At 42.7% G+C, this 143,332-nt stretch overlaps 8 protein-coding genes across 27 annotated transcripts in view; 6 read left to right on the top strand and 2 right to left on the bottom strand.

The window, feature by feature from the left end:
• LOC117407260 (nucleoporin p58/p45-like) overlaps window positions 1–999 on the bottom strand; it is an 18,940-nt gene extending 17,941 nt beyond the window's left edge. Inside the window, exon 1 of one of the 2 annotated variants that reach the window (XM_059030672.1) lies at window positions 586–999. In XM_059030672.1, the coding sequence (XP_058886655.1) occupies window positions 586–686 (101 nt within the window). In that variant the 5' untranslated portion in view covers window positions 687–999. The remainder of the gene's footprint in view (window positions 1–585) is intronic. The other variant, XM_059030673.1, reaches the window with a different exon arrangement.
• A 535-nt stretch (window positions 1,000–1,534) lies between these two features.
• LOC117407259 (myotubularin-related protein 6-like) lies at window positions 1,535–17,540 on the top strand. The gene is made up of 14 exons (XM_034915997.2): window positions 1,535–1,724; window positions 3,518–3,637; window positions 5,389–5,551; window positions 6,396–6,553; window positions 8,140–8,268; window positions 8,624–8,758; window positions 9,173–9,305; window positions 9,674–9,783; window positions 10,504–10,629; window positions 10,870–10,919; window positions 12,231–12,431; window positions 14,433–14,567; window positions 15,862–15,988; window positions 16,413–17,540. The coding sequence occupies exons 1-14, from the start codon at window positions 1,701–1,703 to the stop codon at window positions 16,689–16,691; spliced, it is 1,890 nt and encodes a 629-aa protein (XP_034771888.2). The 5' UTR covers window positions 1,535–1,700; the 3' UTR covers window positions 16,692–17,540.
• A 4,061-nt stretch (window positions 17,541–21,601) lies between these two features.
• LOC117405420 (APC membrane recruitment protein 2-like) lies at window positions 21,602–31,437 on the top strand. Its single transcript, XM_034008470.3, has one exon. The coding sequence runs from the start codon at window positions 21,670–21,672 to the stop codon at window positions 23,662–23,664; it is 1,995 nt and encodes a 664-aa protein (XP_033864361.3). The 5' UTR covers window positions 21,602–21,669; the 3' UTR covers window positions 23,665–31,437.
• Window positions 31,438–46,091: 14,654 nt separating this feature from the next.
• On the top strand, window positions 46,092–121,114 carry LOC117405950 (spermatogenesis-associated protein 13-like). Of its 9 annotated transcripts, XM_059030665.1 has the most exons (14): window positions 46,092–46,376; window positions 58,439–58,474; window positions 96,308–98,089; window positions 104,735–105,097; window positions 106,810–106,954; window positions 111,280–111,416; window positions 112,352–112,531; window positions 113,220–113,408; window positions 113,884–114,063; window positions 114,926–115,158; window positions 115,750–115,879; window positions 116,446–116,818; window positions 117,551–117,625; window positions 118,198–121,114. In XM_059030665.1, the coding sequence occupies exons 1-14, from the start codon at window positions 46,365–46,367 to the stop codon at window positions 118,377–118,379; spliced, it is 4,017 nt and encodes a 1,338-aa protein (XP_058886648.1). In that variant the 5' UTR covers window positions 46,092–46,364; the 3' UTR covers window positions 118,380–121,114. The 9 variants fall into 9 exon arrangements, with proteins under 9 accessions (XP_058886648.1, XP_058886647.1, XP_058886646.1 ...); XM_059030664.1 differs by lacking the exons at window positions 46,092–46,376; window positions 58,439–58,474 and adding an exon at window positions 63,557–64,128 and having other exon boundaries at window positions 114,929–115,158; XM_059030663.1 differs by lacking the exons at window positions 46,092–46,376; window positions 58,439–58,474 and adding an exon at window positions 63,560–64,128.
• Window positions 121,115–123,395: 2,281 nt separating this feature from the next.
• LOC117407483 (complement C1q and tumor necrosis factor-related protein 9) lies at window positions 123,396–127,271 on the top strand. Of its 2 annotated transcripts, XM_059030659.1 has the most exons (4): window positions 123,396–123,671; window positions 124,337–124,529; window positions 124,980–125,042; window positions 125,754–127,271. In XM_059030659.1, exons 1-4 carry the CDS (start codon window positions 123,564–123,566, stop codon window positions 126,521–126,523), a joined length of 1,134 nt encoding a protein of 377 aa, XP_058886642.1. In that variant the 5' UTR covers window positions 123,396–123,563; the 3' UTR covers window positions 126,524–127,271. The 2 variants fall into 2 exon arrangements, with proteins under 2 accessions (XP_058886642.1, XP_058886643.1); XM_059030660.1 differs by lacking the exon at window positions 123,396–123,671 and having other exon boundaries at window positions 124,013–124,529.
• Window positions 127,272–131,415: 4,144 nt separating this feature from the next.
• LOC131738019 (complement C1q and tumor necrosis factor-related protein 9-like) lies at window positions 131,416–133,828 on the top strand. The gene is made up of 3 exons (XM_059030662.1): window positions 131,416–131,677; window positions 132,106–132,186; window positions 132,872–133,828. Exons 1-3 carry the CDS (start codon window positions 131,479–131,481, stop codon window positions 133,306–133,308), a joined length of 717 nt encoding a protein of 238 aa, XP_058886645.1. The 5' UTR covers window positions 131,416–131,478; the 3' UTR covers window positions 133,309–133,828.
• A 297-nt stretch (window positions 133,829–134,125) lies between these two features.
• On the top strand, window positions 134,126–136,863 carry LOC117972705 (complement C1q and tumor necrosis factor-related protein 9-like). The gene is made up of 3 exons (XM_034922691.2): window positions 134,126–134,256; window positions 134,624–134,819; window positions 135,639–136,863. Exons 2-3 carry the CDS (start codon window positions 134,633–134,635, stop codon window positions 136,124–136,126), a joined length of 675 nt encoding a protein of 224 aa, XP_034778582.1. The 5' UTR covers window positions 134,126–134,256; window positions 134,624–134,632; the 3' UTR covers window positions 136,127–136,863.
• A 951-nt stretch (window positions 136,864–137,814) lies between these two features.
• The window catches only part of LOC117406644 (anoctamin-7-like), a 23,002-nt gene continuing 17,484 nt past the window's right edge, over window positions 137,815–143,332 (bottom strand). The window contains exons 16-20 of one of the 10 annotated variants that reach the window (XM_059030653.1): window positions 141,658–141,823; window positions 141,252–141,385; window positions 140,672–140,752; window positions 139,916–140,009; window positions 137,815–138,999 (exon numbers count right to left, since the gene is read on the bottom strand). In XM_059030653.1, coding sequence (XP_058886636.1) covers window positions 139,959–140,009; window positions 140,672–140,752; window positions 141,252–141,385; window positions 141,658–141,823 — 432 coding nt within the window. In that variant the 3' untranslated portion in view covers window positions 137,815–138,999; window positions 139,916–139,958. Of the gene's footprint in view, window positions 139,000–139,915; window positions 140,010–140,671; window positions 140,753–141,251; window positions 141,386–141,657; window positions 141,824–143,332 lie in introns of those variants that run through there. The other 9 variants (XM_059030654.1, XM_059030655.1, XR_009329572.1 and 6 more) reach the window with 9 other exon arrangements.

Genomic DNA, 143,332 nt, shown 5'->3' with positions numbered 1-143,332 from the left:
CACTTCAACAAAACATCCGAGCAGAACCAGGTTCCCACAGGCTGAACACTCGCTAGAGGGCCGAGGATACACAGACACACAAGGTCAGTGTCTGACAGGAGAACCATGTGCAAGATGTATTCCTCCTAGTAATGAAATTCACACAAAACCTTTCCATTTTAGATGCATACTTAAAATTGTTTTAAAAAAAAATTATTTTAAAAAAATGGCACAATCAAATTGTCTACACAGTAGGATTTGAAGTAAATAAACATGATTAAGGCAAATGTATTATATATATATATATATATATATATATATATATATATATATATATATACACAAAACAACAATACTGTTTCCTAAATGCAAATTTAGTTAAATGTACCTTAACCATCTCTGTCTATATATAATGTAATAGTGATAACTCGCGTAATACACACCATTCTATTTATTTCAGTCCATTATTCTTTCTATACACACTATTTCTAAATGCACTGCCGACGTCTAAAAGTGTGCAAATATGTCAGTTGCAATCCGACATAGAGCACGTCGACACTCTGTGGGCAGGTTAAACCCTGGTCTGTTTTTATTTTATCTTCTTACCTTGAAGCACCGGCGGCAGCTCCAAATGCGCCAAACCCTCCTCCAGCCGAGACTGTAGAACTCAACCCTCCAGCTCCGGCGCCGAAGTTAAACCCAGACATTTTTAAATAAGCCTCTTATTATCATAAATAAGATTCGCTTGCGTTTCACACGTTAAACGTGGAGGCCTGCTATGCTAGCGGCGGGATTGAAACAAGACTGACACAGAGCGTCCTGCGTACAATCAAAGCATCAAAACAAACATACTTATATACCTTAAGATGCAATAAGTAAGGAATTCGCTATGATCATTTCACACATATTGTTTAAAACTCCGTGAAAAAACAATATTTCGTGCCACTGTATTTTCTGTTTCCGCGCTGAGCACAATTGTGCGCTGCTGATTTGGGGGGCTGATGGGATTGTGGAGGATTGTGTCTCTTAAAGACACAGTACCACATTTTTTTTTGTTATTACCGTATTATCTAGAATAAAAATGCATAAACTAGACATAAGGGTAAACTGAAGATTAAAAAAAACATATTAAAATAACAAGATTTCTACTGTAAGAATAATGTCCAATTATAATCCAATGAACTGCCTATATGCACTGTTTACCTTGCACATATGCGCGTATAGATCTAAAATCAAGCAAAATAAAACTGGGAGAGAGGCGATATAAATATGCGCTTGTTGTCTTCATAATACGGTACTAATATATACAAAAAGAAAAGCAAGCACTTCTCAGGATCATAAGTATCGATCAGCATGACCTGCATACACAACATGGAGAGTACAATTAAATAACAAAATATCCATTTTTAAATGTATAAAAAAATGTAATTTTTTTTTCTGTTTTACCAAGATGCCAGTACCGTTAAGCAAACTGAACTACATTTCCCAGCGTGCATAGCGCCGCATCAAAGGAAGTCAGGCTGCAAGCGACACGTGATCCCAGTCTGCTATAGGTACGTCACAGTAGGAAGTCAGCGCTAGAATAGGTTGCAGGAGGAGTGTGCAGACGCTGTTTACACAAATACAAATAAACACTTTTTTTGCGATATTCTTTCATAACAACTAATGGTACACTGCGTCTGTTTGGTTTCCCATATTGTAAACCGTTGTACTGTTTTAAAATGGAACACATCACAACGCCCAAGGTAAGCAAAGATAACATTTCGTTGTTTATTATCACTTGAGCTACAGTGCGTCGTGCTACATATGGATATCCATCACAATGTGCGCTTTAGTAGAAATGATTACAATGTGTTTCTGCATTCCAGGCTTTCACGAGCGCTTGCATTAGAGGTGCTATTGTGTTGTCTTGTTTGTTGCTGTTAATTGTTTTGATTAATTGAAATACTGTACAAGTTTAAAATTCACCACCGCCCCAGAGCCAGTTGTATGATGAATGTGCTGCTTCTATTAATTTCAGGTCAGTGCCCGGACTCGTCATTAAATCTGAAAGCTGCAATAGCCGGTGCACTTGAGCGTCTTCTGTTCAGGGCTTCAGATACCTGACACAAGCAAGGCACAGTGTAATGCGGTGTACCATTGTCATGGTAGCCATGAAACACATTCAGAAAAAAAAAACCCACAAACACAGCCGGTTAAAGGAGCATAGCTAAGGACTACGTTGAAATTGCACAGTCATGTCATGTTGATTTTGCATGCAACAGCTTCCCAATACTTAATTTGCTGGGTGGGGATTGTTGGTTAAGTTTCTAGACTGTCTAACAGTGCACCAGGAAGTGTGTAATAAAATGGGTTATCAGGTAGTGTCTGTCACCACCAATCCAGCATTGTGTCTGGTTTACTGTAACATGAAACGTATAGGTTATGATATATTTATCAAAATGCAATTAAATATGTAATCCTTACAACTGTAGCGTTTTCTGGTTAGTTCATCAGTAGATACTGTGGAATGGCATTGTTTGAGTGAAGGTAGTGTGAAGATGTGTATGTGCATGTGACAGTGTTGTTTGAGTGAAGGTAGTGTGAAGATGTGTATGTGCATGTGACAGTGTTGTTTGAGTGAAGGTATTGTGAGGATGTGTGTGCATGTGACAGTGTTGTTTGAGTGAAGGGATTGTGAGGATGTGTGTGCATGTGACAGTGTTGTTTGAGTGAAGGGATTGTGAGGATGTGTATGTGCATGTGACAGTGTTGTTTGAGTGAAGGTATTGTGAGGATGTGCATGTGACAGTGTTGGAATACATGTACATGACTGATTTATAAAGGTGCTAATCAAAAAAAAAGTTTTTGTTTGAATGGCACTGCTACCTCTCATCTTAAATTGCATGAAATGATATCCTTGATGCCATTGTATGGTTATTGCTCAATTTAAATACAGCACTGTAAAGCATTGGCTGGAACTTCATTTCATAAGTATGGCATGCAAAACTACAATATTGTACATTATTTCAGGTTCAGACTTGAAAGTTATTCATTATACATGTTATTCTCTTTCTACAGCTGTCAAATGTAGCTTTACAGTAGATGTTAAATTAATAGCACTATCACAGAGATGGGTTTACTTTCATCTGAACTTGTTTACTTTGGTTTTAAACCACATAATGCATGGGTGAGTCTGTACTGAGCAAATACTAAGGGTTAAGGCTTTCAATGAGTCATGATACTGTTGTTGACATACAGTACCAGGGTAATTAAGTAATTTCTGTAGCATATGAAACAAGGTATTTAATAATGTCGTGAATAACAAAGTGGACAGATGCCGTCTCCAGGATTTCAAGCAGCTTTTGAGATTTCACACAGTGCTTACTCTATATTCCACTAATGTCGTCTTTGAATCTGTTTGAAACTGTCTGCTTGTGAACCGTGACGTGACCTCTTGGCAGAGCTCCTGCTCAAAGGCAGAGCCTTGCTTGAAGTGCCTGCTGTGTGAGCACAGAGTGCTGGAGGACTGAAGGAGCTTATTTGTATCTTGTTTCAGGTTGAACAGGTGAAGTTGTTAGACCGGTTCAGCAGTCGAGCGACAGCTGGAACACTGTACCTCACTGCAACTCATCTCTTATTCATAGAGTCCAATACTGCTGCTTCTGAAGAAACTTGGGTAAGAATATTAGTGCATATTCGTTTTTTTGCTGCTCCCACTTGCAAGCAGATCTTTATAAATGGTTTGATTTTACCTGACACTCCTGGTTAAAGGATTGATTGAAGCATACATTAATGGATAGGGAATCTGTTTTGTGCTCTCTGAGGCTAGATGGTTTTCATGGTAACCAAGACAGGCATGGGAATGAGACTCTTATTGCATAGCAGTTTCACCCATTCCAGGTTTTACTATGAGCTTGATTAGCCAACTCTTAGTAAAACCAGGAATGAATCAAACTGCTATGCATTTTGAGTCTTATTGCCATCCCTGCAGGAGCTTCACTTTCCTTTCAGGAAAGCAACCACTTTTGACAAAACAAGGAAAATCAGGAAATAGTCGTAATTAAGAAACCAGCAATACCCAACCATTATAAATATCAAAAAGCATAAATTAAAAACTCTAGGGCTGCTGCGTTTACAAATGTATCTAAACGTGTACTCAAACTAAACTAAACCAAGGAGAATAACCAGTACTGTTCATGCTGTTACACATATTGATTGGACCAGAGTCACAACATTGCCAAGACATTGCTCCCCTGTTTAGTAAGCAGTACATTATCTAGTAGAACTGTTATGTAACAACAAGACAAATGAATATTCCTTCTGAATTCATTTAAAACTGTTATAACAGCAAGGCAAACGAATATGCCTGCTGAACCTGTAACTATACTGTATCGCAGATCATGACTGTCCCTTACGGGTTTGGTTCAGTGCGTTCCCCGTCTCACTACAGTGTCTGAGTGCCCTGGGCTTGCTTTGTCATCCCCATTCCCTGCATGTGAATCGCCTCTGCTGATTCTGTCAGACTTGGCTATTTTGTTTCCAAAGAAGGAGACATTTCAATAGGAAGTTAATGGAGATACAACCACAGCTGTGACTGCCCAGCACAGTGAGGTCGCCTTGGAAACGAAGCAGAGGAAACAGAAGCTCTGCTGAAGCAGGCTGAATGGACTGCCTTTCCTGAACTGTTTGCTCTGCTGTGCCGTGAATGCCAAGCTGATAATGACCAAGCTGGCATTTGCTACCGCAGCCGATGCCTTGCGGTTGGCCACCTCGTACTTGAGTGGGAAGCTGTGCTGTATATCGAGCACAGGACACGTCGTCGCGTTTCTTTTCCCTTTGCACTGTGGAATTTCTGATAGCCATATTCGGTGGTACAAGAGATGAGCTGAGCTGTGTAAGGAAGGGAAACTACCCCCCTGCCTATCTCATTGTTGTAATCTGCTGCTAGTTGCTTTGTGTTTTAGATTTAAAAAAATACATAGATAAAAATGTAATGGGGTCTGTTCAATAGCACTGAATCTAAAACACGTCGCTTTCATGAATGAATACACAGCCCTTTGTGTGCCATGCCTATGAAAATCACACCTCTGACATGTATGCAAGTTACTTCAGTGTGTTTCTGTCTAATTGTAATTAAGGATCAAACATCTATATAGAAGTCAGGTCAGTGCAGGAATAATCAGTATTTATTACATCATTTCAATGTGCTTTTGAGATTTTGGACACAATGCACATTATATATTACACTTCCATTGACTGCTTATAGCATTTAACATGACCCCAGGCACCAGAGCCTCTTATTCCACTAAATATTATTTTAATGATCTTTTCTGAAAATGAAGCAATATTATATATAGTTTTCACAAAAAACCAGTGCTGTATTTTTTTTACCCCGGTAATGTAATTGCCCTTCTTCCACTGAAACAGATTCTCCATCACCACATTGCGGTGGTAGAAAAACTGTCCTTAACCACGTCTGGGTGCCCCCTGGTGATCCACTGCCGTAACTTCAGGGTTGTCCACTTCGTGATCCCGAGAGAGCGAGACTGTCACGACATCTACAGCTCGCTGTTACTGCTGCGCAGACCAGGTGCGTGAAGCATGCAGTCCGTGTGGAGTACGGGACATGTGAGGCAGGGGCTGGGCCAATCCCTGCTTTGCAATTCCAATTCCATGTTCAAATCCATTCCCAACTCCAATTCCCATTCCCTTTAATCCATTCCAGCACGTCACTGAGCAGAACTGCAATCGGCAGTATTCTGTTAAAATGAGCTTCTCACAGTGGCAACACATTACTTCAATCAAAGCCACTGTTAGTCAATGGAATTGGCTTCAAATGAAAGCAGTGATCATCATTTGATCAGTGATGTGTTGGAATTGATGAAAAGGGAACTGGGATTAGAATTGAAAAACAGGAATTGAAAACAGGTCTGGTGCTGTTTGACGTTCGGGCTGGCTCTGGGATTTGGGTGATAACATGAGATAATTAGTGCTGGGACAAATATCTGAATATTGGAAGAAACACTGTTCATATTGGTTCATGTGACAGGATTTATAAGTGCATCCAAAAGATGCGAAGGAAACACCCCCCCCCCCCTACTGTACAGAAGTGCTTCTCTGTTTTGAACTTCTCTTTTTTCTGTGATAGGTCATTGTATTGGGCACTGGGGTTGTTTTATTTATGTGTACTACATTTTATTTCTGTAATGTGGTACAGAGTATGCTTTAATTTTCCAATCTGATTCAAAATGAAAAAATATTCCTTTTCAATTTTAGAACAGAATAAGATTGATCTTCTCGATGGTTAAGAGCTGAAGAGATTTCCTTTTCAGGGTTCTGCACTGTTTGAAGAGGGCCACTGTTTAGTTGTAACAGGTAACATAAAGTTAGAACGGACATACAATTTCTTAATTGTGATTTCCTTGAACTTCCAGCCTCCTACGACGATCTCTATGCCTTCTCCTATAACCCAAAGCAGAGCGAGCAGCAGAGGGCGGGCGGCTGGCAGCTCATTGATCTGGCCTCGGAGTACGAGCGGATGGGCGTGCCATGTGACCACTGGCAGCTGACTGACGTCAACAGGAACTACAAGGTGAGGGAAGCACACCCAGGCTGTCTCTGGATGGGCTGCAGCAGCTCTCCATTTCTTAAACTATTGTTTTTAAGACCACTTCCTCTATATTCAGATTAATAGCCAGTGGCCTTTACCAGCAAGGGCCTTGCTTCTATTTCTGTGCTTTCTTCACAAAGGGTCCAGTTCAATTACATCTGAGATTCGTCTGAGATATCATCGATAAGGCAGCATAAAAAAAAACAAAAAAATCCCCCATAAATCTCCACATTCACATTGTTTATTGAATTCATTTATATTTTGATTAAATTAGGCCCAAAAGTTATTAACATTCCTCTTTATTATTATTATTATTATTATTATTTATTTCTTAGCAGACGCCCTTATCCAGGGCGACTTACAATTGTTACAAGATATCACATTATACATTATTTCACATTATACAGATATCACATTATTTTTACATACAATTACCCATTTATACAGTTGGGTTTTTACTGGAGCAATCTAGGTAAAGTACCTTGCTCAAGGGTACAACAGCAGTGTCCCCCACTGGGGATTGAACCCACAACCCTCCGGTCAAGAGTCCAGAGCCCTAACCACTACTCCACACTGCTGAAATAAAAGAGATCCAAACTCTTAATCGGTATTACTAAGTGGGGAAAGTGTTAGGGGATGATTCTGGACTTTACTTTAATAGCAGCCTTTGAGATTGTGAACAAAGCAAATGATGAAATCCGCACTCTCCTCGGGTTTCGATTAGCGAGAGTCTACTCTGTTACAGTGTGCTCCAGTTTGTCAGTGAATCAGCTTGCACTGAAATGTATTTCTGTTATGCTTAGCCACTCCCCTGGGACATTCCACCCCTTGTAGGGTCTCAGTAGTCAGACCATCGCACACCAGGAGAAGGGGATATGGCAGATAACTACTAGTAACGGAGTAGATGCGCTCTTGTTATTTCACTTTACTACAGCTTATGAAGTCTGTTTGAAACCTTCAGCTATGTTGCTAGCTATACTTTACTTATCCCTGTATGTGTACTCGCTATGATAAGTACTCAGAAGACAGCAACTAGAAAAGAGCCATGCATAGCCTTCATTCCAGTGAATAAACTCAGCTTGATTGCAGAAACTGTGTCTCGTTATTTCACCGACTCAACGATCCTGACGGTTCAGCACGACTTACTACGGGGGAAACACTCCTGAAGTGGAGTCCAGATCTCTACAACTTACTTGACTCTGCTTTCAGTGCACACCGTATCGGAGATTCAGTGAGAAATGGCTGCTTTATCAGTCTAAAATTGAAATATACTGTATGGCTTGGCCCAGTGGCAAGCTTTGTATGCAGTGCAGAACAGTGCTGGTTAAGAATAATGGATTAATTTACTGTACTGCAGAAACCTACTGAGCTGGTTATCCGAGATGCTGTTAATCACCTGTAATTGGTTTTGTGTTATTAATTCGCTTTTGCAAAAGTTTTTCTGAATCGGCTCGAGATCAGTTCAGAGCACATACAGCAGGAGCCTGATTGCTCAGATTCCTAGCAGCTGGTAATGTCAGTAATCTACCTAAATCAGCCCCCTCTTCTGTTTCACGCAATCCTTTCAGGTTTGTGACACCTATCCAAGAGACCTCTTTGTCCCAGTGTCAGCAAGCAAGCCCATCATCGTGGGAAGCTCCAAATTCCGGAGTAAAGGGAGGTTCCCAGTGCTATCCTATTTCTACCAGGAGAAAAAGGTACAGTTGGCAAGTCACTGTTGCATGCCTAGATTTTGACGTTCCTTTGAAAGATTTGGCTCAGTGTTACAAGAACTCCCATTGTCGTGTTCAGTGACAGACACACATAAGTAGGGGGGAAATAACAATTCCTGAAGGGCGCTGTTCAATTTGCTTTATCAAAATATGTGGGTCCTGTTCGTGTTTCCTTGCAAGTTCATGTACAGTACAGTAATGCGATACCTGTCTTGGCAATCACCATTATAGAAACCAATAAAAAATAAAGAAAATAGGGCTTGCATGAAGACAGCATTATCCGCGTGTCTCCTGTACATACCAGCCTATACGGAGGGTGCTCACATTCTCTTCTCTCCAGGCCGCTGTGTGTCGCTGCAGTCAGCCTCTCTCTGGCTTCAGTGCCAGGTGTCTGGAAGATGAGCACATGCTGCAGGCCATCAGCAAAGCCAATCACAACAGCCGCTTCATGTACGTCATGGACACAAGACCCAAGGTAGGACCAGTGCTGACCAGCTGATCATGCCTGTGTCGCCTGCTGGGGTTTACAGCCAATGTGTGCTTCTTTATCTAATACATGATCTTGAGGACAGGGTTGGGGGCAAATCTTGTTTTTCAATGATGTGTTGGAATTGATTAAAAGGGGATGGGAATTGGAATTGATTTTAAAAAGGAGTTGGAATTGAAAAATAGGAATTGACCCCGATCCTGCTTGAAGATGTGCTGTAACCTCCTACTGATGTGTTTGTGTTTCCCAAAAGTAGCTCACTTTTGAGCTATTTTTGGGAAACACAAACTTAACTGTCAATGAAGAATGCTAAACTATTAGAGAATGCTGCATGATTGTGGGACTCTGCAGAGTTAGTGTACCGCAGACCGCACTGTCAAATCCTTTGTGTTTGCTTTGCAGCTGAACGCCCTGGCCAACAGAGCTGCAGGGAAGGGCTATGAAAACGAAGACAACTACTCCAATATCAGGTTCCAGTTTGTAGGGATCGAGAACATCCACGTCATGAGGGCCAGCCTCCAGAAGCTTCTCGAAGGTCAGTGCAAGGCTGCTGCTTGTCTTGAAGACACTGGACTGCACTTACCCGTGTGAGAACAACACATGGGAGGTGCGGCTGCCTTCTCCCTAAGTGACTGCGGTGAAGTGCAATCCATCATCAATCACACAGAGGGAGAGGGAGAGGGAGAGGGAGAGGGAGAGGGAGAGGGAGAGGGAGAGGGAGAGGGAGCTCTGCCAGATTTTTTCAATTAAATTCAAAAAAGAATATGAAGCTGTACGATCTAAACAACAGCAACATTTTTTAATGGGGAGTCAGAGCTACAGTGATCGATGTTTACATGCTTTGTCTGTTCTCGTCTGTGATTGCTTCCTGTCTGTTTTTGTATTTATTTGTTTATGTTTCAGTAATTGGTACAAAGTCTCTGTCCATGACTGACTATTTCTCGGGGTTGGAGAGCTCGGGATGGCTGCGTCACATCAAAGCTGTTCTGGATGCTGCTGTCATCTTAGCTAAAGTAAGTCGTTGATGTCCAGTATGATACACGCGCTCGCAGGGAGAGGTGTCTCTTCGTAGATGGTACTGGGTGCAGTAATTGACAGACAGACGCTGTATAGGAGCTAGCTTGTGTGACATCTCCCTACATGAGCTTCACAGCTGAAATATTGTAACTTGTGTATATGTTGCATCCCAAGCCATGAAACCGAACCCTTTTTAACTTGTTCCTGTCGAAAGCTTGTGCATTTTGTATTCTTGGGCTGGTAATTGCCCTTGCACTTCCGTATTGCTACTGTAATGAAACGGATCAAGTAAAGGTGACTGCGTGTTCATTTCAATCTCAGCGCGTGACGCTCACAGGCAAGTACCTTTATAACGATGCAGCTTGAACCTGGACATAGCACTTGCCATGCATTTGGTGCCAATTGACAGACTCAGGATTCAGCACACAGAGGCTGTCCATCTATTATCTATTAGCTATCATCCTCCCACTAGGTACTCTACTGAACAGGCTGTTCTACTCAGCGAGGTGCTTCAGTGGAGGCTTGCTTGTTGTTTGCTACTCGCTGCATCACCTGTGTTTGTGTCTCTGTCTCTGTTGCAGGCAGTCCCAGTGCATCACTGCTGTATTTGTGTCTCTGTTGCAGGCAGTCCCAGTGCATCACTGCTGTATTTGTGTCTCTGTTGCAGGCAGTCCCAGTGCATCACTGCTGTGTTTGTGTCTCTGTCTCTGCTGCAGGCAGTCACAGTGGAAGGCGCCAGTGTGCTGGTGCACTGTTCTGACGGCTGGGATCGCACGGCCCAGGTCTGCTCTTTAGGGGCTCTGCTTATGGATCCATTCTACCGGACCATCAAGGGTCTCATGGTACTGTATATGCTGATCTAGTCTTGCTTTTGTAAACCTCTCTCATTTGTACAGTTTTACTGTCTCTCTAGTTTGTACAGTTTTACTATCTCTCTCTCGTTTGTACAGTTTTACTCTCTCGTTTGTACATTTTTACTCTCTCATTTGTATAGTTTTATATCTCTTGTTTGTAAGTATAATCTGAACTATTAATCTTTGTATTAAGTTTTTTTTTGTGATAACTTTTTTTTCTTGTCCAAGGTTTTGATAGAAAAAGACTGGATCTCATTTGGGCACAAATTTGCTGACAGGTACTGTTCTAAAATACTCTAACATGAATATATTGTATTTTAATACGAGAGTAGATGTCTATTGTGTGAATATGTGCTAATGTTAAGGCTGGTTCACACTGGGTATATGATTCAGACGGACGCTACGAACGGACGCAGGCTGTAGTTCACACTGAGCAATCTTCTCCCTGCGTTAGTTCATTCTGATTGGTTTAAAAAAGACCACACTCTTCTGGAGGTTCGGGGAGTCGTGCACACAGCTGCATTTAACTTGTACACTGTAGAACCGCAGAGCCTCTTATAAACAGCTGATACAAAAAAACAAAAAATAATTATTGTGTGATTGACAGCAAATGCCACCATTCAGTTTCATGGTAAAATCACTGACATTCACTCAATTTAACCATCCCGCTTTCAGTGAACACGGTTTAAATTCCTGAGTTGTTAGTTTTCATTCAGATTATTTATCTGTTTGTTTATGATATCGCACATGCTTAATTATTATTATTAGTTCTTTAAACGTTTTCCGCTATACAAGTATAATTTATTTCAAAGAATAAACGTTAAATTGTACTTGTAAAATTCTAAAGGAAAGAGAAAGGCGTGTGATTAGTTGAACGCGAGCGACGTCACCAACTTGACGCTTAGAAGTTGAAATCTACCAACTCATCTGCAGCATCTACGATTTGAACGCAAGGTGGTGCGTTCGTAGTGTCCGTCTGAATCGTATGCCCGGTGTGAACCAGTCTTTAGTCTTCAAGCATAGGTACTTTGTAGACTGACTGCACAGTGGCCATGCATTGCTCTCCTCGGTCAGCCCCTGGGTTATGGATAAGTCATATTTCAAATAAAGAAATTGCTTTACACTTGAGGGATGTTTCTGAATACGATTCTTGGGTACTTTTTGCTGTAGTATGGTTCGATTTATTCTTCTGAATTTGTTAAATGAAGGTGTCCTACAGCATTTCCGTCACAAGATGGCAGCGAGGAGCAGCAGCTGTGGGTGACTGTGCTGCTGCTGCTCCAATCCAGTGATGATGATTGAAAAGCCCTGCGGAAAGGGAAGGGGATTACACTGGATAATGTACCATAATTAAGTAACCTTGGAAAAACAAGGGGAAAAAATGATATTTCTACAGCTCCCATTAAATAGATTAGGCAGTGTAATTGAAGCGTGTGTTAGCAGTCATTAAAGTGATCATTCATTACCAGGCAGTCTGCAGTCTTGTAGCCTCTTCTTACATGTTCTGTTCTTCGCCACTCCCAGTGTGTTACAGTTGTAACCTCCTCAGATGCACTGAATAAACCCATTGTTCCCGCACGGATTCCCAGGTGTGATCAGCTGGACGGGGACCCCAAGGAAGTGTCCCCTGTGTTCACCCAGTTCCTGGAGTGCGTGTGGCAGCTGACGGAGCAGTTTCCACAGGCCTTCCAGTACAACGAGTGGTTCCTTATCCAGATCCACGAGCACGTCCACTCCTGCCAGTTCGGGAACTTCCTGGGGAACTGTCAGAGAGAACGGGAAGAGCTCAGGTGAGAAACCATGCGGCAGACCTTACCTGAGAGACCAACACAGTACAGAACTGTACAATACAATACAGTGCAATACAGAACTGTACAATACAGTGCTGTACAATACAATACAGTGCCATACAGTGCTGTACAATACAATACAGTGCAATACAGAACTGTACAATACAGTGCTGTACAATATAATACAATACAGAGCTGTACAATACAATACAGTGCCATACAGAACTGTACAATACAATACAGTGCCATACAGAACTGTACAATATAATACAGTGCCATACAGAACTGTACAATACAATACAGTGCCATACAGAACTGTACAAAACAATACAGTGCCATACAGAACTGTACAATACAATACAGTGCAATACAGTACTGTACAGTACAATACATTACTGTACAATACAGTGCTGTACAATATAATACAATACAGAGCTGTACAATACAGTATAGTACTGTACTGTACAATACAGTTCTGTACAATGCAATACTATACAATACAGAACTGATCATACAGTACTGTACAGTACAATACTGTACAGTACAATACAATGCAGTACAGTACAATATAATACTGTACAGTACAGTACACTATAGTAAGGTACAATGCACTACTGTACAGTACAATACAGGTTTATAAAGTGCTGTACGTATAATACATTTTAAATAATAATAAATGTCAAACAAATAGGTTTTTAATCTACATTTAAAAATTGGTGAGTCCCTGACATGTTTTGGCAGAGAATTCCATAGTTGGGGAGCGCAGTACCTGAATGCCCTCCCCACCTCTCACAGTTCTGAATGCCCTCCCCACCTCTCACAGTCCTGAATGCCCTCCCCACCTCCCACAGTTCTGAATGCCCTCCCCACCTCTCACAGTTCTGAATGCCCTCCCCACCTCTCACAGTTCTGAATGCCCTCCCCACCTCTCACAGTTCTGAATGCCCTCCCCACCTCTCACAGTTCTGAATGCCCTCCCCACCTCCCACAGGTGGGGAGGGCATTCAGGACTGTGGGAGAAGAGCGTGGAGAACAGGCTGGATCGTATTCAGAGAGCATGTCTGAGGAGCTAACCCATGAAGGATGTTATCTGTAATTCACATGAACTGTTTTTAAAGATCTTTATATATAAACTGTTGCTTCTACTAGTCATTGTGTTTTAATTGACTCAGGAATGGAGAGCTCTGTGCAGTGTATTAGGGGTGCCCCCTGTTCGTTAGGGGGTCATCCGCAAATATTTTTAGGAATGTCTCAGACGAATGGATGGCTGCTGTCGGAATTCTTTTTTGTTTCCCCCTTGGCTGAACTGCTTTTTGCTTTATGGGAAAACAATGCGTGGTGTCCTTGCAGATCTTTTGGCTGGGTGACCCCGAGAGTTGTGCGCACCCATCCATTTCACAGAACAGTACAACGCAGTACAAAACAACACAACACAATAGGGGTCAATTTTATGTCAAACACATTGAGATATTACAGGGATGGAAATAAGGCTCCTATTGCACAGAGGTTTCACCCATTTCAGGTTTTACTACAAACTTGATTAGCCACAGTTTGTAGGTAACAAGCTCAGCTGTTTCTTATTAACTCCTAGTAAAACCAGGAATGGACCTAACTGCTGTGCACTGGGAGTCTTATTCCCACCCCTGTATTAGAATTTCAAATAGGATTCTCATTGCAGTTTAAATGAAGCAGTTAGTGAGCTGGTTCTGGCCCTTTTAGAGACTGTATAATTTACTGTATTTCATGCTTTCTCACTCTTGTAATAGCCGTAGTCTTCTCTATGAAGCAGCCCGTGTGAAGGTAATGTTATAGGCATGCATGTGAAGACAGAAGGAGGACGCTCTCCCATAGACAATGGCAGGCTTCCCACGGAACAGACTTGACAGCAGGTAGCGGACTGCACTGTAGCTGTGCCTCCTGCCTGTATGAGCTGTTCTGCAAAGCCCACAGAAGACATTCTTTCAGTTGGCGCTTTAACCCTTTTTCCTTTCTCTCGTTCAGGTTGAAAGACAAGACGTACTCCTTGTGGCAGTTTCTTCTGAATGACCAGGAGAACTATGTGAACCCTGTTTACCAGCCCGGCTTCTCTGAAACACACCCAGTTCTGGAACCCAGCACGCTGCCATTCAGTTTCAAGTGAGTCTCTAATCCGTCACACTGCAGTACAGCGCCGATCATCAAGAGCTTCGTTCCAAAGAGAGCTTCCAACCCTTTCTGAGAGACTGTGGTCTATCTTAATGATCTAACCGGTGCTGGATATAAAAACCCATGCTGTACTGTATTATAAACCTCTCCAATCGTTTCAGCCAATCAGGTTCCTAGTAGAGTGGTCAGAATTCTACAGGTAAAATAATCTTGAAAGTCTACAGTGACATCATCTTTAAGCAGCCTTTGTGACCCAGTCCAGTATATAACCTAAAAACACTTTTTCAAAATAAATGTCTTCATACACAGAAACACGTAAAAAATTCAGAGCAAAGGTAACATATAAACTGAATCCAGGGATTGGTACGGGAGTTGCGTTGCATAGCGGTGTAGCTAGTACAGGTTGTACTCTGATTTAGCTCACAGTAAAACCTGACCTGAATAAAACTGCTAAGTCATCCCAGTAAATCTAACCCTCATCCCCTTGTTAGCCAACATTACGTAAATAGAGCATTATAAAACAAATCAAAGAACTCGCCTCCTCCAAGCTGTATGACCTCTATAGTTCCAGAATGGCTATCCCAGACAATCCGTTGTTCAATGAATGCTGTCTCTCTCCCTTATCCCAGTCTCTCTAGGCAGTGCTATACTGTAACAGCATCTCTATTCCACAGACCCTTCAGAGCTACTGTAAAACAGAAGAGCACGCTGCACTGCAGGGCTGTGCGTTCTGTAAACTTCACAAGTGCCTGCATTAGCTGCTGCTGTCTCAGATTGCTGGATCTGCTCATCTACTTTCACCTGTGCTTTTATCCAGGTCCCCTTCTGTAGTTTCAGATCATTGATCCAGGTGTTACATGCTGTTGATTGCACTTGAGAAACCTTGCAGAGGTTGAGAATTGCCTTAGAGTTCTTGGCTTGTGAACAAACCTCTGAATGTGGCCCGACCCTAATAAGAGTTCCCCATAGTAAAAACATAGCAAAATGTAATATAGCATAGTGAAATCAGGGTAAAGCATAGGTAAGCATTGGAAAGCAAAGAGAGGTATGGTAAAGTATGTAAAAAAACACACATGTCAAACAATAGTAAACTGTGGGAAATGCATAGTATACTAATTGAAAATGCATGGGGAAAAACTGCAAAATGACTGTGCGGAGTGTACCACAGTAAACTTTTAGAAGGGTACTAAGAGTTAAAGAACAACACAGAAATAGTAGTGTTGTTGTTATTATTACTATTATGAGTGCATCTTGTCATGCTTGCTGCTTCTGGTTGTGACTGCAGGTTCTGGAGGAATATGTACCACCAGTTTGACCGATCCATGCACCCCAGGCAGTCTGTGTTGAAGCAGGTCCTGTCTCTAAAAGCTAGCAACAGGGACCTGGAGAAGGCGGCCAGAGCACTGGAGGCTGTAAGTATAGTGCATTACAGTGTTAGCTTCAAAAAGCTAAAGCGGTGTGCGTGTGCGTGTGCGTGTGTTCAGCAAGTGTAAGCACTTTTTGTTCAGCTTTATAATAATAATGTACACTTTTATGTAGTGCTTTTCATCATAAATTGTTCTAATTTATGATGAATAAAATAATGTTATGCTGGAACCCTTCAAAACCCTTCATAATAAAATCAAATTCTAACGCTCCTAAACATTTAGCAGTGTTTTGTTTTGTAAATTTTGTGAGTTTGTTCAGTTTCTGACAGTGTGCAGTCACCAAGTCGTATTACACACTAGTTAAATTCCCGTTGGATTTCAAGGCAAACCTTTGCGACACCTTGAAGGTGGGAGGGAGTGGTATTAAGCCGTTGTATTTGCATTGTGTGCTTGTCTTGTTTTCTTTCAGAAGCTGCAGAAACAAGGAGTCTTCCTGTCGATTGCAGTTGACAGCAAGTCCAAGGATCCAGTTCACCCAGTCCGGCCCAAGTCGCTGATTCTCTCTGCCCCTCTGAATTGCAAGGAGGACGAGCAGAAGCTGTCTGTCTGTGACCGCGTTAGGACTGTGGAGGGCAGCAGCAGTGCTGAAAATGGATACAATGAAGAGGAAGAGGAGCCAGCATCCTTCACAAAGCCAGAGCCCACTCTGGTCAGCCTGGAGCGTGGGGTGGCAAGAATGACCTGCTAGCCCGGACTGAAAACATCCAATAAATCAAACACAATGTCTCCAAGATCACTACACTGCTACTGTGTGCATGCTACCCCACAACGGAGTGCTAGCGAAGGGTGATAACTATGTGCATGGCTTTCAGAAGGGCTTTGGAAAGGGGGGGGGGGGGGGCGGGTACAGTCTGTTCACTAATGACAGGTTTTATGGAACTACTACCGTTTCTCTTATTTGCTTAATCGAAAAAAATTCCAATTGATAAGCTAGACTTAAAATAAATAAATAAATAATAATTCTCCATTGTGGAAGTACTTGTCGGAGGGTAGTGTTTATATAATTGTATGGTATTAAAAACTTTTTTTTTGTATATATTTTACTTTTTTTATTTTATTTGCATTCTCCCTTTTGTACTTGAAGTTTGTAGAAAGACGTTTATTTTGTATTTCTTTTGGTTGTTGCATATATTGTTTGTCCGTGTCTGTTCGGTAGATGTGTTTGTATATTGAGCTGCTTTTCAGATTTTAATGGAAGAGCTTGTTCTGCCCGCTTCATAACCTCTTTCTCCTTTGCCATTTCATTGTAATATTCCAGTGGCCTTCTTTGTTCAACTGATAAGAACAGCATAAGGAGATTACTTACTGTACGAATTAACCCAATCATTAAAGGGCACTATGAAAGGAGATAGCTTTTTTTCTGTCATTTACATCCATGTGCATATTTTAACCCCAAACTGATGCTATTAGACTGCCTAAACAATTCAAACAGTTCCTGCATTCTGTTTGGTTGTCTTTATTTTTAGTAAATAACTCGCCTCCCTTTCAAAATGACGTGTGTGGTGTTTTAAAATAAAAGATTTCATGTTGTTTCTCAGTCATGCATCATTAGGACAGATTCTTTTATTGCAGAATGTACAAAAAGAATATTTAACACTTTGGTGGCCTTTTCTAGATTCTTAGCCTTAACTAACGAGAGTTTAGTTATACACTTTGATTTGCAGATATGACCAAAATTTAAGCCTGGTTATGGGTTCACCGCAGTCGTCAGTAGTTTTTTTTAATTTATTCCAGAAAATAATGTAGAAATGTACAGTCCGTGGATCTACTGCACTGCAAAGCTAGTCCATGCATGGTCCAAAAAGACGTATTTATTTAATGCATCAAGTGTCTGTATTGAATGTGAGTGTAATGCAGGGTAATGAAACTCAGTTACATATATTGCCTTATAAATAGTTCAGGAAACTTGAAATCGAATGAGATCTGTAAATGCATTGTTTCTTGTTTTTGTAGGCAAGGTTCTTTATGCAAAATTGGATTAAAAAAAATTAGACCATTTTTGTTATTGAAAACTATGTGCAGGGTGATTAGAAAGTTTGCCACATCGAAGCACCCTATCATTGATGTGGTGAACTCAAACTGGTGCCTGCATTGACAGGGATGCAAATTGAAATATAAAGATGTCATTTTATGAATTTATTTCTAGTGGACCATGAGCCTCAATGTAATGCAGTATAAACGTGTGTTAAATATTGATATGCATTTTTATTCTTTTTTTTTTAAGTGGACATTAGGCTCAGGTACGAGAAGCAATAAATTAGAGGTTGATAATTCTGTATAATTTTAAGCCTGGTTATGGGTAATCTGTGTAATAAATTTGAAAATTAAAATATTCTTTAAATCTATTAGAGCTTTTAACTATATTGCACTTAAAAAAAAAAAATTCCATCACTCTATCTATTTGTAAGCATGACATTCTCCTATCCTGTGTTTGATTGGTGAGAATAAAGCAGTAATAAGAGGCTGTTTTTTTTTTTTTTTTTTTTTAAGGGATTCATGCATGCCTTTGTATTCTTCACAGCACCCTTGCAGCCTTGTGTGCGGTGCATTCCAGAGCAGGTCCTCCACCCCACAGGGAATGTGCACAGACGAGTCCTGCAGCAGACAAGCACAAGACAGCCACGCGGGGCCGTTGTTTCGCATGCATGCAGTATAATCAATACTGCCCGATAATTACAATCTCCGACTGGCCAATAACTATTAATCCATGTGGGGGTTTGAATTAGAATTTTCTGCAGGGCTGTCATTTATACTGAACAATTAGGCTTTCGTTTATTATCTTCTGTTGGGCATATAACTTGTATTGCATTCTCCAGTTGGCTTGTTTATTTTACAAGTGCTCACTGAGCTTGATAGAGCTCCCTCCTGTGGTCAGGTCGGGGGGGGGGTCCGCCGCTGTTCCCTGCTTATCCACGTGGATCAGTCGCCCTGCCATTGTGTACAGGGTCCTGGCAGGAGAGATTGAACAGACGGATTTAATCATGCCAGATTCGAAACAATCCGTCTGAATCCTGAGCCCATAGACTTCATTACTAGTCCAGGTTTAAAGATGAGGATAGAGACCTAGACATGGAGTGTACACTAGATTAATTACACTAGATTAGTTACAGCCAACAATAGGAAGCTCAAAACTGAAGCACTGCTGTCACTTCCCTCCGAAGATCAATGCTAACCATTACCAACCGCAGTTTACACCCTGTCCCTGCGTTCTTCCACCAGCTATGTAATCTCTGGATGATCGTTTGCCTTTCAACAAACATATTCTTTCTTCTGAAGTCGTGTATAAAAGTACATTTCTCGAAATGGGTCATCAGAAAACCCATGGGTTTTGTAAGCTTTCCCAGTTCTGAAACAATGCTGAAGACTGCACTGTGCAGTCAATGCTCTAATTTAGGAACTGCATTTATTTTGCATGGATTTTAGATGAAATAGTGAATGTGTACAGTGCTAGTGTAATTACATTATTAATTAATTACACTGCACTGTTACACATTAAAACACAGCCTACCTACTGTACCTTTCTCATGGCAGCTTCTCCAATGGCGATCTTTCAGAGGGCAAGACAAGTGAATGTTTTACATGTAGGCTACCTCGTTATCAAAGAGCACTTCACTGCATGAATACAGACATTGTGTGACATTGGTGAGGTGGAAAGGTCATTTAGAACGAAGCGGCAAGACCCCAGAAGGACTTTGTGTTACAGAGCAGCTCGGCAGAGGAATGAAAAACCACAGCTTTCTTAACCAGCCTGTTCTTCAGTCAAAGTTCAGCTGGCACACCACAGTGTAACCCTTAGCCTCTGGATGTAAGGAATGTTCCACGTTATATTCTGTGTGGTATTTCTTACATTGCAAGGGGGGGACAGGTTAATGGCTGCTCTCGGTACCCGCTGCAGAGAGAAGACATTGGAGAGCTCTGTAAGGGTGCTTTTAACTTCTCTGGGTTTAAAAAGGTGAGTCTTAACAAGAATACAGATACATTATCTGAGATAACTGTGATATTACATACCCGTACCAAGTTGCCCTTTAAGAGAGGTGGAGGGAATGTATTTGCTATGCAAGGTTTGACTCCACAGTGATCAGGGGAGCAGTGAAAACGATGCTGAGGTCGTATTTGAACATGTTCTATCTAGAAGCTGCTATTTCAATCTAGTTAGTATTAACAGGGAGTGCAAGCACACTATTACTGCTATTGATTATTGTAAAACAAAGCTCAATACAGTGCTACCTTTAAATTTATTATTACAAACCCAGTAATAACAGCATAGCGGAGTCAACATATACAACACAAGAGCATTAACACCCTGCTACAGCTATGGCTTGTCAGTAAAACCATGTTAGTTATACACTATGTACAGTACTGGTACCAACACTGTACGCTGTGTTTACTTTTCCCCCCATTGTTTTAGATTTCAGGTTTTGGTAGTTATAATAAAGTAATCGGATATAATTCTGTCTTAAATACCATAATTAACTGGCAGTAATTCAGGGTACATTCAGTGCTTATAGTGGTGCTATTTTAAAGTGTATGCTTATTCATGATTCATTCATTCATGTTGTTATTGTTAGGGTTAGGTCAGAGTTATGGCTTGACTTCATTTCAATTCAATAGTAAATCAATCATGTGTTTATATAGAATGATGTTTCAATTACAGACACTTATTTTAAAGTGTTTAACATGCTTTGACAGCAACTTGTATTCAATCACATGTTAAAAGGGTTCTGCTCAGTAATTCATTTCATAAATGGGTGTTTCAAGCGGTCAAAACATTTTATAAAACATATTATCAAGCCTATAGGAACTGCTGGCACGCTGGCAAAGCTTTGCATGGGTGCTCACGGGATGTCATTTCAGGGATCCCTGGGGTGTGTTTAAATAAGTACTTTAAAGACAAAATGGATAAATAACAAGCTTTCTGTATTTTGTTAATTGTTGCATTTCTCAGTCCTGTGCTTTACTATGCATGCAATTCCATTTTCTCTCACTTTTTCTTTGTATAAAATGTGAACAACAGCACAAGTCCTTGAGGTCTGGAGTCCTCTGTGTTTTATAGACATCATTAAATAATTAAGTGATGACGATCTGGAAGGAGATAAAATATGATTTCAATTAATTAATTGAATGCACAGAATGCACAGACCAGCATTGTGCACCCCTGGTGTACTCTATACACAGTGTGTCTGTATATTCAGCAATGTGCATTTAGATTAAAACGTATATAATGCTAATGTATAATATTTCAACAATAATGCAAATTAAATTGGAAATTGTCCTCTGTTTTTATGTAAGAAATAAAGATATTTATTTTTACATGTCTTTACCCATTCAAATGAAATGCTGATAAATGAAAGAAATGTACAATGCATGATGTTATTCTTCTTTTTCTTATTGTTAAGATGCCTGTTTGTTTGATTGTGTGATAGGGATTACAGAACACACTGTGAGAAAATCTGCTCTGTGCTGCACTGGTTAACAGAAAGAAAAAAAATCTTTCTATCATGGATGACAGGAGCCTGGCTCCAGTCCACGGCTGACGAAAGCTGCTTAACCCCCTTGGTTGTCATGGAGACTAGCTAGAGCAGCAGCGAGGCTGCCAGTGAGAACATCAGCATCTGCGGGGGTCTGCAGGAAGAAAACAGACAGGAGCAGCAAAACACACAGCAGACATGGACTCGCATTGTGAGTGCAGCGAGCCTCCTCTCTCCGAGCAGCAGCAGCAGCAGCCCTCTGGAAAGATTAACAAAGCTGCTTTCAAACTGTTTGGGAAGAGGAAATCGGGCAGTGCCATCCCCAGCATCTTTGGGGTGAAGAGCAAAGGGGAGGGGAAGAGCTCTGGGCAAACGAGGCTCGCAAGGAGCAAGACCCACGATGGGTTAGCCGAGGTTGTGTTAGAAGGCAGCAAGAAGGAGGACTGCTCCAGCAGCGAGCAGCTGAACGCTGCTTTGTTCGCAAAGACGGACGGCAGCCTGGCAGTGACAGCCAGCGGATCCGTGACCAAGTCGCTCAGCTTCTTCTCCGTCCTCAAGAAGAACGGCCGAGGGGAGAACTCTGAGCCCAGGGCTGGCAACAGACAAAAGAAAGGGCTGAAGGGGCTCTTTAGCAGCATGCGCTGGCACAAAAAGGAGAAGAACTTCAAAGAGGAGAAAGGAGGGGAGGCATCGGACGCTCAGCCAGGGGTCATTCAGCCAGCCTCCCTCAATGCCAGCTTGGAGTTTATCAAGGAAGAGGTTCGGCAGTTGCCCCAGTCAGAGCCTGAGCTCAGCACAGAGCAGGCTGCACAGGAATTGCCAGTTGTGGGACCCTCTGAAGAGCCGAAAGCTTCAGTGTTAGAGGAGCCTGAAGCAGCAGCAGCAGCAGCGGATTGTGCAAGCCCTCTCCCTGAGTTATATAACCATGTAAACAAGCAGGAGGAAGCTGCTGCTGAGCATAATGAGGGCCAGAGCCAAGGGGAAATGGGTGTCACCAAGGAAGAGGGCCCTGGGGATACCATGGCAGCCGAAATCTCAGGGGCGACCCAACCCCCTGAGCCTGAATGCAGCAGCAGCAGCTCCCCGGAAAGCGCGCCTCTCTCTTTTGGTATTCCCACCACCACCATCACCCCCCCCGAACCGTCTGCTGCCGACCCGCCCTCGGAGCAATCCATCGACCGCATCTGCTCCATGTTCGCGGACGTGACGTCCCTCAAGAGCTTCGACTCACTGACTGGCTGCGGGGATATCATCGCCGACCACGAGGAAGAAGTGGGCAACGGGAACAGGAACGGGAATGGGAATGGGAATGCTGGAGGGAGTGTGGAGAAGCACCCACCGACGCTGGGGAAGATGAGGGTCTTTCCCAAAAAGAACCAGAGCGGTAGCGTGGTAGCCTACCAAGGGGGTGGGGAGGAGATGGCCAGCCCTGATGAAGTAGACGAGACCGATCTGCAGGGGTTCTGGGATATGCTGCCCCAGACTGAGGAACTCCAGAGCCAGCCAAAAGAGGAGGCTGTCCAGGAGACCTCAACGAAGGCCGTTGAAGAGAAGGTGCTGAAAGAGACAGCCCCTCTGGGCAAGATCCTGGGACTCAGCAAGATTCCTGTAAGCGGCACCAGCAGGGGAGTCAGGAGCAACAAAGGAGGGGAGGAAAGCAGAGAGAAGGACCACCAGGAGAGCGTCCCCAACAGCGATGAGGGATACTGGGATTCCACTACCCCGGGCCAGGAGGAGGAGAGTGGCAGCAGCAGCTTCGCGCCCAAGGAGAGCATCCCTCGGGACAGCTGCAGTGGAGACGCACTCTACGACCTCTACGTGGACCCGGATGAGAGCCTTGCCGGCGTGGTCTCTTCAGATGAAGAGACGTCCCCCATGTCCACGTCCGAGCCTAAGCTGGCCCCCTCCTCCTCCTCCTCCTCCGAGACCACCTTCCGCTCACTCAAGGGCAGCGCCAGCCTCCCCAGGGACTCGAAGATCCCCATCAGCATCAAACAGATCCCTTCCCACTCCGCCAGCCATGGGGCGCTGGTCCCCAGCCTCACGCCAACCGCGCAGCAGCCGCCAGCAAAGCCCGAGCCGCCCAGAACAAAGATCCCCGTCCCCAGGGTGATTGTGAGGAGGACCGGCAACAAGACTCTGGGAGGCTCTGCAGGGAAGCACCTCGCCTACCAGGACCACTTTAAAAAGTAGCTTGCTCTGTGTTGAAAGGGCCGATATCAATGGAGAACAGTTTGTAGATGTAATGTGAAAAGGCATACATCATCAAAGGCAGAATACAAAAGAGATGTTCAGAGCTCTACTCCAAAATCCTGTTATGGTATAAATAAAAAATATTTTTTACTTCATTTGCTTCAGTTTCTTGCAAGACAAAAAAATATATATTTTTCTCTTTTCAAGCTTAAAGTAGACCGCAAAATATGATGTTGTGCCAGTGAACTTTCTATCAGGAATGATGTCTCCTTTGATTCCCCATATGCCTTTACACAATGCAAAATAACAGGAAGAACCACAGCAAAAAAAGTGCCAAGAATTACGAAAAAAAAAAAAGTTACTGCACGTGCCGTTCATTAACTGCTCCGGTCGTTGCTGGCAAAGGAAAATACAATCAAAGTTGAACATTTTTGGAGACTAACATTTCAAAGGATATCCGGATGGGATCGTTCAGATAGTTTATGATTTCAATGGAACATCAGGGAATCCCCCCAAAAAAAATAATGGTAAAAAAGTATAATGTTGCTTCTGTGGGATTTCTGTCTTTTAAAACTACATGACAAAAGAGAAGCCTTCTTTTTGGATGTATAAAGTGGAAGTAGCTCCTGTACACTATGCTTGGAGGTTCAAAAACAGGCAAGGACTACAGACTCTCAACATAAACATCTGCTCAACAGAGATTATAGAACCGGGATCAGAGAACATTACCCACATAAAGACACGTTCAAATCCTCCTAATATGAAACGGCATTCGCTAGGATACTTTTTAATCTTTGTTACACCCTTTTTGTAGACATTCCTGGTTTTCTCCGTGGACGAAACCCCACAGCGGAGCTCGTTTCTACTGGATTCTTTCAAAAACCAGGGGATTACTGTGCAAAGCACTCGGCTCACGCGCTGTAAACTATCAGGAAATGTGCAGAACCACAGTATTATACCTGCCACTGAATGTGTATAGCAGACTGCATACAGCCATTAAACACCCTCATTGGGTTTTTTTTCCAGGCTCCCAGGATTGGTATATCCTTCATGCCTTGTGCTTTGGGAGTATTTCATCTGTTGCTTAAATCCTGTGCCAGCTAAGCTAATGGTAAGACAGCCTCTTGGACTTTGCAAATGCGACAAAAGAGATGAGAGAAGGTGTTTGACTTTAACACTATGTGTTGCTTGTAATGCTTAGTTGTTGTGCACACTACTAACATATCCCTTAGGCAAAGGTTTGACTCGAAAGTCTTATTTGATACCACACTAGCTGTAGGGAGAGATCTAGAATCACGTTTGCATCTAGAATCGTTCGGTGTGCATCTTTCCCCTTTCCACTAGTTTGTGTTTACTAGACCTTAGCTTTAGAACACACACACACTGTGTGAGGCCACCTGTGTCCGTGCTTAATCTTTTACAGTCACTCATTTAAAAAGCAGCTTCTGCTCTTTCAATACAGGTGTATAGAAAATGGATTTGCTGTACTTTTGACTTGTAATACTTTCAAAGGCTGCTGATAATACCGGCAGATGTATTGTACATTTTAATATCCCATGGTACACAGAAATATATACAGTATATTTATATATTTTCATATCCGTACGGAAGTGGTTTACAGAGATATGTTTTGTTTGTAGTTTGTAGTATAGCTGAGAAAGGGAAACTTGCAGCCTTCTTTTAAGTCTCTTTTCTTCTCAGCTTCTCATTGTGTAAAAGGCGTTACATAGCCCAGTGCTTTGTGTGCCTGTATGGCATTAGTGCCATATTTCAAGGCGCTATTCAATCAAAGACATCGCATGCGGCTGTATTAGCAAAAGAGCTGTGTTAAAAACCGCTCAATGTAAAATAAAAGATACATTACACACATATGGAATTACTTTATTTCGTTATAAAAATCCCTTTGTGAAATAAAAATGATAAGCCTTTTTTTAATGTGATTCTCTCCTAACTCAACCCACTGTAATGGAAATGTAAGCCTCGTTAGATTCCTATTAGAGGCAGAATACTCTAAGACTTTTCCCCAGGTAGTCTCAGTCCTTATCATCTCCCCAGCTGATGCACCCCCCGGGAAACGCTGTGCCCTTCATTAGGTTTTCTCTTGTCTTATAATTGAGGGGGAGCCACCTAATCACAAGAACACTGCTTTATTGTTCTGTTCCAATTATTTTTATTAAAATTTTCCAAAATTATCATTTATGATTGATGACAAAATGTGCAAAACAACCGAAGTGTCATTAGCACCTATTTCTTTCAGAAAGGAGGAAAGCATCCATTGGTGTTTCCAAAACTAGAAATGAACCGCACTCAGGAATTGAATTCAAGGGCTCCTAACACTTCTAGCAACGATAACACTTTCTTTCTAGCTTTGTAAGGGGAACAGGATTTTTTACCTCTTTCCAGAAAAAAAGTGTGAATGATGCTAAAAGCGTGAATGATGCTTTAGGGGTCATTTGTGGAATTCCCCTCAGTGGTTATGCATTTCCTTTTTTGTTTTTTTTACATTCAATTTGTACTTCCAAAAATATTCTCAATCTTTAATTGGTCTACGTCGATTTACAGAAAGTCCCTAAAGATAATGAAGAGATGTTTTTGACTGAAATGATAATTATAGTGAAAGCTGTCGGAGTGTTTCATCAAGGCTGTTCTTTTCAAATTCGGTGCAGCATCTACTCATAAAACACAGGAACACCTGGTGTACTGAATGTTCAAACTAGTTTAAGGTAGATGTTTGCAGTTTGTTAGCCCGCTAGGGGGCTGTGGGAACCAAATCTAATGGCTGAGAATGGAACGGTGCTAAGCCTCTAGAACTCTAGGTGTAGAATGTTCTCCTCTTTAGTTCTGAGTACAAGATGGAACTACCTGTACTTCCCCATCATTAAGGAAGCTAACTGCCTTGAGGAAACAGGACTTCTGTGAACCAGTGACCTTTGCTGTGTGTGTGTGTGTGTGGGTGTGAGTGTGTCTGCGCATGTGTGTGTCTGTGAGTGTGTGTGTGTGTGTGTGTCTGCGCGTGTGTGTGTCTGTGTGTGTGTGAGTGTGTCTGCGCATGTGTGTGTTTGTGAGTGTGTGTGTGTCTGTGTGTGTGTGTGTGTGTGTTTGTGTGTGTGTGTGTGTGTGTGTGTGTGTGTGTATGGAGGAAGGGGTTGGAGCCAGTGTAAGCAGCTGTTGCTAATAGCTCAAAGCAGGGCAAGGGGATAAAGAGGATGATTACCAGCCATGAGTAGTAATACATTAAACAGTGATTTTAGAGTAATTACAACAAGACCAACAAAGCCGTGCTCAGCAGGCCCGCTGGGGCGGTGGTCTCATGCAAATGTTCCAGTGAGTTTCAGACACAGGCCTTTGAGAATAAAGCACCCTGAGTTTCAATATCAGAGCACCTGTAAAATAAAATGAAACACGAAGCTGTGTTTCCTGTTCACACCGCCTCCCCTGACTCAGCACTTGCCATGGCGCTCTCAAGGCAGCAAAGACCAGTGTGCTGTAGCTGTGAAGAGAAGCGGGGTTAACGGTAAACATGTTTCTGCTGCTGACCCAGATATACTGTGTTTAAGAATAATAAAACACTCTGCATGATACAAAAAAAAAAGGGTTTCAAAGTTAACTGCTGCTTCGTTATGCTTCACAAACCTTTCTACCACCGGGGCTCCTGTATATCGTTCTGAGCTGCGGGTTGCACTTTCAATTATACATTCCCCTGCTTTTCCCTTCTCTTCCACACATTGCCCTGCATTCACTCCCCACAGCAGAGCTGCTGACTTGAGCCCTGAGCTTCGTTTCTGAAAGGCTGTAGTGTTTTCAATGCTTTGTTACAATGTGATGGGCTTCCTGAAAGAATCAGGGGGAGCTGTTCTTTATGTGCATTGTCTCCTTGTACTAAACGTGCAGAACTGGGAAGAACGCAGCGGCCTTAAATCATTTAAACCTGCAGTTATACCTCCTTTCAAACCTGTTTTGTTCAGGAGCTAAGTCTCCTGTAACGCTGCTGTTGTGTGGAATATTGCTTATCAATGTCACGAATGGCTGAACACTCTACAGATGCTATACAATATTCACAAGCAGTGCTCTGAATCTCTCCTGAGAGGGAGAGGGAGTCACGTGTCACCAGCTCTCCCAGTGCCATGTGCACTCTGCTGTCTCTCCCCCAGAAGGGCTGCTGGCAATATCCTCCACAAACGCTGTTCGAAAGAAAAATAATAACCTTGTGCTTTAGCAGCACGTCACCCTTCTTGAGAGAGGAGAGCTGCCAGCAAGCTGCTGGTCTTGTGCTGTTTGTATTCCAGCCTGCTGTTATGGATTCTGTTAGATAACACTGAGTGGCTCTGTGTGGGTTCAGGGGACAGCATAGGAACGCCAGTGTAAGTGAGGTGTCCTGAGGTTCTGAAGGACGGAATTATAAATTGAGGTCTAGAAAGGTCACGACCCTGAAGAGAATGCTAATTATAATTGGAGGGTGGGGGTGACTCTGGATTACTTTCCATTCAGGTTTTATGGTCGTTGTTCTTTTTATGAGTGGTTTATTTCTTGATATTTTAAAATAAAAAAAACCTTCAATAAATGTTGCTGAGAGAATATCAGTAGCTTATGCCAATAGAAAACAATGGTGAGACGGAGGGCTCGCTGGATGCAGTGTGGAAGAGAGGGAAAGGAATGTGTGAACAGACAGTATGGAATATGTGTGCAGAATCAGTGTCGTCCTCTTGCTATTGCATGAAGACTAGACTCTAATACAATAAGGGGAGGAGACCCACAACAAGGCAGTCTTCTCACTCTTAGAAAAGGTCACCACATTCAATTAGCACTGTAATTTCTGCCATGCTTTCCCATGGGTATACGATGCATTTATCATCAATTACCATGGTTATTAATCTGCTTTACCATACCTCTGTGCTTTACAATGCTTACCTATGCTTTACTTTCACTGTGCTTTATTACACTTTGCAACGCTTTTACTAAGGGAAACTTTTATAAGGGTTAGTTTACCATGCTTTGTTTTTCAATATGCTTTACCATACCTCTCTGTGCTTTACAATGCTTACCTGTGATTCACCATGCTTTCACTGTGCTTTATTACACTTTGCAATGCTTTTTCTATGGGAAACTTTTATAAGGGTTAGTTTACCATGCTTTGTTTTTCAATATGCTTTACCATACCTCTCTGTGCTTTACAATGCTTACCTGTGATTCACCATGCTTCCACTGTGCTTTATTACACTTTGCAATGCTTTTTCTATGGGAAACTTGTAAGGGTTAGTTTACCATGCTTTGTTTTTAAATATGCTTTACAAGGCTTTACCATGCTTTCACTGTGCTGTGCTTTTACTGTGGGAAACTTTTATAAGAGCTGTTTTTGGATCACAAAAGGGCATGTGAGGTCATGTGTGGAGAGATGCACAATAGCTGTGCAAGCAATGCAAAGGACAGAGAGAACTGTTCAAGAGGGAAGATGTGTGGCATCTAATACTGTGTTTCCAGGCTCTCCAAAATGCAAGGTCAGTGCATTAGTGCAGTGGAGGGAGGGAGGGAGAGCGGAGGAAACGGCGAATGGGACAGGACCAGGAATAGATGGTAGAGGTATCTGGGACAGCAGACGGGCAGGCGGTCATGGTTAATCATTCATGTAGAGAGAAGCAATGAGAGATGGAGGGCGCTCTGAACAGGCAGGTGTAGCACAGACTACTGTCAAGTTAAGTGCTTTCTTTTTGCCTTTAAAACATATTATTTATTTATTTTATAATAAGACAACTTTGAGGTATGAATACATGAGTAGTTGTATTCCTTTCAGTTGCTTCAGCCAGACACCACACTTGCACAATGCCAGTAGACAGAGGAACAATATCTCTTTAATGGAAATAACAAAGCAATTCCACAGTGGTATCAAATGTGTGCTCCTTAAAAATGTGAGTTAGCATGCAGGCCCAACTTCAGAAGTAGATTATAATCAATGTACAGTGTAACTGAACACTCTGTGCAGCTCAATCTGAATGTGAGCCCCGAGTGTCATGTGATTCACATCTTAGGTTTCCATGGTTACCTCAGTAGGTCAGCCAATCACATCTCGTGGGCTCCGACAGACAGAATAAAAAGGGGCAGGTTTGGTCTGCCTTGGGCAGTGCTTGAATTATACAAGGCAATTAGCTGCTGTGTGTTCAGTTTGAACCTCTGCTGCTCAAATCTGTGTGCTGTTTATGGCCAGAAGAGAAATGAGGCTGACATTGACAGCTCAGAAAACCTGCAGAGTGGACCAAACCAGAGAGACGTCACAGTCAAGGAGTGACAACAGTGGGGCCAGTTTCTTGCAATTCGAGTCATTTTTACATCACTGATAAAAATACAACAGTCCTGGTTTGCCTTGTTTATTCATATGCTTTACCATGCATTTGCTGTGCTTTATTACACTTTGCCCTGCTTTTACTTTGAGAAACATTAATAAGGGATGCATTCTTACACAAACAGTCTAGGTTAGACGTTAATGCATTAGCAGCTGGACCACCAGTAAGATACCAACAAATCTCAATCAATCAATCTTTATTTTATATAGCGCCTTTCATAGTGGACCACCATCACAAAGCGCTTAAACGTAAACGTGTGTTCCAGTTCCCAGTTAGGTCAACCAGTATGCAGTTTGTGCAGTGAATTTTAAGCAGGCAAAGTTTACAACATTTGCTTGTCGTTATTAAATTGACAAACACGTAGTCTGGTGCTGTGAGAATGTGTTTCTTGTCCTTGTCTATGGCTTGGCAGTCCTCTTCCTTTATGATGTGGATGGGAGTTGGCCCCAGCTGAGCTGAACTGGAGAAATCCCATACTTGCACTCGTAGCTGAACTAAGATTCATGAAGTTGTATAGACAGACTGTGCCATCTGTTCCAAATCCAATTACACCGAGGGGTCAGTATACGTATGGGGAGTGGGGTGAGGAGGGGCGTTACAATGAGAAATAAAAAAAGAACTAAATACAGAACTAAATACATGAATACCATGTTATCCTAGAGTTCCTTTACTGGAGATGCCAACTAAAATAGTCAAATAAAACCTTAGCTACAAGCTGAATGGGTACTATTGACTAGTGATAATGTACTGTGTCTGTGAACTGAAGATGGCTGTTGTGGGTTGAAACAGTCTTGTCTCTATCCACTAGGCAATCCTCAATTTGCTGTATGTATTAATTTTAATTGACACATGCTGAAAAGTCTGATTAAAGTCTTAAAGTCTTTTAAGAAAAGTCTTTTAAAATAATAGGACAGTTACACTTTTTGACCACCAGGTGGCGTTAGGCATCATACCGAGTATCAAAGCTGCACAGTACCACCTTCTTCAGGACAGACATGGTTGTAACCACCATATTTACATCCACATGTGGACAAGCCATCTGTGTATCCTGGCCACAAGAAACAAAGCATGATTAATGCATCACGTTTGTATTGTAACTCCAAATGGATCTGACACTCACTTCACACTGGAATGGATAGCAATAGGGTAGCTCTGTTACTGCCACAAAATCAAACTCTAATCACTGTCTACAGTATCATTGTGTAAATTTTTTTCCTGTAATGTGATTTTTATGAAAAAAGAAACAAAGTATTTTATTTGTAATTTATTCCATTGCTTTGTGTGATCAGCTCTACTGCATGTTGAAACTCGTGAGTCACCATGCTAACGAATGTAAAGGACTGAGGCGTGCTGCGCTGGAGGTCTCAAACTGCACACATGCATTGTTCCTTTTCAGTGTAATGCTTAATGTGACTAATAAAAATGTCTTCTGGTTGTTGCTATGTGTAAGTGTCTCGTTTATCTACTAGTTATTTGTCATTTGTAAAGGTTCGGGTTAGGATTTAAAGGGGTTAGGTTAGGGTTATAGTGTGCAAAAAGATGTACACATGAAGTACATTGTAACTATACATAATAACATTGTACCTGTGTGTAATTACACATGTATTTAACAAGTAACTACTGTGTAAATACACAATAATTTGAGGCACTTCATGTAAAGTGTTACCATACATATATGCTTTGACTGAGTGGCAGTTGTATACAGTGTATTGTTTTTTAATGTACCGTATCAAAACTAACAGCACAATATAAGCCAGTATTCCCATTAGCAGTAAAAGGCAGACTGCATAAGCATTACCCATTGGTGCATTCCTAGTTTGTTTTTACTGATTGGTTTCAAGGGCAGTTAATAGCAGTTACACATCAATACGTTTGTGAACGGATTTCGAACCCGCTAACAACAGCTAATGGTTCTTCTATAAGACACATGACCTCCTCTATATCAACAAGACCACCAAGGTCGTCACCTTGCTATCGGGGTGAAACCGGGACAGGCGATCAGCCATTGAGGTGAAGCTACTGTAACTTTGCATTTTTAGTTTGCACTGAGTGGGTTCTGTGATCAAAATGCACCATTTTCTAAAAGCAAAAGTGTGAATTTATAACCCAAATATCAGAAAGAAGATATACTGTACATTTTTCACAGAGCCTGTTATTGCTAGCCATCATGTCAATATTGTCACTTGTGCAAGTAAAGCCATCTCCTGCTAGACTGATGAACCAACATGAAAAGCTGCAATAAAAGCAATTGCTTTCCAAACTAAGCCCAAACCCCCTGATGACTAGGATCAGGATTTAATCTTGAGATGAGCCTTGTTGGAGCCCCCCCCCCCCCCCCCCCCCCCCAAAGCTGGCTATAGCGCTATACCACAGCCAGTCAAATCCTGGATGCAGAATTAATCACATTGTTGAAAGTGAAGCCCTGACTGTGGTGATGCCCAGCTGCACTCTATTGAATTCAGCTCAATCTGGAAACCACTCTGTCTCTCGTTGGGTCAAGAGTCATAGAGGGGATTAAAGCATTATTCCAGTTTCTATTGCATTTTATTACCATAGAAAACATTTAGGGAAAAAGGGGGTTAGGAGGGTCACTAGTATTTGATTATACATCCCAGGGGAGGCCAAAGGTGGGTCTTCCAGTCCTGGTCTTTGTTCCAACCCTGTTCTAAATTGTTTAATTGAACCAGTTAAGCCTCCATTCAGAATTTCATGATGTCATTGTTATCCCTGTAGTGGAGTGGCCCTCCAGGACTGGGATTGGACAGCCCTGATCCATGCTATGAAAGTCAAATGGTTCTCTCCACTCTCTCTCGCATACGTCCATAAAGACAACAGGCATCAGGTGCCTCAGCATATGTGATGTGTTTCCATCTGCCACTGGGACCGTGTTTGAAATGGGTCACATTCACTTCCATTGGCAGCTGAGCTATGTCACTGTGGTTTGAACCTAGACTGTATGCTGGAATAGATTTGGAATATGAGCTGGGAGAATTATCTCCGGTCTCTCTGAGTCACCGTTAATGAACAGCTGTTTGCACAGTTAATTAAACTCATGGGGATGCAAAATAACACAATAATACATTGTACTGTGCTAGTGCTTAGTCTGATAGAAGGAGTGTGTCACAGTACATCTCAGTGAGTGCGTCACATGACATGTAAACATCCTGTAGCGTGCTCTGTGCTGGAGAGGTCAGTGCGGGTCTTATGCAGATGTCAGTATTATTAACTCATCAGCCTCTAGGGGGGGATCCTTTACAAATGATCTAGGTAACTACAGCACAGTCCTCATCGTTTTAGTAACATTAGTCAACAAGGTCGTTGTACAGACCAGGACAGGGTGCAGGACAATAAGAATCCTATCACACTACTTTTTCCCAGAACACTTTCCATCAGTGGTGCACTCTGGCCCTGAAGATCCATTCTAGGGTTTTGTTCCAATCAGGTCTTAAATTGGTTCTGGACCCTCAGCAGGTTCAATTTTGAACCTGTTTGGAATGAAGACCTGTGCTGGAATTAACCTCAAGGGTTGGAGTTGTGCTCCACTGGTTTACATGATGTTGAATTTCAGGAGTTCCATACAGGATGTGTTAGTGGCAGCATTCCTGGATTAAAAAGCCTGTCCTACTATTTGGACCCATGATTTAGAGCTTACCTCTTGTCTCTCAATAGAACCCAAAGCTGAGTCTTACTAGGATACTGCAACCCTTTCAGTCCTGAATAATTTTTTGTTGAGCTAAGGATAAACTCCTCTATTGGGTATACATGAGAACAGGACACATTTTTATTTACATATATATATATATATATATATATAGATACATACATACATATACACACTACCTCAGACTGGGACCAAGGAGCTCCATGAGGTTCCAACGTGATTTCTGATGTCATATGTTTACACAAAGAGCTAAGATAAGGGTTAACACAATTAAAACAATAGAACCCCAGAATTCATCAAAATTTTGCTAAATTGACAACCCAAGAAAGGACACTGCTTGTTAAGGGCAGGGAGGAAGTCTACAGACACAAAGGGGATATTTTCTTATACCGACTTATCAAGCCTGTCTGATTAATCACATGTAACTGGACGGAGTTTCAGTCAAGTGGAAATCTCTTTGTGTGGGTCCCCTCTGTCTTTAAGCTGTGCGCTTTACAAGGAGTACGCCCCCTACAGGAGATCGGTGTCGACAGTCACATCGCTGGCAGTACTTTGGACAACTGATTGGCAATTATTAAAAGAAAGGGAATTCTGCAGTGCAATCATGCAAACATCATGCCTACTGCACAACTACTGATAGTAACTTTATGGCTAGCCACAAATTTGTTGATGGTCCAAAAAACCTACTTCAGAGGAAGTGTGCTTTCAGCATAGTCTCCTCAACGTTGATGTGTTTTCCGTTAGTTGTCAGCAGGACAGGCAGCTGGGTAAGGTTAGCCGGTTCCAGACTCTGCTGCTCTGAAAGACATTCGGCACCGAGCAAGTTTTAAAACAGTGGCAGTCACAGGCGCTGAGAGTCTGTGACACGTGACGTTACTGTTTCTCATTTTTACAACAAGCCAAACAAAATATTCATCCACAGTCTATGGTGGCGGCTCAGTGTGTTTATCTTCTGCATCAAAAGGCTGTCAGACCGGATCCTGTCTGTAAAAGTATGGCTGATTCAAATTCACACTCCATCTACCTGGCAAGATGTTCTTCACATAGTCCAGTCATGTAGTGGAAGGACTTTACTGTAGTCCACCTTGTTATTACGACTGCCAACCCCTGCCCTGTGGCATTTCATAAACAAGTCTTCACGGGGGACTCCTGCACTATTACCAGCTACACTTGGTTATGTGATGAATCTGAATGAACCGACAGGGCTCTCTCTTCCAAATGCCCAAGCAGCAGGCCTACCCAGCCTTCACACCATGACCCCCCATGGGGGTTTAGTGTTTCAGCTGGAAAAGCCAAAGTGCGTCACCATAGCGCTGTTCGCTTGTACCCTTCCCAGCTGGCTCTCTAACACATTCACTCCAAATTGTATTTCGTGGAATTATTTTCTTCTGAAAGGATTAAACATTTATTACAATTCTAAAGAAAATAACTTTCGGAAAAAAATGATTTAGAGTAAATAGCTGTGAGAACTAACATGATTATACATAAGAACATAACATGGCCGCTGCTACCTCAAAAACTTGTATTAATAAAGTTCTGTGTGCATAAAGTACATACTTAGAATTTGAAATTCCCTCACTGCATCAATTCCCCACAACAGAGAGCTGAAGGTCAGTGGGCATCTTCCACCCAGGAACTTGAGAGTGGATGCCGCCAAGCCACCAGCCTCTGGAGGGCAAAGGCCAGCCCTGCAGGCCCACAGGGCACCTGACCAGTAAGGTCCACTGTAGTGCGATGAGATGAAACAGCCTCCCTAAACTGCAGGAGCACCAGAACCAATGCTTGCTCCCTGGAATCCCTAGTAAAGACTGGCAGCTTTCCACAGCCAGGACGTGAATCTGCGCTCCCCGACTGTATGACTCACCCTGCACACCACGCGGTCATGCCTTTTACCAAGGGAGCCATCGTGCACCTGTATGACTCACCCTGCACACCACACGGTCGTGCCTTTACCAAGGGAGCCATCGTGCACCTATATGACTCACCCTGCATACCACGTGGTCCTGCCTTTACCAAGGGAGGCATCGTGCATCTGTATGACTCACCCTGCACACCACGCGGTCATGCCTTTACCAAGGGAGCCATCGTGCACCTATATGACTCACCCTGCATACCACGTGGTCCTGCCTTTACCAAGGGAGGCATCGTGCATCTGTATGACTCACCCTGCACACCACGCGGTCATGCCTTTACCAAGGGAGCCATCGTGCATCTGTATGACTCACCCTGCATACCACGCGGTCATGCCTTTACCAAGGGAGCCATCGTGCACCTGTATGACTCACCCTGCACACCACGCGGTCGTGCCTTTATCAAGGGAGCCATCGTGCACCTGGATATTAGATCGCTTTGAGATTTTCCTGATAAATATTATTTTTAAAAAGAAAGACTATCTAATTTTCAAGCTCAATCTTCTTTCCTCAAAGCTGTCTCAGCTTCTGTCTATTTAGGGTTTCCATTAAGGAATGACATCAGCCACTGCTTTGGCTTTTAAAGAAACCAGCAAGACTGTTGTCCTGTTGTGATTTATTACTCGGCTACTGAATACTTTCCAAAGAGGTTATGTTCTGCGCAATAAAGCTGCAAGATTTGTAACCCAATCATTCTCCCAAGGACAGCCAGCACTGTGCTCTGAATAAAAAATGAGCTTTGACAGTAAAGACTGTGTTGCACAGGTAACCTGTCCTAGATTTGAATACTTAGTCCCCCGTTTGCTGATTTAATTGAACAGTACAGTTTACAACACAAAAGGCTGATGAAAACAAAACCCGACAAAAAATGTCTGAATATTAGACCTACATTGGGAATGGCAGTCCATTGCAGACAAGATGCATCGAATAATATTATTCTTGTAAATCACAAGCTTTGTGAACATTTTAATAAAAAAAATACTATTTTATTAGTCTATAAACTTTCTAAAGGGAACAGAGTAAAGCAAGATTAATAAACCTTCCAACAAGTTCAATAAGAAAAGAATAATAAAAAAACAGTTTCAGATTATTGTGCCTTCCTGGGTCTGTCTGTGGATCAGCCCGCCTGTCCTTCATGCTCCACATCTCACAAGCTAAGTAAGTCATGACAGTCACAGTCACACAGGTAAACAAGGTGACACGCAAGGACTGTTGGAAACCTTTGACCTCCATGTCAAGGTCACAGAATAGAACCACTCATCCAATCGGGATGCACTTTTGTACAGTTTAGGTACAAACTGTGTTTGAAGTAAATCTGTGAACCAGGAACAGGCAGGCCCAGGTTCTGCTTTCAGCTCCAGCTCAGAGTAGAACCGATGATCTGGTTTGGAGAATTAATTTTGCAAGCACACATTTAGGCAGGAACTGGGTTCCTATTAGCATTCAAGGAAAGTAGGTCATGATTCTTTTGCAAGGCATGGTGCAGATGACAACACTGTCTGGGTAAGGTAGGGGCTGCAGATATAATACATGACTTTAGGGTATATTATTAACGTGAAATATAATTTGGATAGTAATGTTCTTAACTATACTGCAGTCGAGGTGAATGCAAATCTTCTTCTTTTCATGACAATGGGAACCTGCCTCCACCGCTCAGCCTACAGAACACTTCAAGCGGAAGTGAAATGCATTTTGCATACTGCATGCAGTACAGTATTTTAAATAATTCAGAAATCAATGATCCCAGTGTGCCTGGCTGCCTGGGCAGCTGGGAGGTCTTTATGAAAGTACTGTGTGCCTCCTCCACCCTTTATGTGCCTGCCTACATTAGCAATGCAGGCACTGTGCACCCACAATATCATGATCTTTACTGTGGAACCTCACTCCTTAAAAAAAGACTCCTTTCACAAGCTAAACATCTGACCTCAGAGAGACAGTGGCCCATCTCTTCTTTCAGATAAAGCATGTCCTGTTGAAGATTTACTGGACTGCTCACTATGAACTGCGCTGTTGAAGCCGGTTTAACTACTCAATTAGTTTTGGGTCAGGAGGTATAATTTGGCTTATTTTATTTAAACAGAATTTTTTTTTTTAAATGAGTATCTAAAACAACGGATGACCTTGTGTGTCTTAACTGCTGTGAAAAAATATCTATCACCCTGGAGCCGGGTTTCTTCATGCTCATAACAGATGGCCTCGTTGCCTAGCACACAGCAGTGCACCACAGTGACACTTCCAGAGCAGTACCCCTTACTGGGGCTGTGGGTTAGGCCCTTGAGACAGGCAGATCCTCAGCCCTATACTGTAGGTACATTAATGAAACAACCAAGCAGGGCAACTCAGATGAGGTAAACCAAGTACCATGCCCAAAATGAGACAGTACGGAGGTGATAGGAAGTGTAACGGGCAGTGCTGTGTGATGCACTGCAGTTATGGATTCTGACTCCTGTCAGTGAGGCGAGACGAGGTTAAAGCTCTGAACCACGAATGCACGAATGTCTCTTTCACATCTCTGGAGGTGTGTGTGCACACTGGTTCAAGTCCAGACTCCACCCTGTTGCTCTGGTGTGTGTGTGCACACTGGTTCAAGTCCAGACTCCACCCTGTTGCTCTGGTGTGTGTGCACACTGGTTCAAGTCCAGACTCCACCCTGTTGCTCTGGAGGTGTGTGCACACTGGTTCAAGTCCAGACTCCACCCTGTTGCTCTGGTGTGTGTGTGCACACTGGTTCAAGTCCAGACTCCACCCTGTTGCTCTGGTGTGTGTGTGCACACTGGTTCGAGCCCAGACTCAGAATTTGAGAGTAAGCCTAATGATGGAAAACATATAGCTTGAAGAACCAGCTGTTTCAGATGCCGTGCCATGAATCTCTTTAGACAAGGACAATTAGTTTGGTGCCTTCAGAATGTTTAACTTCTTCATCCTGATGTCTTCATGGTAGGAGTTTCCTTTAACATGCACTTTCAGTGTAATTTAATAATACAAAATTCAACTTGATTTGTGTTTGATCTTCTGGGACAGACGCTTGGAGAAATTTGTCCTGGAGAAACTGATGATAGATTCAGAAAAAAAAGTAATAAAGTTAAAGAAGAAAAATGACTCCCAGTTATTTGAGTTCATTGCTTCCTAATTAGTAATAGTTTCTTAATGACATGCAGTACTTCAAAGAGCAGAGGTATTGCAGTCCTATGCATTTGCTATCATTTTGATGGTTTATGAATAACACAGTTTTACATGCCTTGTGGTATTATATTGAATGTACAGTGCATGTTCCATTTCATTATAAAGCTGCAGGCTCCAATGCTATCATAATCTGCTGTTATCAGTTGACTATATTCCTTCACACTTCACCTCAAAAAGGATGTCAGTTACAGTACTTACACTGAGGCCATCCAATTACAAAATGAGTTTTATATAATAATGTAATATAATATAGTAATTAAGAGACACCCTACACACAACATATTAACTTACGGTATTAGAAAGCATAAAAACTATGACTGTAGTCAGGGCTATAACCAGAGCTGACATTCTGCCGAGGTCAGACGGAGGTTTCAAGCTATAGCTGCAGTATTTATCAGACTGCTTGGTATTTACTATTCAACCTCCACATCTGTTACACAGCAGCCAACAGAGAAAATGAAGGAGGTTTTTGTACTTTACCAGAATCTGCACACGAGCATCAGCATTGAAGATGCGACCGTGGGACAGGACTTTGAAGTCTCACAGCTAGTCACGGCCATGGTTGTAGTCCTGACCTACTATGAAACATAGTGTATTTCAACTTGCTGTATGTTCTGTACACAGAGTCACATCTAGACAAGATAATAGGATGTACTGGAATTATAACAGCGACTAGTTGATTTCTCATACAGCATGTGATTTGAAATATACGATACAGTACCCTACTCTGTTACACTTTATTAACACTATGCTGGGGAATTGACTGAGCTCTGGCACAGAGTGAAGAGAGAGTGCCCTCTAGTGAACACCAACTCCACTTTCAGCAGCTCCTGCTTTTCTCCATGCTCTTGGTATGAGTTATTATTATTATATAGCATTGTCAAATGTACTTGAATCATTCTTAAGGATGAATCAGGAACTGTTAAATTCAAAAGCGCCTCTCCAGTGATGTTGCCTTGTGAGGACAGTACAGTAAGTGGCTTACATTGTAGGCACTGATGTGAATCTTTATGTGTCGAGATAGTAGATTTAACACCGCTACCCAGAAGTACAAGGATCCCAAAGCGCTTCACACACACACACACACACACACACACACACACACACACACACACACACACACACAAAACATTAAACCATTACATTACAAACTGCCTAATACAAAATGTAATACAACCGAAATTCAAAAAGAGATCAACACAATGTTGAAAACCCAAGATAAAAAGGTAGTTTGTAAAAACAGAACAATTAAACAAGTCTGAAACAAAAATGTAATAGAAACGAAGTAGTGAAAACAGACGTGGTCTGTGACACTGACTCCTGGATTGTATTCCTGAAGAGAGGACCATCTATATGGCACTGAACCACACCTCAAGTACAGCATCCTCTGTGTAATTTACAAATAGCTATTTCTTTAGGAGCTTGCTTCACAACGGAGCAACATACAGTTCCCAGCTGCAAGCAGAAACTCAGTGAAGCTCAAATATAGCACAGCAGAGAGTACTCAGAGCTTCTATTTAACTAGTGTGCAGCGTCATACATTATTTATAAATTCAAATTCCACACATAAAAGATGCAAAGGACTGATAAAACATGCATGTGGGCTGTGGAAAGCAGGCCTTTGTGCAGGTTGCTATGGTGATGAGAAACACTATTGTGTGGCTGCTGTGCAGGTACCTACTCCTGCAGCACTCAAACGCATGACAAGAAGACACTTCCTGCCTCGCACGCAGCACACCACTGCTGAAACCAGGCTTAAATATTGCAACTGCTCTGAAAAGAAATAAACATGAAAAGAGAGTTCAACATCTACCGGTACAATGCAATAATGCAAGCAATGTGCAATGCACAATGTAAAACTACAGCTGAACAATTCTTTCTTTTTGCCTGTAGGTGGCAGTGTAAGTACATGAAATACTGGCTGTAGTGCAATGTAGTGCAGCATGGGAAAACTATGGCAACATCGTAAGCAAATATCAAGCCATCCAAGCAGGTTTGATTACTGAATATATATCTCATTTAGAATTGTTAAATGGGCCAGTTTGTTTGCTTGATTCCAGGCGCTTATTGTAACCTACTGCCGTACTTTTTGGTTAATTGATGTAAAATTGTATTTAAAAAAAAAACTTTACTGCATATAGCCAACGACCTAAAATGATGGCATTCTAAACGTTTCACTTACCATGGGATGTTGTTTGTTATATCCTAAGAGACGGATATCGCGTGTACGGTAAAGGTTCAGTGCCCGGTTTCAGCAGTCAGCGGTTTCACACGGAGAAATGGAGAGAAATGCGTGGGAGATGACACATTCTTGCCCAGTTAGATTATCCGGCGTAACACGGTCTGTTGTCAAATGGACCGAAAAATGTAATTGAGTTTGATTATTATTATTATTATTATAAATAATAATAATAATAATAATAATAATAATAATAATAATAATAATAATAATAATAATAATAATGTTATTTTGTTGTTGTTGTTGTTGCTGCTGTTATTATTTTTGCGATACAGCACAAACAAGTGTGGTGAGGACATAAAATTATTTTCTTCAGTATCTGATTTACAGTTCCCTCCTGGATCTGCAATGCTTACCAACAGATATACATTACAAAAAGAGTAAATGTTAAATATTTCAAAGTACATGCATATTGTTGCATTATTATTATTATTATTATTATTATTATTATTATTATTATTATTATTATTATTATTATCAATTGCACTCCAATCGGACTGTAAACCAAACATTGAAAGACTTCAGTGCATTAAGTTTATTTGAGTGTTTCTGAAGTAATTCTAAATGGAGTACTATTGAGTGTTTAATAGTTATGGATACCAAGCATCCCCCAGAAAGACAGAGTAGTGCAGCTTGACTGGTAGTGAGTCGGTAAAAAGTATCAAAAAAAGAATGTATGATTGGCAGGGCAATGCACACGTGGCATTACCTTGTTCAGCCACAAACATACTCAAAGTATACAGGGAAGTTATTTCTATACATATGTGGCACCCACTGAGCCCTGAGCTCAAAACATAACGTGGCAACAAATGAGAAATGAGTTCCCACTCAGAGATGCTTCAGTCTTATTGGTTGTGATCCTGCAGGGCACAGAGATGGTTAGCATGAAGTGCTCCACATCATGTGCACAGCAGTGGGTTTGATGAATACAACATAGCATTTCAAAGCCATGGATTTAAGAAGCCCACTCAGTACAACTCCAAGGGCAAACGCAGCAAACTGGGGCACGGTCAAAACCAAATGCATGAAAACCATACACCCACACTATGAAGAGAATTGATTATTGCTTCACCCCCCTGAAACAATGTTAAAAGACAAGACTAAACAAACAAAACAAAACCAAAGAAAGGAAGCGTTGAGCGCAGGTTTGAAAACTGACAGCCTTTTATCAGCACATGCAATAATAATCTAATCATGCGAGGCACCCAGCCTGCGATCTCAGCAGAGAGTTCTGTGAAATCAGCGTCACACATAGACTAAAACTGTGCCAGCGCGGCAGAGGATTGGCTCACGGAGGAGCACCACGTATATGGTAAAGCACAAGTTATTACAGGGAGAGAGACTGGTGCCCGGGGCAAAATAATAAGAGTGCCAGGCTCTACATAAATCACAGAGCAGGAAAGAGCAGAAGGAAGCTGTCCTGTCCCGATCACAACCCTCAGTGAACATGCCAATGTCTGCAGCTATCTATTAATCAGACGTCACGCCTTGCTTGTCTGCAGCTATCTATTAATCAGACGTCACACCTTGCTTGTCTGCAGCTATCTATTAATCAGACGTCACACCTTGCTTGTCTGCAGCTATCTATTAATCAGAAGTCACATCTTGCTTTCATGCTAGGCGCAGTATCTACTGATAGTCTCTGGATTAAAAAAACAAGCGCAACTACATTGCGCAGTTGACAATAGGAACTTTTCAGGTCACAAAAAACCCAAATGATATACTGGGGAGACGCATATACAAACAATACAAACTATACTTTGTTCTTCATTTAAAAAGCATTTGGTGGATAACAATTAGCCATGCAGTGCTCTGTGTCACTATACAGTTCATATAAGGAAGCATGGCATCGCTATTTATCGATAAAGTATAAACATATTCAAAGTTACAAATTAGGGAAGCCATTCGGCCTGTCCATGCTCATCCTGTTTCTACTAGTGAATTGATTCCAGAACCACATCCACACGGTTTTTAAGGATCACAGTGATTCAGCAGCAACAACAAGCCGAGGGCCACCCCTTCCATTCCGTTCCTTACCCCCATCACTGTGTAAAATAGTGCCTCCTACTCTCTATCCTGTCTCTCTGCACTCAACCCATTCCATTTCATACCATTCCATTGCATTCCATTCTATACCATATCATTCCATTCCATTCCATTCCATTCCATAGCACTGCTGTGATCAGGGTACTCTGCAGGGAAGTTAAAGAACTTCATTGGCTTAGCATTGCCTTCATCAGGGTACTCTGCAGGGAAGTTCATTAACATGTGATGCGTAGGGCAGAGATATAACTTCCAGCTGCTGTTGATGAGGTCACAGACAGGTTATCAGGGGTCACAGACTGATTTTTCCATTGATAGATGATTGCACGTGCAGTACCATAGGTAACTCACCTAGAATATTGTGTTCAGTTCTGGTCACCTCGTTACAAAAAGGATATTGCTGCTCTAGAAAGAGTGCAAAGAAGAGCAACCAGAATTATCCCGGGTTTAAAAGGCATGTCGTATGCAGACAGGCTAAAAGAATTGAATCTATTCAGTCTTGAACAAAGAAGACTACGCGGCGATCTGATTCAAACATTCAAAATCCTAAAAGGTATAGACAATGTCAACCCGGGGGACTTCTTTGACTTGAAAAAAGAAAAAAGGACCAGGGGTCATAAATGGAGATTAGATAAAGGGGCATTCAGAACAGAAAATAGGAGGCACTTTTTTACACAGAGAATTGTGAGGGTCTGGAACCAACTCCCCAGTAATGTTGTTGAAGCTGACACCCTGGGATCCTTCAAGAAGCTGCTTGATGAGATTCTGGGATCAATAAGCTACTAACAACCAAACGAGCAAGATGGGCCGAATGGCCTCCTCTCGTTTGTAAACTTTCTTATGTTCTTATGTTCTTATGTTCTTATGTTCTTATGTAACAACAGAAGCTTTGTGCTGCCCAGTGATTCTAGACATGCAGGTGAAAGCAGGGAGCAGCATGGAAAGGTCACTGGTACTTCTGCTAAAGGGAGCCACTATAAACTGACAGAACCACACCAATCATAATTTACTGGAATCTAAAGTGAAATGATTCATCCTCTCGATGGAGATTCCCCTAATGTTTCCTTTTAAAAGCCTGTTGATTGAAACAATAACTACATAACTCCCTTGTGTGTGTGACCATTGTATCGAGGGTGACTACTGTGAGTACTGGTATCTGAAGAATGGCTGTAAGGAAGCTTCTGTTATTCAAAATACAGGGTGTGTGTGAGTCTTCAATGCTTCCTTCAAAGGGAGTGTCAATTGAACAAGTTTTGGTCCTTTCTTTTGTTTTGGATCACCACCAGACTGTAAATTTCAGTGTGCCTAATTATTTTACCCCCAATGTTCTCCCCAATTTGGAGTGTCCAATCATTGTTCCCCTCACTGCAGCAATTCCCCACACAGTTCGAGTTCCTGGGTGTAGAAGAGGAAGCTGACTCGGTCGTGGGATCGGAGGACACCACTGAACCTTCAGGTCTCCTGAGCGGAGTGGGGAATTGATGCAGTGATGGGAACAAATTATTGGACATTCCAAACTGGGGAGAAAATCTGACTATACTGTAGAAAATTGGATTTATAATAAACCATTTGGAAAGCTGATACCGGGATGCACAGGACAAGCTGCTCTCTGCAATTCCCCCTTTCAGCTGTGTTTGTAGTGTCTTGTTATTTATTTAAGTGTGTAACGGCATTATAACTGCATTACAAGGCATATCTACATTTATAGTCTATTGAGGTGTTAAAAAACAAGAAGGTCTAAGGATTCTCAATTTCAGGGAATTCTCTGTAGAAATGGATATCCTTGTTATTTATTTTACCATTTAAAGCTACTTTATTTATGTAACTACAGAAATGGACATTACAAGGTGAATCCCATTAGAACCATATCTTAATATATAAAGAAGGAAGTTTGTCTGTCTGTCTGTTCCTTTATGCATTCAGACCCCGCAGGAGCCAGTGCAACCAAACTTTGCATGGCCTCTTTCATCCAGGAGAAGGTCGAGAGCTATGTTTGGATCCAAAATGTTGACCCCCGGGGTACTTTATTTAGTAACCCCATTGCTGGATCACTACAGAAGCCATGTATCTCAAATTAAAGAAACCAACAACACCAAAAAAATAAATAAAAAGAAAAAAAAATTAAAATGGCAAAAACCAAAAAAAACATTAAATTAAAAAAAGGAAAAGGGGTCCGAGCGCATTGTGCGACACCCAAGATCGGTAACTTATAGGAAACCATAAGGCTACCGTACCCCAATTTGTCATGCCTGAAATATTGAAATATTGAATTTCCACGGGCATTGCCCGGGTACTTCAGCTAGTTATTTATAAAGCATGGTCTAAAGATTTTCAGCTTGCAAGAATTAGGTATGGGAACAGTGAAAGTTCCTGCTTTATGAATAGGGATTGATATTTAAAAAAACAAACACATTTATCGCACAGCATACAGCAGACCATTCTATGGCATTGTACCTAGAGCAATATCTTGGTAAAGTCACTGTACAGCCCTGTGGTGCTTTGACGCAACACTTTAATAATGGTAATATAAGGCCTTAACGACCTGGGGTGTCTGCGTGGATTTCACAATGTAAAGATAGACTGGTTGTGCAGGTTCACAGCCTTCTTGAAGTGTGTCTTAAATTACAGCCTCGGGTTTCGAGACGCACAGGTTGTTCAGACAGCAAGCAACATTTCGAAGTAAAAATTTCCGCAAATAATTTAACACGTTCCCAAACACAATGCATTTCCACCAGTCACCATACACAAATCATAAACTCTCTCCGCCTCCTGAAGAAATGTAATGACATAGACACGAGGATAAACTTTAACATTTCCTCTAAGAAACAAAACAAAACAAAAACAAACAAACAAACAAACAAAAAAAACTAGACATTTGAAAGAATCCATAAAATAAAACGTGTAGTTTCTGTTTAAAAAAATAAATGGGTTGGTGGCGTTTATTCTAAATATGGTGCAAGAAAACTAAGACACACCCCTTTAGAAAGCTATTCTCTCTCTCTCTCTCTCTCTCTCTCTCTCTCTCTCTCTCTCTCTTATTGAATTTGTCTGAAGAAGTAAAAGGAGGTGAATAATTCAAAGCAGTTTCACCTGACTGGCTGTGCTAGTACGAGTGGTATTAGGCAGGCACCACCAGCTGACCTCTTTACCTTTTAACATGCAAAATGGCATGAAGTTGCGAGACCGCGACTGCTTTTCCTTATGAGAACTGGAGCCCGAGTTCTTTTTAATTATTTTGTGATTGCTACTTGTCATGACTGCTAGTACAAACACGAAATAATAAAAAGGGGGGCTTGCTATAATCTAGAAGACACAAAACCCGGGCAACGATGTTGAGAAAGGTAAGTTTTGAGCGCTGAATGCAGTGCTGTTTCTCTCCTTGGTAAATCTTATTCAGCGCTCTGTTGCTAACTGTCCTCTCAGCAGGTGCATTGTGATGTGCGGCGGGTGACTAGACCTGGCAAGCAGTACATTGTTGCCGTTCAATGCGCTGTCCTTGGTCATAGTACTAAGGAGAGTTACTTTTCTCTATTTCTTTTGAAACCGTTTATATAATTAAGCTTGGCACCAGACGCATTTTGTTAACCGTCGAAACTGTATTTGTTTTTTTGGGGGAATTTAAACTTGTTGGTCTCGTTGTAACGTAAGAGAGTTTTACCGGTTGTTATGGTTACGTGGGGTGGTCGAGGGGCCAACTGTGTGGCTAATGCTGGATTTGAATCCAACAACCGCGAGGGGTCTAGCTGGGACTATAGTGGCAGTTGCTTCTGTGCCTTGTTTTGTGTTTCAAAAAAAGAAAGAAAAACAAAACAAAATCTTAGGGTTTAGTTGCCATTTGGAAATATATATATATTTTTTTAATGACACGTTGTGCTTACTGATGATAGCAAACGAATATGTTTCGTTATCAAACCATTTCAAATCCACGATCGAAAAATAAGAGAGACAAGTTACAATATTGTAAAATTGTTTTGTTTTTTTTTAGTTCTGGTATTTTTGCAGGTATTCAGCAGAAACGTTTTGTTGATTTTTTTTTTATATAAAGTTACTACAGTATATTATTCAACAAACGTTTTTTTTTTTTTTTTTTGCAGATCTTTTAAAATAACTACATAATATACAAAAGTGTTTTATTTATTGCCCAGTTACATAAACAAACATATTTTCTGATTTCTATAAAAGAACGTTTTGTGTACTTTTTATTATTTTGTATTTTACTATTTGTAGAACACGAAATATCGTTTGTATTTTTGAGTTCGGGACTTTCTTTTAAACTATATCACAGAGTTACACCAATGCGTGCTTTGTGTGGGGCTGAAGGTTGTCCAGCTTGAACTCCCTCAGCTCAGATAAACTGATCAGTCGTTAGTACTGATTTATCTGCGGAATGTCTGATAACACTACAGCGAGTGCACACTCCCATTCACCTGTTTGAGAATTGATGGCTCAGTCTTTGTAACTCTATGGTACTTATGTTTTCTTACCTAGTCGGATGATTGTATAAAATAAGTCGGATATTTTAACCATGTACACCAAACACACACAACAGAGCAAAATAATAACCACAATGAGAAATTGTAAATGATTCTGATAACGTGTTGTTTCAGAGTTTTTATTGACAGTTGTAGTGCTGGGGAATGTAATGAGAAATTGTAAATGATTCTCTTAATGTAAATGTTTTTATTTTTTCGCCTTAGGGAATGCTGTGTCCTAAATAGCAGCAGATGCTGTTTTATTAATATAGCATGTTAAACTTGCCTCAGGTATTGGCTTTTTGGGGTGGAAATTGGCATTGTTAAGACACAGTGCAGCGGGGGACCTCGTTTCTACAGTGCTGCGAGATTATTAACATTCTTTTACAGTTAAGATTTGAAAATGCCCATAAAAAGTCCATGGTTGGTAGGAATTCTGGGGTGGTGGTCAGGAAACAGTATCAGTGTTACCATGTTTGGAAAACAAATGGTTGACTTGATGGGTGTTCCTCGTTAATGACTGGACCCTGGATGTACTATAGAGTATGCTTCACAAACAAGTCTTTTGTCTTGTGCAGATCAGTGACCTCACATTTGTGACATTAAAAAGCAATACCTTTTACATTGACCTTTGACCTCGAAGAGTTGCACAACAATACGAATGCAATATGGTTGTCATTAATATCCCTTACTCTCAGTTACTTGTTGAAGGGAGTATCTCTAAGTCTAGAGTTGCCAAGTGTACCCTTGTGTTGTGTTGCTTGCTGTATAGTAGGCACTGACTGAAATGTCAATGTAAAGTAACCTTTATGAAAGCAATTACCACCCCCAGTGTTGTGCTAGTGCCATTTCTGACCACATGGGCAGGGCTTGCCTTTCCAGCACAGTGTGGTGTTCCAGCTGTGTGCTGTACTTCATCAGGCATGTGAACCATTTAACCCTCGGAGTGGTTCCTAAATCATACATCTATCAAACCTGCAGGGACAGCAGGGAGCTCTGCCCTATGGGGGTGGCAGAAACGAAGCTGTACCAACAAGGAAGCCCTCTGATTTATTAGGCACCCCAGACTTTTTAAAAGAAGAAAAATACACTTCACAATAGCTTACAGTATCGGCATGGAGGCAGTGTAGTGTTCAGAGCCTGTTTAAGAATGAAATGAACTAAAAATCGTCATTTTAGAGGTGCTGCTTCAAACAGGTAAATGAACAGTAAATGAACTTACAGTAATTAGTGCATTTATGGCACTGGTGAGTGGCCTGCAGGTCATTTTAAGGCACATGTAGGATTTGTCATTGTGCTGGGTGCGTATTAGTGTCTACCAATACATTTTCATTAAGCTACTGTAACAGTGTCTGTGGTTTTCCTGCCTATTCAAAAAAATAGTTTTGTACACGGTGATGCAATTTCACCGCTTAGGGTTAGGCTGAAGCACTTGTTAGAAAGTCATTGCTTTCCAGCTCCCTTCGTTGTGGTTACGTTATCTACAATAGAATGCTTATCAGTACAAAGAAGGGCTTTGCAAGGGTTCCATTGCAAAACCACACACAGGATTTAAACTGTCAGGGAGCGTGCATTACTCCCTTGACAGGCTTACACCTCTAGGGTCTTTGTGATGATTGTCTGCAGACGAGAAACCCTAAGGTAACATGAGTTTGCGATTCATTTGAAAAGCAGAAGAATAAATGAGGCAATGTCTGGGCTAAACAATTCAGAGTAGATTTGTGGGTGTCCTCAAAACAAATTCATCACATACTTCGAAACCGGTTTTGCAAAATTGGTTTCTTTTTTTTCTTTTTTTTTTGGCTTCTAGGCTTTTTGCAGTTTTTGCGAAACTAGAGTTAAACTGCATTCATTGTGTTTCTTTGACTAGTGCCAATCAGAAACATTTGAAAATACTATTTGGATACCATGCTAATGTGCTGTATTCCCTTGAAGCCTTATCAACAGTGACAACACAAAAGATCTTAAAGGAATAAAGGAATATTGCACGCTGTAGTAGAACTAATACGGCACCAGGTCACTGCAATGGATGACCAGAGTGTAAGAGTTCACCGGAATGTGATGTCATTGGAATGTCAAACTGTGACGCCGTGTCCGATCCCACTGCAGCTGCCCTTGTGCAGCCCTCGTCTTTTATTGCATTGCAGCGTGTGTTTAAATGTTTTTAAACTGAATTCATGCCATGTGCTGCAGGGAGTATTGCTTCAAACGGCTGGTGTGTGGAGCGTGGTGCCGGATGGAGTTTCTACAAACCTCCCAGCTTGTCCTCTTGTTAGTGTTTTAGTGGGAGTCGGGGGGTTTGTATTCAGAGACTTCAAAGGGAGCAATGGGCTGTGTGTAACACGCATCGCCACACACAGGAGAGTGGCTACAATCAGAGCCCCTATGTTCATTATACACCGTAAAACCTCCTGCTGCTGCCGATGCTTCTGTTGCAAAAGAAAAGTGCATTAGAGCTTGTAGAGTACACAAAAAAACGATGCATTTATATCAAAGCCGCAGAGATTGAACCCTAATGCAATCCGACAGTCCAGAAAACCCTTGCCTGAGGCCTCCTCACAGTGAACACTTTTCTACAGTCCTGATTAGCTCCTATTGATTGTAATGTAAAGTTACAACATTCAATATTAAGGCTATCCCATCCCAGTGTTCAGTATGAAGGCCACTGTCTGCAGTCCCAGACGTATCCAGCCTCTAATAATTACCATCTCTAATAAGATCAACATGCTGTAAAACTACCCGTTGTGCCGTCCAATCAAGTGTTAATCAGGTGAGTTAATAGGTGTTCGTTTGATACAATCTTTGTGCCTTCAGTAATCAAGCCACATTTTATTTGTCCCTTGGATGGGCTCAATAGCGAGGTTTCAGTGGAGGCTAGGAGTTCAAGGAAGTTTTCTGCACCGTAGGCAGATCAGTGCATGAGAATCCCTGCTTTGATTCTGGGACTGCTAGTCAGTGAGGATTGCAGTACTTACTGTACACTGATTTCAAAATACGAGAACTGACAGACACAAAAGACACATACACAGTAATAATGGATGGCAATGGTAAGAAATGAAACAGCGCTTGATTTGGAATGACTGGGAGTTTGTTTCAGCAGTAGGGAAGGATACCTGGATGTGCACAGCAGTGTGATAAGTATCCCTGGGGAATGTATTGTCCGCCCTATCAGAACTGTGAGCTTGAACTGGCTTGCTCCACTTTACTGGTGTACCGTGCAGTGGCCTGAAGCCCAGTCTCCTGAAACCAAGTTCCACGCGTGTTCACTGAGCTTATGAACATTCGTTTTAGAGTCCCCGCGAGACGAGGCACCATGATGACAGATTGGGAAATGGGAAACTTATAAAACAATGTTCATGTAGATTCCAGTTACTACTACACAGGGGGGAAAAAGAATAGACTTAGAATGCATTGATCAGGTTGGTGTATTTACCACTATGAGTTGCATGTCATAAAATGAGTGGTGTGCATCATAAAGAATACCACTCTGGACTTTGAGTCAGTAAACCAAGGTTTTTATATGATGCCACTATTAAAATATAGTTAACATTGTGCTACCGTGGTACTCAAAACGTATGATCTAATACTGAACTTGGGTCTGGAGAAAATTCTTTATACCTTTGTGATGACGTCTGCACTAGTTGTGCACTGTTTCTAGGTGTGATTTGTCTCTTTGACAGTTTAATGTTATGAAATGTACTGTGGTGTAGCTGTAGCTGTGTGGAGTGAATGCAGGCACTCTGGAGAAAGGTCTGAATAATGAAACCACTCATCCCAAACAACACAAAGTCATGGACTATAACAAACTATCCCTTTGCAAGATGCCTCTAAAGAATGAATCCTACAGGTGCTAATAGATACAGTAAGGGACTTGAATAAACCAAACACCCCCGATACACTAAAATAAGAGACCTGCCCGCCCCCCCCCCATTCTGTCCTTGGCCTCACTGAAGCAGAGACTTAACACTTGAGTCAGACTGTGGTGTTCTTGTGATACAGAGTTAACAGCAGCTCTTGGGACCTGAGCTGAAGCCAGGCCTCGAGACAGGCTAGTAAACAGCACACTGCACCACCCAGCCCCCCTTCTGAAACCACAGAAACGGGAAAAGTGATTTTGTGTATCTGCCTGTCCTGTACTGTACGACAACACAGATCCATTGTTTTCATAGTCACACCATTAATGTTTAATAGCTGTGAGTCAGACGTTAGATATTGTTCAAAGAGAGCTTAACCTGATGTCACATGATGCTATCACTGCCTGCATTCTGCTGTGCCACTGGGGCCATGGCTGCTGAATCACTGCCCCAGCAGTACCAGCAATGCAAAGACACTGTCTGTCACACACTTGTGCCGGTGACTTGTGCGAGACTGGCACCCAGAGTAACAATGAACTGCTTCAGCCCTCGTCCTTGCCAAGCTTCAATAGTTTCACGCTTGGGGCCCTGAGCAGAATGTGTTATTGTCACACACAATGCAAAGACAGGAGCGTCTGTAGCACTCAGAAACCTGCAGCTGATAATATCTTCTCGGCAGTCTGGATCTGTTGGGCTGTGACAAAGGGCCGATACTGTGCTGAGTTTTCAAACGGGATACCAGCGTAATACAACAATGAGCACATTGAAAGCCAGGAGGCAAGAAGTCACAAATCTGAATTGCTAAAAAACAAACACCGCGATCACTGTGACAGCAAGTATGAGGAAAAGACTCACAATGTGTTAATGATCTGAGAGTGTATATAAGCCATGTTCAATAGATATCAATCAGACATGTTAACCAGTGCACACAAATACAGAGGGCTCTCATAACTGCGTATTATTCACACTGTGCCTGAAAGGTTAAACATATTTGTGTAAAAGTGACACTTCATTGGATTACAGCCAAATGCAAAATGAAATGTCTATAGGAGGATAAAAGTATACAGTATGATAAAAGTTTGGTGCAAAACCCAGGCACTTATATTGTGTTCAGCAAGTAAAGTGTGACAGACAGACAGACAGACAGAAAGACGGACGGTCGGACACAATAGGTGCATTAGGGCCCCCCATTCTTTGAAGGAGGACCCTCAAAACGAGAGAGCTAAGCTGGCTTCATACCGTACTCTATACAGGGATCCCTGCTCAGAGAGAACTAACCATTCTGTGTCCTGAAGTGTTTTTGCCAGTGTGAAGAGAAGCATAGCATTAGTTACATTTGGACTCAGTTAGGTTGGGTTTCAGCATTTCAAAGGTCCTCTCTGAAACGGTTTGCTTTCCTGCTTGGTCTGCTGCAATTCGTCAGCGCTCCCATTATGAGCAGGTCCAGGGAAGTCTCACCAGATAAACAGGCTGCAGCAGATTAGCTCCGGTAGGGCAGTGACAGGTTTAATGAGGTGCAGAGAACCTGCTCTTCCCCGCACAGTAAGTCTATATCACTGAATTCAAACATCTTTTAAAAAAAACACTCAATTATAAATCACAAAGCCGACGGGGCAATTCTAAGGACATGGACATTATAATATGTTTATGAAATGTAAATATGCACAGCCTTGCCTTGCGTGGCTGTCGTCTTGCCCACGAAGTGCTCACAGGATGACACTCTTATACAGGTCAGCTGTACTCATTACCTGCCCACATAGATTCGAAGGGGACTCACAGACTGAAGCAGGGGGGCGAGGAGGTTCAGATCAGCCAGGGGGAGGGCAGGTGTGCGCTGTGGTTAAAGAAGGTACTTATTAACTCACAGTGCGTTTGATCTTTAACTTTTTGCGTTGAACTTGGTTTAATTTTTTATTTTCACAGTGTAGTGCTTCTGAGGTAATAATGATTTGCTGCTGGAGGTTGTACAGCACATAGTGTGCTATGTGGCTGGTATCACTGTCAGCATGCCTGCTTGTCAGATGCAGTGTAGTCTGGAAGCCATGGGCCGAGCAGATTGACAGAAAACATCTTTCCCAAAGAAGCAAACAGAGCCTGCAACCAATCCCACTACCACAGAGTCACTTGAATCGTATTTGAATCTGTTTGCTGGAGGAGCAAACCCTCATGAATACACATACTTGTAGAGATCAAACCAGACGAGCGAGGAGAATAAGGAGTAAACAGAAACAGTGACAGGCAGTACTCCGTGAACGTTAAGGGGTTCTTGGTTTTTGCCTAAATAGCTTTTAAACATGTACAGCAATGACCAAAAGTTTTAGAACGGATACATAATACAATATAAAATAAAAAACTGTATGAACATCATTTAGATCTTTAATTTAACATCATGTAATCAAAGAAACTACAAAATGATATTGCGGAAGTCTACGGGAAGCCATAATAGTAGTACAGTATTTCATGTTAGATTTAGAAATGTCACATTTTTCAGTTTTTGTCAGTTTTTTATTTAGTATAATTACAAAGCGGTATGTAATTCAGTGTGTTAACATAACACTATCCAGCAGGTTTCATTGGACTTCATGAAGCACAGTGAGCTCATTCTAAACCTTTGGCCGCAGCTGTACAGTGATGACTGTATCGGCACCTTCAGGTTTCACATTCTCAACCAATGGTTTAGCTGTCAGAATGTACTCTTACAAGATAATTAAAGGTGATATTTTCTTTGCTTTTATATGATATTGGCAATCATTCTGAGTGGTTCGTATTGCGATTTTAAGTTGTGTACATGCCGTGTCAGTTTTTGGACACAGATGTGTGTACTGTGAAACAGGCTATTAAACTGAGAAAAATAACATTTAAAAACAGATACGAAATACAGAACAACATCTGATGTTTTTTTATAAGTAAATGACCTGAAGGCAGAGGCAAGTGGTTATTGATTTTTGAAAAAAAAAAAAAAAAAAAAAACCTTTTTTGTTTTGTTTTCATATGTGTTGTTTGTTAACTTGAGGCTATAGGCCTCTATTACGAGAATGCATTAAATTCAGACACGGGATCTAGTGACCCGAGATAACATTGACCCAGTTCTGTATCCAGTACAATACCAACTGAGTTTGTGCAAGAGAAGCAACCACCTCACTCCTGCTGCGTGGCTCCAGGGGTTCTGCAACATTAAGCCTTTACACACGGCAGGTCACGAGGGTACGCAGTGTGCCAATGAGAGATGTTGTACAGCATGTCATAAAATCACATCTAGTACCTGTGCAACAAGATGCATGCAGTCTGTCGGGAAACAGTTCTCTATGTAGAGCCAGGGGGCTCACACATATCATGCTTACATTTTGCAACATTAATTTAATCTTCCTGCGGTTTTTTACAATGCAAGATTTGCAACAAATCACAAATGCAAAACCCACTGATAAGTACTGTTCCATTTGCGTGTTAAAATCACTGTCATTTCCGTCAAATTAACATCAGAGAGGATATAAAAACCACATTATAGGGGTCTGTGTAAGTAGGTCACTGTGTGTTTATCTTAACAAAATGCCTTTGCTTAGTTTAGTCAAAACCGGACAAGTGCTTGTCAAGAGAAAGCCTTTGGGTGCTGCAGCAGGTGTGGGTAATGTGAACAAGCATGCTGCTGTGAGGAGAGAGCTACGTTCACAGAATGTCTACCTGTATAATAACTTCTTCTATTAAAATGATCATTTAAGGGACCAGAGGGGCCTAGATTCTAACACTCTCAGGAACTGTCCGTACCAGGTTCCATCTCAAGAGGACTGGTAGTTCTCAAGATACAGCTAGTAAACGTGGCATATGTACTTCCAGATGCACAAACTGGGTCTCCACTATATCCAGTCACAAGGGACGTCTCCCCCAAGGGAAATAATAATCTATTAATGATCATACAGACCTGCAAATCATATGTCTTCATGCTTCTGCCTTAAACACAGGCTGTAACACAATACCAGGGCTCAGATTACTGGCTTTAGCATCCATCTGCAGGAAAAAATGATTTAGTAAATAAATACATAAATAAATTAACTAAATAAAGTTAGATTTATTTATTTTATTCGATTACCGGTATATCATTTAATTTGTCAAAGAAGAATTATATAATGTCTTTACATAATTCTTCAGTGAAAGTTCTGCAGGGCATTGTACAGTATAGTTAGTTTTCTATGAAGGTAATTTTACATAAGGTCAAATGGGAGACTGTTAAATAGAATATTCTGGCTTATACAACAGTGTTGAGAGGTATAGCTTTGAATAACGTTTTCATATTTCATACATTTTTGTATCTGTCTTGCATTCAATTGCTAAGCTGATGCAGAGCTTGATCAAACCAATTCAGCTGTTTATGAAGGTTGAAACAGACTTTCTTCCCCATGCATTGTACTTGATATATAAACAGAAGAACATTTCTGGAGTCCTTCAGTAATCCTCATGCATTGTACTTGATATATAAAACAGAAGAACGTTTCTGGAGTCCTTCAGTAATCCTCATGCATTGTACTTGATATATAAACAGAAGAACGTTTCTGGAGTCCTTCAGTAATCCTCATGCATTGTACTTGATATATAAACAGAAGAACGTTTCTGGAGTCCTTCAGTAATCCTCATGCATTGTACTTGATATATAAACAGAAGAACGTTTCTGGAGTCCTTCAGTAATCCTCATGTATTGTACTTGATATATAAACAGAAGAACGTTTCTGGAGTCCTTCAGTAATCCTCATGCATTGTACTTGATATATAAACAGAAGAACGTTTCTGGAGTCCTTCAGTAATCCTCATGCATTGTACTTGATATATAAACAGAAGAACGTTTCTGGAGTCCTTCAGTAATCCTCATGCATTGTACTTGATATATAAACAGAAGAACGTTTCTGGAGTCCTTCAGTAATCCTCATGTATTGTACTTGATATATAAACAGAAGAACGTTTCTGGAGTCCTTCAGTAATCCTCATGCATTGTACTTGATATATAAAACAGAAGAACGTTTCTGGAGTCCTTCAGTAATCCTCATGCATTGTACTTGATATATAAACAGAAGAACGTTTCTGGAGTCCTTCAGTAATCCTCATTCAGGGAATAACTACAGTACTCCTTGAATGTTAAAGTTGTACCCCCAGATTCTCTCTCTGGGATAAATATCATATATAACAGTTATGAATAAAGAATACTATTTGAATGAGACTCTGTAAGTATTTCTTAGTATTCAGCAGTCAGCCCTGATGATTCGCCTAAGTAGTTTTTTTAACATGTGTACTTTGCCATCTGTACAAAGTTGATTTATCACCAGCTTTATTTGACGTGATTTAGGGATTCATTTATTCTTCTTTGCTTGTCCTGCGGCAATGGCAGGGATTAGATAAAGTACCTTTTGCATTGCAGTTGACACTCCAGGCAAGTTCCCAGGCATAGACTTGGTTACAGAGGGTTTCCATGTATTCCAATGAATCTGCAAGGCTTTAGACCAGTCGGGTCTAGAGGGAGTCACGCCCAGGGCTTGTTGTGTTGTTATTAGTGTGTAAGAATCTGCAAGGCTTTAGACCAGTCGGGTGTAGAGGGAGTCACACCCAGGGCTTGTTGTGTTGTTATTAGTGTGTAAGAATCTGCAAGGCTTTAGACCAGTCGGGTGTAGAGGGAGTCACGCCCAGGGCTTGTTGTGTTGTTATTAGTGTGTAAGAATCTGCAAGGCTTTAGACCAGTCGGGTGTAGAGGGAGTCATGCCCAGGGCTTGTTGTGTTGTTATTAGTGTGTAAGAATCTGCAAGGCTTTAGACCAGTCAGGTGTAGAGGGAGTCATTCCCAGGGCTTGTTGTGTTGTTAATAGTGTGTAAGAATCTGCAAGGCTTTAGACCAGTCGGGTGTAGAGGGAGTCATGCCCAGGGCTTGTTGTGTTGTTATTAGTGTGTAAGAATCTGCAAGGCTTTAGACCAGTCGGGTGTAGAGGGAGTCATGCCCAGGGCTTGTTGTGTTGTTATTAGCGTGTAAGAATTTGCAAGGCTTTAGACCAGTCGGGTGTAGAGGGAGTCATGCCCAGGGCTTGTTGTGTTGTTATTAGTGTGTAATAGCTTTACACTCAGCGCTGCTCTTACTAAAGGAATGAAAGCTTTTAATCGGCTCAAGAGTATCAGCAGGTGAATTAAAATGAATCAAAGTGTATGCATGATGGTTTGTTTAATGCACGTTGTGAAAAGGACCATTGCAAGTCAGCCTAGTTTCGTCACAAAGTTGTGCTCAAGAGAGATTCCAGGTCTGTTTGGCAGGGGGTTTTCAGGTCAGGATTGAGGTGTGCTCTCTTGCAGAGCTATTGTATGAGGATAAGCCCTGTCAACACCTTGTATGACTAACTGGTGTCATTGTGGCCACTGGTGCCATTGTCTCTCACCTGCTATGAACTCTTAACTTTACAAGTGTGACAGGGTGGAGGCACAAACTGACGACCTTGCACTCTGCAAGCGAGTGTCTTAACCGCAATGCAAAAGAGCCGGGCTCGTCTCGTCTGCATTCGTGGTGTTAGAGCTTTTAACCTCATCTCATCTCACCGACAGGAGACAGAATCTGTAACGGCACTGCACCACACAACACTGCCAGTTACACGTGCACCATTAAAGAAAAATGCACAAGGCAAGTAATCAAATAAACAGGAAGCCATCTAAACCCTTCGGCCTAAAACAGACATGTCCTCCATGCTTGAGGACACTGCCTATTAGAGTAGTGGAAAAATAGCAAACCAAATTTAACTGCATCTCTGTCAGCCCCACTTAATGAACTCACAGATAGGGTATGTGACTAACGTTGTTAAAATTGAATCAAATTGGTCACCTATAAAAAAGAAAATACTTCACCCTCTTGCCAAACCACATTGAGCCCCTCTGTGGCGTTAACTGCATAATGCTGTGGGGTGCCTAGTCAAAAGGGTACTGTAATTGCAGAATGTTTCCACAAGGAAAGCCATGCTTGAAAAGCATTCTTAACTTGGATTATCTGCAATGCAGTTTCACAGGCTTTCTTTATAAATGTTTGCTGTTCTGTGTTCTAATAAATTTATCTATTATTTTACAGAGGTTTTCCATGCGGTCCGCCAGTGCTCCGAACTTGGTAAGTCACAGTCTGTGAAATTCAATTATTTAAAAAAAAAAAAAAAAAATCCCTTTAATACATCCCTTTAATACATGTTTTTTGCATGCAATATCTTGAGTTCTGTTGCTGAGTTTGAATCATTTTTCTCTGTTATCAGAATCCATCTGGCATTATCTGTGACTGTAGAACTAGCTGCCAACTCCTTTTGAGTACTTCCCGAAATCACATGATGGGATGACCGTCTGGTCTAATAGCGATACCGTATTATCTGATATAAGCATGTACATTTTTCCCAATTAGAACAGTTTTTTTTTGTTCACAAATGTGCAGTTGCACTTGCATTAGTCAGCGCATGGTTTTGCATGTTGCTATGCTCATACCTGAGTGTTGGTTTTGTGATCTGCTTCAACTCTCACTCTTGCACATGAGCTCACCCTCTGACATTGGCGCATGAGCTTATAGTCCTAATAATACGGTATTACGAGGACGCCTCAGAACTCAGAAGGATTGGTAACGTCATGAACAGGCAAGGTGAATAAAATACATGCATATGAAGCTGCTAAACCTTGGACTTTGACACCATGGCCTGTGATTAGCACCCCACTTGGGTTTGTGTGCTTGTAAGCCTTTACTGTAGCTGGCACCTTGCCTTCTATTGTGTAAATACCTGTCATAATATGCAGTGCTATCTGTTGTGAGGTAACTCAGCTTCACTGCAGTACATGGACCATGCTTCTCGTAACATTTTAACAGACTCGTCTCCCAAGCACTATGTCTGCATGTATGTACACTATGTGATTACAGAGGTGTCCTGGCTGCGCTTCATGTCGCTGGCCCTGTGCACCCTTATAAAAGTTTCCCTGAGCAAAGTGTAATGAAGCACAATGAAAGCATGCTAAAGCATAGGTAAGAATGGTAAAGACCAGAGAGGCATGGTAAAGCATATTAAAAAACATGGCGAACCAGAGTAAACTATGGGAAATGCAGTGTATATCCAAGGGAAACGCATGCAGAAATACTGTGGTAAACTTTTGCAAATTTGAACCCGTGTGTATAGACGGGGCAGCTTTTGAAAAGTCAGTCTCTCACAGAAAGGGGATTGTCCTCCACAGAATCTGGGGGACCAGTGGCCTGCTGGGGCCCGATGACCCTGAAGTAACAGCAAGCCCTGCCAAGAACCTATTATACAGAGTCTCCCAGTGTCTGCTGGCTTGTTACAGGCCAGTGTGTCTAAAAGAAAGGGCACTGTGATGAAGCATTGCAGAGAGAAGCAGTCACAGAGTCTTTGACTCTTTGATAAGGAGTCTGGTCTTTCTAGTGCTACTCTGATAGACTTGTTTTATTATGAGAACGCATTACGTATGTGAGATTAACAATACCATCAGGATCAGACCACCGAAGAAAGTTCAGTGGTAAGTGGTAGGAATTCCTTTATCTGCCGTTTGGAATCGGAGAATGACAATCCAGATATTTAAAATAATTACACAGTACCGGCACAAACACCAAATGATTTATAGCAAGGACTGGGGATTGTATTGCTGATGTTTCCTCACTCAGAGCCCTTACTTGCTAAATATCTTGGTTACCCTGAAAAGATAATCGTCTCATTTCAAAATATGTTGAATATTTGAATGAGCAAGACCTCTCACGAGGAGAATGGTCCCCCGAAATGTCTAGGAAAGCAGCGCCACTGGGATGAGGAGTTTGTTGCCAGATCATTTCACTCAGACTACTTTCTCATTTTCTCAAGAACACCAAGATATTGAGCAAGTAAGGGCTCTGAGTGAGGAGACATGTGCACTACAGTCCCCAGCCCTAGTCTTGCTGCAAACAATTCGTTGTTGCCATAATTTGTTGCAGTGTTGTACACGAGGAGCTTGTTTGGCTGTTTTCATGGTTGCCGTGTGCACCTCTTACTGCATTATGTGACAAAAACAGTGCTCCCTATATCATGTGATAAATATACAGGATCCATTCCTGCTTGTGTCTGTACAGGAAGCAGTGCTCCCTATATCATGTGATAAATATACAGGATCCATTCCTGCTTGTGTCTGTACAGGAAGCAGTGCTCCCTATATCATGTGATAAATATACAGGATCCATTCCTGCTTGTGTCCGTACAGGAAGCAGTGCTCCCTATATCATGTGATAAATATACAGGATCCATTCCTGCTTGTGTCTGTACAGGAAGCAGTGCTCCCTATATCATGTGATAAATATACAGGATCCATTCCTGCTTGTGTCTGTACAGGAAGCAGTGCTCCCTATATCATGTGATAAATATACAGGATCCATTCCTGCTTGTGTCTGTACAGGAAGCAGTGCTCCCTATATCATGTGATAAATATACAGGATCCATTCCTGCTTGTGTTTGTACAGGAAGCAGTGCTCCCTATATCATGTGATAAATATACAGGATCCATTCCTGCTTGTGTCTGTACAGGAAGCAGTGCTCCCTATATCATGTGATAAATATACAGGATCCATTCCTGCTTGTGTCTGTACAGGAAGCAGTGCTCCCTATATCATGTGATAAATATACAGGATCCATTCCTGCTTGTGTCCGTATAGGAAGCAGTGCTCCCTATATCATGTGATAAATATACAGGATCCATTCCTGCTTGTGTCTGTACAGGAAGCAGTGCTCCCTATATCATGTGATAAATATACAGGATCCATTCCTGCTTGTGTCTGTACAGGAAGCGGTGCCCCCTATATCATGTGATAAATATACAGGATCCATTCCTGCTTGTGTCCGTACAGGAAGCAGTGCTCCCTATATCATGTGATAAATATACAGGATCCATTCCTGCTTGTGTCCGTATAGGAAGCAGTGCTCCCTATATCATGTGATAAATATACAGGATCCATTCCTGCTTGTGTCTGTACAGGAAGCAGTGCTCCCTATATCATGTGATAAATATACAGGATCCATTCCTGCTTGTGTCTGTACAGGAAGCAGTGCTCCCTATATCATGTGATAAATATACAGGATCCATTCCTGCTTGTGTCCGTACAGGAAGCAGTGCTCCCTATATCATGTGATAAATATACAGGATCCATTCCTGCTTGTGTCCGTACAGGAAGCAGTGCTCCCTATATCATGTGATAAATATACAGGATCCATTCCTGCTTGTGTCTGTACAGGAAGCAGTGCTCCCTATATCATGTGATAAATATACAGGATCCATTCCTGCTTGTGTCCGTACAGGAAGCAGTGCTCCCTATATCATGTGATAAATATATAGGATCCATTCCTGCTTGTGTCTGTACAGGAAGCAGTGCTCCCTATATCATGTGATAAATATACAGGATCCATTCCTGCTTGTGTCCGTACAGGAAGCAGTGCTCCCTATATCATGTGATAAATATACAGGATCCATTCCTGCTTGTGTCTGTACAGGAAGCAGTGCTCCCTATATCATGTGATAAATATACAGGATCCATTCCTGCTTGTGTCCGTACAGGAAGCAGTGCTCCCTATATCATGTGATAAATATACAGGATCCATTCCTGCTTGTGTCCGTACAGGAAGCAGTGCTCCCTATATCATGTGATAAATATACAGGATCCATTCCTGCTTGTGTCTGTACAGGAAGCGTTGCTCCTGCATTACCTGGAGAGTTGATTGCTGTTGTCGCCATAGGAACAAAGCTCAGGGCCGGCCTACTTTTCATAAGCAGCTGTTAACAGCCAGCTTCACAGCTGATGGGTTAGCTATTCAGGGGTAATGCGGTTTTTACCTCAGGACATCACAAGAAGTGGAGATGAACAAGGACAGGCCCAATGAACCACAGCAAGGGGCCTGTGTGTGTATGTGTGTGTGTGTGTGTGTAGGCCAGCCATGCACACTGAGCACTAAACAATACTGCAGTACGAAAGTGGGAGAGTTCACTAAAACCCATGTACCCCCATAAAAAAAAAGTACCCTACTATCCTAGATATGTTTTTTCATATCCTGGTATACATTTTTTAAGCATTGAACATCAAATTGTGCCAGAATTGATCTATTTTTTGTGCCTCGGCGCTGGTTAAAATGAGTTTTCTCATAGTTTCCGACGCTGACAGCAGAACTTATATCAGACCTCGAGGGGAATGGTACAGTAGGTGCCTTTTCAATGTGATTTCTTTAACACTAGGCTGCTAGATATACGCTTGAACTCACCTGAATGGATACCCGATGCAGTATTTGTCATGTTCTAGCCCGCTCAGTGATGCACAGTAGCGTTTGTGTGCAGCTGTATGGAAATGAGGCTTATTCTTGGTTACATGCAAGTACAGCATGTACCGTAACCCATTGGTTTCATTCTGACATGACACTGCACACAGTCAACCACTAGAGGGAGCAGCTTGCATGGGCTGCCAGTACTGGAGAAGCTGTTGCTTTTCAACAGGTTTAAGCACTGGCTCTGGTGCAGCATTAGCTAGACACCTGTGAAAACATGAGCAACCCCAAGAAACTATTCTGAAATGCTTTGAACCTTTTCTTGAATAATATATCAGTTGTCTGCTGAGCTGGCTGTTTTAGTATTTGTTTAGTGCAGGTTTCCTAATGTATGACAGGGCAGAAGTGTGGAGTAGTGGTTAGGGCTTTGGACTCTTGACCGGAGGGTCGTGGGTTCAATCCCAGGTGGAGGATACTGCTGCTGTACCCTTGAGCAAGGTACTTTACCTAGATTGCTCCAGTAAAAACACAACTGTATAAATGGGTAATTGTATGTAAAAATAATGTGATATCTTGTAACAATTGTAAGTCGCCCTGGATAAGGGTGTCTGCTAAGAAATAAATAATAATAATAATAATAATAATAATAATAATAATAATAATAATAATAATAATAATAATGACAGTTTCACTCTTGTTATACGTCCAGTATTTCACGATTTTCAAACGTGGTTTAAGATACAGGAATTTCAAACACAGGTATATTACTGCATACAGACTTCCTCCCACAGCGACTGCAGTGAGAATTGAAAGTGTTTGCTTCAGTTACTGACATGCTTTATAGAATAGCAAAATGGCATCACAACTCAGGGTATAGCAAACCAGAGTAGAATTGCCCTCTGATCCTGTTTGCAGTATAACAGCCCCTGTTTCTACCCCTGTTTCTACCCAATTTCACAAGACAGAGAGGTTAGGGCGGGACTAAAACATGCATTGTGTTAAAGACTGAATACAAGAATTCCCTGCCCCCCGCTGCTTTATCATCTAAACAAAAAAACTAAACAAAAAAAGCAAACTTCTAAACTGTGTTCAGAGTGCAGCAGATTCCCTGAGCCTGTGACAGACAGCCTCTTTAGAATGTGAGTCCCACCACAGACTGGTCAAACCTGCTAATCTGATTAGTCCTGTCAGCAGAGCAGCTCGCTGTGATGGGAGGACCGGGAGAGATGTGGTGCTGCTGGGTCTCGTGCTCCGTCCTGCTTTCCCGTTCAGTCGCAGGTGTGCTTAGCCAGCATGTGCAGAATCAGAGCGTCCTGTCTCAAGGGGAAGGGACGGATGGGGACAGTGCTCGCTATGTGTCAGTGTCTGTAGACCAGCCCTTCAACCTGCTTTGATGTGGAGGGCTGCTAGGTGCCCCAAACCCGAAGCCATGCTGCAAGTAACATTCAACGTACTGACGGAGAAACTTACCTTCACCCTGGCGACATGCCCCACAGTCACGTGGACGGTGAGTAACTCTACTGTTCAGCCGCATGCTTTCACAGACATGTCAATGCTGTTGTTAAATTGAAAGTGCTGGAGTGTGGCTGACTGAAGTAACGTGCAGTAGCCGAGGCAGTGAGGTTGCATTGATAGTTAGTAGTTTTGATCCCGGTTTGTGCAGGTTGGAAGTCTCAAGCCCTGCTCAGCTCTTCTTGATTAAGAACCGAATTGTGGACCTCAGTTTGTCACAATACATTAGCTCCCATGGGGACTGAAATGAAACTCCCTTGCTTTGCAAAACCTAATTCTTTAACTCTATCTGCAGGCGTGTTAATGTTATTTTTGGTTGCAGTAATACCTGTCGGGATTTAAGCTGGAGCATGAGCAGAACGCACTGCAAGCTGGTATTTGGTTTGGGTTTGCTCTGCAGTTTATTTATGGCACAGGCTCCTTTGCAAATCCCTTTTTTTCTGTGTAACTTCTCTGCGGTAGTAAGGGTGCAGAACAGAAGGCTGGAGGATGGAAAGCAGAAGGTTTGAGCAGGAGCCCTGTGGAGACAGTAATTGAGAGTGACGTCTCTTACTGGCTGCTCAGCAGAGGGACTGTAATCCACAGTACACTCTGAAGCAGGACACAGCTCTCAGATGCTAGATCTACAGTAGCGAGCAAATGCAGAGGCTTAAAAAAGTGTTTTGTTCTTTATTAATTTAAATCTATCCCCCATGAATGTGTAGTGATTGTGTTTGCTTGGTATGTTATTTTTATAATTCATGTTTCAATTTAGAATTAGAGTCACGTACCACAAACATTTTCCGAGAAAGATCCTTTGTGAGTGACGTCCCAACATGAGGGGTACGGACTGATCCTGTTCGACGCTCGCTATTATTTTGTGTTCTGTATATTGAGAGTACAAACTCCCTTCCTTGAAGAATGGATGCAGATCACAAGCACGATGGGTGATTATCGTATCGTTCTTTTAAAATGTGTGAAAGGGGGCATACTACAAAAATAGCGTTATTTTACTTTATTTAACTGGCAAGCACAAAGGGCTTAGTGCATCGGATTGCTCTGCAGGCTGCTGGATTTACTGTCCATCAGCTAAAAGCAATTAGGGCTGGCCGGCTTGACTAATGGTCACTGTATTTAGCCTGTTGACCTAGTTACAGCCCACACCGGTGTGGTACTCTCCCCTAGTTGACAACTGCGCCTAACTGTTCAGGATTTTGTTCGACCAGGAACTGAATGTTTCTTTCAAATCTGCATTGTTTTCCTGTGCACTCAAGACAGTAGCACACTTGCATACAACCATTGAATATTCTACTGTCAGAGCCCGAACCTAGACTCTGCATTCCATTCAGGAGCCTCTGCCCGTACAGGCAATCGAATATACTCTTCAGCAGCACAAGCGATAACAAAGCGCCCCCTCACATGACTCTAGCTAATGAGCCACTAGCGCCTGGGATTTCTGAGTACTCCCTGAGTACAAGGTTGTAAGGTATCGTATTGGCACATAACCCAGCAATGAAACGTCACCAAACGCTTGTGTGGGCTGCTTTGTAGAGCTGAAAGGAGACAGGAAACTCGTTACTCTTCTAACCTCGTGACATCAGGAGCCATTCAAAAAGCTTTGAGGCTAAACAGGGAAACCCTTGACAGAAATCTGACCAAAAACAAAAAGAATCACGTTCTTGTCTTAAACAGTATCTTTGGAAGCACTGGGAAGGTGGAGTGGCTGCTTGCTTGCAAAGTGAGATAGTCGTCTATTGTTGTGCAGGAGCAGAAACACAATCCTCTGCTTCCTCCTCCTATCGGAATAATCATGACCATGATCCCGGCACATCGCAGCTCGGATTGCCATTGCTGTTATTATTACATTTCTCATGCACTGTTTACCATGAGCATTAATGGGGCTATTATTAAATGCTAGAAGGACAGTGTTGCTCTTATGAGATCAAAAGCTGTTTCATGTCTGGATAATGTGCTGCAAATGCCCTTTGTTCTTTTAGCAAAGAGAACGTGCCAGTGATTTGAAAAGGTCTCAGTGAATGTTCATATCATAATGCTCTTTTTCTTTGCTGTGCTGCTATAGGAAGTTCAAGTCCTCCCCTCTTTTCTCCTGCTCTGGGGAGGGATGAGCTGCGATGAGCTGTGCAGCCTAGCTGGTTGTGCTTGGATGTTGTTTAACTGATCTAATAACGCTGTAGCCATGCTATAAATCATGTCATCACCACTTACGAAACACATTGCTGGATTTTGATATGCCTCTGTTTAAAATAATTGAATTGACTTGTACAGCAGGGGAAACAAACACGACTACAAATCAAGAACAAACTATACTGTGTTTTAAACAAGTATTGGGCCAGCGTGCATTGCAGGGCGTAGTGTACCCACTGAGTCTCAGTGTCAGGGATTACAATGCTGAGCCCTTGCTATCACTGCTCAGCCTTGGAGCACATTGCTGTGTTGCAGGGATTACAATGCTGAGCCCTCGCTATCACTGCTCAGCCTTGGAGCACATTGCTCTGTTGCAGGGATTACAATGCTGAACCCTCGCTATCACTGCTCAGCCTTGGAGCACATTGCTGTGTTGCAGGGATTACAATGGGGAGCCCTCGCTATAGGTGCTTCAAGGTGAAGTGGAGAGCTGGCAGCATGAAACAGAAATCACTCCCAGCTCCCAGTAATAATGATCCGTCGAGGAGGAACCAGGAGCAGCTCAAGCAAATAGCATCCTTGTAAGAGACGGGACTTGAAACAGCTTCCTCTGGGCTAAAGGAGCATCAGGTTCTGATAGCCTCTTTAAATACTTCCTTTGCCCAAGTGTTTTTGTACAGAGAAAAGCTGCTATACAGTGTATAAGAAGATCCTGTTACTGTCTTGAAGATGACTGGTTCTAATCTACAGGACAGTGGACCTGGATTAAACCAGCATGCAGTACCTGCAATACTGGTGAAGATATGCTTTTAATATAGACACATTCTTCACATCGGTTTGCATTGCAATCTGATAGTCGCCCGAGCAAGTTGCTTCCTAATCTGCCAGATGTAAACTGAACTGGCAGCTCTTTGATCGATTAGAATCAAAGACTGGAAGGTGAGTGGGGGTAGGAGGGAGGGGCGCATCACTGACTGCCCATAAAGATGACAAGAGTTCATTCTTTTATTTGTGATTGCATAAGAAGCAGCTGCGTGTTTCTGTCCCTGTGGACGGATATTCAAATCTTCATTGGTGTGCTTTGTGAAAAACGACGCGCAAAAAACACAACGAACAAGCAACTGCATTTGTACAGAATTAGAGTCCCTTAAGTATTTAATGTATTGCCCAAGTTGTCAGCAATCATTTTAAATTGCTCCCTGCAGTACTCAACGATTCAGAAGTGAGTAAGACATTCATGGAGAAACAAGGGGGTTTTTATGCAGAAGAGGTTCTCTTCGAAGCTAGTCGGAAGCTTGTGGCACGCACAGGTTTTTAATAAATAACGCTGATTCATTCCTGCCTTTTCCGTTATGTTATTTTTAACTGTATAATGTTTTATAACTTAAGGCAAGTTATACAGTACCTTAAAATAACTCTCCGTTTGTAATAAAGAAAATGTGGGGGTTTATTATGAATACGTGTGAAGAGAAGGCAGTTCTAAATGACTTATACAGTACTGTTCCAGTAGGTTGTATACTTGTTAGAAAGAGCTATCTATCAAGTGATTCTCGTGATGGCGCTCCAGTCCAGGTCATTATTTTGCGTTTTTCCAGTTTTCGTTTTTTCATCTCTCAGTCCCAGCTGGCTTATCAAGGTAGGGAGAGGAGGAGGGAGGTGCTTCACACTGCTATAATTAAATGGCAGCCCCCATTAGCAGATGGTATAACTCACCCAAGCCTGACTTACGCATGTAGGGGAAAGGTCTCGGGTGATAGCTGCTGAAGGTACTGTCAGCTACTGAATAATAACGAGACCCTGGGCTCCCTTATATTAGCACTATACTGTACCCTCTCAGCTGGATTTCACATTCACAATACAATGAACCCTGTTGGATTTGATTGCATATCCACCTCTGCAAACAGCTGTGTGCGACATGTTGCATTATATTAATGGGTGTGAATAAGGTCATATTAATATTGTTATACTTTAGTTATACTTTTTATTTTCCAGATTCTAATTCAAAATCAAATATTCCAGTATCCATTTAACCCTTTCAGTCCTGAATTATTTTGTATCGAGCTGAAGAATGAACTCTTTATTTCTTTATTGAGTATACATGAGAACAGGACAAATCATTGTTTTTTTAAAACCTATATTTCTACACGACCTCAGACTGGGACCGAGGAGTCCTGTGAGGTTCCAGTGTGATTCCTACACTACATCAGACTGGGACCGAGGAGTCCTGTGAGGTTCCAGCGTGATTTCTACACGACCTCAGACTGGGACCGAGGAGTCCTGTGAGGTTCCAGCATGATTTCTACACTACATCAGACTGGGACCGAGGAGTCCCGTGAGGTTCCAGCGTGATTTCTACACGACCTCAGACTGGGACCTAGGAGTCCTGCGAGGTTCCAGCATGATTTCTACACTACATCAGACTGGGACTGAGGAGTTCTGTGAGGTTCCAGCGTGATTTACACAACCTCAGACTGGGACCTAGGAGTCCCGTGAGGTTACAGCGTGATTTCTACACTACATCAGACTGGGACCGAGGAGTCCCGTGAGGTTCCAGCGTGATTCCTACACTACATCAGACTGGGACCGAGGAGTCCTGTGAGGTTCCAGCGTGATTTCTACACGACCTCAGACTGGGGCCGAGGAGTCCTGTGAGGTTCCAGTGTGATTTCTACACTACATCAGACTGCGACCGAGGAGTCCTGTGAGGTTCCTGCGTGATTTCCAACGGCATGTGTTAACATAAATAGGATAAGAATATTCAAACATGAAAACCCAATTTTCTCCCCAGCGCTATTAGAAAAAAACAAAACAAAACAAAACCAAAAAAACAACAACCTCTGAATTTTATGAAAATGCACTTGAACAAATGAGCCGGGAACTGGAATGGGTCTGTCTTGTGCTTCTCTTCCCAGGAAGCCAGTCAGGGACACTGACCTCAAACGGCAGGGTCTGATAACCAATGAGTGCTGCGGGGCACTAGATCTGTGTGATATAGGTCAAGGTTCACAAGGGTCAAACCATTCCCATTTCCTTATTTATCTTTCTGCTTGATTTATGACTGCTTTAATTGCTTGCAAAACTGCAGCTGTGTGTGGTTTTAGAGAAACGCAGACCTTGTGGGATGTGGTACTGTACCATGTTGGCAGCAACATGGGTCTAGGAATACTGTACCTCCTTATAAAGTCTTTCCACAGCAAAAGCACAGCAAAGTGTAATAAAGCACAGGGAAAGCATGGTAAAGCATAGGCAAGCACTGTAAAAAAAGAATAGTGAGGTATGGTATATTAATAAACATTGCAAACCATGGGAAAAGCAGGTAAAACACAACAAAAAATACCATGCAAAAATACTGTGGTCAACTTTTATAAGGCCCTTACTACTGTTGGGGACAGCTGAGAGATGTTTTTTTGGTGTTATTTAAAATGTATGTGATGTTTTCAAGAGGATGCTGGCAATGCGCCCTGCTGTAATAAGGGACAGGACGGGCTGACACTGTGAATTCCTTACTCGGGTTGGTGTTTTTGTTTGCAAGTTAAACGCTGCCTGCATTTCCGCAGCAGAAGTTATTAAGAATGTGTGGGATTGTGGGATAAATAAGAATAGGAATTCACGCTGGTGTTTGTGCTGAATTAAAAAAAAAAGTCTTAATGAAATGACTAATCCTTAGTGGGATTAGCAGATAAACCTTTAAGATTTAGAGTACTGGTTTTCCCACGAATTGGAATAATTGTATGAATTGTAATTAGCTTGAAGCTCCCTTTAAAAAAAATACACTTCAGATCTTAACCTTAGTGATTGTTGTTTGGCGAGTGCTTGTGAAATGACATTTTAAAAATCTTGACGATTGATTTACACTGTATACCAGCAATGCTCTTTATGCTTCCTGCTACAGTAATGAAGCTGCACAGTATGCAGAGTTGAGGGAGCTGATTGGACAGCGTGTCCTTACAGGGATTAGCCACCGTATATATTTAACAAGCTCTGGTGTGTCTTATTAGACTCATAGTAAAACCAGAAATGGATCAAACTGCTATGCAATGGGAGTCTTATTTACATCCCTGCCTTATTACAGTATAAGAAGAATTGTGAAGCTGCCCTACTCTGAGCTACTGACAACCTTTACACAGTAACAATATTTACTGTGCATGCAGAGGTGGATCGCTACTTGTTAAAATCGGTACCACTGCATTTTAGGAATATGTGTGCAGAAGGCTTTAAGTTTGTACAGCCAGCTAATCCAGACTGATTCTACAAGCAAGTGTTTTCTGCAGTAGAACAGATCATTTGGTCTCTTAGCCTGAGACGAGCAATAATAACTGTGTATGAAACACGGAATGCGTTGGCTTGATAGATAAGGTTCATTAGACAGTGTCCATTAGACTCAGATCAGATGGGGATTCCTGGCGTTTCTCCAGGAGAGCATTTCTATTCCATTAATACCGTATGTAATGCAGGCAGTTTGTGATGGACAGCACCCGCCCCCATTCTACAGCTGAATGTTTTTGTGAAAAATGTAAAGTTCTTTATTTAATTGAGTGGTTTCCTTTTGTACGGTTGCACTACTGCCCCAAGCCATTCAGTAATGGAAAAAAAAATCTACTGTAGGTGTAGATTTACATTTTGGCCAAGAAAGTGCACCAGAAATAGTAGGATTCAGTTGCTCTTGCTCCCGCAAGTGAAGAAGCTGCCAGCGGGTTGTGTAAATTCAGCCCATGGGTACAGGAGCTTGTCCTGAATGGCATCATTGTGTGAAGACTGTGACCCATTCATCCTGACGTGGTGTTTGCCCAGAGGAGCCGGTATGAGGGGCGTGAGGTGAAGAACCTGGGCTGAGGTTCCAAGTGGAGCCCCACCATTGCTGAGCACAAGGCAGCCGCTGAGCGGCCCGAGTGAGGAGTTCATTAAAGAAATAAAAACAGCTTACAGGCTCAGCAGAGAAATCGGGCTGAGGTGCAGGAGAACCCTTTGTGATATTCTGCACCCCCCTCCGATTTAGGGATCAAAACCTTGTAATCAGCAGCCCTTCCTTGGGCAGCCTTACAGAGGCAGGGGTAAAGAAAACACAAAGCAACTCATTTTGTAGCATTAATCAAAAGGGATTAAAAGTTTTGCATGTAGCGATCCCTCCTGCTGGAGCAGTGCAGGCACATCAAAGGAAGCTGCTGATCCACAAGGTCACAAGGGCTGCTCTTTCTGAACCTTGCTCAGACTGTACAGCAAAATCAAGTCCGTCCTCAACTGCTCCAGAAAGCAGACCACAGACACTGCTTTTTTGGATGCATCTTTTGTGTTACATGGCTGTTAACAGAAACTATTTCTCACACAGAAACAGGTTGATATTCAGGCAGTACTGACAGACAGTGGGTGTTACAACAAGTTAGCTGCTTGGGCAGTTAAGCATCCCTGAGGCCAAGGGAAAGGCTGTTAACAATTATGTAGCATTGGCTGCCACCAAGGTTATCATTGCTTATATAGCAAGGGCATTATTGCTGTTATAGTAAGGGTATTATTACTGTTATAGTAAGGGTATTATTGCTGTTATAGCAAGGGTATTATTGCTGTTATAACAAGGGTATTATTGCTGTTATAGCAAGGGCATTGTTGCTTATAGCAAGGGCATTGTTGCTGTTATAGCAAAGGCATTTTTGCTGTTATAACAAGGGCATTGTTGCTGTTATACCAAGGTTATCACTGCTGTTATAGTAAGGGTATTATTGCTGTTATAGTAAGGGTATTATTGCTGTTATAATGGATTACAAGGTTATTTAGTTATGTAGTTTTACTATTGCACTGCACCAATACACCATTGTGTTTCACATATGTGTAATCACAATACTGTATTGTGTTCATGTTTCTTGTTCCTGACGTTCCAGTTTTGTGTGGTCGTTCCCACGCAAAAGAGCAGGTTTACTGTCCATTTACTAGACCAGTTTTATCATCTATTTAGTTTTATCATCAATATTCTCAAACAAGAGTTAAAAAAGGGATCTAAGGGCTTGGTGAACACTTGTAGCAAGCAACAATTATGTTAAGTTACATTTTTCTTAAAGGGTTAAATGACATCCAGCCAATAAATAATTGGGGAAGCAACACTGCCAAATAAAATCAGCTCTACAGCAAGCATCCTTTACAAAGACTAAGAAGAGAAATACGTAGTGGAAATAACAGTGTCATTTTTACCAAAGCACTTGTATGTATTTGATTTTGGAGGCCACCTGCCACTTCAAAGTATTTAACATGTTTGATGTGTCGTCAGAATCCATCTAGCATGAGAACTGTTCATGGGGAGTGTTGGCAGTCACTGCCACTCTGTTTACCTGCTGATGAAAGCTTGTTTAGTGAGGCTAATGGGTCTTTTATTCACTTGACTATGCCTCCTAGAGTAATTCAGAGTATAACATGGACTAGTATATACAATCCTTTCCCCTCAGTTATTAGAACTGCACTGAATGATTATTCTATTATTTGGATAAGCTCTCCACAGGTGAGGGGCATTGCTGTTGATTGAGCTAATTTACCACTCCAAGTGAAATAATTGAAGAAACAGCTGCTTGGGTTTGTGAGGATTGCTGCTTTTCTAAGACTGTGGAGAACAGCGATCGTCACAAACCCAAGCAGCTGTCTCTTCACTTGTTAAACTTGGAGTGGTAAATTAGCAATGACCCTCACCTGTGGAGAGCTTACTCGGATAATAGAATAACCATTCCATACTTCTGTGATTCAAACATTATAGTGGAGACCAATGGCACAGAGGGAAATACATACCAAGGCTTCTCAATGTATAATATTAAGCTCATTCTTATTGATGACTGTTCATTTTTATCTAATATACCAGGGATTTTTGTTTTTGTTTTTTTTTCACCAAAAGGTCAGGAATTATCAGATGTGTAATTAAAAAATAATAATAAAAAAAAAACACATAAAAAAACCAAATTCAAAGTAAACCCCCCAATAACTGGAAAAGAAAACACGATTCCGCCGCTGACAGTAATTCAGAACATCACACCATGTACAAGTTAAAAGACAGTCGTTTAACCCTTCCTAGACTCGTTCAAGATGAAAGCGTGTAAATACAAGCCTCATTCCCATGTGCTTGCTGCAGGTAACACTCTGTACATGGACTGGACACCTTTGAGTGCGGTTCAGAAAGAGCCTGCTTGTCACTGTCCTGTTTGTAAACATGTACCTGCTGTAATGAGATCCCCTGGGAGCTGCAGCGCTGTGTCCTCTTGTTTGCTGAGTGAGGCAGCAGTGTGTTCCCATGAGGCACAGCGGCTCTCCTTGACAGCCTGCACCCTGTGCCTCTGCCTGGGGTGAGAAGTGCAGGGCTGTGGGGGTGGTGTTAGGATGCAGCACGATCTCACAACGTGAGAAACGATTGCAAGCCCGCAAGTGTGGGGAGCTGTGTCTGAAAGCACCAGCTACAGCAAAGCCAATGTTTGGGTTAGTTTCTGCCACTGAGAGGCAAAACAGCTATTTGCTGAGGCTGGGGGTGACCTTTTAAACCCTACAGGACGCACACAGACCTCTTTTTAAACTTGTACATCTTAAAGTACTGTTTTATTCATGATGTTTCAAGGTGTTTTAGCTGGGGTTTATGTTAAACATCTTTAAAGTACTCTTTTATTTTTTGCAGGAGAATGCTTTTATGCCGAATGCTGATTATAATGACTTGAATTATATTGACACACACGTATGGGTCTGTACCTATCCCCTTACCCATTTCTGTAATTAGGGTCTGATCGTGTTCCATCCGTCTGTCTGTCACTCACTACACGGTGAACACAGTCAACTGCCTTCATTTTGCACCAGTCTTTAACAAACCTTACAGTGTCTACTCCCAGCCTCCTGTAGACATTTCGGATTGCATTTGGCCGTAATCCGATAAACTCTTGATTTTATATTTGTAACCTTTCCAGTTCTGAATTATAAGGACCCTCTGCACAGTTTTTTTTCTAGAAGTCACGGTACTGTACCACAATACACACTATGTGATTTAGTAGGGGTGCCTTTAGTTGTTTCTGGGTGAATGGCTGTCGGTCATTGTGAATACAAGCATATTAATTTGCTTTTCTGTGCATTTACATGAACACAGAACACAGGTGCTTGATTACAGATTGCTACTATAGGCTATACTGTATATAATTCCCTACACATTGTGTAGCGTGTTCATTGTGTGAAGCAGTGTCTCTTCCTGTTTGTTAGTGATCTTTTAAATTGTGCCAGAGCCAGCGTAAAACCAGGGTCTGACACTGAAACGAATCTCAAACCGAATTCCCGTTGTCCAATGAGGGTTAACAGAGCCCCAGTGCACTTTGTGCAATGCTAAATCAAGCAGCTGTTTATCCTGCACTTCTCCGCTGTGCAGCTGGGGGGTTGCACAGTACAGTACAGAGCATTGTCTTCCAGTACAAACAAAAGGACGCCATTTGTTCTGTTTGTATTTTTTCAGACATGAAAGTGCGGACAGGTTTCTTTGTACAGAGGGGTCAGAAAGGGCTCTGGATTCAGCTTCTCTCATGCAAAGGGAGCAGCTCTTTTGAAGTGCTGGACATGGGAACTAAACTGATACTTCTCTGTGTCTGCTGTTTTCTCCGCTGCTCATTGCTAAAGCCTTCGGAAGTGGATGGCAGATCAGGGAGTGTTAGAAACACAGTATTTTCAAAGCGTTTCCTTCAGTCTTGAATGAACTCCTGTTTTTTTTTTTAAAGAGGTAAAACAGCTGTTCATTTTACAAAACTAGAACAAAAGAACGCAGTTACATATTTCAAGTTCTCTTCTGTACTCTACTCTAAGTGTTTTGTTTTTCATTTTGTAACCTTAACGGGATTATTTTAATTAAAGAATGGAGAAAACGCTTTCTGGTCATGTTAAAGGGATGAATGTGGTTTAATTAGAAAGAGCCTTAATTCTTCTGCCCCTGCACTAAGATAAAGTGATTTAGTAATTTCACTTGCGCAGGCAGGTAAACTGAGACGCAGGGCTGAAAGCACTTTATTTTCATACTCAGAGCTAATCATTCAGATTGCCTGTCGTAGCAATACGTCTACAGCTGTTCTTTTTACAGGTTTGGCTCATATGTCAGTTGAATTGAGTACATTGTGCCACTTTTAAAAGGGGATTAGGTGTCTCCGTAGCCATCTCAATGCCCTATAACTCAGAGAGTAACGTTATGGGTGTTCCAGTAATAGAGTTAAAGCCTTAATTGATTTGAATAAATGAATCCAGAACTTCAAAATGCAAAGGTTTTGGCTAGTAGCAGTATCAGTGTGCACTGCTGTAGCTGTTGGTCTGTTTGACCTAGTTTCTTATGTTGTTCCTTGAATAAATGAAGAACATACGGTAACAAGAAGAAAGTTTACAAACGAGAGGCCTCCATTTGGCCCGTTAATGCTGGTCCGGTTCCTAGCAGCTGATTGATTTCAAAACGGTGTCCATTAGGAGTCCAATGATTCAGCATCAACAACATGGGTACACTATGTAACCCATTCCATCCCCTCACCACTGTGAAGAAGTGTCTCCTTCAACAACATGACTAGGTAACCCATTCCATCCCCTCACCACTCTCTGTGTGAAGAAGTGTCTGCTTCAGCAACATGACTAGGTAACCCATTCCATCCCCTCACCACTCTCTGTGTGAAGAAGTGTCTCCTTCAACAACATGACTATGTAACCCACTCCATCCCCTCACCACACTCTGTGTGAAGAAGTGTCTCCTTCAACAACATGACTAGGTAACCAATTCCATCCCCTCACCACTCTCTGTGTGAAGAAGAGTCTCCTTCAACAACATGACTAGGTAACCCATTCCATCCCTTCACCACTTTCTATGTGAAGAAGAGTCTCCTTCAGCAACATGACTAGGTAACCCATTCCATCCCCTCACCACTTTCTATGTGAAGAAGAGTCTCCTTCAGCAACATGACTAGGTAACCCATTCCATCCCCTCACCACTCTCTGTGTGAAGAAGTGTCTCCTTCAGCAACATGACTAGGCAGCCCATTCTTTCCCCTCACCACCCTCTGTCTCATAATCTCCACTTTATGTATAAGTACAGGTGTCTGAATATTATTATTATTATTATTTATTATTATTATTATTATTATTCGTAGTAGTAGTAGTAGTAGTAGTAGTAATAATAATAATAATAGTAATAATAATAATTTCAGTTTTTTTTATTCAGACAGGTTAGCTGGTAATGCAATGTTGTCTGTGGTAAATCAGGTTGTGCTTACAAAGTAAGTGATCAAATGAGCAATGTTTTAGTTTGCATGTTGATATAGGATCCCAATAAGGAAGAGATTAAAAGGTGTTTGTTTAGACAGTTGTCATGGCTGTCATCTTAGATTAGTACAGCATACAGTGCAGCACTGCTCAGTTAGGTAATAAAAACAGTGGATGGATGTTTGCTCCTCCCTAGAAACAGCATTAAGAACTTCAAAGATAAAACTGCAGTATCTGTCAAGTGCTACGGTACCTGTACTGAGATAACCCTTGCATCTAGAGCCACTCCTGCCTTCCAGCACAGAGAGGAGTATCTAGGACTGGAACAATAACGGATTTGCTGTATTCATGTTAGTGTTTGCTGTGTTCCTCCCTCTTCCTGTAGTACATAGTGTACATGTCCTGGATAAAAAGAGATTCTGGGAGGTGTTCAATCAGCTCCACCTAATTCAATTGTCAAGGGGAAATGACTTCAACTCATTTTCCATATATATATATATTTTACTTTGCTTCTAATAGCAATCAATTTAGAGCTGTTTTTAGTGTGTTCTATTTTTTGTAAAGCGCCCTGGGATGCTTGTTCATGAAGAATGCTGCTGTATGTAATGGTATGGCATGGTAGTGTATCTTCAGGACTTGAGGGGCACACTGGAATACAGTATCTGTCTTAGAGCCACAGACTGTGTGGAGAGTGTTATACTGGTGGGCCCCCGCAGTGCCTTCTCACTTCACAAAGAGCAAGTATGAGGTAATAAAGAGGACTTTTGTGCTCCAATTCTGTCACATTCCAGAGCGGGAGCTGTGCGGCTGTGGCTTCCAAGTGTGAGAGCCAGAGTAAACCAGAGCCTCTTCCTCCTCCGCTGTAATCTTTCACATTCTCAGGGGCTGTGGGCCAAGTGAGAGGGCCTGGCAGCCAGCACTCCACAGAGAGAACTCCTCCAGCACACTGTGCAGGCCCAGCCTGAGCAGAACACAGGCAACACTGCACCAAGCAGAACACAGGCAACACTGTCCAGCACACTGTGCACTCCCAGCCTGAGCAGAACACAGGCAACACTGCACCGCGCAGAACACAGACAACCCTGTCCAGCACACTGTGCACTCCCAGCCTGAGCAGAACACAGGCAACACTGCACCACGCAGAACACAGGCAACACTGCCCAGTACACTGTGCACTCCCAGCCTGAGCAGAACACAGGCAACACTGCACCGCGCAGAACACAGGCAACACTGTCCAGCACACTGTGCACTCCCAGCCTGAGCAGAACACAGGCAACACTGCACCACGCAGAACACAGGCAACACTGCCCAGTACATTGTGCACTCCCAGCCTGAGCAGAACACAGGCAACACTGCACCGCGCAGAACACAGGCAACACTGTCCAGCACACTGTGCACTCCCAGCCTGAGCAGAACACAGGCAACACTGCACCGCGCAGAACACAGACAACCCTGTCCAGTACACTGTGCACTCCCAGCCTAAGCAGAACACAGGCAACACTGCACCAAGCAGAACACAGACAACCCTGTCCAGCACACTGTGCACTCCCAGCCTAAACAGAACACAGGCAACACTGCACCACGCAGAACACAGGCAACACTGCCCAGTACACTGTGCACTCCCAGCCTGAGCAGAACACAGTCCGTCTGGCACTGGACCAGATGGTGGTGCTGTACTTGTTTAACTGTCAGAGATGACAGAATCCTGGCTTCCAAATGAAAGGTGATGTTTGGAGTATTAGTTTCTATGAAGTATGCTTGGACAGCAGGTAAGGTTTAGGAGGGCAGTGTGGTGTTACACAGAGCGTGCAGGGGCTTGTGCAGAGGTACCCTGGCAAACACAAACAGAGCAACTAGAAACCCAGCACAATGCAATCCAGCAAAGCATGAGCGTTTCCAAGGCGGTTTGGAGAAGTACTCTTTCTTAATTATAATGCTTGCAAACATGCCATTTGATCTATAAAGCCATACAAACTGTTGGTTGCTTTCAACATGTTTTTTTTTTTTTTTATTCAGCTCAAGCTTGTTAGCCAGCTTGCTTGCCCTTGAATGTGATGCTCAACTGCCCTCACCTTTCACCCCTCAGTCCCAGGACACTGCAAGATAACTGGCCATGCACAGTATCACACGAGCGTATCAGTCAGCTCCCGTGACCGAAGCCTTGTCCCTAGATCTGGCTCTGTGCGTCTGCAAAGATAAACACCAAGGATTCAGCAGCAGCCAGGCAACACCTCATCAGGGAAGACTGATAAGACATGAGGCTGCCTTTTCACCTGACAACGAGCGCCATTATAAGAGAAGCAGCAGCAGCTTTTATTTACACAGCAAGAAGCGTCCGTCACAGACAGTGGAGTGCTGCTATTTCAGTTGACTCCTTCTCAATACCCTGTGAAAGTAGTTATTTCATCATTTCAGCCCTAAAACACAACCGTGGGTGCTACATACCAAACTGGGTTTGTTTATAACAGAAGGTCAGAAAAGTTGTTTAGTATATTAATATTTTGAATTCTGTAAGGCAGAAACAAGTTTTAAAATAAAGTCAATTACATACACACACACGTCACAAATAAAAAGCTTGATGAAACTTCGTGTTTGTGGAATGCATGTTTTTGACAGTATGACCAAAGGCAATAGACTATACTGTATATATGAATCATGACTAATATAACACGCTAGTCTGGGGCAGGCATGCCTTCTGAAGCTGGGTTATGCGTGGTTGTTATGGTACCAGTAAATGGCTTACGAATCAGTGGGAGAACGGAATCCGCTAAAAGGAAAGAATGAAACACGTTGTATTTGTTTGGATATTTCCAGCAAGCGGCACACGCCGGTCTCCCGGAGCACCTCCCACCATTGGTGAGAGGAGGAGGCGGAGAGGGACCGTATGTACTCGCTCGCTTTTTAGTTTCCCAGTGAAAATAGGTGGCGCCTTGTGTTGCCAAGAAGAAAGCGTTGTTGTTTGCAACTATTGAAGTGATCCACTCGCTGGATACTGCACGCGTTATTAACTGGAGAGACCCCTTCAAAGTAAGTAAAGTACTGCTTGCGTTTGTATTTTCTGTTAAACATTCAGAAACAAGTCGCACGGCTGCAAACCCCGGGGTGCACCGGCTTCAGTTAAAAGCACACACCTGAATAAGTTACCTTAGATTCACCTTTTCTCAATGGGTGGTTATTTTGAATACGCACTGGTTGATTTATTTGATGCTTGTCTGTTAAGGTGTTTCAAAGCTGTTAGAGAAGACTCCATTGCAGGGGTGATGAATTGATTAAGCGCTGGAGGGTCTAATGAGGTATTTAATTTGATCAGTTTAATAATTAAAGACGTCATTGGAACAAGCACCTGGATTGGGAGTGCTTACCTTGAACAAGGCTATACAGAGGTCATCTTTAACGTAATGTTTGTTTATTTATTTATGTATTGATTAAATCATGGTACTTGTGTTTAATTGCAGCAGATTGATAACACTCGAAGGGACGACGTGGTGATGCATTTTGTGGACTGGTTTTAACACAATCTCTGCATGTATTCTCGCTTTATATTTTAAATTGCAGTGCTTAATAGATAGTTAATATAGTGGTACATTATGTGGCGATAAGATTAAAATGCTCCAAGACAACGGAACAGTACCTGCAGCGGCTTGATTTTTTTTTCTGAGAGGTTTCAATTGTGTGTAAGGTATATGCCTAATAATCGTGAGAATCGGGTTAATTTTTGAAGACTGCGATGCGCGGTAACATTGCACGGCACCAGCTGTCAAACCGGTGTCGGGTCTGCTCTACCTGACAGAGGACTCGCAGTTAACACCTTTGTCTGCTTGTCGAACGGGTTGAAGCGCCCATCACCTGCCACCTGTCGCCCTGATCCTATTAATACGCAGGCTGCGAGGACCGCTTGCTCAGCTGTATTTAAAAGATCTGCTATCTAAATAAAAATATTTCAGCTAAAAGACAAAATTGTTGAAGCAAATTCAGTGGTAGTTATTTTGCCATTGTAAATCACGTACAACTGTAAATAGGTATACTTTTTTTCAGGGACGGGTAACACATTATATTACATATCCAGTATTTTTTAAATTTAGTTTTTGTTATTTTTCGTGGTTCTTTTTTGTTTGTTTTTGGCTTGTTATTTGTTCTATTGTAATAATCCACCTCGCGTTCTCATGATTAGAGATTCCGTTCCAAGCCTGTTCCATTACAGACACTAGCCCCGAGCTTCCAGGTTCACAAGCAGCACTTCCACATCCTGTCCGCCAAATCACGCCTGTTTCTACAAACACCCGACCGAGGAGTCCTCCTCCGGACTGTGTTAACCTTTGAAACCGGAAACCCGCTCTTCCGGTTCGGTGGACAGCAATGGTTAATTAACACACTCAAGCCGCAGTCCCGGTAACTACCTAACAGGAGGACGCATCTGACCAGCTGCACACACAGCAACAGGTACAATGTGAAAAGATAAGCGGCCAAATCACATCTTCAATGCACTGCGTAAAGATACCAAGCGTCCAGTATTCTTTTTAATACAGAACCGGTACATTGCATTGGAGTTTCACCCATTGCAGGTTTTACTAGGAGCTTCATTAGCCCCAGTGTACAGGTAACAAGCTCAGGTGTGTCTTATTAAACTCCTAGTGAAACTGCAAAGCTATGCAAACTGCATACCCATAAATGAAACCCCCTTCCATTATCAGTGGTGCTGTTCGTGCTGAAACCAGTTTTTTTAGTGAGGTATTGCATGAAGTCATTTGTTTGATCAGTACTGTAAACAGCGCTCCACTTGGGAGATCTCACCCTTTTGTAAATAGAGTACAAGACAGCTTTTAAACATGAAGCAAATACTGACGAAGGTCACTAATCACATAAGCCATGAAAAAAATAATAAAACCACTTAAAAACGTCCAGTCTGTTGATGGAATACAGTCTGTTTCTCTTCATTTCACCTGCGGGTCAGCTTTTAACAAAGACCTGACTGTTGCACATGATTGCTGCAGCATGATTGCATCACAACCGAGATTCCTTCATATATCTAGATCTCTTGCAGGCACTGTGTATCATTTTATTATGTTGTTTCTTATCTGTGTATAATTTCACCATGTTGTTTCTTATCTGTGTATAATTTTATCATGTTGTTTCTTATCTGTGTATAATTTGACCATGTTGTTTCCTATCTATGTATCTATTTTGCAATGCATCATATTTTTTTCAAAGTTTTGGCAGGGCAATGTCTCAAACTCCATAGAGTTCACACAATCTGTTTTAAAATGTCTATAAATTCCATTTAAAGCCGTGACCGAAGGGGATATAGAGTAGACCCGTCTGCCTTCTGATGTAACACCAATTATCTGACTCTTAATGAAATTATCAAGTGCTGATGCATTCAAACAAAAGCACAATAGGAAGAAAATGAAGCCCACTGCAGCCTCCTATGCATGGTGAAAGGATCTCTTCACATTGAAAAGCTGAGACCATGGGTGTGCTGAAGCGGGTGTGTAATACTAAATAAATCAACAGGTTTGCATGAAGGGAGCGTGTGGGAGATGGCACAGGAACACAGTGTACTATTTAACACTGCCAGTTAATTAATAACAGAGACGGTTTCTTCATTAATACACACAGGACTGGCCTGTGACTAGAGAATGGTATTGCTATCGTCTTACTGCAGTATAGGATGCAGTGATTCAGGGTCTGTCAGTCTCCGCTTAGAGAATACTACTCACAAGCATTACGGCAGCAGGAAACATGGTTCTGTGCACCCGATGCACATAGCTAGTGACCTAGAAGGATCATTTGTGGCACTATACAGATCATTGATAAAATAGATTCCCACATATGTCAGGAGATGAAGCAATGTTATTGGCTCTACATTTACAAAGTAGCAAAATAATTCAGGAAAGAAATAAGGGATAGATAGATATTGCCGCTCTTCCCTGAGTCAGGGTGCAATGGTTCTGTGGTCAGTAAAGGAACAGCTCTTGGCGGCCGGTGTATAATTAGAGCAGTTGTCTGCTGCTTTATTCCTGATATAACAGGAGTTGCTGGCCATGTTTGTGGCTCTTATATTCCTTTCTTCTTTTTCTCGCATCTTCAAGGAAGGCTCACTAACTCTGTTCCACTGAGCGGCGCCCTTCAATTTGTGGTCTTGGTCAAATTAAGATTGCCATTAAGATTATAGTGAGTGCAGCATACTGCTCTATATATAGACTGAGCCAGGTCTAGGTTGGAGGTTAAAGAAGGTCTCAAATAACTGGTCAAGAGACAGACATCAAAAAGACAAGTCGTCCACTTCAAATATACCTTCAAATAACTGAGTAACAATGCTATTTCACACTTCAAATAACTGAGTAACCACAGGAAGTCTCATATTCATAGGGTTTAGTTCTGTAATTACAGCAGCAGTGCAGTTTGGGAGTCTTTTTTTTTTTATTGAGCTATGATAGCATGGCTTTATTATGTAAATAAGCTCAAATATGTACTGCATACTGCTGTATTTTAGTTGTATTTTTAGTTTATGAACAGCCCATTTTTGATCAGAATACAGTCTTGCCTTTCATATTAGTGATTTATTAACTTGTGCCGTAGGGTTTTCAGACATGCTGTCTGGATGAAGGGATAAGGTTTCTGGTTAGGGTGCAAGGGGCTTGCTTATGTATGAGTATCTGTGCAGTTTGGGGTGGAGCTGTAATTCTGAAAATTGCCACTAGGTGGCAATGGTCTTGTATTGCAAGGTAAATTTGGAAATACAGTAATAATTAAGCCAGATAGGCTGCTGACAGTGGTGTTTTCTTGTCAAAGCCCCTTTCTCATTATTAACTCTCCAGTTAGGTAGATTCGGTTTTAAGGATATTATAAATATCATACATACAGTAAACAGAACAACATGCTGTGCATTATATTCTGTATGTTTTTAATAATGTAACTTGTCTGCTAAAATGCATTGCAGTTTTAAAAACTTTTTAACTCTATAGAGACAATATACACACATGCGTGTGGGCGCACACACACACGCACAGAAACTAAAATCTCTATCTAAATGTATCATGATTCAACTTCCCTTGTTAAGCCTGTTTTTTGTACACCCCTGTTTAGTTATAAATTAACAGCTTGTCTGCAAAGCTGCTCTCTGCTCCCTGCCAAATTAAACACTGTGTCTATGGAAAGCTGGAAAGGAAAGGAGGGTAAAGTTCTCCCTAAGAGGTGTTCACTGATACCAGCACAGAGAAACACTTCAGTACCTCAAACTGGTCACCCTCGCGTACGGAGGAGGCAGGCAGTGCTCAGGTATGTCCTTTCCACACCTGTAACCATAGCGAGAATTGTAACCATAGCGGTCATTAATTCTAAATAACATAGCATACTGTCCTGTTTTGTTCTTTCTCATTCACTGCTGGTCAAGATGGAATCGATGTCAATTACAGTGTCATTGGTGTGCTTGATTGGTTTTTAATCCATCAGAAACAGAGATGAGCCTAACAACAGGATGGTTACTGAGATGAGCTAAAGAAAAAGCAGCACTGAGTTATCATGAGATGTTTGAGGCTGTCTGTTTGGAAACTCCACAAACTGAGCTCTGTATTCAACTTTCTGACTCTCAGCTAGGCACCACAGTTTCAGGGCTGGAAATAAGACTCCCGTTGCATAGCTCTTTGATCCATTCCTGGTTTTACTGTGAGTTTAATAAGACACACCCGATCTTGGTACCTCTACACTGCGGCTAATCAAGCACATAATAAAATATGCAATGGGTGAACCTGCCATGCAATAGGAGTCTTATTTCCATCCCTGACTTTATATTTAGTACTGTCATGAGCGAATTAAAGTGCTTGAAATGAATAGGAATGTGATGTTTTTGATGTAACATTGCTGTGTAGTTAGTCTTTTCTGAAAAGTGGTGCTGTGTGTTGGGCTGTTATATGAAACGTGTATTGCAGTGCACACGACCATGTTATCATACTGCCATTGTGGCAAAGTGGTTAGTAAGGAGAACAGGTGTAGCGGTGATGCGGTGCAGGAGTGACAGGCAGACAACGGTAATCCAGTGACAAATGTTTTTATTTATTTTAAATCCTGGTCTAGCGACCGTAAATAATAAGCCCCGGCAATACACAACGATGTGTAGAGCGCGGGGATGAAAAACACAGGTTTACAGTCCTGAACAAAGTAAACAAAAACACGTTCACCCGTCCCGGGTGCGTGCAGTCGTGCTGGTGGTGAATGAATACACTTTTTATTCGGTGACAGTTGTGAGGTGGTGATCCGGTTTGTGCTGGCCCACGGCGACAGCTCCGGATGTGCTTTAGCTGTCTGGTGGTTTCAAAACACAGACAGTTATTGTACAGCAATAAACAAACAAAAACACACACACACTCAACTCTTTACAGAGTAATACAGCACTTCACAATATCGTCCTTCTCGGTCCTTGGCTTAACCCAAACGAAGGAAAAGAACAGCGTTACCCTGGCCCCTATATGTAATCCCGCATGATATCTAGGTAAACGGTTGCAGCTGCCTTATTACTTGCAGCTGCCCCTTGTTTACCTGTCAAATCAATACGGTCTTACAACAGAGTCTCGCTTCCTTCCAGGCTGACCCACTTTCCGGTCCCGGAAACGAACTGTCAGGCCAGCCCTTCCAGATACTTCTCCTCCCGTTCTTTAGCGCCCTCACAGGTCGGGAGGAAGATTTATCACCAGAACTCATTGTATTTCTGTCACACATGCATACTGTATATCTGTTCCTCTTTGATCACTCCTCGCATGTATGTGTGTGTGCTTGTACTGTGTGTAAACATACAACTTATTTTATATTTGCAATGCCACCCACGGTCACATGAGTCGTGGGCAGTCAAATCTGACCCCATATCCACTGAGGACAATCTGGCAAGGTGAAGATAACAGAGCTGTGTCGATGAGGTCTAAGTGCTTTTTACTCGCTGTGTTTTCTACATGTGTGGTGTTGTTTTCTTTTCCCATCATGAAACCGAGGATCTGGCTTCTGGCTTCCTTTTTGGATAACAGTCTTTATGGGTCACAGCCACCTTTACTTTAAAGTGATCTCTGCTTCGGGTTCAGCTGTGAACTACTGGCACTAAAGTAGACCCCAAAAGAAGCTAAATCCTTGTAAAGATCACCAGCAGGCAGCGTGGTAAATACTGCAGACACCTGAGGGGTTATTTTTCAGTAAACAGTCCTATACTCTTGCTGGGGTGTGGTAAGCTGCAGTGAATGGACTGCCTGTTCTCTCGTGGTCGTTGAAGGGGGTGCCTTGGTGCACAGCGGGTCCTCTGTATTCAGTTTCAGGCCCCCTGTTGTTTTGTTGTTTATTTATGGAATACAAGTCATGACGAGGCAGGTGTAAATCATGCTGCTGGAATACAAATCACGCACACTGCTGTATAAACACACTTCAAAATACAGAGATGCTTTTCTTTCATTACTTTTTTTTTCTTTTTCTAATGTTCGCTAACGATGAGAAAATGTTTGAATAAATCCATGAATTAAAAAAATTCAATAAGTACTTTTTTTCTTAAGAGACGGTGGAAATGTAGTAATTATTTTTATTCGGGCCAGGCCTGACCAGGTTTTCTCACTTCCTCGCTATTGAGGAATGTTTTTTTGTTGCTTTGTTGCCGTCTAATTGAGGTTTTCTTATTAAAGAATGCTGTTGATATAAAGGGCTTCACAGTGTTGTATGTGGCTCAGTCATCCTGCATCCTGTGGGGTAAACATTGATTGCGTTATCAAAAAGGGTTAGAGAATTTCATAAGAAATACAGACCCTGTTACAAGTGGTTGTCACTGAATGCAAGTAGCCTACCCTAGGATTAATTGCTTTTTTTTTTTTTTATGGAAGGTAAAATCCAAAAGTGCTTTTCATCACTGAAACAGCCTTGGGCATCTCTGAACGCAGCTGAGATTGGTGCTATAGATATATAAGACGTAAAACCAATTGCAGCTGAAGCGGCCACTCAGGATAGAGAGCTAATCCAAGTCAATTAGTTGTGCACTCTTTAGTTTAGTTATCCTTTGCTGATTCCAGTTGGTGCCGGACCCCCGATCGGCAGTCTCCTCCCCTACCAGACTGAAGAGCCCCAGGCGTCCCTGTACAAGAATGGTCTCAAACTGAGACCACCACTCGGGACCCTAACCCCTGAGGTTACAGCCCGGGGTTACATCCCTAAACCGCATCCGAGGGCTTTGAGATCCCTAAACCGCATCGACCCCCCGACCCCCACCGCCATGGTCTATTTCATATGAGATTATTAAAAAAAATTATATATATATATATATATATATGTATTAATGTTTGATTCTGGTTGAATAGGGGAGTCTTAGGCTCTATAGAATTAGGGTAGTGACATTGCCATTAGGGTCTTGTAAGTAGTTAATGTGTCAATAACAATCTTGTATAAAAATCTTTGGGATTCTGCAAGTGCTGAAAACGCCCATAGAAACCATCCTAATCACCCGTGATGTTTGCTCACAACTAAATTCTGAACTCATTGTTGTAAGCAGTGCAGACGGGACCCCTGTTTCTCATGGCTCCCCTGGATGCACAGCATGTTCCCACGACCCTGCTGGGGTGTCTATAGAAGGAGCAGGCCCAGGGTATCCCCAAGCAGGATTCAAATGAGCAGCTCCTTGCCCTGGGGTGTGCCTCCTATCACCTGAAACACAGATTGCCACAGACACCCACACTAATATTATTACAGTATGTCGTTAGTGACTTGATTGTCGCAGTGCTTAAAATCGGAGCCCAGTCCTGTGGTTTTACAGCAGTCCTTAGTGAAGTTAGGGAACTCTGGAATGTACCCCAAATACATTCGCTGCTACTAAATGAGTTCTCTCTTTAAACGATTCATTGAAGAAGGAGCCGCGCAGTATGCATGTTTCTGTTGCTGTTAGTTACAATTCACACACTGACGTGTTGCACGGAATGTCTCAGAATCCTCGGGGGGGCCTGGTCAAAAGTTAAAGGGCCATGAGAATGACAGCTTGACCGTCCACTGTCCTTGCTGTATTAACTGCTGTTGTTTCCTATTGGCTATTCTTTTACTATGAGCTTCCATCAAGATGCTGGTTAGAGTGTGGCACAAAGATTCTGTTTTCTTTTATTGCTACAGAGCCTTCCGTCAGTTATGCACTGTCCCACAGATTAGTGAGTAATTAGATTGAAGACATATTTTGCCAATATTTAACATGTATGCATCCATGCATGTATGCAGATTTCAAAAACATTATGAAAACTAGCCTAGTTAGTGACATACTTTAACATTGCCAAAATTACCTTAGTTGAAATAAAAACACTAAACGGGTATTTCTGTATGGGTTATTAAAAAAAAAATATATATATATATATATATATATATATATATATATATATATAATTAGTAGTATTATTTATTACTTTTACCAGTGTTCTGCAACTATGGGGCGACGAATTGCATAAACCGATTTACTGAATAATGTTTTCATTGTAATCTGGGAAATGGCAAGTGTTCTGTTAAGTACAAATAGTTCATGAGAGAAACATTCCCTTGTCGTCAAAATCAGACAACAGTCCTTACTGTGCCATTCTGCAAAAATAATGGATTTCTTAAAAAACTTCAGGGAGGCAGGCTAGCAGTTCCATTTGAAGTGTTGTGCCCTGAAAATACATCTCAAGTTTTAAAACAGTTTCCAATGGTGCCCCTAAAAGAAGCAGCAGTTAATACCACTGTGTCGGAGCCGGGCCCCAGCCAAGGGCAAGCACTATGAAACTTGAGACACTTGCTTCAATGAAAAAGGAGCTTGCAGAAAGCGGCCTATTCAACTTGACTCAAACAGATCCTCTTTCTTTCTTTCTTTCTTTTTCTTTCTTTCTTTCTTTCTTTCCTGCAGTCTGGTTTCCCACTTGATCATAACGGAAGAACCGTACCAGATTTCAAGATGTGGTTACCAGACCATAATAAAAAACATAACCCTGCTCTGCCTTTAATGTTTGTGTAGCTCCAGAACACACGCTTTTGGAACTACAGTAGGACCTCCAGTTATCAGGAGACAGTCCTCTCCTTTTCATTGCGTTTTTGGCCGCTGTCCTCTTAAATAAAACCTGTACGTTAAGAACGAACGAAGTCGTTCGAATTACAGTATTGTATATCTTACTGGAACAGATCTAAAATAAAATGAGTTCAAAATACCAAAGTTCCTTATTAACAGTAAATATCTGGCTGTTCCCGACAGTCATTCTGTAATCATTTTAATGGAACGCTGTAGACAAATGTCAGTGATGTCATCAAAGCAGTTGGAATAGGAAAGTGGAATGATACGCCCTTGTAGAAACACAGGCTTCACTATTCTCCAGGATTTATCCAAAGAGCTGAATGACTGCTCCAATGTGTCATGCATGGCTAATCCAGCTTCCTTTGCCAATGTAGGTTATGGGACGGGTCTATTAACAGCCAGTGTGTCTCCGACCCAGTTCATTGCTGGGGGCCCACCCTGCCTCTGTGGTTTAGGTGTCTGCATGGAGAGATCTGTGGGTGGCTAATGGAAAACCAACCCAGGCTACTCCAGTGAGTCACTGGGCTGCGATGGCTTCTATTTACCCGGCTCTGATGAGGTCATACTGGTTCTGCCCCAGGCTCCGCAGAAGGACTCTATTGGGGGTGGGGGTCTCTTTTGACAGAGGAAGCAGAGACAACAAAGGGAGAAGTAACTGGAATTGTAGCCGCCTGCCACCCACACACTGCATCAAAATCCCCTGGACTCCCTTTTCCATTTTCTCAACATCTGCAGCTACTGTAGCTGCCCAGAATGCAATGACCTTCTACAAATCGAGCGCTACCAGCGTCTACTCTAACAAGCTGCCCACCCCCCAGGGCTGTTGACGTCTTTTTAGTCATTTTAGTCGTTAATGTCGTTTATCTCTATCAGCAGCAACAGCTTCAAAGGGAGCAAACGGATGTGTTATTTAGTGGGACAAAATCCTCCAAATATCAGATCTGCAAACTGAGACTTCACTCGTTCTGACAACACGTCCACAGGGTCATTAGGTTATAAGACATAAGGAATGGGGGGGCGGGGGAGGGGGGAGTACTAGATGACTGGATGTTAAAATACTGTAAAACCAAGATCTGACGAAAGGTGGTGCTTCTCTAGTGGTGCTTTGTGGTGCTCTAGTCTGACTTTTATATGCTACACTGAGCCCCTAATGCACTGTATTCCTGCTCTGTGTACTCTTCACTCACACACTTATCCTTCAACAAAAAAGGGGCTTGTTGACATCCCGCTGTAGTCTTGTCAGGGGTGGTAACTTCTAACTGCTATCGACAGACGCCAAAGTCCTTAACTAACAAATCATGCAGCGGAACCCTATCACTCTTCAGTGTACCGAAGCAAAGTCTTGTCCCTGGGATGTGACTGCAAGGTTAGGATGTTGGAAGGAGTGACAGGGGGTGGGGAAGCTGGCGCTTCTCTCCATTGATCTGGAGAATGAGTGGGATTCTGAAGACACTGTGACGCAGTCCTCAGCACAGGGATTAAACCTGCTGTGTTAGAAAGGGCCAGCTCGTTGTACAGTTGTATCTACCCAGCTTTACTCCCATGGGTTTATTAACAAGCATCAGTGCTGGCTGTGCAGATTTGAGGAAGGGACCAGGCCAGACCGCTGTTCTGAAAGCTGCATGACCCTGTAAAGGAGGTTAGGTTCTGACACTGGAGGGGATTGTGATGTCATATTATTTTTTTTTTAAACCTGTCCTTGTGTTGTCATATATGGTGGGGGAGAAACCAGTTGTACTAGCTGTTAGTAAGCTTCTTACAGGAAGAATGACTTTGAAGACAATGCAGATGAATTACAGATACATAAATAAATAAACTGATTACATCTCAGGGAAGTGGTACTGTAATAAAAAGGTCATTTAACCGGCTTTGAAAAATAAAACATCTAAACAATAGAAATCAGATTAGCATCCAATGAACACATCAGACAGGTTATCAAGTGCCCAGCTTGCTAGATGAAAGGCTGTCGTCTAGTACAGTGAGAAATGAATAGTTTCTTTTGATGGCCCTTGAGTGTATTGTTTCAGGAGAGCCGTTTTATTCCAGCAGGTCTACAGTAGCTTTAGTCAGACAGGGTCGCTGTGAATGCTTGTCCTGGTCAAAGCACCGGGACTGCTGCTGCTGCTGCTGTCTTTATTGATTATTGATTCAGAAAAGTACCACAGGGATGATTTCGGGAGGTGCTTTGCTGCTCTAATGAAGACTGGATCAGTGTGGTAAGGTTTTGTTTGTAAGGGCTCTTGTAAGTGAAGGACAGAGCATTTGTTTATAGTTGGACACCATGAAAAATGTTTAGAAATCCCATAGAGTGATACTATACAGTGATTGATTTTTATTGTTGTTTTTCCACCATCGTTGGCAACCGCATTGTGCTCAAAATTCACAAGTTCTGTTAAAATGCTGGTTAGAGAAAGGCTGTTTGTCTTGTTTTTATTGTGTTAGCTTTTTAAATGTATATTCATTAGGAACTGAAAGAAGGGAATTGGGAGGGAAGGCTTGAATTTAAGAAGCAGTTACTCCTGCTGAGGACTGGACGGGCTACATTCTCAAAGCTCGTAATCCAAATCGTCATTCACATTATTTTTGCTTGATGGGGGAGGGGCGCCATTTACAATTCTGAAAGTAACAAGGAACAGCTCAGGACGAGTCACAAGCCCCCGGCACCGAATGCCTGCGTCGTGTAGTTGTGCTTTAGTAACTTTATTGGGTGTGTTATTACTCTGTGAAAGTAGCATGCTAATGATGTTTTGGAGTCAATAGCTTTCAGAATGTAGCGTTATGTTGCATGTTTTTAGCTTGGTACGTTTTAGCTTTGCAATTGAAATACAAACGTGGCTCTGTAAGAGGGCCCATTGTTCCCCTATTGTAGCGATTTGCATTTAAATGAAGACTAAGCTTGAATTTGTGAAAGTTAACGTACCACTTGACACTTCCTGGCCGATGTCTCAAGGCAAGCAGCCAGGGTGTGAGCTGCAGCTGTGCTCAGTGCCATGCACTGTATGCAGTTTGCGGAGTCAGAGATAAGTGTGGGTTTGCACTCTGTGTTTCTCTTGGCTTTTACTGTGTACTGTACAGTAATATCCAGGTTCATCGAAGGAGGAGGATTCCGAGAAGATTGCTAAGGATTTTGTAATCTTGTGTTTCTCAATTTATTGATGCGTTTATTTGTTGCTTTTACATTTTCCAGTCAATTTGGCTTTCACCCTTTCTAAGCCATTGCTTTATGTGAAGCATTGAAACACAGCGCATGTTCATTTGCAGACAGTTAGCATTGCCCCAGTGGCACACACACCCATTCTAATAGCATGCGTGGCGTTTGTAAAGGTAATATCATGCAGTCTCACTGCAGTTCAATGAACACTGTACCCCCATGAAAGGGACGCACACGTCCTTATTAACACCCTGCTGAAGCTCATCTTCTTGTCGTCAGACTGGGCCTCTAATATAATTAAAACAATGATCTGTATATAAAACCCCTATAACGCAGCTGTTCCTTTTAACGCCTTGTATTCTGTGTGATCTGGGAGTGTGGTAATCAACGCCAGTGTGATTAGCATTGAATCCCGCAGTCCCAAGCAGACTGTTAAAGTAAGTTCCGCAGCGTGTGATTATTCAGTGTGCTCGTGTTCTCCAGCTCAGGCAGACTCTCCTGTGATGATTGTGCTCCTCCAGTTGCATTGCTTTTTTAATCACCTCTGTTACCAGCAGATTTTCTTAATGACTTTATTTTCCGCTCATTGGTAGAAGGTGCCTTTCCTGAAAGTTACGACAGCTGTAATTGAGGAGGGCTTTCTTTGCGACAGACAAGTTTCTTCGATTTAATTACGTTTCTTTGCCTTTTCACAATTCACTTTACAGATTTATGTTATTGTAGTTGTTTGCTGATAAATTACAGTAGCGCCTTGCAAAGATAAATACGAGGGACTAGCCACCACGTTCTATAATTCATATAACAAATAACATTTTTCAAAACTCTAGGATGCGGTGGTCCCTTAACTGGCACATAATGACATGCGCCAGGCATTTCTATTGGAAACTAAGTAAAGCACGGAGTGGTACATGTTTGAAACATGATGTCTGTGTTATTATCACATAGATCAGCTTGCATGGCTGTTTGAATAGACGCTGTGGCAGATGCCTGGTAGAGCAGACACTGTGTGTTGAGAAGCACTGTGACAGAGCTGGCCATGTATCATCACACTGCAGCTTGTATTTACCTGACTGGAAGAGGCTTCATGCCCTTCAAGCACAGTGCTGGGGACTCAGAGAAGACAAACCGGTGGTGATGTCAGAAAAACAATAACACGCTCCTGTCAGCCCATTCAGTTAGGGTCTTTAATTTAAAAGAGGGCCCAGGAGGACTATAACTATAACCAGGAACTCTCGTTTAGAACAGCAGTGTTCTCTGAAAGCAGCACTTCTTTATTTCAAGGCTCCTGCAGAGTACGGTCTACTGTCTTTCTGCCTGGCCGACTGCTAACTGCCTAGTAGCGTCACGGTTTCCATGGACACAAACTTGTGTTGATGGCACACCTCTGTTAGCTGGAACTCTGGGACCAAGCAGTCCAGTCTCCATGACGATGGCCAATTAGAACTCCCCTCCAGTCACACTGCCACATGTACTTCTGGAGTTAATTTTTTACCTGTGGTTGGTTAAAGTCTTTTAACTGAGGCATGACGACGATTTATTTCACTTATGATTTATTAACGAATAAATGGGAAGTTTGAGCTGTGAAACAATTACTCATTCCATTTTAAAACTGAAAAACCGTAAACCGTAAAAGGCATAGAAAGAAAGCCTGCTTTTTTTAAATATATTTTTATTATCAGCTTTTAGTTTAGAACAGAAAAGAAAATAATGTTAAACATATGGAAGTATACATAAGTAAGGATTAAATCATAAATAAATATGAAAGCCTGCTTCTATTGCCCTGTTTGAATGTGTTCATCTGAGAGTAATACACACCCTCATTGCCAGCACCAGCCCCTCTCAAACTGCACCAGCCCCTCTCAAACTGCACCAGCCCCTCTCAAACTGCACCAGCCCCTCTCAAACTGCACCAGCCCCTCTCAAACTGCACCAGCCCCTCTCAAACTGCACCAACCCCTGTCAAACTGCACCCACGCCTCTCAAACTGCACCAGCCCCTCTCAAACTGCACCAGCCCCTCTCAAACTGCACCAGCACCTCTCAAACTGCACCAGCCCCTCTCAAACTAAAAAATAACTTAAAAAAGCAGCATATAACTGCTTTTATATTCTCTCTGTATAAATCAAACAGCATTCATCTGATTAGATCACATTGGCTGACTGATTCATTCTGCAAATTGAGTTAGTAAAGCATTAGACTTCACTTCTCTGCTTAGCTGGTTCCCCTTCTTTTATAGTACTTTTAAAACTTTGGTAAAGCCCATTGTGTTTTTACTGTTGGCATCTTTTAATGTGTGTGGATTAAACCCCCACCCACTCCCCCACTCACATCAATCTGTGACACTCTTCACCCCCTTCTCTGCCATTGTCCTTCTGAGATGTGATAGCTCCCAAACAAACAAGCAGGCAGGCAGGTTCTCACACTAGTACCTGCCCCCTCCCTCTCCGCCCCTCTCTCTCTCCCTCTCTCCACGCTATTCAAAGTCCCTGCTACTCACAATCTACTTGTTACTTGGAGTTACAGCATCTGCTGCTGCTCTCACTGTCACTCTCTCTCCTCAGTGGATTCTAGAACTGCTCTCACTGTCACTCTCTCTCCTCGGTGGATTCTAGAACTGCTCTCACTGTCACACTCTCTCCTCTGTGGATTCTAGAACTGCTCTCACTGTCACTCTCTCTCCTCTGTGGATTCTAGAACTGCTCTCACTGTCACTCTCTCTCCTCGGTGGATTCTAGAACTGCTCTCACTGTCACTCTCTCCTCAGTGGATTCCAGAACCTTTCTTGTTTTGTTAGTAATGGGATCTTCTTGGCTGCCCTAGTGATGTGTAACAAGGTTAGTATGGCTGCTTTGTGCTGGGGCCAGTCAGACTGGTCCTGAGATTAAATCTGCCTGGCACTGAGGCTCCTTGTTTGCAGGGCTCTTGTAAAGCTCTGTGTGTCTTTTGTGCTTTTTCTGTAAGAAGCAATGTTTGTTTGTTTTTTTCTGTTCTACTTTTTCCTTCTCCGCGGGTGTTTTAAATTTAAGATTTTGTTGCATGCAGCTGTTGTCTTTAGGATCCACAGAGCTGCAATGTTTTCCTGTGGGTTCAGTTTATATAAAGAGAGTGTGGACCCTTCTTGCTGTAGGAGCTGTGTAATCACTGCTTGCTGAAGAATGAAGGCTGTGGGGCTGTCTTAAAGGAGTTGGCTGCTTGGTAATTACTCATGGAAAGTTTTTGCAGTGTTCATTGTTCTAATAATGTGTCTGCATATCCACATGGCCCGTTTTTTGTATTTATTTATTATAATATTTTTTTTTTTGTATTTCGATGGTGCTTAATAACTGTTTTTATTTCAGTTGCCCTGGTTACAGGCCGTTCTACAGTTACATGACACTCTTCCAAACCTGTAGATTAGTTTATAACAGGAACAAATTGCACTTTGAGTTAGCTTTTTTTTTTTTCAGAGAATATTGGACTGAAATGTAATTGTTGTAACAATTACCGTCCAAACCAAAACACTTGCTGTGTAGTCCTTCCTTGTAGGTAAAAACTCTTTTGATTATAATTCTTGGATACCGCTAATAATTATTTCTTAGAAATTATGACTAAAAATTATTTATACACTATTTTTTTTTTTCAAAAGCATGAGAACATGTTTGAAAAGCATGATGTTATTTTTGCTTCTAGTTTTTATTGTTTATTGTATTGGTTTCTTATGTATTTGCTGGTTTAGTTTTACAGCATGCATTTTGATCCATCGATGTAAAAGTTCTTTGAAAAGGCATGCTAAAAACCCTTCCCTTTGCACTATAGAGCACCATTGTCAACCTGTCTTTAAGTGTGTTCTGCCCCTTTCACTGGAGCTTCATTACTTTTGGAGAGACTTGCTCATTGTAGCGTCCAAATACTGTTTAATTTAAAGGCCACCAGGGAATCCATAGGGCTTGCAAAGCACACACACCCTGTCGTTTGATTTCCCCAGGCTGGGCTGAGTGCTTCTCCCAGCTCCTCTGTTCTCTCTGGTTGCTAAGGCACTTTACTTCCTGTTTCTCATCAGTCCTCGCGGTTCACATGACCACTGTGGACGCCACAATAAGGTGATAACAATAGCCTGCTGACCCTTTTAAAGTTCACGTCGCGGTGGGTAGCCTCTTTTGCAGTGTGCATAGCATGGCTGTATTACTGTTGACCCCTTGTTAATTCATTCCTTTTTCTTTCTTTCTTCATAAGAACAAGTGTTCTGTTTCCTGACAGTGGTTATTAAAAATCTGGAGGTTTAAGCAGTGATGTTAATTGATCTGATTCAAAATATATCAAAATGAAGTGGTTAAGATGCTTGTCTTTAAAGTAAAAGCTTTATGCAAACTGTATCTAGGAGCTGGTGTCTATGCATTGTGAAGGCAGGTCTTGGGAATATACTGCATATAGCCCCTTAGCTTGCTCCTGAATAGGGGACTATATTTCACCTCCAGCAGGCAGACGGTTGAACGGTTAAACAGACTGTGGAGGTAGAAGGGCTCTTTTCCCAGTCACGTGAGGGCTTATTGTTGATCTGATAATGTTCCTCGTGTTACTCAGTTTCCACAAAGGGACTGATTCCCCTTTGTAACGTGTGAAAAAGACTTGCTAAACCTGCCTTTTGTTTCCTTTGTCCCAGGCAGTGCAATCCACTGAAGACCTGACTCCGTACAGCGCATGTGAGACGGAGAGGAGAGGAGGTGCCATCGAGGAATTGCATGAGCCCGGCTCCACAGTCGAGGACAGCAGCCCAGATCCAGCCAAGGAAACAGTCTGCCTGCACTCCAGTAGCAATGGGACCAGCATGACATCCTTTCCACACGGCTGCTCCAACGGCAGCGCAGAGACTGCTGTGGCCACGGAGGACGTTAAACCGAAAACTCTGAATGAGCTGAACTCTGAGAACGGCATGGTGGACAGTGTCCACTGCAGCGAGCTGGATGGACAGGAGGACAAGCTGAGCCCTTCCAAGATCATGCGCTTCTTCTCCACCCCTCGGAAAAGGAGCAGCTCCAGCGCTGAGAGGCCCCGCTCCGTAATCATGCCGGGCAGCTCTCCCACCTGGAACGCGCTGTCCTCCCTGAGGAAAATGGGCTCTTTCAAGAAGCTCAAGTCTTCTGTCTTCCAAGGCATTCAAGCCCGGGAAACCCCAGAGCTGGTGAATGAGGAGGGCCTGGGAAACGGCCTCAACAAGCGGGTGCCGAACAGGGTTTGCGTGCAGGGGCAGAACAACCGCTTCTCGCACTCCAGTGCCCTGCAGGACTTCAAGGGCTCAGGGGACGGGCTGACGTCAGACGGGTCGGACGTGGAGGAGCGGGATGACTCGTTCCAGAGGAACACGCATCGCTCTCGGAGCATTCGCCGGGCCTATGGGGTGGGGCGCATCAACCTGCTGGACAGCGGCAAAGGGGAGGACCGCTCGAACTGCCCCAGACCCCTCTCCCCAGTCATACAGGAGCCACGGGGCTGCCCTCACTCCGATATGGACAGCGGCAAGGTTGTGTACCGACGGAGCAAAAGCATCGACAACCTCAACTTCCTGAAGAAGAGCTCCTTCAAGAGGAAGTCCACCTCCAACCTGGCCGACCCCAAGCCGGCGAACGAGAGCCAGAGGATCGGGAGGGCTGTCAGCACGTCTTCCATGGACCCGGATAAGATCCCCGGCGTGGAGAGGAGGTCTAAGCGCTGGAAAAGCCCCATCAGAGCCAAAGATTTTGACCGGGTGCTCAAGCTGGTCAGCGGCGTGACGGACGCGGCCAGGAGGAAGGAAAGCCCCCCGCCTCCGAGTGAGCCGGCCAGCAGGGCCAGGCCCAACAGCAGGCTGCACGACGACTATTCCAGGAGAGTTTCCAGCTCCTCTGAGAACGAACGACGACGCGGCCTTTCCCCAGCCAGGACTCCGCTGAAGCCTCCTGCTCGTGCAGAACCCCATATACTCTCAGACACTGTCGACGCACAGAGCCCTCCTCTGGTCCAGGATGCTAAAAGCAACAAGGCTCCCTCCTGCCTGAGTCCAGACATCACCAGCCCACTCAGCCCACTCAGCCCCTCCAGCACTAACAACGAGGTCTTCTATTCAGACTGCGAACCAGAAAGTGCCTGTCAGTTTGTCTTTGATTCCGAGCTGCCCAGTACCCCAGTGAGGCCCACGGCTCCTAAACCTCGGAGCCCTAGCACTGAAAAGCTGAAGGGCAACACCCCCTTTCACTGTCCCAACCGGCACAGCACGCTGTCTCTGAGCTCCATGGACAGCGACGGCCGGAGCGAGGGCCAGGCTCCCAGAGCAGGGAAGAGCCCTGTGTGTTTCCAGGAATTAGTCCAGACGGTTTATTATGACGAGGCCAACGAGGACAGCGGGATCAGCAGCCACTCACAGCAGAGCCTGAACCCTGCCCCGGAGGTGGAGGAGAAGGGAGAGGAGGTGAGATTGAAAGAGTTTCATTGAGGGGCTTGAATACAGTCCTGCTCGCAGTTCAGTGCACATAAAACAACATGTGAGAACAGTGGATTAGTGAAAGGCCCTTATACAGTAAAATAAGGTACTTATACAGTCTGCTGGCAATATGGCGCTACAGTGAATCGGTCAAATTAGTGAAATATCGAGGGACCACTGCAGATACTACATACCACTAACTTTTTAAAAAAAATTTTTACAGAGTTTATTATTTGCTTTCTGGGTTTTATGTGCCTTATCTATATATCACCTAGAATTTTAGGGTTGAGAAAAAATATATATGTATATGAACATAATTTAGATCTTTTTATTTAACATCCTGTAGTCAAAGAAACTACAGTGATATTGCAATGTCTATGTAATTCAATATGTTAATGTAGCATTGTTAGGTTTCATTCGACTTTATGAAGCAAAATGTGTTAATTCTATAGGGCGATGCAAAACCTTTGGCCATAACTGTACATGTATATATACAGTATATCATAAGTACCTGCTTTTTAGCAAAGGCATCTTAATGGCTACCCCCCTAGCAACCAGCCAATCACAGAGCTCTGAAAGTGCCATCAGAATTCAGATTGAATGACACTTAATGGCTGTCACAAAATGGGCTGATTTTAAACTTTGCACCTCCCTCAGGATTGTGTATTCAGTGCCTGGGGGCAAGTCATGTGAAACTTAAGCAAGGCTTTAATTGAAATCTCTGAAAACAGCTTCATTGCTGTGTTAAGGATCTGTCCAATATGCTTTCTTCACACCTCTAGATCAGCTGACAACAGCTAGCACAGGTTCCTGGGACTTTTGTCTTTCTTTAAACAGCTTTAAAAATGTACAAACCGACATCAGGGGAAGAGCTGAGGAATGCCTTGCTGTGCTGCCCACATTAGAGAAGTCTGTCCTGAGAATGATCCAGCAGTCTAAGATACAGCTCTGTGTGTTTCTGCAGCGTGCATTCCCGGTGCATCACCACATCGTATTACTTAGATCTCGAAGATACAGCTCTGTGTGCTTCTACAGTGTGCATTCCCAGTGCATCACCACATCGTATTACTTAGATCTTGAAGATACAGCTCTGTGTGCTTCTACAGTGTGCATTCCCAGTGCATCACCACACCGTATTACTTAGATCTCGAAGATACAGCTCTGTGTGCTTCTACAGTGAGCATTCCCAGTGCATCACCACATCGTATTACTTAGATCTCGAAGATACAGCTCTGTGTGCTTCTGCAGTGAGCATTCCCAGTGCATCACCACATCGTATTACTTAGATCTCGAAGATACAGCTCTGTGTGCTTCTGCAGCGAGCATTCCCAGTGCATCACCACATCGTATTACTTAGATCTTGAATGCGTTCATTGTCAATGTCTCAGAGTCAGCTGTTATATTAACACAGCCGCTTGCTGTCAGTATCATACACTGGTACTCATAATGTTCATTGATGCAAGCCATGGGAACATTTTTGTTTAAAAAAATAAATAAATAATAAAACGTCTCACTTTTATTAAAGCAAGCTGGCTGTGATTCTTGGCAGGGCTACAGGTACTGCAGAGTGCGGTTCTGGTTCATTCGTCTGTTTCTGTGTTTTAACCCGACCGTTGAATTGAAACAGACTTCAAACACCATATCCAGTGTTTTGGCTTGCTTATTACAGTACTGGGTGCTGTCAGATATTGTACAGTTAAGTGTTGTGGCAGGTTCTTAACTTGCATTGAAGCTTGACGGATGGGAATTATGGTTCAGTAATAACAGCACTATGCACGTGTTCAGTGAGTTTATCATTTTAAGAACACAGGCTCCAATACCTAGTTATGTGTTGCCATCTTCTGGCTAGTTTGTGTAATTACACCTAAAAAAACGAGCACCCCAAGTTAGTTAACATTGTAGCTGTGAAGGAAAGGTGGAGGGCAGTTGTTAATGATGTGTAAACTGAAAGCAGGTAGATATTGATCCATTGCTCATTGTTGCATGTACCCCCCCCCCCCCCCCCCCTGCAAAGATTTCCCTCTAAAAGTTCATTAAAGTTGCCTATTATTTGAGCTTTAATACCCTAGTGCGTCAGTATTGCAGTCTTACAAAGAACAATTGTGTGACAAACTGATCTGGCAGAAAGCATTTCCTAAACCTTGCACTGTGTGCAGAGTCTGTGTTTGTCAACTGGTACGTGGGCGCTGTGGGGGTAGTGGAAGCTGAATCAGCTTTGGATCATGTTCAAGACCTCTGGGTGGTAGAGCAGAGGTTACAACAGAAGTGACAAGCAGCCCAATTTCAAATAAACTGGCTGTGTTTTGGTTGCTATAAGTATACTTGCCAGCTTCACATTCACAGTACAGCTAGAGTGGCATTGCTTGAGCCTGGTGTTCTGTTGCAGTAAGTCCAGGCTCTGTGACGTTGTCTCATTGTCACGGGCTGCACTGATGCTGAAGGAAGTAGTCAGCACAGAAATGTGAATCCAAAGTGTGTAATAGGATATAATCAAGATTGCACGCTGGCTTCAGCAACTCCACAATAGAAACCTGCAGTCCATTGATACTTCAGACTGCGTTAAAAATAACAGTAGTTGAAACGCTGGCTTTAGACCTTCAAGCAAACTTGAATGATTGCAATGTGTGGGGTTGGGGGGGAGCTTTCATTTGAAAGGCTGTTGGTTTGATGCCCACTGCTGGTTTGCTGTGGCTGAATGTAATATGATGAAAATAGAGAAAGAAGGGCTGCCATAGAAAGAAGGGTGTCCCCAGCAGTGTACAGTACGCACCCTAACCTTCCGATGCAAAGAGCCGTGGTGCTCCCATAGCACACAGATTTATAGACCTGGTCAAACTCAGTCGCTGACTGATCCCTGCAGACAGGGCTGTTCTCTATACAGCAGGTCGTGTGGGAGTTTTTGACATGTTTGAGAGTTTTTTTTGATTGTGACCAGAATGTGCAGAAACGTCCGCAGGGCTTCAATACATTACCACCACAGACTCGGTGTGTGCATCCAAATTAGCGAGCAGCATTTCCTGTGCAAACACAACTCGTGGCTCTATTTGCAGTAATAGTGGTTTCACTTTACGAACCAGTCTAACTGAAAGTGCAGTGTAGCTTGCTGTGGCTACAGGAACGTCTCATACAATTCCCTGCAGGTGTGAGGCCTAGCAAGCCTATATTGGCTTACAGTGATAATGTTTGATAAAATAGGTTAACAAAGGTAATTATTACAAAGACCATATTATTACTGGACTTGAGGATACGTGCTGAAACCTCTGAGGCAGTCCCATTAGGAAGTGAACTGTGCATCAATCAAATGATTGTCATTCTTTGGGTTGCAATCGGGAGCCTTAGTTTACCTTCCTAATATGCTGTCTAACCTGTGCTGTCTTTTCTTAAGCTGAGGGAACATGAAGCCACTTTTTTAGGAACATTGGCTTGAAACCTGGTTCCAGGAGACCTAGTTTGAGGCAGCTTTGCTGTATCAAACCCCAGTTCTACCTTGGTGTGCCGTGCAGTTGTCTGAAACCTAGTCTCCTGAAACCAAGTTCCAAGCCACAGTGGCTTTGTGTTCCCTCAGCTTAAGTGACCGACGGAGAGCAAACTAACCTGCGCGTTGTTTTTGACAAGGGTGGTCCACATGATGTAATGCAACCAATCCTTCTAATATTGAGCTTCATTTCCATCAACATCTCTGGGATCTGGTTTGTAGAAGGAATCAGGGCTCTGCCTTGGTTAATGATTAAAGCTGACCTTTTCTGTGCTCTTTCAACAAATATTATTATTATTTGTTTATTTAGCAAACACCTTTATCCAAGGCGACTTACAGAGACTAGGGTATGTGAACTATGCATCAGCTGCAGAGTCGCTTACAATTACGTCTCACCCGAAAGACGGAGCAGAAGGAGGTTAAGTGACTTGCTCAGGGTCACACAATGAGTCAGTGGCTGAGGTGGGATTTGAACCGGGGACCTCCTGGTTACAAGCCCTTTTCTTTAACCACTGGACCACACAGCCTCAATACCACAATACCTGCAAAGAATTAGCTTTTTGTTCATCCTTACTTGTGATTCGACAATTCTTTGCTTTCCGAGGAAAGGACCTTCGTGTGCCCAACATCTCGATGATGCTGGAAAAGGAAATGCTGAGCTGTAGATACAGTATAGGATCCACTGTCTGAGTCTTTTGTGTGTATGAAAACAAATGCATTTTTTTTAATCTTCCATTTATGCCACTGTAGTTTGTAAGTAAAACTTGATCCCTTTTCCTTGACTTAACTGCATCCCATTTGTTTAGGTTCAGCCCATTTGCTTTAGCCTTGACCCTGCCTTTTACATACATCAATTACCCTTTTAAAGCTTGGAGTAAAGTGACCTGTTCAAAGTGCAGATATATGTGAGTGGAATCGCTGATAAAAGTAAGCCTATGATAAAAAAAAAACTGGCAAGTGTAAACTGTAATTATAACAGCTCCTGTACAAGTTCAAGTGAGTCAGTCATTCTGCTCGGTGACAGTGTCCCTATGAACCCTTTATGACGTGTGTTTAGCCACACTGCACTGAATCGTGCGATCACAGGATAACAGGGTTTGGGTTCCCAATGGAAGTGAAAGGCAGGGATTGCACTTGTCGTCTAACACAGACATCAGGGCTTGATGTTTGTTTAACAGTTCTACTGTGAACGAATGTGCATCCCTAATGCTGAGTAACCCACTGTAAAGAAATGATTACTGTAATAAAGTTCTCCCTGCTGCTTCAGCAGAGTGCAGATAGATTAGCGCAATGCGTTGTCCTTGATAAGTTCAAGCTGCAGAGTCTGGAAGAAGGCTGCGGTGCTGCTGTGTGTGTTCCCGTTGAGGCGGAGCTGTGAAGTTAGCAGCTTTGTTTATCTTTATTATTTTCATGTTTGCTCTACTGTAGCCCGTGGCTCCTGGGAATGACGGTACAGTATGTACTTTTCAACACAGCGGTCACAAAGTACAATTCAAAGCGGTGGTGTCAGTGGAGTGCTCTGGACACCCAGTCAGCTAGATGTCAAATAAGTCTTGTCAAAAAGGATCTTATTAAAAATAATAAGTAACCATGGTGGGCAAGTGCTGTGTGGTGTTTCAGTGTGTATGTGGGAAACCTTTTCCTGTGACTGATCTTGAGGTAAGCTGAAAGCACTCTTCGATTCACAGGGCAGTAATTTACCAGCAAGCTTTTCTTGAGCTCACGGTTCACAGATTTAGACCTTTTTAAAGGGTACATAAGGACCTTTTTATTTTATTGTGTTACATGTTCCCACGTGTTGCTGTAACTGTTTAGGTAAGGTGTTGTTATTGTGTTAATTGTGTTAATTATTTTGTGTTAATCATTTCCCATCACCCTCCTGCTGGTAAATCCATCTCAGTTACATATGTGAGCAGGAGCATGGGAAATGTAGTTCTAAGAGGTCCATGCGGGTACATGCGAAGCCATCTTGAGGCAGGGAATGCAATTTAAAAGTTTAAAAAAGTGGTCAAAATGTAAAAAAAATAAAATGAATTAAAACAATACACACACCTTACGTAAACAGTTGTAGCAACACATGGGAACATGTGACACAATAAAATAAAAAGGTCCTCATGTGCCCTTTAAGGTGCTTTTTTAAAGTAGTTGATTTTTTATGCAGGTAGGTAACTCAGTAAATGAATATATGAATTATGTTATTTAGTTATTACTCAGTAAATTAATATATGAATTAACCTGTTTAGTTATTACTCAGTAAATGAATATATGAATTGTCCTGTTTAGTTATTACACAGTAAATGAATATATTAATTATGTTATTTCGTTATTACTCAGTAAATGAATATATGAATTATCTTCTTTAGTTATTACACAGTAAATGAATATATTAATTATGTTATTTATTACTCAGTAAATGAATATATGAATTGTCCTGTTTAGTTATTACACAGTAAATGAATATATTAATTATGTTATTTAGTTATTACTCAGTAAATGAATATGAATTATCCTGTTTCGTTATTACTCAGTAAATGAATATGAATTATCCTGTTTCGTTATTTGCTTGTTTGTTTTAAAAAGCACCCCTTACTTCAACAGTAAAAAAAAAAAAAAAAAAAAATCTGTGTTTGGAAAGTGCTTGAGCAGACTTTCAGTGTTTAGGGTTAAAGTCAGTACAACTATAACAGCTGTACAGTTAAAGGATGATGGGCAGAATATTTCCATTGTTGTAAAAGGATTTCATACGTTAAGTAAACAGCTGACATGTGAATGCAGAGCGCTGTGTCTCCGTCACAACGCCCAGACTGCCTTAAATACCAGGATACTGCAAATGTTCCGTTTCATTTAGCAGTGATAGATACATTTTTAAAAAGACCCTGCTTGTGGTTTTAAATAATGTTTATTTAAGGGTTAACTATGAAAACGTTTAATTCATATAACTCCAATGCATTTTAAATGAAAGTTGCCATTATTCATTTCTCTTCTGTGTTTTGGAGGGGAAGAGGTAATGAACCGCTCACTCGAGACAGCGAAGCTGCATTGTAGTATTATTCAATCAGCAAAGACGATGACAACCCTGTAACCCTGTGCTGCTGCTGGGTGATGTCTCCTAATCCAAACCCTGTAGAGCTCATGCAGCCTCTTCACGTTTACCCAAGGTTTGCACGGAGGAGCAGTGGAGAGGGTCTCCGGCCCCCGAGGAAGAGAAACCGGACTCACACAAGCTGGCCCCCCGAAGAGGGAGCGCAGGCAAAGGCAGGAGCCGGCAGCGGCCTCTGTCGGACTATGGCCAGCTGGCCAACAGGAAGTTCTCCATCCCGGAGCACAGTGTAGCGGTGGAGTCCCAAGACATGGAGTGCACAGAGGGAGAGGAGCAAACTGCCCCGTCCCACCACCACCACCGGGCAACCACCGCCGGGGGCCAGCACAGGAGCAGAAAACACAGACCCACCTCCGTCATCGGAGTCAGCTTCTACCCCAGCCCCGAGGCAGAGGAGATCGAGGACCTCCTCCTCGCACAAGTAAGGCTTCTCGGAGACCCTTTCAGAGCACTCGCCTGCCTTGCACTCGGTCAGCATGCTTGAGCTGCTGCTTCTGGTTTTTTATAATCTGCGCTTCAACGTCACCCTCTCGTCTTGTTCCTTCCTCCTTTTGGCATGGAAAGGGACTACCTTTAACTTTTCGTTACTAATCAAATCGAATGCCTGATCTTCTTCTGTCTTTCATTTGAACTCACCCACGTTTTCTTTTGCTGCAGTGATAACATTTTATTTAAAAAGCTGCTTGTGCCCAGTTGTAAAACAGTGTCTTAGACTTGTTTCATGTTGAGGTCTTCAGTGGAAATGGGTGGTGGTTAACGCCAGCCAGGGTGTAACCTAGCAGGTTTGTGTCGGCCATGCATTGGCTGAGCCTCTTCGTGCATTCTGAGGCACGCTCTTCATATAGAGCCTAGTATGTAGCACTAGAAAGCATTAATGTTTCGCTGCTTGCGCACATCTACTGGCTCTTGCTAACACCTTAAAGAAAAGGTCCTTTTGGGGCGGAGAAAGTAAAGGGTAAGAGCGGGTCTTTTATACAATAGCTAACTGCTTATTTTCAAAAAGTTGAAAAGAACTAATCTTTGCATTTCTATAAGGAGCTTTTCCTGTTAAGTGCATTACGTGGGCTGTAGATTTTGTTTTTCTTCAAAGATTTTAATTACAGAGTACCAAGTGGAATAAAGCAAAGTGCTGACTTGACTCTTCCTTTGTATTAACTGAATCGTTTTATTGTAGCTAATTAGATCTGTAAAAATAGCTAAAAACCTGTAAATAGTGAAATAGAATATACAGTGGTATAATGGAAACATTGCTGATCTGCTTGCATCACACTTCTGCAAAAAGTTTTAAGTCTCGATTTTTAGAACAGGGTATAGAAAAGGGTGTTCCTTCAGGCCACAGCCCCTCCCAGTTATTTACAAGAATGGGAGGTACTGGAGACTGGAGGTTTGTTGTAAGTAATTGATTGTAAGTAATACATTCGGTCTGTTTAAACTGTTCCTTCTCTGTGTAAATCTGATGTAGGGCAGCCTATGTATCCTGTGAGCTGAGCTAGGCCACCTGCTGCTTGTGCAATATTCTCACCCGCTGCTCGTTTTCTCCCTCGCGCTGTATTCTCACCTGCTGCTCGTTCTCTCCCTCGCGCGGTATTCTCACCCGCTGCTCGTTCTCTCCCTCGCGCGGTATTCTCACCCGCTGCTCGTTCTCTCCCTCGCGCGGTATTCTCACCCGCTGCTCGTTCTCTCCCTCGCGCGGTATTCTCACCTGCTGCTCGTTCTCTCCCTCGCGCGGTATTCTCACCCGCTGCTCGTTCTCTCCCTCGCGCGGTATTCTCACCCGCTGCTTGTTCTCTCCCTCGCGCGGTATTCACACCCGCTGCTCGTTCTCTCCCTCACGTGGTATTCACACCCGCTGCTCGTTCTCTCCCTCACGTGGTATTCACACCCGCTGCTCGTTCTCTCCCTCACGTGGTATTCACACCCGCTGCTCGTTCTCTCCCTCGCGCGGTATTCTCACCCTCCACTCGTTCTCTCCCTCGCGCGGTATTCTCACCCTCCACTCGTTCTCTCCCTCACGAGGTATTCACACCCGCTGCTCGTTCTCTCCCTCGCGCAGTATTCACACCCGCTGCTCGTTCTCTCCCTCGCGCAGTATACTCACACCCTCTCTTTCCATTTTGTTTTCTCTCTTTCCAGCCTGTCCCTCGGCCTCCGGTTCCTTCACACCAGGTGCCACCTTACAAAGCGGTCTCTGCCAGATTCCGACCTTTCACCTTCTCCCAGAGCACTCCCATTGGGCTGGATCGAGTGGGCCGCAGGAGGCAAATGAGAGCCTCGAACAGTAAGTCCAACCAATACCATTTTATTTTACGCTGTCGCTGCCTGATGAAACTGTGTCGACCAAAGCTGAAATAATAAAAACGTGGTGGATGCATACAGTGGTCCCCCCTCCTCCCCCCCGCCCCAGAATAAGATTTCCACTAGACACTTAAAGATAAGCATTTTGAAGTGTAAGTTTTGCCTATATGCCCAGTTGTTAGACAGACGTACTGTCCAGTGTATTAGAATCTCCAATCCGAAGCACATCCACAGTCACCAGACAGGGGTGAAAGGTCAGCAGAAGAGACCGGAGAAGGGGGGGGGGGGGGGTTCAGTGACACAGCCCACGCAGAATTCATGTTTCAAGTCTGTGATAGACAGAGTGGCAATCCATGCTTGTAGCAGTGAGGCCTGTGTGTGATGGTCCATGCAGGTCACATACAGCTTGGCATTAGAGCTGTTTTCAACACTGCTGAATCCTACATGCTGTTTACATCTGGAAACATCGTTGGGTAAAGATGGTAGAGCTATGGTGTAGAAGCACACCGTTTAGGACAGCTTCTGTATAATCGGACATTTATCCATATGCCAAGTACAGCACCTGCAATACATCAGGGCAATTGCATTGGTAAAATAGGATTCTTTATTCAGAAATACAGTGCGCAGCCTATAAGACGGACTGCAGTCATCCAGCTGTGGAGAGTGGAAAGACATCATGCTAGCACACTGCCCAAGCTTCCATGTGCTGCTCATTTTCTAAGCATCATTTTTTGTATTAGTTAGAGCTGCGTAGAAAGAGAATACAGTCCCTTCCATGTCTCTCTCTCTCTCTCTCTCTCTCTGTCTTTCTCTCTCTCTCTCTCTCTGAATGTTGCAGTGCAGCTTGCACGTTGTAGTAGGGGTCTGGCCGACGCTGTGCAGTGTGAACTCCGCGGGGGGGCTGTCACGTACTCAGGGCCCCAGGGAGGGTTTGTGAGACACTCGGAATGAGGGCCTGACTCACTGTACACTTTATACTGGAGATGGCTCTGTATCTGTTGATTTAATTGTAATAGAATGTGATGACACTCAGAACTCGGGGGCTTGCTGTGCATTTTATACTGGAGCTGACTCTGTCTGTTTTATAATGGTATGAATCTTGTATTGGTTGTGTTGTGTGTTTTTTTATTTTTTTGTAACACCATTTATTTATTTATTTAATCAAAACAAGCAGCTAGACGGTTAAAGCATTGTGAATTGGGCCCATTGTAGGCAAGTCCTTTTTATTTTTTCTTCATACCTGCGCGTATGATAAACACCATACCCACACATCTGGATTATATAAGAAGCACACATGATGTGAAATATGCAGATATCTAATTAAACGTAAAAGTCAGAAATCCCAGTTTACTAGGCGAGGGAAATGGAATGCTGTTTCATGCCGACTCCATGCCGGTGCCCTGGGAGGCAGAGTCAGGCAGGGCAGAGCAGTGTAATTGGTATTGTTTTTGAATTGACCTCCCTAATGGAGCCCCGTGATGACTGTGAGGCTGCCTGGGCTCTTGTGAGTGGGCTGGGCTGGCTGTCAGATCCTGAGCACACTGCTGTCTGTCTGGGATGCATGCACAGCGAGGCTCTGTCTGGGATGCTGCACAGTGAAGCTCTGAGCTCTGACCAATCCCCCAGGCTGCAGATTACGCTGGTCATGTTGAGTATGCTGCTGCTGAGGTGGGAGCAGGCCATGGCTTAGGGCTTGTTGTTTCAAGGCAAACGTTGGTCTTCTTTTTCCGGGGCTGAAATCGCAATACAGTACAGCGTCTGAGATGGTAGCAAAGAGGGAAATGACTCGCTTCTGGAGTCTGGAAAGCCTGCAAATGGGTGAGTTCTGCTGTCATTATACAAAAGTACAGGACGGTATTATTGACGTAACACATGCACTTATGAGAGATATGATCAGAAGTACTTTAGTTGTTTTGGCTTAGGCATATATTAAATATAATTGTGTGGATAGGGTTTGTGGGTTTCATATTTTAGGATTCGTATTTTAGGATTAGGATTCTGACTCTGTGGTTTTATTAAGCTAAAAATGCTCAATATACTTATTTTTAAGAAACTTTTTTTTTTCTTCAGCTTGTCCATTTACCTTGTGCTGTGTCTGTATTTCACATTAAAGCACTTGTCTGTGTCCTGCTTAAAGAGTACAGTAAGTAGCAGCGTTTCCAAAAACATCGCGTTACGCGTCCCCACGTGTTGTACAACTGTTTACTTTTCATTGTTAACATCCAGGCAACTTTCTACACTTATAACTTTAAAAGTCTGTTTCAAAGCTCTTTTCAAAATGGCTGCTCTAATGCACTGGGTTTGAGATCTGTCCTCTAAATCACTGCAGTTAAAACAAGTGCTCTGGCTTTTCTGTTCCGTACCACATCATGACTCATTGTTGCTGTGTACCTGTTTGACCATGTGGGCAATAATCCTTACACTTTGGAACCGACTTTAAAGTTCCAAGTGTAAAAAGTTGTCAGGATGTTAACAATGAAAAGAAAAATGACAGGTACGTTATTTAATCAGTTGTAGCCACACGTGGGGACGTGTCCCGCTCTGTTTTTCAGAACTCTGCTACGTCCTTCTTAAACACTGCAGCAATCCTGGAGCAGGTTATTAACTGTAAAGCTGTGGACACAGACTCCCAAACCCTCGCTCATGGGAGCGTAGCAAAATACCTACAGTGTCAGATGCTCGGCCAGATAGTTAACTTCATAGATTTTAAACACTTTCCGATTCAAGCTCATTCGTTAGAATCTGCCTGTGAGGTTCAGCTGACCCACAGTCGCAAGCAGCAGAGTTCAAAAGCTGATAGTGTGTCAGGCTTGTGTAACTCGCACTGAAAGAGCAACCGCAGGGTCTGCTGATCTTCACAGCTGTGTTCTGCAAGGCTGAAAAGGACACCTTAAAACCCAGGCAGTCCGCTGAGGCACAGGCAACAGAACAAACCCACTCCTCCCCCTGAAAAGGACACCTAAAACCCAGGCAGACCGCTGAGGCACAGGCAACAGAACAAACCCACTCCTCCCCCTGAAAAGGACACCTAAAACCCAGGCAGTCCGCTGAGGCACAAGGCAACAGAACAAACCCACTCCTCCCCCTTCTCTTTTTTTTTTTTTTTGACTCGTACCACTTCTGCTTTGAGTACCATGGTACTAAAAATACACATCCCCTGCATATTTTAGAAGATAAACACTGCCTTCTGTGGTGGTATACACGCTACACAGTGTATTTGTAAGGGATTCGTGGCTAGCAAACTGTAAGCAGGTGCCATGTGTTTAAGACTGTGGTGCTGTGTGTTAATTGAAGAAATCTAATCGCCTAGCTTTGTTCTGCTTGACGTTGTTCTATCTTTTCTATGTAGATAAAATCTCTGCCTATGACCTTTTAAATGCCACAGACACACTGTGTGGTAATTCATTCTGCTTCCCTTTCTAGTTAGTCTTGATGAATCATTGATGACTCATTTTTTTGTAGGTAATGTCAAGGCAGCTCCACCGTGGGTTGTATCAAACAGCAAGGCCTTAAAGGGTCCCTGTTGCTCAGAAGCTTTGAGCTTGATGTATCACAGATCCCTCTGTGCGCTCTTTATCTCTAAATGTCAAGAAATGCTTATGAAAACTGCGAGCTGAGTGAACCGAACGCTTTGGACCGAACGCTTTGGACCGAACGCTTGCACGTCAGTGCGCTTCTTTAGGGAGCTGTCTTGATCTAGGCTTTAGAGGGCACATGATTTAAAGAAATAAATGCCTTTTAAAAGGGGCTTGTACCTGATTTACAATTAACTTTAGAATGAATTGCTAAGCAATGCCCATACTTTTAGTGTGGATGCTGCATGTAGAAGTGCTGTAAGGCTGTACTCGTCGCAACTGGATGGGATTCAATATGAAGCTTAGTCTACAAGATAGATACCCCATTAGAGAGGTAAACAAATGAGCAGCTGCTATCTCCCAATACTGTATCTCCCAAAGCATTGCAATTCGCTCATGATAACCCTTGTACTGCGGTTCTAAAGTGCTTAGTTGACGTTGTCCAGCTTCCCCTTTAAAGAGCAATGCACCTCAGCCCTGCCTTCTCCCCTGTTGTGTAATTAGTGCCGCTCTGTGTGGAGGTTACAGACCCCAAGCTTGGGTCTCAAATGTGCAGTTTTGAAAGAAACACATAGAGTAGCAAACCTATCTGAAACATGCTAGCTCTCCAAGCTGCCCATTTGAGACATTTGTAACGAATGGAAGTACACAGCAGGGAAGAGGCATTGAGTTCTTGTGTTGGCTGTGGTCACTTTTCACAGAGTTTTTACCTGCTGTTTGATTTCCGTTGCAGTCGCTGCTGATGGAGGCTCCGAGTCCTCGGCTCTAGTGGATGACAATGGGAGCGAGGAGGACTACAGCTTCGAAGAGCTCTGTCAGGCCAACCCCAGGTACCTGCAGCCAGGAGGGGAGCAGCTGGCTATCAACGAGGTGAGCACACCAGCTTGAACAAGCAGCTCTTTAAAGTGACGAGAGTAACAAGAGCAGCTAGTGTTCTGTGTGTCAGGCAGGAGGGGTTGGGTTGGTACACTGGAGCTAGTATTCTGATACCCCCCCCCTCCCCTCCTTATAGGAAGAGGGGTTGAAAAGTTGACATATTCGTAATGGTGCAATTCTGTGCATTTTGCAGAATTTGAAGAAGAATGTCATCATTCCTATTAACAAAGAAATTGCACTGTTCTTGTCACATAATAATTCCCCAGACTCTGCTCATGTTAACGTCACTCCCCCCTGTCCTGCAGCTGGTCCCCAGACTCTGCTCATGTTAACGTCTCTCCCCTGTCCTGCAGCTGGTCCCCAGACTCTGCTCATGTTAATGTCTCTCCCCTGTCCTGCAGCTGGTCCCCAGACTCTGCTCATGTTAACGTCTCTCCCCTGTCCTGCAGCTGGTCCCCAGACTCTGCTCATGTTAACGTCTCTCCCCTGTCCTGCAGCTGGTCTCCAGACACTGCTCATGTTAATGTCTCTCCCCTGTCCTGCAGCTGGTCTCCAGACTCTGCTCATGTTAACGTCTCTCCCCTGACCTGCAGCTGGTCCCCAGACTCTGCTCATGTTAACGTCTCTCCCCTGTCCTGCAGCTGGTCCTCAGACTCTGCTCATGTTAATGTCTCTCCCCTGTCCTGCAGCTGGTCTCCAGACACTGCTCATGTTAACGTCTCTCCCCTGTCCTGCAGCTGGTCCCCAGACTCTGCTCATGTTAACGTCTCTCCCCTGTCCTACAGCTGGTCTCCAGACTCTGCTCATGTTAACGTCTCTCCCCTGTCCTACAGCTGGTCTCCAGACTCTGCTCATGTTAACGTCTCTCCCCTGTCCTACAGCTGGTCTCCAGACTCTGCTCATGTTAACATCTCTCCCCTGTCCTACAGCTGATCGGCGATGGCAGCACAGTGTATGCAGAGGCGCTGTGGGATCACGTCACCATGGACGATCAGGAGCTAACGTTCAAAGCTGGAGATGTCATTCGGGTCCTCGATGCCTCCAACAAGGACTGGTGGTGGGGGATGATAGAGGACACGGAGGCCTGGTTCCCTGCAAGCTTTGTCAGAGTAGGTGGCATGCAAACCGTTAATACAGGCGTCTGTTAGGCTGCAGCAGTATCACAGTGTGTCACAGTTTATCATAGTGTGAATTCTAGGTTGCAGTGTCTGGTTCATAACTTGCAATGTTGTTAAACTCAGGCCCTTAAAGCAGTGTGTGTGCTGAATCTTTTTTTTTTAATCTCACTGCGGTTAAATACTAGAAGGGCAGTAAACTTGAGTTATCGCTGCACCAAAAGTCATTAGACAAAATTCAATCTGCCTCAGCCACTCCAAGCAAACATTTTCCCAGCATAGTGCACAGGAAAACGTCACCTGATACAAAGACGCATACCTGTGGCTGGTGATCGGTGCAGAATGCCTCCCTCGTGTAATTGTAATTCATGTAAATGTAAATGTGGCCATGTAAGTAATGAAAGAGTAGTATTTAAGGCTCCATCCTTAACTTAAGCACTGAATCATAAAGTAAAGGTCTGACAATAAGGGCAAAACATAACTAGATTTATTTCTATTGCTGATAAATGTTGGTTGGCACACTATAGCTGGTATTCTCTGGTGTTCAGTCTTGTGAGCTGCAGATAATCTTTGGAATAATTTCTGACTTCCGAAGCAGGGAGTAGCAATTCCGTAACGGGCTCCTGTAAAAGCTGAATAGTAACGTTTCTCTTGGTTGTTTTCTTCCTGGTTGTCCTTGCAGCTGCGTGTGAACCAGGAGGATTGTGTGGCGGGAAGCGTGGAGAGCACCCAGGATGAGGAACAGGACCCCTCCTCCAGCAAACCCCGGCACAAGAGCTCCGAGAACAAAGACCAGATGAGGACCAACGTCATCAAAGAGATCATGAACACGGAGAGGGTCTACATCAAACACCTGAGGGACATCTGCGAGGTACACGCTCTACAAACTACACAAGCTCTTCATTAACGGGGAGCACAGCAACCAAGCAGGTTCACAGTGAAGTGCACTGCAGGCATGGAAACACACTGCCTCTTACAGCTAGAAAAAGGCAGCTTGTACATGTCCTCTTTAAAGTCAATGAGACGCAGGTTTTGTTAATCTGTGATTCACTTCAACTCTGCAGATGCCAAGTAAGGATACTGTAGGTAGAGCTGTAGGAAACATTATTATTATTTTGGCTCATGCCTTCATCAGTGAGGCTTTCTCTTAGTTCAGTGCCCTTCCTTTTCTAACATGCTGTGTCCTGGTTTACTGCAGGGCTATATCAGTGAGGCTTTCTCTTAGTTCAGTGCCCTTCCTTTTCTAACATGCTGTGTCCTGGTTTACTGCAGGGCTATATCAGTGAGACTTTCTCTTAGTTCAGTGCCCTTCCTTTTCTAACATGCTGTGTCCTGGTTTACTGCAGGGCTATATCAGGCAGTGCAAGAAACACACTGGCATGTTCACCGAAGCTCAGCTCGGCACCATTTTCGGCAACATCGAAGAAATCTACAAATTCCAAAGGAAGTTCCTGAAGGACCTCGAGAAGCAATACAACAAAGAAGAAGCGCACCTGAGTGAGATCGGCTCCTGCTTCCTCCAGCACGTGAGTCTCTAGCCTGCACACTGACATTATGAAGTCACTAGCATTTCCCAGCTCAGAAATCAATACAGCAATCAGTCAGTTTAATATAATGCTTTATTGAACTTTAGTAACACCATGCAATGCAAAACAGGTATTAATGAGCATAGTTACCAGGTCCAGAGACACAGAGTGTGACAGTCTTCTCTTCTTCCTCTGGTCTAAAAAGAGAGCTCTAAACAAGCCTCTTTATACCTGACCTGCGGTGACATCATTCTTCAACGATTCTTTCTTTTTGTACCTGTTCTCCAGCACAGCTTGGTATCCTCTCATACCTTCTCTCTCTCTCTCTCTCTCGGTCACTTCTAATGTTCTGTGATAAACAGACTCCCAGTCCATGCATTTGACACACACACCCTGCTAATAAGATATATTGCTACAGAAGATGACAAGACCCCGACAACCTCCATATATCAAACCCGAATAAGAAATGGCTTCTTATCAGTAACTTTGTACAAGCTTGCCTTTACATTGAGTTAAAGATAATGCATAGATTCAAATATCCATTGGAAATGAACCTGGATTTAAAACCAAGACACTGACTGCATTGTATTCAGTTTGAGAATGAGGTTTGTGTGCTTTTAGATTATTACAGTACAATCTCATGTTGAAAATGGGCACCCCGGGTCCATGTATTGAACTTTTCTATATCTGCATTTGAAAGAAATACTTTCCATGTTTCCATGTGTGCCGGTTCAGCAGTAAACCAGCTCTGTGTCCTAGCAAACAGATCTCCAGCCTGCACTCCAGTCCCTGTGAGTTGTAGATGCTGAACAGTGTGATTCCTCAACCCCAGAGGTCCTAGCAGTGTCCTTTCCCTTCGCAGCAGGAAGGCTTTGCCATCTACTCGGAGTACTGTAACAATCACCCCAGTGCCTGCGCCGAGCTCTCCAGGCTGATGAAGCACAGCCGCTACCGGCACTTCTTCGAGGCGTGCCGCCTGCTTCAGCAGATGATCGACATCGCCATCGACGGCTTCCTGCTCACCCCCGTCCAGAAGATCTGCAAATACCCCCTGCAGCTGGCAGAGCTACTGAAATACACCACTGCGGAGCACAGGTGAACACTGCTACACTGCTGAGATGATGGGGCACAACACCACCCGGGTACTGTAGGGTTTCTGCGATAGCTGCTGTTAGAAAAATAACATCTCTTTCAAATGCAGATAGCAGTTTACGTAACTGAATGGACGATTCTCAAGATATACTGCAGTGTAAATAGGAATGTTACTGAAGATAACGAGGCAGCAAAATGAATTTTTAAAACCACCCTCATTAATACATCTCAACAGCGTTCAACAGCAGATGATCAGGGGCGCAGTGGAAATGGGATTGGACATGGATTTTCACTGCTCCCCTTCTCATTGAATGCTACCCTGCCCGTCACATCCTCAGTGTCTCTGCTAAAAGCCTAACCTGACTGCAGCTGAGTTGATGGGTGGTGTAGAATTTCCTGACTTGTATGGCTTCAAGCAGCACCATTAATGTTAATTTTATTGTCACATTTTTGGAAGGAATTTTCTGTGGCTTCAAGCTTAAACCGTAACTGTTTTGAAAGCGTTTTTTTGCGATAAGTAAATACACAATGGTAATAGAACAGAGGTGTTCTGTGCTCCGCCCGCATGTCCCTAAACTATGTGTCTTTCCACAGTGACTACGAGAACATCATGGCAGCCTACGAGGCGATGAAGAACGTCGCCTGCCTTATTAACGAGAGGAAGAGGCGTCTGGAAAGCATAGATAAGATTGCACACTGGCAGGTCTCCATCGTGGGCTGGGAGGTGAGTGTCTCGTAAGGGATAAGCATCGTAAAGCACATATTAAAAGAGCAAAGGCCGTCTATTAAATGCATACGCGGCACACTGGGAGTGTACGGTTATATACACTAAATCAGTACACACAGTAATTGAAAGAGCCCTCCTTATAATGCACGTGTACTGGAAATATGATATAATTGCTATAAGAAGAATCCAGGGCTAAAGCTGACGTTTTCAAAGCTTCTCATTTAAATCTTGCATGTCTAAATTTGTAATGCTGGGTAAAACTTGTAAAGAACCAATTTTTACTGATGAAGGTCCCATTTTTTGTCTGATTGACTTGGCCTTTGCCCTTGTATTTTGATTGAGCATTTTGAAGTTGTGGATGAACAGATATGTTAGATGCATGAAATGTCTTCTAGACACTTCTGATACATAGCAGTAGGTACTATAGACACAAGACCAATGTCAACTAATGACTACAGTTAATAATCTGTTAATATCTGGAACTGATCTGTTGATCTAGAAAGGCAAACAGAACTGCACACAGAAAACAACTAACTAAAAAAAAAAAACATTTTTTTTTTTAGGGTGATGATGTTTTGGGCCGAAGTTCTGAACTGATCCATTCCGGAGAGCTCATCAGAACCTCGAAGCAAGGCAAGACACAGCAGAGGACCTTCTTTCTGTTTGACCACCAGCTGATCTACTGCAAGAAAGACATCCTGAGACGAGACATGCTCTACTACAAGGGACGTGTGGACATGGACCAGATGGAGGCTGTGGACGCCGAAGACGGCAAGGACAAAGACTTCAACATCAACGTGAAGAACGCCTTCAAGCTCCGGAGCAGGGCCACGGAGGAAGTGAGCCTGTTCTGCACCAGGAAGCCAGAGGAGAAGCAGAGGTGGCTGCAGGCCTGTCGAGACGAGAGGAAGAGGGTTCAGGAGGATGAGGAAATGGGTAAGCGACCGTACAGGATACAGTGTCTGCTGTCGCTTCTGCTTTCAGGAGAAATGTGAAACTCTTTTCACTTTGTGTCACTGGTTATATAATGATAAAGACATGAGAGAGATTGCTGCTAGACATGCAAAGATAAAGTATCTTAGTTACTATATCGCAGTGGTTATAAATAGGACTGCAGCGTACAGTACATGTGGCAGCTCTGTCTTATTGTGCAGGGATTGTGATGGCCCTGCTAGGTTACACAGGGTGATTTGTGTTCTTACAATGTTTAAACTATGTGCTTTAAACATGGATGATATGACCATTTTAATTCAGTAGCTTTGGTTGAAACAGTTCAGTTTATTTCCCTGTGTTGTTCCCATGCCTGTGCTGAAGAAACAGTGCTTGAAAGCATTCTTTATTACATACCAACACTGTATACAGCATGAGGAACCACAACCACCTACCAAGCTGGATTCACACACTTAACATCAACTCAATCATACTTAACATTGAAAACTAGTTTACCAGCAGGAACCAGGCATTAATAGACACACACAGAATCAGGATTTTCCTCCAGAATTATATAAATGCATACAGAAACTAAAGCAGTTGAGTGAGCAGCGTTTCAACTGCACATGTCTTCAGTGGCAAGGTAAAGCATTGCGCTGCTGCAGTCACTGCGGTGTGTTGCTCTTTGTTTAGTGTGACAGCATGGCATTAAAGCTGCGTTCTCTTTCCCAATGTCAGGAATGGAAATATCAGAGACCCGGAAGAAGCAAGCCATTGTGAATGCCAGACAGTCTAGACGAGGAAAGATGAAAGGTAATGTATCTTTCTGTACATGTATCAGGAGGTCTCCGTCCCCAGCATGCTTTGTGCTGCACCGGCCTTCCGTTTATCAGAGTGCTGGAAGCTTGCACAGTCACCCAACTGCAGGGAATTTACACAGTGCAGCCACTAGGTGCCGCTAGTACACTCCAAGGGAAGGTTTGCAAGGACGAAAACTGAGAATGGACTTCAGACCCAGTTCACTACTTTTTATCTGGGGAAAATGCAGTGTGGAAAATAGGAATTTATGCAATTATTTTACATAGTTGGATAGCTTATTAAGTGTGAACAGAAGACTTGTACATGCTCCTGTGATGTAATTGTATTCTGTGTGTGTCATGCTATATTACATTATTGATCTATCTATATTATGTGACACGTACATATATATATATATATATATATATATTGGAGTATTGGAATATTCTCATAATGCCCTCCTATTCCTACACATTCTTAAAAACAATATTATCTACAATAGGTTTTACATATTATATGTTCAAAATAATAATTCAACTAAAAAGCGATTGGCACAATATTAATGGTGTATTCTTCTGCTTATTTAGGTATGAGTTACAGTGGCTGCCCGGTGCCCCCCCCGCACCAGTCCCTGCACCCCCTCCACCAGCGCCACGTCACCGTGCCGACCAGCCTCCCCCAGCAGCAGGTCTTCTCCCTGGCCGAGCCCAAGCGCAAGCACGGTCCCTTCTGGCAGACCATCACCAAGCTCACTCCTTTCAAGAAGTGAGGAGGAGGAGGAGTCGGCGGCGGGACACCCACCTGGGGCGGGGCTCTTTCCACGTGACGGCAGGGTCCAGCATCGGCCTGTGGGACTCCACCCCCGGCTCCCTCACAGATGCGAAGGACAAAGCGTTCCGCTCAGATAGCTGTTGATTTGAAGCCAGGAGCAGAACTCCAGTATAAAGCTTTAGAAAAGCAGTGGTTCTCGGAAGTAAACTTTCACTCGTGTACTATTGAAGTTTGCTAATGATGAGGAATGTAAATATATATGTATATATGTAATATACAGATGACTGTATATACGCTGTGCTGAGCAGAGCTGACACGTGTCTTATATTTACGACCGCCTTATCTTCCTTTAAAGGCTGGCTCCTTTTTAGAGCTCTTTAATAGAATCCAGCCCGTTTCATCCTGTCCCGAAGTTCAAATGAGAAGCACAGTTCAGAGGACTGCAAGCGTGTATAGACTTTCCTGTAAGCACAGATTCATGATGTTTTCACAGGAGACATTCCCATATGGTACAATGGGGCCAAACCTACCCCCCCCCCCCCCCCCCAATCACTCTCGCACACATTAATATGTACAGGGGGTGTGATGACAGGACGTGCTGGAAGGGGCATTTGACTGAGGATTCAGAATTGAGTTCTGGACTGCAAAACAGCATTTTATTTTTACCCATAACGTTGTTGTGTTTTTTTTTGTAATAACAAAGCCTTACTGTTTTTTTGTTTTTGTAATCTGTATTAAATGCAGCATTTCTTTTGATGTATAACTTGTGGCATTTATCTGAGCCTGGTGTAGTGAGGCGAATGAAGAAAGCATCCCGCTAGGCAGACTGACGACCGCCTGTACAAACCACTGTTGAACAGCAACCCTACTGACCTGCAGATGGGAGGCCCTTCGCTCCTTCTTACTTTAACTCTTTTACTTTCTCCTCACAGTTTTGTGAACATAAAAAGGGACATTTTAAAGCTTTAAAGGTTAAAACAAGTGCTTATGTACCCTTTTCCAGAAAGCCTGCAGTCTCAGGTTGAGTAGCTGCTTACTCAGTGTCACTGTTGACGACCACATCTTTGTGATGCAGCTCTGTACTATGATCAGCAGAACTGGGCCTTCTCTAGTAGGTTTTTTTACTACCTCTGTGAATAATCTAGTTTATGCAGCGTATACTGTATTCTCAAGATGAAATCTTTTTTTTTTTTTTAAAGGCGGCAGAATTATTGTGCATCGATTGGAGTCGAATACTCTCAAACAAATGTCAGAACCACGTACCGAATTGCCTTGGGTCTGTTGGTAGCTGCGTTTTATAGTTGGAGCTGTTTTTCAATATTGTTTTTAAATATTAACTACACTGTATGAGTCTGTAACAGTATAGGGGACCTGTACTCTGTACTTTTATCAGATACAAACATGGTATAATTTATTTATTTGAGCGTTTTGAAGACTGAAGTGATTCCTCAGCAGTAGATGAAGCCCCTGCTCAGGCTGATGGTCTGGTGTAGCCTTGCCTTGCCTTTGCTGATTAACTCAGGCTCTGCTCAGAAACACAGTGGCTGTGTTACAAAGTGCTTCACTGTGTGCTCCTGGCTCTTTTAAAAGGCTGTGCATTGTTCTGTTTTCTTACAGTGCCTAGCCCTGCATTGCAGAGACCTCAGAGGGGTGAAATGTCACTGCAGATATTATTGCTCTGATATTGTTGTAGGAAATGTAGCCTGTTGCTCAAGTTGAGGATCTCATCATAACAAGAACAAGGTGCTAATGAAGACGCTGCATTCTTTATTTTTTTTGAGTATTGTGAATATTTGATTAATATTCCATTTGCAGAACGGTGTGGTTAGCATTTTAATTGTTATTGTTTTTAGCTGGTCATATCCCCTGCTTGGATTTTAAGGCCACCTCTTATTGTTTTCTGTATGGTTTAGTAAATGCTGCTTCCTCAGTCCTGTTACAGATGCTAGTTAATGTGTTAATAGTGTTATAGGTAATACCTCACTACCTGCGCTAAACGAGACCCAATCCCATCTTCTAAAGCTACCCACATTGAAGTGAACACGCTGTTATATTTGTATTTGTTTTGTTCCTTGCCTGTGTGCTTGCGCAGTATGCTGTGAGTTCATTTTGATCTGACATGGAGTCAGTGCTGTGTGTTAAACTATAGAGCTGGTTCAGCCAAAATGGCAGACACAGGGATGCAGCTTCTTGCATGGCACAGTGACTCCTAGTGGTTTAAGAGAATGCTTTGCAAGCTGTGCTGTGTATGGCTAGTCATGAACAAGTTTTGTAAGCCAAAGGGCAGTTGCCATGGAAACTCCTTTACTGCCACAACCCTTCTATTTTGCTTTGTCTGGCTTCCAGTTTAAAAGTACATCTTGAATATTATGTAGTATATCTATACATATATAAAATTGTTGTGTAAATATTATGAATTTATATGTCGTTTTTTGATATATTTTGTCATGGCCGGATTATCTTTTTTTGTGTGTGTGTGTTTTTGTGACAGACTGACTATTCGTACGTGCAAATGCATTTTTACAGTCTTGTATGTGTTGCTAAGCATGCACGAGTGTCTGAAATGATAAAGGAAGAGGCTTCAGGGCCCTGTGAGTGGACTGGCCACAGCTGAAGCATGTGTTGGACAGTTATTGTGACTCTGTGTCTATTTGTGTAGACCAGCCTGTTTCCTGGCAACGGAATCAAAATAATCTATTTTGTTGAAATAAATACCATCCTTATTCAATTCAAGAGCTGAATTGTTTGTTCTTTTCTTTTTTAAACAAATACTGGTGATTTCATAAGCATGTGATAACACTGACATGGACTGTGCCAGCGTGTGTATTAACAGCAGCTGTGAAGATCTTCACAAGACCGTTTCTTTCCACAGGAGTGAACCATTGATAATTACCAGTTTGTTACAATGTAATTGCAATGGCTATTCATGCCCTGTAATGAGAGAGGCGAGGCCTGTCAGCAGCCAAGTCCCCAAGGCAGGGTGGTGAGAGGCCCCAGAGGTGCTGGAGGGGAGGAGGAGGAGGGAAAGCAAGGCAACACCAGTAATGCTCTACGAGAGGATAGCTTAAGAATCGAATTCATTTTGACAAGGAGAGGAGATTTATTTAATTTGTTTTTAGATATTTCACTGTGATCGGATACCCCCACATATACTGTAATATCTGTGGTAGCTTCATTGTGCGGATGTCACATACACTGTACATACATTGAATTGGGTAATTAAGCTCATTTTGCAGCACCTCAAAGGAAGTGACCTACGGCAGTGCTGGGGCTGTCTCTCCTACCAAACATACGCTTAACAACAAAAGAAAACCCCAATGAAGGCACCAGGGGCGTCGTCTTCTTCTCCTGTGTTCCCTTACCCTCGCCCCGTTCATGATGAAGCTGGCTGTGTCTTGTTGCAATAGAGGTACAGTACAGCAGGCATTGTGAGGCCCATTACTGCTGTTATTTGATCTGAGACGTTCTCAGGAAGTCGCAGCACATGAACTCTGTTCAACAGGGCTGTCCAATCACAGTCCTGGTGGGCCATTCCACTCCAGGTTTAACAGGTACAAATGTATAATTAACTACTTCAAGGTCTGGATGGAGGCTTAGTTGGTTCAATTGAACCATTTAGAACATGGTTAGAAGGACTATGCACAACCCTGCTATACAGTGAATCTGTTGAGCAGTTCTAGACATGCTCTTGTTCCCTCTCTGTTCAGCAGTTCTGAACATGCTCTTGTTTGCTCTCTGTTCAAGATGTGCTCTTGTTCCCTCTCTGTTTAGCAGTTCTAGACGTGCTCTTGTTCCCTCTCTGTTCTAGACGTGCTCTTGTTCCCTCTCTGTTCAGCAGGTCTAGACGTGCTCTTGTTCCCTCTCTGTTCAGCAGTTCTAGACATGCTCTTGTTCCCTCTCTGTTCAGCAGTTCTAAACATGCTCTTGTTTGCTCTCTGTTCTAGATGTGCTCTTGTTCCCTCTCTGTTCTAGACGTGCTCTTGTTCCCTCTCTGTTTAGCAGTTCTAGACGTGCTCTTGTTCCCTCTGTTCAGCAGTTCTAGACATGCTCTTGTTCCCTCTCTGTTCAGCAGTTCTAGACGTGCTCTTGTTCCCTCTCTGTTCTAGACGTGCTCTTGTTCCCTCTCTGTTCAGCAGTTCTAGACGTGCTCTTGTTCCATCTCTGTTCTAGACGTGCTCTTGTTCCCTCTCTGTTCAGCAGTTCTAAACATGCTCTTGTTTGCTCTCTGTTGTAGACATGCTCTTGTTTGCTCTCTGCAGACAGGGCATATGCATAGTGGACCGGCACACACTTCTGTTATCAAAGTTTTTTTCTTGTGGAAAGTGGAAAAAGTACTGAGCTGGAAACCAACCAAGTAAAACAAATGATGAAATACAGAATGAAAGATGACCAGCTCCAGTATAGCAAGCTGCTGGGATCACATGCTCCTGAGCAGGCTTGCACTTCCACCGTTTCCACCACAAGATGGCACTCAAACAAAACTTTGTAATGGTCTGACTGAGATACAGAACTGTGGTGGCAATCTCCACCTTTCTGTGTATTGTTAATGAGGCTTTCCTTTTCCCATGTACACCTGCATATACAGATTGCTTTGTTTTTTGTGTGTGCTTATTTTCTTTTTACAAGCTGTTTTAAAAATGTGTTTCTTCGTACGTACATAACGACTTCCATTAACCACACTTCACCTTTCATTTCCCTTTGTGTACAGACTCCAGGCTTTCTTAATATCCAATACTGATGAATGCCCACACCACGTTCCCTCTCAATGTGATGAGCGCTTCTCCACATAGAGACAGTAAATACATATAAACAGCCACCGTGTCTCTATATTCCTGTCTCCAGACAGGTACTGTGGCTGTAGCGGTGCAATATGTATGTTCTGTTCATCAGTTTGAACTTCTGCATGTGTGTATCTTCCAACAAGTATTGGGACAGATCATGAAATGCAATACAACTGGGGATGGTGCATTCCTAGCCTGTTTAACCCCACATAGACCCCTTGCTTACTAAACATCTTGGTAACCTAATAGAATCAAAATGCAAATGTTTTTTGCATGAATTTATATTTCACTGAAATCCAGTAAATTGAATTGGACCCTTCAGCTGGTAATATTACTGCAGAGTGAGTGAATCAGAAGAATCTACAGTGTGGGACAGAAGTGGTTAAAGTGAACCGCTGGCAATGCAAATGTGTTCTCTCTTATATATCAGTGCTATAATCACTAACCAGACTCCTGAAGAAGCAGGGAAACGAGGTCTAACTTGCTATTCTACCAAAGAAAGAAGAGAGGTGAGAGACAATGTAAACTTTTGTTAACACACATATATACCATTTCATGTTCAGTTATTTAAAATGTATGTTTAAAACTGTCTAAATGGATGTTCCATGTATTCTGTCACTGGTTGTTGCTGGGGACTTTCCTACAAATATGTATGCTGGTTCTGTAGTCTGCAGAATGTAAAACATACCCTTCAATAGACTTCATATCATGTCAAATCAAATTATTTATTTATTTATTTATTTATTTATTTGTTTATTTGTTTATTTGTTTATTTTTTTGAGTCAATCACCGTAAAGGGGATAGAACTTAAAGTACTTTGTTTATCCAGGTATTTGCACCAAATATTGTGAAAGGAAAATCAAACTGTTAATGTTACAAAACTGGTACCAAACAATTTATTTTACTGTCTGAAAAAAAGAATGGTGCAAATAGCATTGACATTGAGAAATCCAGCCAGAAATGCATATACATTGAACATTAAATAAAACACCTTACTAATCTGTACATTGAACTAAACTGCCTGTGCTAGTAAAATATAAAACCTGTTTTTATTTGGAGATCAAATTAGTGCAGAAATGTCCCCAACAGACTGCAGCTGTATTAGCTGTGTCTGTGCTCCTCAGATACACCTGCACTGTATTTAACCGGGTATCTGATTCCCTCTCTCTGCTAGACCATGCGGGGGCTGCCGGTGTCCACGATGACCTCTGTGCTGGTGCTGCTGATCGGGCTGGTCAGTGCTGATGAAGTGACGAGAGGGGATGGCTGCCTGTCGGGACACCCTGGAATTCCAGGGGACCCCGGCCACAACGGGATACCAGGACGGGACGGGCGAGACGGAGGGAAAGGGGACAAGGGAGACTCAGGTACTGTACTAGACCACAGACACGTCTTCCGGCACACATTGCTTTAAGTGATGTTAATGAAGACTCAGGTACTGTACTAGACCACAGACACGTCTTCCGGCACACATTGCTTTAAGTGATGTTAATGAAGACTCAGGTACTGTACTAGACCACAGATACGTCTTCCAGCACACATTGCTTTAAGTGATGTTAACAGAGATGCCTGTCAAGCCCAGAGTTGCTGGGGCGAAGCCTTGCCAAGCCCAGAGGTGCCAGGGCTTGACTGCAGGTATTAATTGTGTTAAATCATAGTAGGGTGCATTCTTTTGGAAATCAACGCTAATAAATAATAAACATGTATATTAATCAAAGACCGCAGCAGCGATTCTATCTGATGCTAAAACTACAACATGTTGCGCTTGTAAATTGTAAAGAACGGTATATAATCACATTTGTGTTTGTGTTTGATAGGTGAGCTGGGTACTTGTGGTCCCCCTGGAAATGATGGCTCGAAGGGAGATAAAGGAGACCCAGGTAAGGCAGTAAACTGCCATGTGAGGGAATGGAAGGGTAGCGAGCATAGCTAGTGCATCAGAAATGCAGCCCTCAGTGAGCAAAAGGCACAATTCACACCTCCACGCCTCCTGCCCTTTGCAGAAAACATGATCCTGGATTTCAAATTGTATTCTCTGGAAAAGCCATATGAGCTACAAACAGGGGGAAGGCAGGAGGTACAGTTACATACAAGCTCACAGTAAGCACAGCTTCACAATCAATGTGTTATTTTATTCACTTCACATCAGTGGGTAGTTTATTCCAGTCTGAGGGGGCAGCAAAAGCAAAAGCTTTCTTTCCAATAGTACTTCTCACTGTTGGTATTTTAAAATATTTATTATCACTGACATTTCTTAAAGAATAATTAATAATGTGCAGTCATACAGCATAATGCATGGGATCTGAGTAGCAGCAAGATAAAAACAATAGGAAGCATGAAAAGGGAGACAACTGATTAATAAGCTTGACTCGCAGAGATATGTACCAAGGGTGTCCATGCCGAAGTACCGGGTTCCACTTCTGTGCAGATAGATCTACTGTACTTTCTCCTGTATCTAATCAATGAGTTTTAGAGTTATTGAGTCTCATGTGAGACTTGCCCACTATGAAACGGAAGTCCTGGTCAATCCACTTCAGAGCAGTACTTCTCTTAAGCAAGTGAAGTTGTGATTGTCTTTGATTTCCTTCCAGGCACTCCAGGCATTGCTGGTGTCAAAGGGAGGCGAGGAGAGACGGCCGAGAGAGGGGCCCCTGGAAAGTTGGGCCCCCAGGGGGTTCCTGGGCCAGTGGGCAATACAGGACAAAAAGGGGACCGTGGGCTTCCAGGGCCACAGGGGCCTAAGGGAGAAGTGGGCCCCCGAGGGCCGCAGGGGCTGCAGGGAGTTGTCGGCCCCCAAGGAGAGATTGGGTACCCCGGGCCTATTGGGCCTACTGGCATAGAAGGGCCTAAGGGTGAGATAGGGGTCCCGGGTCACAAAGGCAACATTGGGCACCAAGGCGAGAAAGGGGATCGAGGAGAGGCAGGGGAGAAGGGAGCTACTGGGGACATGCCCACCGTTTATAGGAGTGCCTTCTCTGCTGGCCTGACTGAGCTCTCCAAGCTCCCTCCCGCCAACGCTCCCATCAAGTTCGACAAGATCATCTATAACCGGCAGGGCCACTACGAGCCCTCGACGGGCGTGTTCACATGCGTGTTCGCGGGGGCCTATTACTTCACCTACCACATCACTGTGTACACGAGGAGCGTGAAGGTGGCTCTGGTGAAGAGTGGCACAAGGGTGCTGCACACGGCCAACAGGTACCAGAGCAGCGAGGACCAGGCCTCGGGGGGTGCCGTGCTGCAGCTCAGGGAAGGGGACACGGTGTGGCTGCAGGTCATCGGAGGGGAGTTCTCCAACGGCCTATTCGCCGACGAGGATGACGACACCACCTTCACAGGCTTCCTGCTGTTTGCAGATTGAGACAAGGGGGAGAGGGGAGATACCAGCTGAGGCTGCTCTAAATATCCATTCAGCTCTGCCAGTCCTACTCTGTGCCAACTCTCTCTCTCTCTCTACCCCTCTCTCTATACCCCCTCTCTCTACCTCTCTACCCCCCTCTCTCTACCTCTCTACCCCTCTCTCTGTCTCTCCATACCCCCTCTCTCTACCTCTCCCTCTACCTCTCTCTCTACCCCCTCTCTCTCTACCCCTCTCTCTGTCTCTCTATACCCCTTCTCTCTCTACCCCTCTCTCTCTCTACCTCTCTGTCTCTCTATACCCCCCTCTCTCTACCTCTCTACCCCTCTCTACCTCTCTACCCCTCTCTCTGTCTCTCCATACCCCCTCTCTCTACCTCTCCCTCTATCTCTCTCTCTACCTCCTCTCTCTGTATCTCTATACCCCCTCTCTCTCTCTCTCTCTCTACCTCTCTGCCTCTCTCTCTCTCTCTCAATATAAGAACACAGTGACACAGACAGTTCTGAGGTGGTTCAAATAATAAAAGGATGCATTGTCTTCCAAGTTCAACAGAACACACTGGGTTTCTTATACACAATGACACTGCTCAAACTGTATTATGTGATCTTGCACATACTTATATGCAAGATACTGTACAAAGTGCACATGTTGCAGTATGATACATTCTGAGCACATACGCAGTCTCCAGTCTCTCTTTGTCTTAATCACTGTATTGTCACCAGTGTTGCAAATAAAGTTATGATCAAAAGAACGAATCAGAGTTCTTAATTAAAGCATTAAACTGAACAACTCGACTCCACGGTGATTAGGGAAGCAGTGAGCATAGAACGAAATCTGCTGAGAGGTAGAAAATGGGTTTAATACCTTACCAACTGACCACTGTACTGGAATCACAGGGCTCTGGGGTTCAAGAATCCTCTCTTTGAACTCTGAAAGAACATGGTTTGCAAATCAATGCTTAACCGGAAAGCCCTGTTGTTGACAATAATTCTTTCGAAAATGAGAGAAAAAAAAGATATTGGGCAGTTAGCCAGATGCTGTCCGGTAAAACCTGTTCACATTGTTTTGACCTCCCTTTAATTATTAAAGCATTCTCCTAACAAGCTGAAGCAACGTGTCTGAAATATACATTAACTTCCAGTCCAGCAGCTAAGCGCCCCTTTGAAAAACAGCAGTCTCACTGCTCTATCATAAAACAGAGCAGTCTCACTGCTCTATCATAAAAACAGAGCAGTCTCACTGCTATATCCTAAAAACAGAGCAGTCTCACTGCTATATCATAAAAACAGAGCAGTCTCACTGCTATATCATAAAAACAGAGCAATCTCACTGCTATATCATAAAAACAGAGCAGTCTCACTGCTATATCCTAAAAACAGAGCAGTCTCACTGCTCTATCCTAAAAACAGAGCAGTCTCACTGCTATATCCTAAAAACAGAGCAGTCTGACTGCTCTATCATAAAAACAGAGCAGTCTCACTGCTATATCATAAAAACAGAGCAGTCTCACTGCTCTATCATAAAAACAGAGCAGTCTCACTGCTCTATCATAAAAACAGAGCAGTCTCACTGCTCTATCATAAAAACAGAGCAGTCTCACTGCTCTATCATAAAAACAGAGCAGTCTCACTGCTCTATCATAAAAACAGAACAGTCTCACTGCTCTATCATAAAAACAGAGCAGTCTCACTGCTCTATCATAAAAACAGAGCAGTCTCACTGCTATATCCTAAAAACAGAGCAGTCTCACTGCTCTATCCTAAAAACAGAGCAGTCTCACTGCTATATCCTAAAAACAGAGCAGTCTGACTGCTCTATCATAAAAACAGAGCAGTCTCACTGCTATATCATAAAAACAGAGCAGTCTCACTGCTCTATCATAAAAACAGAGCAGTCTCACTGCTCTATCATAAAAACAGAGCAGTCTCACTGCTCTATCATAAAAACAGAGCAGTCTCACTGCTCTATCATAAAAACAGAACAGTCTCACTGCTCTATCATAAAAACAGAGCAGTCTCACTGCTCTATCATAAAAACAGAGCAGTCTCACTGCTATATCCTAAAAACAGAGCAGTCTCACTGCTATATCCTAAAAACAGAGCAGTCTCACTGCTATATCATAAAAACAGAGCAATCTCACTGCTCTATCATAAAAACAGAGCAGTCTCACTGCTATATCATAAAAACAGAGCAGTCTCACTGCTCTATCATAAAAACAGAGCAGTCTCACTGCAATATCCTAAAAACAGAGCAGTCTCACTGCTATATCATAAAAACAGAGCAGTCTCACTGCTATATCATAAAAACAGAGCAGTCTCACTGCTATATCCTAAAAACAGAGCAGTCTCACTGCTATATCCTAAAAACAGCAGTCTCACTGCTATATCCTAAAAACAGCTGCTATATCTCTCAACTCCCGAAAAACAACACATAAATATAATAACAAATAACATTTTTGGAACTTCCATTGCATAGCAGTTTGATCCATTCCTAATTTTACTCTGAATTTTAATAAGACACACCTGAGCTTGTTACCTGTACACTGTGGCTAATCAAGTACACACTAAAAGATTGGGTGAAACTGCTCTGCAACACAGTCATATTTCCATCCCTGAAAACAGGTGCAGAACTCCATACCATTTACTCAATTAAACCCAGAGTTCTACATACAGAGATGCTATAGAGACTTACATTTAACTTGAGGTGTTTTTAGGAAACTGGCCACTGGACCCTTTGTTATTTATTTAATCAGCTGTGGTGGTGTGTAGATCAGCCAAAGTTTAGATCAACTGAATATACTGCCTTGTCATGGTGTCTGATGCAGATAACACTGGCCCCTGCTAGAGAGAACAGGTTTTTATATAGCACCCTTCATGCCATAGCATCCCAGAGCGCTGTACAAAGTAAAAAAAAAACTAAACAAAAGAGCTCTTATGTACAATACACTCCAGCTGCAACCAGTTATATAAAAGCACATTACATTTCAGCTTAAACTTAAAAGAATCCAACCTGCCTAATGTCAACCGGAATAGAGTTCCACAAACGAGGAGCACAACAGAAAAAAGATCTTTTAAGACGATTTGATATTCGCTCTTTAACTACCAGTACATATCCAATCTAATGTTTGACGCGCGCATATATTGAGTCCTATCAGTGACCCTTTTCCACTGTAAACCAACCCAGAACCGCACTGCATACTGAGTTAGTGTGTGGGCTGATAGGGTGACATTACAGGCTTTTGCACCCTTGTCTGTATATAATGTGCGTACCTACATTAACTGTGCTCTTGTGTTAGGTTTCTCAACAGCATAACAGATGAATGTGTCAAAACATTTTTTAAAACCAGCTTGTTACTGATTGAAGGGTTACCAGCCCAGAACAACCAAAGCAGAATCAAAAACTGCTGTTTCATTAAAAAAAATAAACCCTAACTGTAGCTAGCTGAAAAATAACTGAGGCGGAATGGGTTTCAAGCACTTGATTACGCAGTGGAAAGAAACAGCAGTGCTGACCACGTGGAACAGGCAGCGTTGTGTGATACACTGCCGGTACGGATTCTGTCCTGTCCCCTGTCAGTGAGATGAGATCCTCAGAGTGATACACTGCCGGTACGGATTCTGTCCTGTCCCCTGTCAGTGAGATGAGATCCTCAGAGTGATACACTGCCGGTACGGATTCTGTCCTGTCCCCTGTCAGTGAGATGAGATCCTCAGAGTGATACACTGCCGGTACGGATTCTGTCCTGTCCCCTGTCAGTGAGATGAGATCCTCAGAGTGATACACTGCCGGTACGGATTCTGTCCTGTCCCCTGTCAGTGAGACTATTATTATTATTATTATTATTATTATTTATTTCTTAGCAGACGCCCTTATCCAGGGCGACTTACAATTGTCACAAGATATCACATTATACATTATTTCACATTATACAGATATCACATTATTTTTACATATAATTACCCATTTATACAGTTGGGTTTTTACTGGAGCAATCTAGGTAAAGTACCTTGCTCAAGGGTACAACAGCAGTGTCCCCCACTGGGGATTGAACCCACAACCCTCCGGTCAAGAGTCCAGAGCCCTAACCACTACTCCACACTGCTGCCCGTAATACACTGCCGGTACGGATTCTGTCCTGTCCCCTGTCAGTGAGATGAGATCCTCAGAGTGATACACTGCCGGTACGGATTCTGTCCTGTCCCCTGTCAGTGAGATGAGATCCTCAGAGTGATACACTGCCGGATAGCATGCATTTGCATCTCCCATATGCCCCCATATAAAGACTAGAGAGAATTTTTGTTTCTGTCCCCATATAAGGTCGCCATGCATGAAATGGTTAAGAGTAGTTCCTGAGAACAATTAAAACAATTTAAATGTATAGTAAGGGCAGTCTCTTACTATAACAGAACCCATTCCACACTGTTCCCTTTGAGGTCCTCTTTTACCCAAACTGTACCAGATGACACCTCTCACTAGAACAATAAGACACTTCACACGAACACTGACACCTCTCACTAGAACAATAAGACACTTCACACGGACACTGACACCTCTCACTAGAACAATAAGACACTTCACACGAACACTGACACCTCTCACTAGAACAATAAGACACTTCACACGGACACTGACACCGGCTGTTTACTGGACATTACTTTGGATAACATGATCCTTTCAATCTCTGTTCTTCGAAAGGTTAACTAATGAATCCAGCGGCTATTAATAATGTGAATAAATGATTAACAAACAGCTGCACTAGCCTATTAGGCTAATAGTCTTTCAGTAAACCCAATAATTAACAGTGCACAACATTCGATGATCTTGTTTTTTCTTTAATTGATGCTATAAAAGAACATTGGAATTTCAAAGCTAGTCATTATGTAGTGAACTGAATATAGAAATCCCAGCCTCTGAAAGGTAAGTGTTTTATACAAAGGAATAATTGTATTCCTGCACAGATGCCGTTTGCTGCTGTGGTTCTGCTGGCTCTTGTCCTCACGGGGTGCTGTGTCCAGGAGGTGGCGCTGGTGGACGACGGATTGAAGGTCTGCAATGCTGGCATTCCTGGGATCCCCGGCTCCCCTGGGACGCACGGGCCGGCTGGCAGGGATGGCAGGGATGGGAATCCGGGACACCATGGGGAGATAGGACAGGCAGGTAAATAAAAACCCATTGCTTTACTCCGTAATCACAGACACTCACAAAGGGTAATATGGGAGGTTCCAGCAGGGCTTACTCCTGTTCTAATCAGTCTAGTTCTGATCACTTACCATGCATCACAAACGTGTGTATTGTAGTGTAGGTAACCTTAGCAGACCTGTCTACAGTCCAACCTCACAAAGGTGACTTTTCATGACTTTAGTATGGTTGCGATGTTTCTTTGTTTCAGTCCTTCATATATATATTTTCAAAACATTCAGTCTTTAATAAACTCTATATTCAACAGTAACGTACAAAACTGAGAAACAAACAACTTCCGACTGCTTCAGAGACCTCCAGTTACATTACTTACAGGTCTGATCCTAGTTCTCTGAGGGTTCAGCTCCTGTGCAAAGTCATTGTTCTTTGTATTCTTTACATTAAAGGGCCAAAGGGAGAGAGGGGCCTCGAGGGCCACCCTGGAAAGATGGGACCCCAAGGAACGAAAGGAGAAAAAGGAGAGCCTGGTAAGTAAAGGCATATATATATATATATATATATATATATATATATATATATATATACAGGTAGTGGCCAGAAAAATGGAAAGACCAATGTAAAGTCACTTAAAGTCATAGGGCGTTGGGCCACTGTGGTATCCCGCTCTGTGCAGTTCTCGGCGGACCGTTTTTGATGAAACTGGCTGCTCGCGCCCCAGGTTGAAATTTGCAGTCAATTGATCTGCAGTTGCTTGCCTGTTTTGCCTTGCACATCAAATTAATGCACGGATATCACGATCCTGGAGTATGCGTTTCCGCCCACTGTTGCCCTTTGCTGATGATGTCTTTCCCTTGGAGTTCCATGCCGACATCACCTTAGACACTGTTCCTCATGAAACATCAGCAAGTTGAGCTGTCTTGGTCACTGAAGCTCCTGCCAAACGTGCCCCAACAATCACCCCTCTTTCAAAGTCACTGAGGTCTCCTCTTGCAGCCATATATATATATATATATATATATATATATATATATATATATATATAATCAAGGGGCTAATCTTGACATGTTGGTAGTAGATACTCTGTAAATAACTTCACCATAGTCAATCAGGGGCAAAAATGTACTCCAGATCAATTTTCTAGTTCTGAAAAACTGGATTTATGTTTATAAAAATAACCCCATTCTTAATTTGTGTTTCTCTTCATGGTTTCAGGACATCCTGGAGAAGCAGGACCACCGGGACAGGTGAAATCAGCGATCGTCGCCTTCCATGTTGGGCTGTCATCGAGCAAACCCCCCTCAGGCTCCCCCATCAAATTCACCAAGCTCTTCTACAACGACCAGAAGGCCTACAACGTGGCTACAGGGGAGTTTACGGCACCGCGGAGCGGGCTGTACTTCTTCACATACCAGCTCACTGTAGTGAGTGTGAATGTTAAAGTGACCCTGAGGAAGAACGACGAGGTGGCTCAGTACACGCAGTGTGACGACCTTGGAAAGACCATCCAGGCCTCGGGAGCTGCAGTCATCAGCCTGCTCAAATCTGACAGAGTCTGGCTGCAGGTGTACGATGACTCTTACAACGGCCTGTATACAGACAGTAACGACGATACCACTTTCACAGGCTTCCTGCTTTATCTTTTAGAGTAGGACGAGTAACAACACAGGTTATAATACGGTACAGTCACGGCTCATTAAAGAGAAGCCAAACTGCTCAGTCTCTTACTTAGGGCTCAGACTCCCGCGTTATAAAGGGGAAGCTCTGTGTAATAAACACCACAGACTTTCAGCAATCAGAACAAAGATGTTTAGCAGAATCTGGTGACCATCGAAAAAAAAAAATGCATTTTGAGATTAACAAATATTCAAACAACGATATTAATTCTGAATATACATACTCATAATAATAACACCATGAACTGCACTGGTCTGCTGTCTTTGGATCTAGCACACACTATTAAATGCTTAAAGCATGCAATGATCATTTTTACTTGCTAAGTCAATGTTTTCAATACTGAACATGCATGCACAGCACAGACCCATTCACAGCATGCATACCAGGTATGATCTGTGCAGTATTTCTAGAATGAATACATGTGTTTAGCTTTGCTCAGTATGTTTATAATGTTGCATCACTGCTTATTAATTAATAAAGTATGCTTTGACTGTCTATGACTCTGAAGCAGGTGTTGTTATTATTATTAAAATGACCCATTTCTCTGTTTTAAATTTCTTTTTTCCAGTGCACTAAAGAAGGCACTAACCAAAATGTTTGTCTACTTGGCTTTGTTTTTCTTTTTTTTCACGGCTGTAACTACCAGAAGAAAATATTGGACTCTCTTATTGTATAACCTCCCTATCTTCACGCTGTACAACTTCAGTGCAAGCTAACCACAAATTGGACCCCCCTGTGCCAGAGGTAGCACTGAGACGGTTAATAATTACAGCAGATCACAGGTTTACTGTGCTGGGAATTGCGAACCACAATTCTTGTTATTTAAGAATCCAGACAATTAGAAGGTATAAAAGCCAGGGGCAAACAAAAAACGTTTTGGAGGACCCAGAGGAAAAAAACAAAAAAACAAGACAGACAAAACGGTAAGACTGAACAAGTAATACTGAGTTGCCGTATTTCTTATTAGTATTTTAAAAGCAGTAGTTTTGACAGGCTGCCATTTTAAAATGTATATGCACACTTTATGTGATATGTGTGTTATAAGAAAATATTTCACCTAAATATTACTGAGCTGTTGATTTGTAATATTTTGTGTTAGTTGTAACATTGGGTTACATTGGGTAAAGTATTCCAGGATTAAGGCTAATGTGGGTCTGTGAAACTATCTTCCTATTACTTTATTATAACATGACTATTATAATGCCAGTAGCGTACCATTGAATTTGCATTGTAATAACCCTGAAAGCCTTTAATAAGACAGGTGTGTATATATGTTGTGAATGCGTGTAGTTTGAGAAGATGTGCAGAGTCGCTGTGCTGCTGTGTGTCGTGTTGCTGGTGGAGATGGGGACAGTCCTCTCCATCGAGGAGAAGCCATGCCAGCCTGGGATACCTGGCATTCCTGGGGAGCGAGGCCCACAGGGTGTACCCGGCAGAGACGGCAGAGAAGGGCCGGCAGGACCCCAAGGCGAGAAGGGGGATCCAGGTATGAGAGCAGCAGGGTTGGGCACACATCACACTGCTGAAGATATTTAAAACAACCATGCTTATGAGCGAACCAACACAATAAATGTTTTCTTATATATAAAATGAAAGGTTTTGTTTTTGTTTTTGATGTACACAAAAGGTTTGAATGATTGTAAAATGTGTTTCCCCACAGAAAATATATAATGCATACATTGCAGTAAAGCAGTGAAAACACCTATGAAAAAACCTCTAACATCCTGTAACACAGAACAGCAGAGCAGCTAACACAGTCGTTCCCAGCACTTCAATAGGATACATTCATGGGAATGCAAACAGAGATTTGAAATGTGAGGGACGCTGAATTGGCAATGTCAGGATTTCATGTAATCTGTTAATTACTGAATTGATGACCTCGAGGACAGCAGAAAAGCAAAGCATTGTCTCAGATAGCAAACTCCTTGAACCCTCACGAGTATAAAGAGAGCGAAGTGAAGCAGTAACGACTCTGACGCTGTCTGCAGACTCGCTCTGTCCAACCTGGAGAGCAGCCAAAGTTACCAATTCATTATAACAACCCGGCCACAGAGGTTAAACCCTGCCCCACATTAAAACTGTGTCGTGACTTGTGAGCACTGCGCTCCTTCCCTTACAAAGGTATATAATAAGCATAGTGAAAACATGGTAAGCATTGTAAAGCACAGAGGTATGGTAAAGCATTATAATAAGCATGGTAAACTATGGGAAAGATATAATGTAACAATGGCAAGCATGCAAAATATACTGTGGGCAACTTTTATAAGGGTTCCCATCACTCGTATTTTGCTTTCTTTTTAACCAGGTGCACCAGGAGAGAGGGGCCACAGGGGGCCCCCTGGTAAAGCTGGGCCCCCAGGAGCCTTTGACCCTTCCATTCACGGAGGAAGTGCAGCGGAAGTGTGTGCATTCCACGTGGGTCTGGGGGCGGGCGGCCCCACTGCTGGGGAGCCTATCAAATTCACTAAGGTGATCTACAATGAGCAGAATGCATACAGCCCAGCGTCCGGGAAATTCACTGCACCCGTCCCCGGGCTTTACTTCTTTACCTATCAGATCACAGTGTTCAAAAACGACATGTGGGTCACGTTGATGAGGAACAAGCAGAAGGTCCAGTACACCTACATGGCTGACTTGAAGAGGACCACTCAGGCGTCTGGGGCGTCTCTTCTGAAGCTCGGTGTGGGAGAGGAAGTGTGGCTGCAGGTTCACAGCTCTAAGAATGGACTCTACGCAGATGCAGACGACGACACCACCTTCACTGGGTTCCTACTGCAGCAGATCAATGGCTAGCAATCACACAGCCTGTGCACTAAGATAGCAACCACACAGCCTGTGCACTAAGATAGCAATCACACAGCCTGTGCACTAAGATAGCAATCACACAGCCTGTGCACTAAGATAGCAATCACACAGCCTGTGCACTAAGATAGCAATCACACAGCCTGTGCACTAAGATAGCAACCACACAGCCTGTGCACTAAGATAGCAATCACACAGCCTGTGCCCTAAATAGCAATCACACAGCCTGCGCACTAAGATAGCAACCACACAGCATGTGCACTAGGATAGCAATCACAGAGCCTGTGCACTAAGATAGCAATCACACAGCCTGTGCACTAAGATAGCAACCACACAGCCTGTGCACTAAGATAGCAATCACACAGCCTGTGCACTAAGATAGCCATCACACAGCCTGCGCACTAAGATAGCAATCACACAGCCTGCGCACTAAGATAGCAATCACACAGCCTGTGCACTAAGAGTTCAATGTAAAGCATTCAAAACGAGATTTCTTTCTATTTTTTTCTTCCCCTTATGTGTCTGTTGCCATTTATGTCTGCATTTATCTGTAAAAATATATATGACGTGAAATGTGTAGTTTTAGAAGAAACTAAATGAGATAATGCACAATATAGAACAATAACGCTAAATAAACGGATACATTGACTCAGTATCATGATGCATGTAAAGGAATAACCAGCAGATAGATAGATTTACAGTAAACAGAAATAAATGAGTGAAGTTACCATGGCATCAAAAGTCTGGAAGAACCTCCACTGTTTGTTTTCAAACACACTTTCCCTTGACATATATATATATATATATGTGTGTGTGTGTTAATATTCAATGAATACAAATACTGAAATTCGGTAAGGTTTATCCTGTTTCAAATTCTTGTTACAAAATAATACAGGGGTCAATTATTCATACAATAAACACAGGCCAAGCTACTCTTCTTTTTAGCTACTTGTTTTATGATTTCTGAGGTGATATCTTTCTAATGAAGGATCAATGAAGTTTCCAGGATTTTGAACTCGACCAGCAATGGAGGACAGTAAACCAAAGATGTGAAGAGAACATTGACAGCGCTCTACAGACAGCGCTGCCCCTTTCACAAGGGTATTATCTAGTCTCAGCTCAGATGAATGCTGTTTGCCCCACAGAACACAGCAGGGGTGCCCTGACAAGTTTCAAGTGCAAAGCTATACAGAAACAGATGCTGATTATATATATTGTTTTACCATGGGGCATATTACTAACTACGTAAATATTTAGTCTTCCAGAAATGTCATTTTCAAGCCAGTCGTGAACAAAAAAAAAGGCCTTATATATAGCTTCGAAGCCTGCAATTAGAGGTCTTGCACGACCTTAAAATTGACCTTCGACAAACTAGTCTGATATTAGTGCTGATCAGGGTCTGTGAAACCAGCCCTTTGACAAACAGCAATTACCAGACTGACAATCATAAAGACACATAAAGGGAGAGCAGGCTTTTCACAAAGCTTTTATTATTATTATTATTATTATTATTATTATTATTATTATTACAATAAAGTACAAATTGACAACATTACAAAGATTAAAATAGCTGCAAAACAAAGTGCAAACTTCATATAAAGAGAATGTGTTCGTAACAAAACATTCAGCTGCAGTGACCTTTGTGTTTACACCAAATGTGTACAAAACCTAGTGTTGGATTACTAAAATCCCAAACTGAGGGCAATCATTCTCTGGCCAATTCCAGTAAAAATAACGATTAGCCCAGAAAACACAGTTTTCTCATCTCTCTAGTATGGCTTTTTTCCAATAACAGGCAGTAAGTAGCTCAAGATGGATAAGTTTACAGCTAGCTGTACCCTCACTATTGTAATTTCCAGAACCTACGTCAATACATCAACGCCCATCAGAGGTGCTCCATGCAACAACGACACTGAGCAGCAGCCATTGTTTATGGAGTAGCACTTTATAATAAGCCTAGGAAACGTGTCTGTACAATACAATAGAAATGTATTTGTATACAGAACCCTTCACGCCATGGCATCCCAGAGCGCTGTACAAAGTTAAAAACAAAACACGAGAGCTCATGTGTACAACACACTCCAGCTACAAGCAGTTATATAAAAGCACATTCAAAAAATATATGTTTTCAATTTAGACTTGGAAAGAATCCAATGTTTCAACCTGCCTAACGTCAAGAGGAACAGAGTTCTACAAACGAGGAGCACAACAGCAAAAAAAACCCGGATTTAAGAGGATTGTTGGATGTTTTGCATGATTATATAATCATTGGGTGTTGGACAATAAATTAGAAACACCCGCCAGCTGTAACACACACTTTCATCTCTGGTTTAGTTTGCCCCTTACATTCTGTATAAAAGCTGCTTCTTTAGTGCTGCAAGTCATTTTCAGTCACAATAGGTAAGACAGCAGATTGGACAGACTTAGAAAGCTGACAGCTGGCGCTCGGTTAGCAGGTTCTGTATATAATAATGCACAAACTACAGTGCTCCCTGAGAAACTGTATCAAAAGTGCCTACCACAAGTATTTTACATGTATTACATGAGCAGTGTGTTCATTAAGATGCACACCAGATATTGTGAATGTTAACTGCATAACATTATGAAGTGCATTTATTATGATATTGCGGAGTGCAGTCCCGGATAATTGCATAACATATTCTGATTAATTGCATATGTTATTTCTTAACAGTCGTTTGATTTTGGAGGGGAATCTGACATAGGAAAATAAACCTTGTAAATTCCAACATGATTAAAATGTAGGTTTGCACTGTCTGCTCCTGTGTATTAATGTCTGCAATCTGCTCCAAGGGACAAATCAGACACGTCTTGTAGCTTGTACTGTTAGTGGCTGTGTCTGCTTCCTGCAAGAATAGCAAACAAAAAACAGTTACACTTTGAACAGCAGGCTCTCCATAGAAGAATAGGAGCAAGATGAAGTAAAAGCAGTGAAGTGACAGCCTCTATCGACTGCAGCAAGACATAGCTGGGATGAGGAGTAATATGTGCTGTTATCTCCAATCACAATCTGTACCTATTACTAACATAATTCATAACATATTGATAGATTGTATAGCACTACTTATATTGGATCCCAAAATGAGTGTGACCAAAAAAACAAGGTTTGTCAATAACATCGAGATCACCTGCTAGATCAATATTGACAAGCCAGTCAGTGCATGAAAACCCGAGTCACTGTGACCTACTGTCTATACACAAGTGCTTCAAAAGACAGAGCTTTCAATAGATCTCATTTTATTTGAACAGGTGAAGGCACACAAGCAGCAGTGCATGCATTGTACTGTAGATAACCCCATACGAGCTTCAGCACACGCACTGTGTAAACTGTAATCCCTGCAGTGCAGATCTATGAGGATGGGTTTTATAGCACACACACGCACTGTGTAAACTGTAATCCCTGCAGTGCAGATCTATGAGGATGGGTTTTATAGCACACACACGCACTGTGTAAACTGTAATCCCTGCAGTGCAGATCTATGAGGATGGGTTTTATAGCACACACACGCACTGTGTAAACTGTAATCCCTGCAGTGCAGATCTATGAGGATGGGTTTTATAGCACATGCACTGTGTAAACTGTAATCCCTGCAGTGCAGATCTATGAGGATGGGTTTTATAGCACATGCACTGTATAAACTGTAATCCCTGCAGTGCAGATCTATGAGGATGGGTTTTATAGCACATGCACTGTATAAACTGTAATCCCTGCAGTGCAGATCTATGAGGATGGGTTTTATTTGAATGCTCCACAGTCCTTACCAGAACAACTGAATCCCCCTTACCAGCATGTGCCCGCTGGCTGTCATGTCGTTTTCTTCTTTTTGGCTTTCTCCTTCTCAACTTTATAACTTTCCTGTTTCCAATAACAACAACAACAACAAAGTCATTGAGGAATGTAGAAAAAAAACCAAACATCATTATAAATACACTTATGCCTGGGATTAAACTAGTTTACAGGTTGTGCTGAAGGAATCCCGGCATGTTCATGTGAAAGTTCTCGCTTCTCAAGTGCTCGAGGGGTTTATGTAGCTGGTGGGGACATGGGTATTCAAGGCCTGATTCAGCTTCCACTTGTTTACAAGCGATACTGCTGTTTTAAACTGATGTTAAACACTGCCAAGTGATTTAAAAAATGTGGAGGTAATTGTCCTTCATTCCATTTTCCTTTTTATTTATGTTTTTCTGTCATGTCCCTTATAAAAGTTTATCATAGTAAAAGCACAGCAAAGTGTAATAAAGCATATGGAAGCATTGTAAAGAATGTTGAGCTATGGTAAAGCATATTAATAAACATGGCAAACCAGGGTAAACTCTGGGAAATGCAGAGTATAACCATGGAAAAGCATGAGGGGAAAACTGCAACAACACATGCAAATATACAGTGGTAAACTAAGAGTCATTCCATTCTCATTTTTCTTTATGTTTTCCTGTCAGGTGTGTAGTTTAATACAGTTAACACTGCTTTGAACAGATCAGAATGCACCACTCAGTGCTCGCTACCTGGATACTGCTTACCTGTTTGATGGCCAGTTTCACTTTCTGGGGCAGGTCTGGGATAATGTTTGCTACAATGAACTTCACCACAAAAACAATATGCTGGAACAAACAAACACACACACACACACACACAGCGCATGTTTATTTTATTTACTGTTTATTTTATTTACTTACTTTCGCAGAGCCTTTAAAAGTGCCTGCATTGTCTAGTCTTAACAGACACCCAGGCAGGTGTTTCTCTTTTTTTTCTGATTAGGTAAGACTTGGACTGACAGGGACTGAGGCAGTGTCCCGTCCTGCCAAGCTGCTAATGAGACTGAGCCTAATGTTACGACCCTGACGTGATCTAACCTCAGATAGTTTTCCTCCCTAACTCAGTGTGAGCGCAGAGGCCAATGCAGTTCTCCCTGTGGGTCCCCAGCCAAGATCAGCGACTCGAACCCGGATTGCATGACTCACCCTGCACTGCAGCGGTGCTTTTATTACCGTAAGTGAGCCACTTTGGGACCCCACCACTGTTTTAGAGTCAGATTTAAGTCTCAAAAGATTACAAGATGGATAAATGTTTTGAAGAAATATAAAAAAAGTCAATGTTTACCTCAAAAACGATTAAGATTATTAGTTGTTCAACCAAAGGTCTCTCTCTACCGTACTGCGCGCTGAAAGCAATGAGACAGGCGTTGGTCAACACTGCTACAGCATTGATTAATTCCAGTATAGTGTACCAGGGACCTGCAGAAATGCATTGGGAGGGGATTTAGCAGTGATGAAAAGCATTTGCAATTTTGTGTTTTATCATTCTTATTAATTCCCTATGGTTTTCAATAGTTTTTATTATTATTATTATTATTATTATTATTATTATTATTACTAATAATGATATTATTATTTATTGTTAGTTTGTCTTCTCGATGTTACAGACTTCTTTCTGTTTTAACTGAGATACTGTGCTATGAAAGGCGCTATATAAATCCATTGCATTGAATTGAATGTCGTTTTCTCACCTATGTCTTGCGCTATCCAGGCAACAGGCCGTTGGTACATCCACAGCAGGCGCTTGGCATCGATCCATTTATCAACCCAGAGAGTGATGAAGAAAAGCAGAGGCCCCAGAGGAAAGCACGCTGCGAAGAGCTGAGGGAGAGTGGCACAGCTGTTATAAGGGTGTGTCTGTGTGAAGATACAGCGACAGTCTCCATGTTTATATAGAGCTGCAGGAAGAGTGGCACAGCTGTTATAAGGGTGTGTCTGTGTGAAGATACAGTGACAGTCTCCATGTTTATATAGAGCTGCATGAAGAGTGGCACAGCTGTTATATGGGTGTGTCTGTGTGAAGATACAGCGACAGTCTCCATGTTTATATAGAGCTGCAGGGAGAGTGGCACAGCTGTTATATGGGTGTGTCTGTGTGAAGATACAGCGACAGTCTCCATGTTTATATAGAGCTGCATGAAGAGCGGCACAGCTGTTATATGGGTGTGTCTGTGTGAAGATACAGCGACAGTCTCCATGTTTATATAGAGCTGCAGGAAGAGTGGCACAGCTGTTATATGGGTGTGTCTGTGTGAAGATACAGCGACAGTCTCCATGTTTATATAGAGCTGCAGGAAGAGTGGCACAGCTGTTATATGGGTGTGTCTGTGTGAAGATACAGCGACAGTCTCCATGTTTATATAGAGCTGCAGGAAGAGTGGCACAGCTGTTATATGGGTGTGTCTGTGTGAAGATACAGCGACAGTCTCCATGTTTATATAGAGCTGCATGAAGAGTGGCACAGCTGTTATATGGGTGTGTCTGTGTGAAGATACAGCGACAGTCTCCATGTTTATATAGAGCTGCATGAAGAGCGGCACAGCTGTTATATGGGTGTGTCTGTGTGAAGATACAGCGACAGTCTCCATGTTTATATAGAGCTGCATGAAGAGTGGCACAGCTGTTATATGGGTGTGTCTGTGTGAAGATACAGCGACAGTCTCCATGTTTATATAGAGCTGCATGAAGAGCGGCACAGCTGTTATATGGGTGTGTCTGTGTGAAGATACAGTGACAGTCTCCATGTTTATATAGAGCTGCATGAAGAGTGGCACAGCTGTTATATGGGTGTGTCTGTGTGAAGATACAGCGACAGTCTCCATGTTTATATAGAGCTGCATGAAGAGTGGCACAGCTGTTATAAGGGTGTGCCTGTGTGAAGGATCAGTGACAGTCTCCATGTTTATATAGAGCTGCATGAAGAGTGGCACAGCTGTTATATGGGTGTGTCTGTGTGAAGATACAGCGACAGTCTCCATGTTTATATAGAGCTGCATGAAGAGCGGCACAGCTGTTATATGGGTGTGTCTGTGTGAAGATACAGTGACAGTCTCCATGTTTATATAGAGCTGCATGAAGAGTGGCACAGCTGTTATATGGGTGTGTCTGTGTGAAGATACAGCGACAGTCTCCATGTTTATATAGAGCTGCATGAAGAGTGGCACAGCTGTTATATGGGTGTGTCTGTGTGAAGATACAGCGACAGTCTCCATGTTTATATAGAGCTGCATGAACAGTGGCACAGCTGTTATATGGGTGTGTCTGTGTGAAGATACAGCGACAGTCTCCATGTTTATATAGAGCCTAGAATTGCAGGACAGTAAAAAGAATTAACAATGGTAGAATGGAAAACCACAAAGGGACACA

The sequence above is a fragment of the Acipenser ruthenus genome, chromosome 9, assembly GCF_902713425.1.
Source record: "Acipenser ruthenus chromosome 9, fAciRut3.2 maternal haplotype, whole genome shotgun sequence".
NCBI lineage: Eukaryota > Metazoa > Chordata > Actinopteri > Acipenseriformes > Acipenseridae > Acipenser > Acipenser ruthenus.
Note: the sequence above shows the minus strand (reverse complement) of the source record. Positions and strands in the feature narration are given on the sequence as shown.

What these genes read in the sequence shown, in the direction of transcription:
- LOC117405420 (XM_034008470.3), top strand. Translation starts at nt 21,670, where the DNA reads ATGGACTCGCATTGTGAGTGCAGCGAGCCTCCTCTCTCCGAGCAGCAG.
- LOC117407483 (XM_059030659.1), top strand. Translation starts at nt 123,564, where the DNA reads ATGCAAATGTGTTCTCTCTTATATATCAGTGCTATAATCACTAACCAG. An exon ending in CTACCAAAGAAAGAAGAGAG is followed by an intron (nt 123,672 to 124,336) that starts GTGAGAGACAAT and finishes TCTCTCTGCTAG; the next exon opens with ACCATGCGGGGGCTGCCGGT. An exon ending in AGGGGACAAGGGAGACTCAG is followed by an intron (nt 124,530 to 124,979) that starts GTACTGTACTAG and finishes TGTGTTTGATAG; the next exon opens with GTGAGCTGGGTACTTGTGGT.
- LOC117972705 (XM_034922691.2), top strand. Translation starts at nt 134,633, where the DNA reads ATGTGCAGAGTCGCTGTGCTGCTGTGTGTCGTGTTGCTGGTGGAGATG. An exon ending in AGGCGAGAAGGGGGATCCAG is followed by an intron (nt 134,820 to 135,638) that starts GTATGAGAGCAG and finishes CTTTTTAACCAG; the next exon opens with GTGCACCAGGAGAGAGGGGC.
- LOC131738019 (XM_059030662.1), top strand. Translation starts at nt 131,479, where the DNA reads ATGCCGTTTGCTGCTGTGGTTCTGCTGGCTCTTGTCCTCACGGGGTGC. An exon ending in TGGGGAGATAGGACAGGCAG is followed by an intron (nt 131,678 to 132,105) that starts GTAAATAAAAAC and finishes TTTACATTAAAG; the next exon opens with GGCCAAAGGGAGAGAGGGGC. An exon ending in AGGAGAAAAAGGAGAGCCTG is followed by an intron (nt 132,187 to 132,871) that starts GTAAGTAAAGGC and finishes TCATGGTTTCAG; the next exon opens with GACATCCTGGAGAAGCAGGA.
- LOC117405950 (XM_059030663.1), top strand. Translation starts at nt 64,015, where the DNA reads ATGTGGAGGGCTGCTAGGTGCCCCAAACCCGAAGCCATGCTGCAAGTA. An exon ending in AGGACCTCCTCCTCGCACAA is followed by an intron (nt 105,098 to 106,809) that starts GTAAGGCTTCTC and finishes CTCTCTTTCCAG; the next exon opens with CCTGTCCCTCGGCCTCCGGT. An exon ending in TCTCCATCGTGGGCTGGGAG is followed by an intron (nt 115,880 to 116,445) that starts GTGAGTGTCTCG and finishes TTTTTTTTTTAG; the next exon opens with GGTGATGATGTTTTGGGCCG.
- LOC117407259 (XM_034915997.2), top strand. Translation starts at nt 1,701, where the DNA reads ATGGAACACATCACAACGCCCAAG. An exon ending in ACGTCAACAGGAACTACAAG is followed by an intron (nt 6,554 to 8,139) that starts GTGAGGGAAGCA and finishes CAATCCTTTCAG; the next exon opens with GTTTGTGACACCTATCCAAG. An exon ending in CGGCCAGAGCACTGGAGGCT is followed by an intron (nt 15,989 to 16,412) that starts GTAAGTATAGTG and finishes GTTTTCTTTCAG; the next exon opens with AAGCTGCAGAAACAAGGAGT.